The sequence below is a fragment of the Delphinus delphis genome, chromosome 8 (genome assembly GCF_949987515.2).
Source record: "Delphinus delphis chromosome 8, mDelDel1.2, whole genome shotgun sequence".
Classification (NCBI taxonomy): domain Eukaryota; kingdom Metazoa; phylum Chordata; class Mammalia; order Artiodactyla; family Delphinidae; genus Delphinus; species Delphinus delphis.
The window spans coordinates 43887522-44031700 of NC_082690.1; positions in this window are offsets into that span (position 1 = coordinate 43887522).

Here is a 144179-nt window from a genome sequence, read left to right on the forward strand (position 1 = left end):
GTGACCATATGTGCGTAGGTTTATCTCTGGGCTTTCTATCCTGTTCCATTGATCCATCTTTCTGTTTTTGTGCCAGTACCATACTGTCTTGATTACTGTAGCTTTGTAGTATAGTCTGAAGTCAGGGAGCCTGATTCCTCCTGCTCCATTTTTTGTTCTCAAGATTGCTGTTGCTATTCGGGGTCTTTTGTGTTTCCATACAAATTGTGAATTTTTTTTGTTCTACTTCTATGAAAAATGCCAGTGGTAGTTTGATAGGGATTGCATTGAATCTGTAGATTGCTTTGGGTAGTAGAGTCATTTTCACAATGTTGATTCTTCCAATCCAAGGCATGGTATATCTCTCCATCTATTTGTATCATCTTTAATTTCTTTCATCAGTGTCTTATAATTTTCTGCATACAGGTCTTTTGTCTCCTTAGGTAGGTTTACTCCTAGATATTTTATTCTTTTTGACCCAGCTCCCAGAGAAATGGAAATAAAAACAAAAATAAACAAATGGGACCTAATGAAACTTCAAAGCTTTTGCACAGCAAAGGAAATCATAAACAAGACCAAAAGACAGCCCTTAGAATGGGAGAAAGTATTTGTCAATGAAGTAACTGACAAAGGATTAATCTCCACAATTTACAAGCAGCTCATGCAGCTCAATAACAAAAAAGCAAGCAATCCAATCCAAAAATGGGCAGAAGACCTAAATAGACATTTCTCCAAAGAAGATATACAGACTGCCAACAAACACATGAAAGAATGGTCAACAACATTAATCATTAGAGAAATGCAAATCAAAACCACAATGAGATATCATCTCACACCAGTCAGAATGGCCATGATCAAAAAAATCAAAAACAATAAACACTGGAGAGGGTGTGGAGAAAAGGGAACACTCTTGCACTATTGGTGGCAATGTGAATTGGTACAGCCACTATGGAGAACTGTATGGAGGTTCCATAAAAAACTACAAATAGAACTACCATATGACCCAGCAATCCCACTACTGGGCATATACCCTGAGAAAACCATAATACAAAAAGAGTCATGTACCAAAATGTTCATTGCAGCTCTATTTACAATAGCCAGGAGATGGAAACAACCTAAGTGTCCATCATCAGATGAATGGATAAAGAAGATGTGGCACATATATACAATGGAATATTACTCAGTCATAAAAAGAAATGAAATTGAGCTATTTGTAATGAGGTGGATAGACTTAGAGTCTGTCATACAGAGTGAAGTAAGTCAGAAAGAGAAAGACAAATACCGTATGCTAACACATATATATGGAATTTAAGAAAAAAAATGTTAAGAAGAACCTAGGGGTAAGACAGGAATAAAGGCACAGACCTACTAGAGAATGGACTTGAGGATATGGGGAGAGGTAAGGGTAGGCTGTGACAAAATGAGAGAGTGGCATGGACATATATACACTACCAAACGTAAAATAGATAGCTAGTGGGAAGCAACCTCATAGCACAGGGAGATCAGCTCGGTGCTTTGTGACCGCCTGGAGGTGTGGGATAGGGAGGGTTGGAGGGAGGGAGATGCAAGACGGAAGAGATATGGGAACATATGTATATGTATAACTGATTCACTTTCTTATAAAGCAGAAACTAACACACCATTGTAAAGCAATTATACTCCAATAAAGATGTAAAAAAATTTTAAAAATTAAAAAAAATAGAGAATGAAAAAAAAATGTTGTTTAATGCATAAAAATGCCTAAAAATAAATAAAAAAGAAATCGACAAAAGAAGGAGTAAACACAAATACAGATAGCTTATCTGGAAGAAAACTTTGAAGACTTTAATGGATTGAAAGGAAGAGAATGACTTTGGTTTAGATTGAGGCATAGATAGAACATGAGAGGAAAACAGGAACCATTTCAATCCTCCTAATTAAATGGCTCCTTTTTTCTGAGTTAATAGGTTTCAGCTTACTTCACTCCTGAAGACAAGAAATCCTCAACATACCATAATCAATTTTAAGCAAAAAGGATAGTTTAGGGATATGCATTGGATTAGGAATACTACACATTAAAGAGTATTCTATTTGTATTTATAAATACAGAGAGATATACAAACTTCCTATTCTTGTATTTGCACTATTTCATGTTTGTATGTTTGAGTGTATTTTTAATACTATATATAATTTCCATATTCCCCAATAGCATAATAAAAATCTGCCAAGTCAATTTACCTAATTTAAAGCTTTTCTGACTTCACTCTTTTTTCCCCTAACAGCTATGCTCCAGCTGTCTCTGCAACAACTAAGTGGTTAAAAAAAGTCACTTTAATTCAATTAAAAATAAAATATTCCTTATTTTAAAAAGCAATAAATGATTTTTGAAACGCATATGTTTTTAATATTTTAACCATTAATTGCACTTCAATATGCATTTTTATATTTCTAATACCGAGGCAAGTGATTTCAGGTCCTGTGGTTATGCTATTTCTCTGCTTGCTTTCACAGATGGTCAAGTGGAGGGGTTTGTGAACTGTTGCTGTTAGTGACATAAGGAGGCTGTGGCAGACACCATTTCACATCGTTCTTTATACCAGCATGGCAGGGGTGAGTTCACATGTTACTCTGATGACACTGGTACACTTTCAGAAGCTGGTGTGCTACACTCAGCTAATAGTTCTTCCTTTGCTGATACCCAGTTTTAGACTGATTAATACGACTCTTCTGGCACATAGAGATCAAGGATCTAGTATGTGAAACTAGACAGGCTCCAAAATAAGCTACTAATATTTGACCTTGCACATACTACTTAACCACACTGTATCACATTTCACCATTTTTGAAATTGTGTTAATAAGATTTTGTGTTGATTAATTATGTTTATAAATGTAAAATGCCTACCATGGTGCCTATTAATAATGTTAGATCAATAAATGTTAACTATTTTCATAAGAAAGAATGACAAGGAACTTAGCACCAGAAGATCAAGTCTGAATAAATAGATTAGATGGAGTAGGTGTCAAAGTCTCTAGACTTTGAGCTCTAGAGCTTGAGTTTATATTAAATAATTGTCATCTAAGAGGTAGCAAACTATTAAAAAAATGATTTTTGGAACCAAACTGTTCTGATTTTCAGTTATAATTCTGACATTTACCAACTGCATGGCTTCAGACAAGTGGTTTTTAATCAACAGTATTTACTTAGTGAATATTATACTGCTAGCACAATAACAGGTGCTGGGGATAGAAAGATAAACAAAAGAGATAAAAATTCCTCCTCTCCTGGAGTTTGTAAGTGCTAAATGGGGCTTCTGTGAGGTACCTCACGAGTTTACAAGGAGGTTTTGGATTGATATTTGTAATCCTAAAGTCACAACACTGGCAGATCTAGAGATCACTGAAATGGTATCCTACCTACAGAAATCTGTATGAGGGTGCTAGCTATCTCTCTTGCCTTTGCATACTTGTAGGAGGGACTACAAATCTTCCTTTACCTATGATGGCATTACACCCCCAAAGAACCCATCATAGATTGAAAATGTCCTAAGTAAAAAATACATTTAATACACCTAACCTACCAAACACCATAGTTAAGCCTAGCCTACCTTAAACGTACTCAGAACACTTACATTAGCTTACAGTTGGGCAAAATTATCTAACACAAAGCCTATTTTATAATAAAGCATTGAATATCTCAAGTAATTTATTGAATACTTTACTGAAAGTGAGAAACAGAATGGTTGTATGAGTACAAAATGGTTTAAGTATATTTGTTGTTTACCCTTGTGATTTTGTGACTGACTGGAAGCTGCCCAGCATCATGAGAGTATCATGTAGCATATCACTAGCCCAGGGAGAGATCAAAATTCAAAATCTAAAATATGGTTTCTACTGAATGCATATTGTTTTCACACCACCATAAAGTCAAAAAATCATAAGTGAAACCATTGTAGGTTGAGTACCATCTGTACTCACCAGTCACTCTGAGGTTCAGTCAAATGTAAAAGAAGGGCAGCAAAAGGAGGACCAGAATGAGGGTGGGGATATATTCATACAATGACAGTCAAGAAAAGTGAAACACCCTACACAAGTGTAATTACCATATCAAATGATTCATGTTCTATTTAACACAAGTTAGGTATCTGATATGCATAGAGATGGTCAAGACAAGGTCTCTGCTTTCAAGGAGCTCAGAAACTAGTCAAGTTACAACTTAACATGCTCACCCTGGCAGACATACAGACAAAGCAAAGTATTATAATAGCACAGAATGGAACTTCTGTTTTTAAATCAGGCAGGTGGACAGAAATCACATAGACAGTTATGCATAAGAAGACTTGGAACAGAAGCCTAGGGATATTCAAACAAAGAAAAACAAGAAAATTTTCTATCTGGAGAAAATCTTACTATCTGTAAAAACATATGCAAAGAATTATATAGAAAATGGCTAGTGAGTTTAAAAGTGAGATTGTTTAGTGACCCACAACCCTCCTTTTACTAAACATCTGACCCCAGAAAACTCTAGCTCTTAACAGCCTCATCAAAGGGGAATTAGGTGGATTTGGCTGAATCATAAGAGTGAGGTAGAGAATAAATAGCTAAATCTGGAAACTAAGGTTAGTCCAGGTTGTGAAGGGTTGAACATGTCATTCAAGAATGTGGTCCTTATCTTTTATGTAACAGGACATCATAGAAGGTGCATAAGCTGAGAATTAAAGCTATTAGAACTGACTGGGGGTTATAATCCTAGCAGCAACCTGCATAGTAATCAGTAAGTTAAAGATCGAAGGCCAAAAAAAAAAAGATTGAAGGCACTGTAACAATTACAGACACTGATGTAATTGTTTAAAAGAGACAGAGAAAGAGAGATAAATTTTCAGGAAGAAAGAAAGGTTGAATTTAAGACAACAAACAGATAGTAGGTCCTATTTTATTGCTTCAATCAAAATCCATTGAGCACCTATTTTGTGCCAGGCATTTTCCAGTTTCTAAAGATTTAGCCATACAATACAAACACAATCTCTGCTCTTATGTGATTTAGATTTTAGTGATCTGAAAGCTTAGGAAACATCTGGCACACAATAGGTGCCCGATAAATATTATTGAATGAACATTAATTCAAAGAGAGAATGATTTCAAGTTAGAAGATTGACTGAATATTGAAACAATTAACACAGATCAGATACATAATTGGTACATTTATTATCATTGGAAGATAAATACAGCTAAATAAATCCATCTACCTTCATCCATCTACCTTCATCACCCTTTAACTAAAAAGCCAAGAGGATTGTATGTGTGTATGTGTATGCATGTGTGTGTGTGTGTGTGTGTGTGAGAGAGAGAGAGAGAGAGAGAGAAAGAGAGAATTAATAACTTAAAGAACCACACTGAAATGTTAGTGCCTAGTGCCAAATAAAGGATCTAGAATATTCTCAGATGCTTCAAGATGGGGAGGAGGGCCATTGCATAACAAGGGAGATTTCATAAAGGCAATAGGATTTAAATGGTGACTGATATTAAATGATAGAGAAGATACAGATGGGAAAACTGTGTACCAGATGGGAGAACAATGTGATCAAAATACATTGGGGACTATGGGTAATAGCCAAGTGCATTCTTGGGGCAGGAAAAGGAAACTAGTCTGGGAGGAATATGAGATGAGAGAAGGCTGAGAGATGCAGCTGAAAATGAAAGCAGGAAGCAAACTGTAAAAGTGGTGTTGATGAAGAAAAATTTTTTTTCCATCATAAACCTTGCTGAAATCCTTTGTTCTGTTAATTATTAGTGAAAGTGATATATGGCAGAATGTGTCCTGAAGAGGAAGAAAAAAATGTTTCCTTGACCCTCTTATGGCCCCTGACTGGGTCTGAAAATTAAACTGTTAAAGACAAATTAACAGGGGAAAAGAATACAAATTCATTTGATATAAATTTTACATGACAAGGAAGGCTTCATGAGGAAATAAAGACCCAAAGAAACAATTAAACCTGAGTGCTATTGTGCTAAGTTTGATGTAGAATGGACAGTCATGGAAAGATGTAATAAGACAAAGACTATGAGCTGAGTGTGGTAAACTGGGGAAACAGCAAGGCCTGTTATAAGTATGTTCTTTCCTCCTGATTGTTAATGAACTTAAGTTCAGCTGCTCTCTACTCAGAAGCCAATACTTGAGAGGCAAGTGTTGGTAGAAAGGAAAGGTCACTTTATTCAGGGCACCAGCAGCCTGGGGAGAAGTCAGACTGATGTCCCAAACCAACTCCAAAGATTCTGCTCAGCCATGACAGGTTTTAAAGGGAAAAAGGGGGGAAAGAATCTCTGTGAATTATCAAGGCAGGAGGTAGTGTTCTGTGTCCTTTTCCATTGTGTGCAGACTGGCTGACTCTTCATGCTTTTTCTTCAGATGCTGTCTTGCCCACGAGGTCTGACTGGATGATTGCTGTGAAGGCTGCTGGAGGTAGAGAGCTAGTCATTCTTTAACTACTTAATTCTTCATTCTTCTTTTAATCTAGGAAAAACTCAACAGGCTAGGCAAGGCACTGTGTGCATTCAGTGGAGCATAAGTCAGGAGTTAGGTTAAATTGCCTAGTGATCTCATTCCTATAATTAGATTATTTTAAGGTTAGAGGGGAACAGGAAATGGCAAACAGGAAAGGCATAAGAGAGCTGCTTTCATGATAAAGGTATAGGGAGGTCACCCCTCATAGGAGGGTCTTATGACCTGATTCGAAGGAGAAGGAAAGGGGAAGGTCAGAGACCCTCCTGCTTCTGCCATTTCCTCAAAATCTTTCAGCTTCAAATATCCAATCCACCAAGGTGCCATATTTTTTGGCGGTAGCATGTTCTGAACCCAGTCAGTCCTAAATTATGTTGTGCCTCAGCAGCTGCCTTCCTCTTGTTGTTTGGCAACCACTACACCATCAATAACTGAAATGTTAGGGTCTCTCATTATTCTATTGCCAGACAAAATACCAGACTACAGAATGCCCAAAATATTATAAACAATGGAGACATTTTTCATATAATATGTCTCATGAAATATTTACTACACAATAAAACTAAAAAAATTATCCATTGTTTATCAGAAATTCTAATTTAACTGGATATTCTATGTTTTTACTTGGTAAATCTCTTAACTCCTCCTAGAACTATGAAGGAAATTGGACTCTGAGCAGTCCTTTTTTGTTAGTTCTAAAGATTTCAAATGAGAAGTTGAGAATCTATGCTATTCTTGTTTAAGTTAAACCCATCTAGTGTTTATATGTCTACTATATGAAGGAAAAATTATTTTCTCCATAGCAGTTATCACTTTTACCAATTTGTACGTGCTTTTGTTTAGTTGCAAAGGCAAGGGAAAAAATAAAACAAAAAAGAAAAGAAAAGAAAAAAAAACTCAGCCTTTTCAGAGTGAAGTGACTTAAAAATGGCAAGTACCATTTGTCATTAAAAATTCCTCTTCTCAGTGTGGGCTAAGTATGTGAAGGAGTTAATTCTCAAAGCTCCCTTCAGCCTTTTGCCCTAGGACTCCTATTTACTTTAATGGAAATCACTTTTCCAAGGCACCATGCAGGGTTCAGAAACACAGGGTTAAGGTCATCCTGCAACTCCAAGAATAATAAATTTGCAATTTGTACTCTCCTGACCCCTAGAAATATTTTTAGGTGTTTGAGGCCAAAGAAAACAAAGCAGTGCTTTGAAAGGACCGGGAAGCTATCAATTGATCAATTTATGTGGGATTATCTGGTAATTGGGTAAATACATTGTTATTGACATGGAGCAGGAGGAAGATGTGCCAAGAAAACTCTAATGCCTAGGCCTAGATTTATCTGCTAATCCTTAAAGGAGGCAGTTTACAGAGTACATGAGTAATTGCTCTGCTAACAGATTTATTCTTCATTTAAGCCCCATTTGGGCTTAAATCTTCCCCTCTCTTTCAAGCAGTTCAAAATATGGCCTGAATCCCACTCCCCAGAGTGTTACACTTTGCAGCCCCTCCCAGGCATGTTCAGACTCCAATTTCTTTGATTTAATATGCGCTGCTATAACAAGATACTGGTGCTCTAGCCAGGTATGCTTTATGTGAGTGAACCTTCAGGAATTGTGCATTTGGTTGAGCTACCTGGAGAGACTTGCCTCTTTCCTTTCACCATATTTTCAACCAGATTATTTTTAAACAGAGCCCTAAGGATGATATGGCTTAGTGAGAAGAACCTAAGACTGGAAACCAGGAAACCAATGTTCTAATCTTGACTCTAACCTCAATTAACTTTGTGACCTTGATTAATCTTGTTACTTTGTCTAACTATTCTGGCCTCTAATTTCTTATTTATGAGTCAAGGAAATAGAGCTGAGATTGCTTCCAGCTCAAACTATCAATGAAGGAATGAAGTAATGGATCTGCATTTTATGTTTAGCATGTAGACCCAACTACTAGGATTTTCTATGATTTTCATTCCTATCCTTCCTGATATAGACACATGTTATCTCTACAACATGACTGTTACTTGAGCTTTCATGGAATTTCTACTGGGAGAAGTAAGACAATGACAGAGAGCAGGACAATTTTTATTTATCAAAAAAAAAATCTACATAGAATTTTCCTGTGGATGTTAAACTGTTCTGCAACCCCACTGTATTCAACTCATTTTAGAAACAGGGTTCTTTTAAAAAAATGAGTTCCAAATCAAAATATCTAAACCTATATGAGTGTACACATATAGTCAAAAAAAGTATATATAAAATCTTCCCCTATATTCCCTCAGGCAAAGAGTAACCACTTTTAAATTACAAAATATTCTCTAAGTGACAACTCTTTCATTTCCTGGATTTCTTGATCTACTCAGACAGATTTCATGCCTCAACTCCATAGCTGACCTTTCTATAGACATCTATGGTTAAGTAGGCAGTATTCAATTGAAAACCTCTTCATTTTTATTTATTTGTTTATTTATTTATTTAACTATAAGTCAGATTTATTAAATTTGAAACTTTTAAAGTAAATTTTAAATCTATCCACGAGGACAGATTTAGTTCCATGAGACTGAGAGACTTTTTTCAGCATATATCTTATTTGTGAGCAAAGGGCCTTGAAAAGATTCACATTTATTTTGAGAAAAATTCACAACAACTAATCAGACAATCTGTAAAAGAAAGAAAGAGTAATCATCCCAGCCTCATTTAAAATACATTAGAGAATGTATTAGTTGTGGTATAGGCTAAGCTTCTTAAGAAATAGGGGACAACAAATATTGTGGGTCAAACAAGATAGAAATTTCTCTCTCAAATAACTAGGGTAACAACAGGAAGCCTGAGCAAAAGACATGCATGTGGTGAAGCAGTGAAGCACATGCAGGGAGAAGATAAAGGAAAACTTGTCAGAAGCCAGGGTTGAGGACATCAGTAAAAGGGATTCTCTGTTCCACAAGGTCATCTAAGCGCTTATGTTCCTTTTGTCTTGCTCTGCATTCATTAGCATGTTCCTCTTACCTGTATAGTCAATACTGGCTTTCATTCTGGCCCACATTTCTCCAGATGAAAAAAGTAGAGTAAGCAGCTTCCTGATATAAAAGAGACTCAGGAGTTTCATACATCATTTCTGCTCACATCCTATTGGCAAAAGCTTAGTCACATAGTCATTTCTAACTGCAAAGAAGGCTGGAAAATGTAATCTGATTGGACAACTATATAGTATACATTTAGCAAAAGTTCTACCCCTACAAGAAGAAGTAGAGAATGGACATGGGGAACATATAGCAGTCTCTATTACAGAGATATGTCATGGTCTAATATTTCTAAAGATCCCTCCATCAATAGGCAAAACTTTTTACAATAATTCTATATGAGCAATCCAGTCATTACAAAATCTTGGTGAAAATGATAAGGTTTCAAACCCTAGTTTTATACCTTCAGTTAATGAAAAGATCAGCTAAGGACAAATACTTAACTTGATGACTTCCTTACCAATATGAAACACTTCAAATTAAAAGAGGTTAACTTTTAGGATAGTGTTCTTCTCAGTGTTGCCAAATCTCTAATTTTTCTTGAATGCCTTTCCAATTTCAGACATACATATTAACATATTTGTGAACTGAGATTGATACTCTCCACCTTAACTGGGCAGATGTTGGGAATATCTTAAAGGTTAGAGACTAATTGGTCTTTACAACAGGAAAGAACGTGTCAAATGTTGTTATTTAAGACACACAATTCAATTGGACAGAAGATACAATGTAAAAAGTAGGGCAACATAAGATAATAAGACATAATAAAGACATTACTGATAATAAACATGATAACTAGCAGTTGTTAAGCACTTACTATATGGCAGAGATTATTCTATGTGATTTGCATGAATTAAATAATGTAATAACCATAATAATCATATAGAAATATAAGATATTTAATATAAAAAATTCAGAAATCTCACTTATTACATCTCTAATAGGTAATCGTTCACGCTTAAAAAAAAAAAAGGAGGGAAGCCCACTACCTCACATAGTAGACTGTTAATTTTTTTAACACTGAATCTCTTTCTCTTTTTCCTAGTTTTATTGAAATATAATTGACATATAACACTGTTAGTTTAAGGTGTAAAATATAATTATGTGATGCATATATATTATATATGTAATATTTACAAATGATTATCACAATGAGTTAACATCCAGCACCACTCATAGTAAAAATCGTTTTTCTTGTGATGATAACTTTTAAGATTTAACCTCTTAGCAACTTTCAAATACACAATACAACATTCTTAACTGTAGTCACCATGCTGTACATTGTATCCCCAGAAATTATTTATCTTAAAAATGGAAGTTTGTACCTTTTGATCACCTTCACCTATTTTCCCCAACCCTCCCCCACCCCCAGTTCTGGCAACCACCAATCTGTTTTCTCTTTCTATGAGTTTGGTTTTTTTTAGATTCCACATAGAAATTAGATCATGCAGTATTTGTGTCTCTGACTTATTTAACTTAGAAAAACCCTCAGGGACCATCCATGTTGTTGCAAATGGGAGGATTTCCTTTTTATTGCTGAATAATATTCCATTGTATCTACATACCAAATTATTTTTGTCCACTCATCCCACTGATGGACATTTAGGTTGTTTCTATGTTTTGGCTATTGTGAATAATGCTGAAATGAACATGGGGCTGCAGAAGATATCTCTTTCAGACAGTGATTTTCCTTCCTTTGGATAAATATCCAGAAGTGGAATTGCTGGATTATATGGTAATTCTATTTGTAATATTTTGAGGAACAACCATTCTATTTCCCATTATTACTCTATCAACTTACATGCCCATCAACAGTGCACAATCCCTTTTCTCCATATCCTTGACAACCCTTGTTATCTCTTGTCTTTTTGATGATAACATTTTAATCAGTATGAGATAAGTTGTTGTAGTTTTGATTTGCATTTCTCTGATGATTAGCAATGTTGAGCACACTTTCACGTACTTGTTGGCCATTTGGATGCCTTCACTGGAAAAAAAATTCTATTAGGCCCCTCTGCCCATTTTTAAATCAGATTGTTTATTGTTATTATTTTTTATTGCTGTTGTGTTATATAAGTTTTGTATATATTTTGGATATTATTTTTTATACATCTTTACTGAAATATAATTGCTTCACAATGATGTTAGTCTCTGTTGTACAACCAAGTGAATCAGTCCTATGAGTACATATATCCCATATCCCCTACTTCTTGCATCTCCCTCCTACCCTCCCTATCTCACCCCTCTAGGTGATCACAAAGCACCAAGCTGATCTCCCTGTGCTATGCTGCTGCCTCCCACTAGCTATCAATTTTACATTTGATAGTGTATATATATTGATGCTACTCTAACTTTGGCAACTCCTTTTCAGATATATGCTTTGCAAATATTTTCTCCCATTCTGTGCATTCCCTTTCCATTTTGTTAGTGGTTTCCTTTGCTGTGCAGAAGCTTTTTAATTTGATGTTGTCCCACTTTTTAATTTTTGCTTTTGTTATGTTTGTTTTTTGTGTCAAGTCCAAAAAATAATTGCCAAGAACAATGTCAATGAACCTACCCCATTTGTTTTCTCCTAAGACAATTATTTTTTTGCATATTTTAATTGAGGCGTAGTTGATTTAAAATATTATATGTTTCAGATGTACAATATAGTGATTCACAATTTTTAAAGGTTATACTCCATTTATAGTCATTATAAAATATTGGTTATATTCCCCATGCATTATCATATATCATTGTAGCTTATTTATTTTACACATAATAGCTTATAACTCTTAATCCCTTACCCCTATCTTGCCCCTCCCCTCTTCCCTCTGCCCACTGGTAACCACTAGTTTGTTCTCTATATCTGTGAATTTGTTTCTGTTTTGTTATATTCATTTGTTTTATTTTTTAGATTCCATGTATAAATGATAACATACAGTATTGTCTTTCTCTGACTTATTTCACTAAGCATAATACTTTTCAGGTCCATCCATGTTGTTGCAAATGACAAATTTTCATTCTTTTTTATGGCTGAGTAATATTCCATTGTATCTAGATATACCACATCTTCTTTAGCCATTCATCTGTTTATGGATACTTAGGTTGTTTCCATATCTTGGCTATTGTAAATAAGTGCTGCAATGAACCTTGGGGTTCATGTATCTTTTCAAATTAAGTTTTCATTTTCTTCAGATATATACCCAGGAGTGGAATTGCTGGACCATTGAATGCATTTTCGATGGCTTTATTTCTTAGACAGTTATTCCTTGAGCTAAATAATGACCCTCATCAATACCCATTCAGTTGTCCTAATTTCATTATTCTTTCTTACAAGTTAAGTCTCTCAGATGAAATACTTAAAATCTGCTATCATGGCACTCTTCAAATTCTTTCTATGATAATCTTCCCTGGGACCTAGAAATATTTCTCAAACAACATGGCAGCCCAACTGATTGAGATTATTTTTACCCTCCTCTAGTCAGAATCCATTAAAATCTCCAGCTTGCATCTAAGGTTGGTTTTATAAACCTCATTGCAGGGTTGGCTGACTACATGAAAGACTAGTTGTGTCTCAGGGGTTCTCCTACTGTTCTACCACATAACTATGTGCCACAAGAACACAAGCTATATACCTCATGCCATCTGGGAGTTCATCTTTCAGTAACTCAGTTTGCTTGAGTTGTAGAGGTTACAACAGTGTCTACACTATGTCAACCATCTTGATAAATATATATATATATATATATATATATATATATATATATATATATATATATATTTCTAGCCTATATGAATTAGAGAAGATAAAAAGAGAAGTGTATGTTACCTGTGGTTGTCCATCTACATGGCAACAAAAGACAGAAAACTAAGCATAACTTTGAAACTAGAGAATTGTAAGATAAGATGACTTTTGAATTGATAAGAAGAACTTATTTATGCAGATCCAAAGGTACTAGGAGGCTTGCAAGTGTTTTACTTAAATAACTCTTACATAATGTATCTCAGGATAAAGGAAAAAATAATTTACCTATGTTTCAGAGCATCTGAAATTGACAAACTAGAAAACCTTAGCATTAGGATATATGTATTAATTTGTCCTAATAAATGTGACCCAAATTATTACATCTTTTTCTAGACTCAATGTCCTTTCTTATGATCAACAAAATAACTCTCCTCTGTGCCTCACAATTCCACAGCTAGTAAATGATTCATTAAGATTTTATCATTTTGGTGACATATTATTGAACCTGGCTTCCTTAGGAGGCTGGTCCAGTGATTACAAGAGTAACTAGCAAATGCGTAATCACCCACTTTATTATCTTCCTATTAATAATAAATACCAGAAGGTAATGTATATAATTACATTGTTAGTTTAAAAGTGGCATTAGAACTTAAAGTTTGCAATATTGGAACACTAATTTAATTTGAACAGCATTACATTGGTACTTGGGACAACAGCTGAGTAAAAGCATGAGAGAATATAAATCCCTGTATTTCAAATCAGGAAAAGTCATTGAAAGATTACATTCATGGAATCTGAAGCCCTTCTAAATAGTAGTATTTCTTTAAATAAACTGTTGTACATTATCATCTCTCAAATGATTTATGACCTCCAGTATTTGAGAAGTTATTGATAAAATGTCTGGCTCCTTTATGTTAGACATATAGGGACTTCAAACAAGGATCCTTCCTCTGAAATTATCAATTTATCTGCTTAGTTATCTCAGTCTTCTGATTGTTAAATGCAGATAATAGTAAAACTGAATTTTTAATAAATATTTATGGTTCTTTCTACTGTCTTTGACACAATAAGGCAATATTATGTTTAGCTTTCTTCCGATAAAAATTGTTACCACTAAATAATCTGTTTAAGCACAAGGGATTCTGTAATCAAGTAACACCCCTGCCAATTGATCAGGTATCCTTTTGGTCAAAGAGCAAGTACTTTCTTGAGTACATACTATGTGTCAGGCACTAGTCTTTGGCACAGAGATTCTCAACTTTTATACTGCTGTGATGTACATAAGAGATGACATTCACCTATGTGATTTACATCCAATAGGCAGTACCATGAAATGTCAGCTGTTGCTTCATTTTTCTCTGGCATTCAAGGAATAACATTAAGATGTAACTGAATATTGTTATTATACAAATAATATTGAATACTGACCTTACTATAATTTATACAACATGAATATTGGGTACTTAAAATCTTATTACTGACAAATTGCACATAACAAACTCAGACTTACCAGCATGTCAAATGCTGCTGCTCAGAGTCTAACTTTTCCAAGTCCTATAAGTCCAAATGAACTTCACTTGTCACTGTATGTGTACAATTTCTGTGGTACATACTCCTGTTTGTGCGACTTTGATCAATGTCACTTTTCCATCCTAAAAGCTCCTTCTTCTTTGTGCCAAGAATCTAATGTCTATTTAACCTTCAAATCCTGATTCAAATCTTTTATTTTTCCTAATCATACCCAATTATTTCTGCAAGTAACAATCTGCTCATCCATTGAGTTCTTATTTTAATTATTTATTATACATCTATAATGCATACAACATGCTCTAACTTCCCATTTGTTTTGGATCAGCCAGCACCATTTAAATTGGTTTAGTAGAGCTTCCATTATTCCTCTATTGAAAAGCTAACCTCACTTTTCAATTGCCATGATGGGAAGACATATACATATTTCTTTCTTTCATAGTTCATAGTACAACTTAAAAATATGGAGTGCTCAAATTAGCATTGATAGGTTGATTTATGCTGATGATAGTGTCCTCTATCCATCCATTCTTATATATCTATATCACCTGGGAGCTTATTAGAAATGCATAATTTTGGAAATCATTCCAGACCTAACTGAATCAGCTTTTGTACCTTTAAAAGACCCCCAGGTGATTCACATGCATATTAAGTTTATGGAACACTGATAAAACTAAAGTGCAGAAATTTTGAATTTTCAGTATTCATAATATAAAGAATATTTAGTATTTAGATACAGAATATTTATAATATTTGGTTAATTGTATTATTCAAAAATAACTTTTTACCCAAAACCATAAATCAAAAAGGAAAATGATTATTTCCTATCATTAATCCCATATTTTCAACATTACTAAACAGTTAATATCAACATTATACATGCACTATATAACATATACAGTCCAACATACTCTTTTTCTGATGTGGAGAATAATGTCTAAAGATGATAAGTGACTTGTCAAAAGACACAAAGGCAATGATTTACATGTTGGAATTTAGCTAGTTACTCTATTTCATTTTATTTAATGCACTTGGGAAGTCTATAAGGCAAATATTACTACCAACTCCATTTTAATGATGAAGAAAGTAAAGCTTAAAAGTGATAGGGAAGTTCCTTTAAATAGGGGGACAAATAAATAAATCAGAGATTCACACATACATCTCTGTTCTTTGACACCATGCTTTTATTCGTGCTCTTCTATGATCACAATCACCCATGGCATAAATTTCCAAAGATGTGAAACAGAGAAGAAACATGACAGATTTAAGGAAAGTCAAAGAAGGTTAATTTGGAGAAAGTAAGGTGGAATGTAGTATATGCTGTTGCTGGAAAGGAGGTAGGCTTCATTTCACAAACTAAAGTTATAGATTTTCATTTTTCTTAAAATAATACAAAATAATTTTAAAAAAGAGTGTGATATAAATAATTTTCTGTTTGAACAGAATACTCTAACAGCATTATGGCAAACATATTGGAAAGGAAGTTAGAATGGATGGAAGAAGACTAGCTAATATTTTCTTGCTGAACCCTAGGCAAGGATTATTGGCAACTTGGACTAGGGGATTTGGTGTTAAAAAGACAGAGATTAGAAATTGAATTTTAAGACGAGAATAAAATCAATAGGAATTGGAGATAGTTTTAATATATCGAGTAAAGGTAAAGAGAAGTCTTAAAGAAGAGTTTTAGGCCTCTGGTTTACTATTTGGATGAATGAAGGTGTCTTTCACTGACTGAAATAAGAAGACCTAAAATAATAGTAGGTAATAAATGCTGAGATGACAGTATGGAGTTTGAGGTACACGTGAACCATCAAAGTTAAGAAGATACTTAAAAATATAGGTCAGGGACTCATAGAAAGCTTTGAGTTAAAGACACTAGATTGTGAATTATTTATGTATAGAACGAAAAGTATTCTATACTTTTCATTCTAAGATTGAGGGTTGAGTAATGCCAACACTCATAAATCTGCAACAGAGATGGAAAGTCAAGAGAACATATTACTTTAGAGGCCAACAGAAAAGTATCTCTTTAAATAAGGAAGACCTGTGTAAAGCAAGTACTAAAATATGTCTGTTGGATTGAACAATATGGAGATCATTGGTGACTGTATTGAGAGCCACTTTGGGGAAACAGTGGGACCAGGTTTGAATGGGTTTTTAAAGTAAATGAGAAGTGGATAAATTGAGGTATTAAATATGGAAAATTCCTTCTCTAAGTGTACTGATGAAGAGGAGGAAATGTATGGAAGTAGATAGGAGATTTGAAATAAAAATGGGATTGATTTGTTTGATTGTATACTTAAGAGGGGAGGCATTTAGGAGTTTCTAAATACCTATGGGAAGGATTCAGTCAAGAAAAAGAATATTAGAATACACACAAGCTATAAGGAAAAATTTATTTTGAATGATTCCAGAAAATAAGGAAGGAATAGAAAAGCAAGCATAGGTTTTATAAATCCTTTCATTCTACCTGAGATGTGACATGCTGCCACAGCAATGGTTGCTAGCTTGGTATTGCTTTAAAATAATTTGGTTGAGCCTCAGTCACCTCTGTGGTTGTTTGTGTGTCTAATTTATAAATAGTAGATCTTCATTACAACTATTCAATGTTCAGGCTACACACACACACACACACACACACACACACACACACACACGGCCCATATACAGCATTTTGTTTTGAAATAATTTTAGATTTTTAGAACACGTCCAAAGTTAATACAGAGAATTCTCATACCCAATTCATCAAGCTTCCTCTCATATTAACATATTACACACTGATATTGTATTTATCAAAACTAAGAAATTTACATATATGTTATATATGGCCCTGCCCTCCAGCAGGCTAATACCATCTCTAGGACACCTTGAGTCCCTTAGCCCTGGAATCCAGCCCCACCAACCAGCAGGCTGACACCAGCTTCAGGAACCCCAGTGCTCTGCAGCCAGAGACCCCAAGACCTGGAACCTCCCATCAGTGAGTCAGTACTAGCTCCAGGACCCCCTGGACCCAGGCCCCACCCACCAGCAGGCCAAAACCAGTTCTAAGACACCTTGAACCCCTCAGCCAGCCACCCTGGGTTGCAGCCCCTCTCACCAGTGGGCCAGCACCAGCTTTGGGATGTGCCAGAACCCATAGTCAGCCATGTAAGGAACTGACCCCACCAACCAGCAGAACAACACTAGGTCTGGGAACCACAGCCCCACAATTACCCACTCCAGAGCCCAGCTCTGTACACCAGTGGGCCAGCACTAGCCCCAAGACCCCCTAGGGCCTTGCAACCAACCAGACCAGGGGCCAGCCATGCTTACCAGACCACCCACAGTAGTCAGTCGACCACAACAGAGGGACCCAGGCAACACATATAGGGGGCATCCCTATAGCATATAGCTCTGGTGGCCAGAGGGGAGTGTGCTGTTGGGACACACAGGATGTCTCTTACAAAAGATAACTTCTCCAAGGCTGTGAACTGTAACCAACTTGCCTGATACATAGAAATAAAAACAGCAAATTAGGCAAAATGAGGCAACAAAAGAACATGTTCCAAAGGAAGGAATAAGATAAAACACCAGAAGATGAACTAAGTGGAGAAAAGCAATCTACCCAATAAAGAGTTCAAGGTAATGATCATAAAGACAATCAAAGATCTCAGGAGAGGACTTCCCTGGTGGCACAGTGGTTGAGAGTCTGCCTGCCGATGCAGGGGACACGGGTTCATGCCCTGGAGCGGCTGGGCCCGTGAGCCATGGCCACTGAGTCTGCGCGTCGGAGCCTGTGCTCCGCAACGGGAGAGGCCACAACAGTAAGAGGCCCGCGTAACGCAAAAAAAAAAAAAAAAAAAGATCTCAGGAGAAAAGTAAATGAACAGAGCTAGAGGTCAGAAGGTTTTAACAAAGAGAAAGTATAAAGAAGAACCAAACACAGCTGAAGAATACAATAACTGAAATGAAAAATACACTAGAAGGAATCAACAGTAGATTGGATGATACAGAGGAAGAGATCAGTGAGCTGGAAGACAGAGTAGTGGAAATCATGGAAGCTGAACAGAAAAATAAAAGAATAAAATAAATGAGGACAGTTTAAGAGATCTCTGAGACAACATCAAGTGTACTAACATTCTTATTATAGGGGTCCCAGAAGGAGAAGAGAACGAGAGGGGTGCAGATAACATACTTGAAGGCATCATAGCTGAAAACTTCCCTAACCTGGATAAGGAAATAGACACCCAGGTCCAGGAAGCAGAGTCCCAGACAGGATCAATCCAAAGAGGATCACACCAAGACACATATAATTAAAATGGCAAAAATTAAAGATAAAGAGAGAATATTAAAAGCCACGGGGGAGGGTTTCCCTGGTGACGCAGTGGTTGAGAGTCCGCCTGCTGATGTGGGGGGCGTGGGTTCATGCCCCGTCTGGGGTGGACCCCGCATGCCACGGAGCGGCTGGGCCCATGGACGTGGCCTCTGGGCCTGCACGTCCGGAGCCTGTGCTCCGTGGCAGGAGAGGCTGTGGCAGTGGGAGACCCGCGTACCGCAAAAAAAAAAAAAAAAAAAGGAAACTCCCCCAGAATGCTACAAGCTGACTTTTCAGCTCAGAGGAAGGAGTGGTATGATATATTTAAACTGATGGCCAGAAAGAAGAGGTATGATATATTTAAAGTGATGAAGGGGGAAAAACTACAAGTTAGAATATTCAACCCAACAAGACTTTCATTTAGGTATCATGGAGAGATCAAAAATTTTGCAGACAAGCAAAAGCTAAAAGAGTTCAGTGTCACCAAACCAGCTTTACAGGAAATTTTAAAGGGCATCTCTAAGTGAAAAAGAGAAGGCCACAACGAGAAACATGAAAATAAAAAAGGGAAAAGCTCATTGGTAAAGGCAAATATACAGTGAAAGTAGTAAACCAGCCACATATAAAGCTAGTCAGAAGGTTAAAACACAAAAGTAGTAAAATCATCTATATCCAAAATGAGCAGTTAAGGGATACACAAAACAAACAGACGTAAAACATGATGTCAAAAACAAAACTGATGTAAAAAAATTGCATTATTATTATTTTTTATTTCTTGACCTATATTAGATGATAGATGTTTACTAAATTCATTGTGATAATCACTTTATGATGTATGTAAATCATATCACTATGCTGCATAGCTTGAACTTATACAGTGCCATATATCAATTATATCTCAATAAGACTGGAAGAAAAAAGTTTGTTTAACTAAAAGACCTGAGATTCCAACTTTTATATCACTGTTTTACAGATGTCAGTGTATAGACTAGTGTTGGTTTTTGATGTTTCATAAAAATAAATTTATTCCATTAAAGGACTGGCCTTTATTCTAAAATTGATTTATTCTCTCTCTTTAGTGTATACACACACACATACACACGAAATAGTACCGAGAATAGATAATAGTTTTTTCTTTGACATTATTAATTGATAAGATAGATCATGGACAATAATATTCTGGACTCACTTTTTTACTGTTTTGAAATTTCCCATAATTTGGAAATGATTTGCTATAATTTATCTTCTGATCTAGTATCATTTCAGAGTATCTAATGACTCTAAAATGTGGTTCTGGGGTGTGATTTCATATTCTTGTGTGAGCATGTATTTACAGAGAGAAAATATAATATGTGAAAATATATTTGTAAGGAGGCAAAAGACCTATACTCCAAAAACTATAAGAAACTGATGAAAGAAATTGAAGAAAACACAAAAAGATGGAAAGATCTACCATGTTCTTAGATTGGAAGAATGAAAACAATGACCGTACCTGGATCCATTGATGTGGTGATGTCATGCTCTCCCAGGTGGGACCTAAGCCTTGCGAGATGAGGAACTGACATTCACAGCAGTGGGACTGCTCTTCTCCTTCTGTTGGCGGCCCCTCGCCTCTCCTCCCCACCATTGGTGGTGTGTGGAAGGCAGGGGTGTGGAACCTGGCCTGACACTTGGTCTCCCACCCCCGCCTCAAGGTGTCAGCAGGACCAGGGTCCTCTGAGACAGCAGACACTCACTTCACCTTTTCAGCCTGTGCCTTACAAGCGGCCCTCCCCAAGGTGGGGATGGGGGTGGGGCACCTGGTGCTGTGCCCACGGGCCAGTGTGACAGCATGTCTCACAGGCTCTCTGCGATGCCCCTGGAGCACTCCAGGGCATGCCTCAGGTGCCCAAGGCTGAACAGGTGGCATTGTTTACTGTTCCCAGTGAGCCCCTTCAGTCCCCACTGTGGTGGTGCTTCAGTGAGCATCTCTCTTGGGGAGGTCTAGATGGTAAAGGAGACACAAGTGTCCCTCTCCTGGGGCCAGGTGCCCCCTCTTTGTGGTATCCTCCCTGGCTCTTGTGGGTACTGACTTGGCCTGTCTGTGTCCCCACTTCACTGGAGGTTGCACAAGGACGTGTGAGTGATAGTGGTGGGCTGAGCAGTAGTGGTGGGCTGGAAGATGTGAAGGGGGACTGTCACATTGTACACTGTTCATGGGAATGTAAATTGGTGTAGCCACTGTGGAAAACAGCATGGAGATTTCTCAAAAAACTAAAAATACAGCTACCATATGACCCAGGAATTCCACTCTTGGGTATATATCTCAAAAAAACAAAAACATTAATTTGAAAAGATACATACACCCCAATGTTCATAACAGCATTATTTACAATTGCCAAGATACGGAAGCAACCTAAGTGTTCATCAACGGGTGACTGGATAAAGAAGAAGCGGTATACATGTACAATGGAATAAAACTCAGCTATAAAAAAGAATGAAATTTTGGCATTTGCAGCAACATGGATGGACTTGTAGGGCATTATGCTAATGAAATAAGTCAGAGAAAGACAAATACAGTATGATATAACTTATATGTAGAATCTAAAAAATTCAACAAGCTAGTGAATGTAGCAAAGCAGAGGCAGAATCATAGATACAGAGAACAAACCAGTGGTTACCAGTGGGGGCTACTGGCAGGCAACGTAGTGGTGGGGAGTGGGAAGTGCAAACTGTTGTTGCAAGATAGGCTCAAAGATATATTGTACAAGGTGGGGAACATAGACAATATTTGTAATACTGTAAATAAAAAGTAACCCTTAAAATTGTATAAGTATTTAACATTTTAAATAAATAAATAAAAAGTTATTGACTCTTCTAAAACTATGGGCTATAAAAACCAGACTTGATTGAAAAAGATGGTGGTGTGGGGGACACTGAGTTAGCATTTCCCCACAGCTAGGGTGCCTGCTGGCCACTGGTTGGGGACCCTGATGCCCACGCAGACAGGAAGAACCCCCAAGTGAACCGGTAGGACATGGGGGGACAGAGGGGGAGGAGAAGTGTGGTCAGACAGGATCTGCATCCCTGAGGTTGGGGTGATCAGGAGAGGTAGGCGGGAGGAGCCATCTGGGAGGAGTGGGAGAGGAAAGAGGGTTTTTGTCCCACCCACTTGGTCCCAGGGAGCCTGCTGAGCTCCCAGGCTGGTCCCCTGCCCTCAAAGGAACCCCTCCCACTGGCTGCATTGATCCTGGGGCATAGGCAGGAGGCTGAGGGGAGTTCAGGAGAGGCGGGTGGGAGGAACCATCCAGGAGGAGAAGCAGAGGTGTGCAGGGCAATCGACCTACCCAATAGGGCATGGGGAGGCTGCTGAGCTCCCAGGCAAGTCCCTTGCCCTCCAAAGCCCCCTCCAGGCTACATGGGTCCTTGAGGGCATAGGAGGGAGGCCAGGAAGATCAGGAGAAGCAGGCAGGAGGAGCCATCCAGGAGGAGCAGGAGAGGAATGGAGGGCATTTGTCCTGCCCACTTGGGCCAGGGAGCCTGCTGAGCTCCAAGGCTGGTCCCCTGCCCTCCAAGGCCCCCTGCTCTGGGAATGCATTGGTCCTGGGGGCATAAGAAGGAGGCCGAGGGGAGAATAGGAGAGGCAAGTGGGAGGGCCCCTCTGGGACACAATAGCAGGAGAGGAGAGGAGGACGTTTGCCCTGGCCACTCAAGCCCAGGAAGCCTGCTGGGCTCCCAGGTGATGTCCCCTGCCCTTTGAGACCAGGGGTGGGGGACATGCCTGAGCCCCTTCTGTTCCTTGAGCCTAAGCCCCACCCTCACAGCCCCCAAGGCCTTTTCCAGCCCTGTGGGTCCTAAGCATAGGCCCTGCCCACCACCCAAAACTTGCCCTTGCTTATGCCCCACCCTCCACATCCAAGGCCTTTTCCCACATTTTTATTTTCTCTTTTCCCTCCTCCTCTTTTTTACTATTGTGGTATTGTTGTACTTTCCGGTTGTTGATTCATCTATATTTATATTTATATTTTCATATTCTTTCTAACATATCTGTTAGTTTCCAAGTCTAATATTATTTTTTACTGTGTTATAGTACTCTCTTTTATTTTATTGTTTTTACCACCCATGTGGCTTGTGGGATCTTGGTTCACCAGCCAGAGAACAGGCCAAAGCTCCTGCGGTGGGAGTTCCTTGTCAGAACCACTGGACTAAGAGAGAAACTCAGACCCCAGTGAATATCAGGGTGAGGTGAGGTCACACGGTGGTCCTCATATCAGCACCAACACCCAGATATACACAACAGCCTACAAATTTCAGTGTTAGAAACCTCAGGCCAAACAACCAGTAAGTCAGGAACATAATCCCACTCATTAAAAAAAAAAATGAGACAGCAAAAAAATATGTCACAGATGAAGGAGCAAGATAAAAACTTACAAGACCAAATAAATGAACAGGAAATAGTCAATCTATCTGAAAAAGAATTCATAGTAACGATAGTAAGGATGATCCAGAATCTTGAAATATAACAGAGGCACAAATTGAGAAAATACAAGAAATGTTTAACAAAGATCTAGAAGAACTGAAGAAGAAACAAACAGAGATGAACAACATAATAACTGAAATGAAAAATACACTAGAAGGAATCAATAACAGAGGCAGAAGAATCAATAAGTGAGCTGAAAGAAAAAATGATGGAAATAACTGCCAAGGAGCAAAATAAAGAAAAAAGAATAAAAAGAAATGAAGACAATCTCAGAGACCTCTGGGACAACACTAAACACACTAACAATCGAATTATAGTGGTCCCAGAAGAAGAAGAGGAAAAGAAAGGGTCTGAGAAAATATTTGAAGAGATTATAGTCAAACACTTATCTAACGTGGGAAAGGAAATAGTCACCCAAGTCCAGGAAGCACAAAGACTCCCATACAGGATAAACCCTAGGAAAAACACATAAAGATGCATATTAATCAAACTAACAAAAATTAAATTCAAAGAAAAAATATTAAAAGCAACAAGGGAAAGACAAAAATAACATACAAAGGAATCCCCATAAGGTTATCAGCTGATTATTCAGCAGAAACTCTGCAGATCAGAAGGAAGTGGCAGGATATACTTAAAGTGATGAAAGAGCAAAACCTACAACCAAGATTATTCTATCCAGCAAGGATCTTATTCAGATTTGACAGAGAAATCAAAAGATTTTCAGACAAACAAAAGCAGAGAGAATTCAGCACCACAAAACCAGCTTTACAACAAATGCTAAAGAAACTTCTCTAGGCAGGAAACATGAGAGAAGGAAAAGACCCACAAAAGCAAACCCAAAATAATTAAGAAAATGGTAATAAGAACATACATATCGATAATTACCTTAAATGTAAATGGATTAAATGCCCCAACCAAAATACACAGACTGGCTGAATGGCTACAAAAAGAAGACCCATCTATACGCTATCTACAAGAGATCCACTTCAGACCTAGGGACACATACAGACTGAAGGTGAAGGGATGGAAAAAGATATTCCATGCAAATGGAAACCAAAAGAAAGCTGGAGTAGCAGTACTCGTATCCAAAAAATAGATTTTAAAATAAAGGCTGTTACAAGAGATAAGGAGGGACATTACATAATGATCAAAGGATCAATCCAAGAAGTAGATATAACAATTATAAATCTTTATGCACCCAACATCGGACAGCTCAATATACAAGGCAAATGCTAACAATCATGAAAGGAGAAATTGACAGTAACACAATAATAGTAGGGGACTTTAACATGCCACCTACACCAATGGACAGATCAACCAAACAGAAAATAAATAAGGAAACACAAGCTTTAAATGTCACAATAGACCAGATAGATTTAATTAATATTTATAGGAGATTCCATCCAGAACAAGAGATTACACTTTCTTCTCAGGTGCACACAGAATATTCTCCAGGATAGATCACATCTTGGGTCACAAATCAAGGCTTGGAAAATTTAAGAAAATTGAAATCATATCAAGCATCTTTTCTGACCACAATGTTATAAGATTGGAAATCAATTCCAGGAAAAAAACTGTAAAAGACACAAATATATGGAGGCTAAACCGTGTGCTATGAAATAACCAAGAGATCAATGAAGAAATCAAAGAAGAAATAAAAAAATACACAGAAACAAATGACAATGAAAACACAACGATCCAATAACTATGGGATGCAGCAAAAGCAGTTCTTAGAGGGAAGTTTATAGCAATTCAATCTCATCTCATTCTCAAGAAACAAGAAAAATCTCAAATAAGCAATCTAACACTACACTTAAAACAACTAGAGAAAGAAGAACAAAGAAGACCCAAAGTCAGTAGAAGGAAAGAAATCATAAAAATCAGAGCAGAAATAAATGAAATAGAAATGAAAAAAACAATAGCAAAGATCAATAAACTAAAAGCTGATTCTTTGAGAAGATAAACAAAATTGATAAACTCTTAGCCAGACTCATCAAGAAAAAAAGGGAGAGGACGCAAAATCAATAAAATTAGAAATGAAAACGGAGAAGTAACAACTGACACTGCAGAAATACAAAGGATTATAAGAGACTACTACAAACAACTATATGCCAATAAAATGGACAACCACAAAGAAATGGACAAATTCTTGGAAAGTTACAATTTTCCAAGACTGAACCAGGAAGAACTATAAAATATAAACAGATGTATCACAAGCAATGAAATTGAAACCATAATTAAAAATCTTCCAACAAACAAAAGTCCAGGAACAGATGGCTTCACAGGCAAATTCTATCAAACATCTAGAGAAGAGCTAACACTGATCCTTCTCAAACTCTTCCAAAAACTTGCAGAAGGAGAAACTCTCCCAAATTCATTCTATGAAGCCACCATCACCCTGAAACCAAAACCAGGAAAAGATATCACAGATAGAGAAAATTATAGACCAATATCACTGTGAACATAGATGCAAAAATCCTTTCTTCACAGAATTAGAACAAAAAATTTTACAATTCGTATTGAAACACAAAAGATCCCGAATAGCCAAGGCAATCTTAAGAAAGAAAAATGGAGTTGGAGAAATCAGGCTCCCTGACTTCAAACTATAGCACAAAGCTAAAGTAATCAATAGAGTATGACAGTATGACTGACATCAAAACAAAAATATAGGTCAATGGTACAAGGTAGAATGCCCAGAGAAACCCACACACCTATGGTCACCTAATTTACAATAAAGGAGGCAAGAATATAAAATGGAGAAAAGACAGCCTCTTTGATTAATGGTGTTGGGAAAACTGGACAACTACATATAAAAGAATGAAATTAGAACACTACCTAACACTATACACAAAAATAAGCTCAAAATGGATTAAAGATCTAAATGTAAGATGAGACACTACAAAACTCTAGAGGAAAAACACTCTTTGACATAAAACACACCAAGATCTTTTTTGACCCACCTGCTAGAGTAATGGAAATAAAAAACAATAATAAACAAATGGGAGTTAATTAAACTTAAAAGCTTTTGCACAGCAAAGGAAACTGTAAACAAAACAAAAAGACAACCTTCAGAATGGGAGAAAATATTTTCAAATGAAACAACAGACAAAGGATTGATCTCCAAAATATACAAACAGCTCATGGAGCTCAATATCAAAAAAGCAAACAATCCAATTAAAAAATGGGCAGAAGACCTAAGGAGACATTTCACCAAGGAAGGGATACTGGTGGCCAAGAGGCACATGAAAAGATACTCAACATCACTAATTATTAGAGAAATGCAAATCAAAACTACAATGACGTATCACCTCACGCCAGTCACAAGGGCCATTATCAAAAAATCTAGAAACAATAAATGGTAGAAGGGTTGTGGTGAAAAGAAAACCCTCCTGCACTGTTGATGGGAATGTAAATTGATACAACCACTATGGAGAACAGTATGGAGGTTCCTTAAAAACTAAAAATAGAACTACCATATGACCCAGCAATCCCACTACTGGGGATGCACCCTGAGAAAACCATAATTCAAAAAGAGTTATGTACCACAATGTTCATTGCAGTTCTATTACAATAGCCAGGACATGAAACAAACCTAAATGTCCATTGACAGATGAATGGATAAAGAAAATGTGGCACATATATATAATGGAATATTACTCAGCCATAAAAAGAAACGAAATTGAGATATTTGTAGTGAGGTGGATGAACCTAGAGACTGTCATACAGACTGAAGTTAAGTCAGAAAGAGAAAAACAAATACCTTATTCTAATGCATATATATGGAATCTAAAAAAAAAAAATACTGATGAATATAGTTGCAGGTCAGGAATAAAGATGTAGACATAGAGAATGGACTTGAGGCCACGGGGTGGGAGGGGGAAGCTGGGGATAAGTGAGAGTAGCATTGACATATATTCACTACTGAATGTAAAATAGTTAGCTAGTGGGAAGCAGCAGGGAGATCAGCTCGGTGCTTTGTGATGACCTAGAAGGGTGGGATAGGGAGGATGCGAGGGAGGCTGAAGAAGGAGGGGATATGGGAGCATATGCATGCATATGATTGACTCACCTTGGTGTACAACAGAAACTAACACAGTATAGTGAAGCAATTATACTCCAATAAAGCTGTATTTTAAAAAATCGATTGACAATAAATGTAAGGGTTTATGTCTGGAAAAAATAATAAAAGATAAAAACCAGACTTGTGCTTTTGCACGTCAAAAACTCAGCAAATATTCATTTAATAGATGAATAAATACATAATTTTCAGGTTTTTTAACGTACTGGAATGGAAAGTGGCACCAGATGATTAAACAAGTCTTCTCTTTTAATGGGATCAGGAAGTTTGTCCAAATTACCTCTTTGGCAAGGTCACTCACAATACTCTCCGAAAGGAAATAAGGAATATAGAACATTCATCTGTTAACATATGGTACAATACATTTTAATTTTTTTGCATATGGGATTCTGCTGCAAGTAACAGAAATACAGTAAACTTTATAAAGAAAGGGGCATGTTTCCCAATAATGACACATCCTGCAGTGTGCACAAATATGCTCATGAATTTTCTTTACACCATCAAATAAAGCAGTGTTACAAAGTAAATCTTGTGGTGTTTAAGAGAGGAAAGCTAAAATAATCTTTTTTATTTATAATTTTTGGTACATTTTTTGGAGGGTCTCAGGAGTATATCATTTTTCCTAGCTTATAAAAATGATACTGCTTTTATCTCTGAAGCACTGCCAATAGCCTGAAAGATGGTGATTTTCTACAGTGAGAGCTGATTGTTCAGTTTATTATACCTAGGACCTTTGGAAAATTAAATTATCAATTTCCCCTTCTTTTTATGTCGTGTATGATTATTAGACTCCCCTTTATAGTGTGCTTTCATTTTCCTTTAAATGTTCTCATAATCTATGATTACAAGGTTATTTATGTATACACAAGGAGCCCTTTGTTCCATAATCATCTTTTCCCTGCAGCCTGATTTCGTTAGTGTTTGTAATATCACAGTTTATCACCATGGAGATAACTATAATGTGATAAATATTGGAACAAATCAAATGGGAAGAGCATGATTAGAAAGCAGAAGTAATTTCTTTTTCTTTTTCTTTTATTTTTTTGCAGTATGCGGGCCTCTCACTGTTGTAGCCTCTCCCGTTGTGGAGCACAGGCTCCGGATGCACAGGCCCAGTGGCCATGGCTCACGGGCTTAGCCGCTCTGCAGCATGTGGGATCCTCCCGGACTGGGGCACGAACCCGTGTCCCCTGCATCGGCAGGCGGACTCTCAACCACTGCGCCACCAGGGAAGCCCCAATTTTGTTTTTTGAATGAATATCTTCACTGTAACCAACGATATTCCTTAAAGATCTTTATAATTGTAATGAAAACCAGAAAGTTGACACGTTAAGAGTATATTTGCAAGTCTTAACCTGCTGACACAATGTGATGTATTGGAAAGAGACGATAAGAGAAGAGAGAAGAGTTGGGCTTCAGTGTTGGCTCCACCATTTACTAGATTTCCTAGTTTTGTAATTTTCATAAAATCCTTTGTATATGAAATGAGATTAATCTATCTGATTTATAAATATATACATATATCACAAACACTATACACATATATCACAAAGACTATAATTCTCATAAATACTGCATTCTGTGTATTTTATTTCTAGGACGAGAGAGTAAAAAACAATTCTGTTATAACTTGCTAGCCTCTATTTCTTGACATGGAGATGGTAAAATCCTATCAGCCTGAGTACTTGAGTGACCATGTGGATCAGACCATCACTGGACATATAGGGTAATTGTCAAACCATCACCAGACACATAGGGTGAGTACAAAACAAATCTGTTACATTAAACCACTGAAATTTTAGATTAAATTTGTTATTATTTTTTTAGTTTATCCTTAGTTTCTGGACTTAAGGAAATGAAGTGGACTTGATTGGAGAAACTGGTAAAACAGATTAGGTTCTAAAGGACAAAAAAAAATTCAAAATGTCCTCTCTGGAATAGTGGTGGGATTGGCTCAGTCTTTTAAAAGGACTTAGAGTTCTGCATGCCAAATCTAGAAGGGAAGGATGAAGGTGATAAACAGGAAATGGATGCAAAATGTCACCAGTCTAGCAGACTATATATATGGAGCATTGTCCTGCATAATTTTGGGAGAATCAGTCTCTGAAATTTATGGTTTAGAATCTATAGTTTGGCTTACAGGGCAAGTGCCAGTGGAGACAGTGAAGCATATGTGGAAGGAGTGAGATGTGGGTGGAATTGCAGAATTTTTAAATCTTGGATTCTAGAATCAGACAGAACTGTTTAGATAAGGGAAGTGATTATCAGCTACATGATTCATGGCAATTTATTTAATCTCTCCTAGACTTTAATTTCTTCATGTAAAAATATTTAATAATAATTCTTATGTGATGTTTAAATTAGATAAAATACTTACTACATGCTTGGCACTGTATCTGGCACATACCAACTACTTAATAAATGTTAGTATTATTATTATAGAGAAGAGAGTAACATGAGATGGAACAATATATAAAACCAGTCATTCTCATGAAAGATTGGCCTATCTATAACCTGATAAGATCTCATCAAACTCACCTTTATGAGAGTAATAAACTTGAATTAGAAAATATTTGAAAGAGGAGGCATAGTGACTCTGATAATTAATGGAATAAATTCAAACAGAATTCAGCAGTAATTGTATTTGTTATTTCAATGTAGATCATCTTTCAATTACTTTGACTTCTCACTAATTGTCCTCTTGTATGTATAAAGTATTATAAATCTCAAGAGTTCCAGTGACTCATATTATGGAAAGAAACTTAGGATTTGATCTGGATTTGAATGGTTTCTAAACTATGTATCTGAGCAGAGGCATAAATCAAACTCCTGTTAAACTAGACCGGTCAGGGAGTACAATGATCTGGTTGATTGAATATTTAGGTTAATAGGTCATTAGAATACATACATACCATGAGCTAATTGCATATTTCATCACTTCATACTAAAACTAAAGTGAAAAAATTAATTTTTTAAACGTTTATAGGTCATTTGAAGTTCTTACTCTGTCTTATTCTCTCCATATGAATGTCACAAATTCCTTACCTTATTTAGACCTTTTCTAAACTGAGCTAACATAGCCTCAATTGATTTGTTACCTTTAACTTCAGTCTCTTTGCTTGTTCAGAAATTCATCACCACTGCATCGATATGACAAAACAGTATCCTCTGAGTTAAACTTGGGTTACTCAGCACTCTTGAAGGAAAAAAAGATATCAGGAAGAATAGCTTACAGTATACATTTATGGTGTTCAATCTTGGATATACCCTCAATTTTACTGATTATTTTTATTTTAAGTATAATAATTCATAACTTTAGTTATTATTATTTTACAAGGAAGACTTTCTTCTCCATTCTTCTCAACAGTTATTCCAAATATTCAGTTTTCTTCAAGTCCTCTGCAGCTTCCTGCCACCATCTCTCTCAAATGCTCAAATGGCATTGCTTCATATTTTACAGAGGAAATAGAGATTCTGTAAAATCAGGAACATGTATCACCTCCTAAAACACACCTACACATTTTCCTGCAACTGTCTAGTTCTTAAACCTGTCACATCTGTCTTAGATGGAGATCCAACCTTCTTATTTACTAACATAATGCATTTTCAGGCAGTGCAATTTTCCATGCTTATCTATAGTCTCAACCAGGCAAGTTAGGAACTTTCAGGCTCAGCACCAAAATACCTTAGGCATTGTTTACTAAATTTTGTTCTAATAGACTCACACCTCAATTCCTTATATTGTTCTGGTTTCCAACTTTATTTCCCTGTTCTTACATCATATTTAGAAAAAGTTTTAAAAACTACACTTTATTTTTTGTTCTTCTGGTGAACCTCAAGTTGTATAATGACTTAATCCAATAAGGTAATATTTATTGAGAATGGGTAAATTATTAGTGAACTTACCCTAGTTAATTAATGCAAACCATTGGAGTATAGGTCCAACTCTCTCTCTCTCTCTCTCTCTCTCTCTCTCTCTCTCTCTATATATATATATATATACACACATTTAGTTGTATTATAGATGTAACTGTAAAAATATATTAACATATATATGTATTTATAAAAGAAGTTATTCTCTGTCCTTGAAAGAGGATTGAAGTCTGTTTGAGAAAGAAAGAAAGAAAAGGAAAAAGAAAGAAAGAGAGGAAGAAAGAAAGAAGGAAAGAAATGGAGGGAGGGAGGAGGGAGGGGAAGAAAAAACATTTTCTTAGTTACATTATTTACAGTTATATGTTTGTCTCTCATGTCCTTTCCTCATTAACAAATTAAGAACAGTCTCTAATCTACAGATTTGTTAAACTTCTGTTAAAAGTGAATTTTCTTAAAAAAAACACATCTTTCTAAATAATTTCATCATATTTTGATTATTTAGAACATACTTTATGTAAAACTAAACAGTGTTTTCAATAAATAAATATTTCTCCCTCACATAAAAATTACACAGTAAGAAATACATGGATTATATTTTTGCTACTCATGTATCAAACAGCAACAACTACTCTTTTTGATTAAATACTCATTTAATCCTAGGCATAAGTAAATGGCAAAATAGGAAATGGTACTGGATTTGAGGAGAGAAGTGCTTACAATTTCTAAGGAGTTATTCATCCCAGTAAAATTAATAAATTTGAATTTGGTATTTTGGAGATCAAAAAAAAAATGGCAAGCCTCTTTTTAATGGAGTATGACTCATGATTTTTGAAAATGTTGATATAAGAAATGAATGCTGTTTCAGAGATACATGACTGTTAAAATTATAGCAGAAAGATTATGTTAGCCTCTTGAAAAGTTTATTCAGATTTCTTATTTCCTTGGCTAATCTGACCTATTTATGTAGGGGAAATATATTGGCCATTATGAGCTAAGAATTATGAGCTAAGAATCCCATCTCTCTTTATAGTTAATACACACCAAATATCAATACTTCATTCTATACTATGTGGTTCTATTTGGATTTACAGTAAGCATCTTCTGGCATTTTCACTTTATTCAAAAGATTGGACATTTTGTAAGATCCCTATTATACCCTGGGTTACCATTTCTATGACTTCCATTTTCTTTATCTTTTTAAACTAATGAAGTGAAGATTTTTTGAATTCTAAAAGGGAAATGTTGTTTTTAAAACCTCATTGGTTTGAAGTCCCAAAACACTTCTTATAAATAAATATGAAAGACACAAGTGTTTTGAAACAAGATTCTTAAATTAATGTTGTTTTGATTATTTGTTTTCTGGTGGATGTTAAGGAAAACCACCTGACTACTACTTTGGGACTGAGGAACTCAGTTTTTCAGCTGCCAAGGATGTTGGCTGCGATGCATCACTTCTGAGTCCCTTCCTGGGAAAGCCATCCTCATTCATAAACTGATTGATGGGGTAATACAAACACCCAGGCCCTTGCTTGATGGAGGGAAGTTCTATAGGAACATCCCTGTTCCAGAGCTCCCCATAGGATTAGTGGTAGTCACTGTTTCAAATGCCTGTAGTTCAACTTTTCCCTCTCCCAAATCCTACTTTCCTCACCCCCTCACATGGTTATTCCAGAGATAACTCCTTGATAAATCCCCAATAAACCTGCTACATGCAAATCTCAGAATCTCAATGTTTGTTTCCCTGGAAAATCATACCATTTGGTGCCCAAAGTCATTGTTAAGAGGCCAACTCTAAAATAATGTTGTGAAACTGGATGGTAATTAGGAAAATGAATTTTAAAACTTTTAATGATGGTAAACTTGGATGGGACAGTAATGAAAGGAAATGCAAAAGCAGGTGTAATATCTCAAGAAATTGAGAAATACTGAAAAGAAGTAATCATAAAGACTATATAGCTGTTGCTGGGGCAATTGATACATTAGAGAAAGACAATGAAAGGCCTAGGGTGATGATCAGTCATCAATTTAAAACTCTTGGTCTTACTTGGCAGGAGAGATGCCTTGGCAACAAATAAGGATAATTTTTTATCTCCTTTAGCCAAAGGACAAAAAAGCTTTGGAACAGGCCCAGGACTTAGTTATAATAGTAGAAGAGTTACAGGAGAGGTTGAACTGTCAACCTCCAAAAAGTAGCTACACCAAGGTCAGAAACCTGACAGGGAAGTAATGGGGCTCTGAAACATTGGATGGGGACATCTGGTTGAATGCACTAAAAAATCATAAATCCTCAGATTCTCTCAAATCTTCTGGGACTGTCCAAGTCACTCACTTCTTGCTACCTAAAGATGATTACTCTCAGTGGTATTCTAGATTTGATTCTAACAATCAAAATCAAACAAACAAATGAGCAAAGCCCTGATTTGTAGCATTTGCTGATTTGCACAATGTAAATACTCACACTATGATTGATTTCAAGCTACCAACATTTTAACAATTGGCTCACAAAATTCCTGGAATGTTTAACAATTGTTTCTCATTAGCTGGAGCAAACCAGCTCTGGTACATCACGGAGTCAGGTATTATGTGTCCCGTTTATGGTCTCTTCTCCTGGCCACCAAAAACTAAAAAAGACAAACAAACAAACAAAAAAACCTCACAAAACTAGAGCACAACACCAAGCTTAGCCATAGTATAAATTTATTGGGGAAGTGCTTGGTTAAGAGAGGAAAGGGACTTTATCATGAGGGAGCTGCATGATTTTGGCAATATGTACAGTCAAGCACAGAGACTAACTAGATGGGACTAACCAACTATGCAGTGACTAAGAGACTAGTTCTTAGGGGCTCAGAAGCCAGGGAGATGGACCATAACACAAAGTTGGATAAAGGAGAGTATACTGATATGGGAGCACTCTCGAGTGACACATAAGTTAACATTCTGGAAAGGACCGTGAAAGATGGCACTAACACATTGCTGGTATGGTCTTAGAGGTTTAGAGAAAGCAAAGACTCACACAAAGTGGAATAAGAATTCTAGAACTGACATGGCAGACAGGAAAAGAAGTGATCAGAAGACTCAGAGAGAAGGGCATACCATACATATCAAACTACATACAGAAAATGATTGTGTTCATGGAAGGATCCAGAATATACAACGGAGAAAAGACAGTCTCTTCAATAAATGCTGCTGGGAAAATTGGAGAGCTACACGTAAAAAATGAAACTAGAACATTCTTTAACACCATACAAAAAAATAAACTCAAATAGGATTAAAGACTTAAATGTAAGACTGGATACTATAAAACCCTTAGAGGAAAACATAGGCAGAGCATTCTTTGACATAAATTGCAGCAATATCTTTTTCAATCCGTCTCCAAGAGTAATGGAAATAAAAATAAACAAATGGGACCTAATTAAACTCAAAAGCTTTTGCACAGCAAAGGAAACCACAAACAAAATGAAATGACAGGGCTTCCCTGGTGGCACAGTGGTTGAGAGTCTGCCTGCCGATGCAGGGGACACAGGTTCGTGCCCGGGTCTGGGAAGATCCCACATGCCGTGGAGCGGCTGGGCCCGTGAGCCATGACCGCTGAGCCTGTGCGTCTGGAGCCTGTGCTCCACAACGGGAGAGGCCACAACAGTGAGAGGCCCGCGTACTGCCAAAAAAAAAAAAAATGAAATGACAACCCACAGAATGGGAGAAAATATTTGCAAATGATGCAGCCGACAAGGGATTAGTTTCCAAAATTTACAAACAGCTCATGTGGCTCAATATCCAAAACCCAAACAACCCAATCAAAAAATGGGCAGCAGACCTACATAGACATTTCTCCAAAGAAGACATACAGATGGCCAAGAGGCACATGAAAAGGTGCTCAACATCACTAATTATTAAAGAAATGCAAGTCGAAACTACAATGAGATATCACCTAACACCAGTCAGAATGGCCATCATCAAAAAATCTACAAACAATAAATGCTGGAGGGAGTGTGGAGAAAAGGGAACCCTCCTGAACTGTTGGTGGGAATGTAAATTGGTACAGCCAGTACAGAGAACAGTATGAAGTTTCCTTAAAACACTAAAATTAGAGCCACCATGTGATCCAGCCATCCTACTCCTGAGTATATATCCAGAGAAAAACATGGTTCGAAAGGATACATGCACCCCGATGTTCATTGAAGCACTATTTACAATAGCCAAGGCATAGAAGCAACTTGAAGGTCCATTGACAGATGAGTGGATAAAAAAGATGTGGTATATATGTACAATGGAATATTATTCAGCCATTAAAAAGATTTAAATAATGTCATTTGCAGCAACATAGATGGACTTGGAGATTATCATACTAAGTGAAGTAAGTCAGAGAGAGAAAGACAAATATATGATATTGCTTATATGGGGAATCTGAAGAAAAATGATACAAATGAACTTATTTACAAAACAGAAATAGACTCACACACTTAGAGAATTAACATATGGTTACCAGGGGGAAGTGTGGTGGGGGGAGGGATAGATTGGGAGTGTGGGATTGACATATACACACTGCTATATTTAAAATTGATAACCAAAAAGAACCTACTGTAAAAATAAATAAACTAACTACATAGGGCAAATGATTGTGTTCTATGGAAGGATACAGAAGACACTCTATTTACCAAATTGATAGGAGTGTACTGGTGACAGGGCCATTAGTTTCTTGAGAAACTGACTGGTGACCCTTCTCTGGAGGCCAGAGCTGATGACAGGAGATGCTACTTCAGGAATGGTAATCCCCTGATAGCATGGGAATCATGGAATGTCAAAATAATAGAAACCAAGTGGTGGGACTTAAATGACAGAAGCAAAGTTAGTGTAATTATAAAAATAAATGGCAAGGAGAGAGTGGCATCCAGGGTATCAGACCCACAAAAAGCTGGAAATGCTTTACAGAAAGTGTGGCAAGTACAACAGAAAACTTGATAAGACATGCACTTTAGGGTTGGGGCTTGTGTTGATAAGTATTAAAAAGAATCAGAGACCTGTCATATCAGGAAATGTTTTTAGGGTCCACTGGTCTGGGGCTTTATGGAGCATCCTCTTAAAATAAAGTACAATGTTTAGTAGACCTCCTCACATTCTTGAGGTGCCAGATTCTACCCTTTGGAATCTTGCCAAAACCCATTTACTGAGTGATATAAAAGACTACCTGGTTTAAGTATGAATATGGCTCTGAAGAATACTCAGACTGTGATGCAGGACACTCTGCCTTGTGGACCGTATGGCTTGGCCCACTGTAGAGTATTAAAGGTATTTGTTATGGGGAAAACATCATGTGGAATTTATGACAAGCACCAATAGAAGAATCACAACATAAACTCATAGGATTCTGGAGCAGGAGAAGGCAATCTGTAACAGATCATTTCACACCATACAGAAAATACATTTTAGCATTAATCAGGCTCTGATGGAGATGGAGTGCCAGGTCATTAGTCATCAAGAGGTTATGCAACCAGATTGCCCATCGTGAAATGATTCTTTCAGCCCCACTAAGTCATAAATTAGAGCAATTCCACCAGTATCCTTCAGAAGATGGAAGAAGTACATCTAGGATTACAGGCAAACATAGCCTGAGAACACAAGTTTCATGACTAGGTAGCTTGAATTCCCATGTTTTCCATCACAGTTGTACCTGTGCCTCTTCTGCAGTTCACACATTTGGCCATTTTGGATGAGGGTTCCTTTATGAGCAGCTTACAGAAGAGGCAAAAAGCTAGGTGTGGATCATGGAAGCTCAGCTCAATATATGAGTGGAAGCTGAAAGTACTGTGGTTGCCCTTCAGGCTTACTCATGGATGGCTTTGAAAGACAGGGTTAGGAGATATCTTCCCAACAGGCAGAGTGTTGCTCAATGAACACAATCATCTAATTTGTGTGGAAAAAGAAATACTGTGAGATAAGACTATATGAAGACTCACAGATAGTGCTCAGTGGCTTGACTCAGTTTTGAAGCTCTGGTGAGAGGCTTTTCAAGTATTCTTCTTGAGTAGCTGATTAATTCTACACCCCAACCATTTACCTGACATTCAAGGTGACTATGTACTAGCACTAAACTTCCCAGAGTCAGGTATCAGACAACTAGGGAGAACCCCTATGATCAGGAGCCAGATAAATTATTCAAATTAGCCAATCCACAAAGAGCCTGAAAACCCTAGCTAACCTCACCCCACTTGCTACACATAAGCTGCCCACTATGGTTCCATCTTGCTGTTATTGGGTCCTTGGGTACAACCTCCTGCTGTTTTGCCCAAGTTGGTAGCCCTCTTTCCTTTGGAGCTGTAAGTAAGAAAAAGTTCTGCCTTTTGTCAGGTATTGTCATTGCGTTATGTCCCGTCAAAGGAATCTTTAAATCTTATAAAACACGCTGTCACCGGTATCATAACCGGTGGGTCTCTCATTAAACTTTTCTAATTGGTCTCAAATTCTGTGACAGATTTTGAGTCAAGTTGTTCCCATTAAAAAGTACTGATTTTAAAAACTAATAACTTATAACTTAAAACTGCCACACACAAAACAAATGGTCCACAAAACATTCTCCTTTCCTTCTGAAGGTTTCACCATGTATTGTTGTCATTAACCAGTCTTTTACTATTAAATTTAAATGGCCAACTGAGACAAACAGTTCTGAGACCGTTCTTCCACCACTGATTAAGACTCGGGTGGCAGGTATTGGGGATAATATTCATTTAGCCTTCTGAGCTTTCTGGGCAGACTTGGTGACCTTGCTAGCTCCAGCTGCCTTCTTGTCCACTGTTTTGATGACAACCACAGCAAATGTCTGTCTCATGTCACGAGCAGCAAAATGGCTCAGAGGATGATAGTCAAGGGCAGCCCTTCCCTTGTCCATAATCTACAGGTATTATCACTCAGTCCTCTAGTTCCCACATGAAATTCCATTATGGTAAAATGAATATGTTTACATTACTTATATCATATTTTCTCACATGAAATTGCTTACTTACAATATATTGTTAATATCAATTGATCCTACTGATGCTTGTAGTAATCATCTTCCTGTGGAAACTATATAGTTTTATACATAACTAAAGATAACCTTCCAGATAAATACAAGGATCTTAACTTGGGTCTCTTTCTGTAATCTTATACACTGTATTCTACTGTTTTTTTTCTAAAATCATCATATGACACTGCTTTATCCTAATTATCTTTTTCTCCAACAAGTGGTCCTTCATTATATGTTTCTGTTGGTTCTTACTTCTAATTGGTGGATATCTGAGAAGTTTTTCATAAATTGTTTATTGAATATCATTCTCATTCAAGAAGTATTTACTAAAAATTTATTATATGTCAGACACTTTACTAAACAGAAGATGTAACATTGAAAAAGACAGTTTCTGCTATGAAACAGTTTACAGTCTGTTGAAGGAATCAGGGAGTTATTGTCAATACTCATTGCTTTGGTGATATCACCTTTCTCACTTCTTAAATTGCTTTCTTGTAATTCCTAAACATCTCCATTTTTTCTCCCCCAAGTTAAATTTTCTTTCATTTATTCATTCAGACATTCATTCATTCATTTTCTTCATCAAAGAGGTTCTTATAACCATCATTTTATTATACTCATTAATAAAGCAGTACTGCCTTTTTTAAAACCTCTGTGAACTTATATACTGCCTATATCTCCTATGATTTTTCTTCTTTCCTACCTTTATTCATTCTTTATTATTTTTCTTCTGTCTGAACTTACTTTCCCTCTATCTTATACCTCCAGTATCCAAATTTTTCAAGACCTCAAAGGTTTAGTTAAAATGTCATTCTTTATAACCCCCTCACATTTGCCTAGATACTACACATTGGGAATTTTTTCTTCTCCTGAAAGCCAATATTATGATTTAGGTCATACATAGTATACTAGTTACTTCATTTTTTTTTTTTTTTTGTGGTACGCGGGCCTCTCACTGTTGTGGCCTCTCCCATTGCGGAGCACAGGCTCCGGACGTGTAGGTTCAGTGGCCATGGCTCACAGGCTGCTCCGCAGCATGTGGGATCTTCCTGGACCGGGGCACGAACCCATGTCCCCTGCATCGGCAAGCAGACTCTCAACCACTGCGCCACCAGGGAAGCCCATAGTTACTTCATTTTTAATTAGACTTTCCATGTGTGTGAGTGTGGAGTGTGGATGTACATGTCTTTCTTGTGTATGTATCTCTATGGGCAACATCTGTCTGATCTTCTTTATTTCCCCTCTGTGGGAAATGTTCTCTGTGACAGTTCAATATTATATTTTAAATTTAGTTGGTACTCAGTACAGTTTATTGAGCAAATAGATATATGGTCCTCATTATTTTTTTCACTGTATTCTGAAATTCTCAATTCTGTCAAATTGAGTTCACAAGTTATAATTGGGAGATTAGAATTGGCTCCCATTAATCCTTACAGCTATATTTCACACAAAGAGAATTTTTCATGTGCCCAATGTTGGTCATTTATATGTGTCTCACTTATTTTGTTGTACCCCTTCTGTAACAGAAATCAGATGAAATAAATTAATATGCTAACTTGTTTCATAATGTCTATGCTCCTTTTTCCATTTCCCACAAAACTTTTTCTCTATTTGAATACATAAAATCAAAATTTTAAATTATGATATCTCTATCCCAAGGAATGTTATGTATCTATTAAAACTGACAGTAAGACCATGTATCATAAATACATAATATGTGTTTATGATATTATAACCAAGGGGATGTATGAACTGTTATCATAATGTGCTGTGTTACAACTACATAAAGAAAATGTCTGAGGGAAGCATTTAGGAGAAAACACTCAAATGATATCAATAAATGTTTGTAATGGTAGATATATGTGCAGTTTTTTTATGTCCTTTCCTTATGTTGGAATATTTATGATGGGATGCTACTTTTATACTTATAAAAGTAAAGTTAAAGTAATAGTAATGCCTCCTTATTTTGAAAAATAGACCAATTTACTATTCAAAACACTGAAACTTTTCATAAGAAAATATAAGAAAGTAAAATAATAGATTCACTAAATTGGTCTTAAATACAGGCCACTTTATAGAAGACTCACAGAATTTAAACTTATAGGTGCTCTCCTCATTCCAATGCCTGGGATCTACCTTGGCTTCTTGTACTGAGTGAATTCCTCAAATCCATTGCAACTAAAACTCCTGTTGATATTGTAGAGGACCCCAAGTAATCAGAATATATATGTGATATGATATAAATATGTATCAAGTCTCAACAGCAACAAATTTTAGTCATCACACTATGATGCTTATTTTGGAAACCAGCAATAATTTTTTCTTGACCTATGTAAATGAATTTTGGATTGCCTCTAGCTCTGGCCAAATGACCACATATGAATCCCAAGGGTTTCAGTAACGTATACTCAAAGAAAGGAAAAAATATCATCACCAACTGTGCTGGTAACATAAATAAAAGAGTATGTCCCATTAATAAGCTCAAATTAAATAACAATTTTGAGATGTATAAGCACACTCTACCTGACATTCAATCACTCCAGACAAATTTTCTTTACAAATACACTATACTTAGGGAATGGCATAAATTTTGATTAAAATAACCTGATTAGTGTTAAATATTTGACAAATTATTTATTATAGCTTTTTGTTTATGACCCTCCTCAATTCTTATTAACAACTTCTGATGATATCTTTTTTATTCTGTATATAAAAAATAGAAATATATAAAAATTTAGGAGTACACAATAAAAACAGCTCTCAGCCCATCCAGTTCCCTAACTTAACCCTTATTCTTGTTATATATTCACAGTATATATAACAAAGTGCAGACTCAGAAGAGCAAATGGTATAAGTTCCAGAGTCTGAAGGCCTGAGAACCAGGAAAGTCAACGGTGTGAGCTCCAGTCCGACGGCAAGAAAAGACTGATGTCCTAGCTCAAGTAGTCAGGCCAGTAAAGTTCCCTTCTACTGAGCCTTTTTTGTTCTATTCAGGCCTTCAGTTGATTGGAAGAGAGCCACCCACGTTAGGGAGGGCAATTTTTCTGCCAATTCCAATGTTAATCTCGTCGAAAAACATTCTTACAAAGACAAAATAGTATTTAATCAAATATCTGGGCATGCCATGGTCCAGGAAAGTTGACATATAAAAGTAACTATTCACAATCAAAATCTTCCTGGCTTCTTAATCTTTGACTATGACTGTTATTTAACTATCATCTTTGGAAACCATTGTTTTTTGACCATTGTTTGAGCATTGTTCATGACATTATTGGCTTTGACCAAAAGTTAGCAACTGTACTTGGAAACAGAACTTTACTTCCCTGGCTTGTAACTTCAGGGATACCAAGTTCACACTTAGCTTCTAATTGCACTCCGTCTCTTCCTGCTGTTGGTTACTGCTGGACAATGGCTCCAAGAGAACTGATGCAGAGGTTTCTGTGCACCAATTAAATTATCTTAGCAAAAAATTGACAGCTTAAATAGCACTGAATATTATGGTATTAACCCATTATTCACCATTTTCACTTCCTGTTATAAAGTGCAATTTGACAAGGTTGGAGCCGGGAAGAAAACCAACCCAAGAATTGAGTTTGATGCGCCAAAAAAGATAAGGCCATGTCCAACATTAGAGAGGATATAGGGAATCCATATTGTGTTTGAAAAGACAGAAACCTTCACAAAATTGGGTATGAGAGGCAGATCACTGTACACTTGACACTTGAACAACACTTACCCTTTCAATGGCACAGATCCACGTATACAAGGATTTTTTTTCAATAAATACATACTACAGTACTACATGATCCTCAGAAGCTTGAATTTGTGGATGTGGAACTGCAGATATAGAAGGCCAACTGTAAAGTGATACATGAGTTTTCAGCTGCACAAGGGATAGGTCTCTAAATCCTACATTATTCAATGATCAGCTGTATTATCAACTCAGAGTGTGGGATTAACAGCATTATCACAGTCCAATCACTCCAAGATCATAAAACAAAATCTAACCAACTCCACTAACAACGGACTGGAGTCCGAGTAAATAAATAGTTTTGGTGATAAATAATTTTAACTTAAAATTAACATGTAAAAACTAAGATGATTATGAAATGTACAGGTTATGACATGAAAATATTAATAAATCATATTTAGAGGTATAGAAAAGGCAGAGAGAATTATTTTTCATAAGTAAAGGTACAATGAATTGTTGGCTTTTAATTCTGTTTCTTGGTTCAATGAAACAGAGTTGACCCTCCATACCCATGGATTCTGCATCTGTGGCTTCAACCAACTGTGGATCAAAAATATCCAAAAAAATTCCAGAAAGTTCCAAAAAGCAAAACTTGAATTTGCTTGACCCCAACAACTATTTACATATTATTTACATTGTATTAGGTATTATAAGTAGTCTAGAGATGATTTAAAGTATACAGGAGGGTATACATAGGTTATGGCATTCATGGTGGTGGCGGGTGGGTGTCCAGGAACTGATCCCCTGCAGATACAGAGGGATGGCTGTAATTATGGTATAAAAATAATGGCTTTAGTTAAGTTGAAATCTTGATGGAATATTTACTTTTATATTAATTCCTGCCTAAATCTAAGCATGAAACATGGCTTGTTTTAATTGACATAATATCTTCCATTTTTAAGTTTAATCATTTCATGGAAACATTTTTCTTTAATTCTGAAATGTTACTTAACACTTCTAAAACACCTTTGAAAAGCAAAAGCAATGCATCTTGCAAATTCATTATTGCATTTGGTAGTTGGAAGAACAGTGCCTAATCATAAGAAGATAAAGAATTGCAGAGTAAAAACATAAATTAACTATGCATCTTTGTCAATTGACAACAAACCACCTGATTTTCTGGATTAACTGAATTGTTTTACTGCTTTGTCCTTCTATAGCCATACCTAATAGAGTCCTACATCTGTTCCCAGAGTGGTAAACTCATGTTTCAGAAGAAAAAAAAGCAGTGAGTAGAAGTATTAGGACAGAGATTTATTATTAGAACCTTGAAAATGAGTAGGGATATAAAATTTTCTAAGTCCCTTCCCTTTTTTACCTTACAACAACCTTCCTAGGTAAGGAAGACAAGTATTTATAAGACTTCTTAGTATACTAATGAGATAACTGAGTGCTCTGGGCAGACCTCTCAGTTACAGTTAAGAGATATAGTCTTGTGTTGATTCTGCCATAAACAAATTATTTGAATTTTTGACACCAAACTAATTTTTTACTTTTTCTGGCATCTCATTTGTAAAATGTAGGACAATGGTTCTTAGAGTATGGTATATGGACACTTGGGGTTACCCAGGACACCTTTAAGGAGAATGTGAGGCCAAAAGTATTTTTATAATAATGCTAAAATATTATTTACCCTTTTACTGTGTTGATATTTGCACTGATGGTACGAAAAACAATGGTGAGTAAAACTGCTGTTGCCTTATCACAAATCAAGGCAATAACACCCAACTGTACTAGTTTTCATCACTATGTTTTTGATGAAGCAATAAAAATTAATACAGTTTTAAGTTTCTGTCCTTAAGTATATTAAAAAATATATATTCTGTGTGATAAAATGATAACTACAATTAAAAATGTTTCTTGGATACCCAAATTTGAAGACTGTCTTGAGGAACAGCAGTTAAGCAACTGTATGATGTACAAACTGAATGCTTTATTCATGGAATATTTTTACTTGGAAGAAGAACTGACTTAACAAACCACGGTTATTCAAAATTAGGCTTTTGGCAGATATTGTCTTGAAAAAAACAAAGTGAGACTGTCACTTCAGGAAAAACCATGGACAGTATTTGTTGTCAGTGACAAAATTAGAGTTTTCAAGCAAAAATTAGAATATTGGAAAACTGTGAGCTTGACACCTTCTCAATAAAGATTTTTCTGATGAGATAAATGGTGAGATCCATAAATGTGATTTTCAAAATATTGTATAATGAAATGTGTCACATTTGGAAGCTCTGCATCACTACAGTGAACAATATTTTTTAAATGACCAATGCATGATGTTACTAAATAATTTAACATAAAAGAATAACAAGTAGTCTTAACATAAAAAATATTCAATGAATATTGATGTTGTATTAGATTCCACATTGCAACTATTTAAAAATAACTACTAGTTGAGTTTTGATGTATTATCAAAGAAGAATATTCACAATTATCTCAAGGTTATTAATATTCTTCACATTTCTAACTATATATTCAGATAACGCTGAATCTTCTTTATGTATTTCAACCAAAACAACATTGTAATAAAATTAATGCAAAAGCAGATATGAGAATCCAACTCTTTTATTAAAGAAGACATTAGATTAACAAAAATGAGAAACAATGTTTCTTTTCCCACAATATTGAAAAATGTTTATCATAAAACATATGCCAATTATATTAACAGGTTTAACATGTTAATAGGTTTATGTTAGTGGCTTTATCAGGAGTTGGAAAATTATAGTTCCTGGACCAAATCCAGTCTTAAGGCTACATCTAGCCTGCCTGCTTTTTTTGTAAAGTTTTCTTTGGAATAGAGTCATACTCATTACATATTGTCTATGGCTGCTTTGGCAGTACAATAGCAGAGTTGAGTCATTACAAGAAAGACTTTACGGTCCATAAAGCCAAAAGTATTTACTATCTGTCCCTTTACAGAAAATGTATGCTAATCCCTCAGTTTATTATTATCTTTAAATAAATTAATACATTTAAAAAAATTATGTTTTAATTTCCGAGATCATAAATATCAAGAGATATAACTTTAAAAAATTATGTTTTTAAAAAATTATGTTTTAATTTCCAAGATCATAAATATCAAGAGATATAACTTTGCATACATAAAAGTTCTTTGAAGTTCTTAATAATTTCTAAGAGCTTGAAAGGATCCTGGGATCTCAAAACTGGAGAAACACTGACCTAAGCAACCAGAATACATCTTATCTTTTTGGAACACAACAGGTCCTCAGTAACCATCAGTTTCCTTTCCAAAACTATCTCACAGTTCATAGGCTGACTGTCCCTTGGCAAAAGGCCACTGCTCCTCTCTAATAAGCATAACTCTCCTTCAAGGTTCCAGAGGCTCCTTCCTCTTCTTGTCTCTTTGAGCCTTAGGGTAATGACAGCACTGCTGCTATTTGCTCAGAGTCCTGTACTATTCCTTGTGATTCCTCCAAACTCCACCCACATCTTTGTTACTAATCCTCTTGATAATAATCTCAATTATTTCATTTGAATGTGCCTGATATATTTCCTTTGGGACTCCAAGTAACTAACCAACAAATGAACTAACTAGTTAACTATATTCTCCATATCTCATTTAATAAACACAGCAAATATGAAATGTGTACCTTTTTGTTCTTATTTTACAGAATTGGAAAATAAGACACACGAAGTTTAAATAATTATCTGTAGGACATTAATTCGTATGTGAATCCAGAATTATAATGCAGGCAGTCTCACTGAAGACTTTAGGAAATCAGCCTCCAAATAACTGTCATTCTGTTAAATAGAAATTTTACTTATTTATATATCAACCATATTATTAACCTTAGAAATAAATAATTAATTGGATTTTTATGACCACAGTATCAGCATACATCAACAACACATAACTGTATTTTCCAGTATACTGCGTGCTGGGTGTTATGGCTTTCCATTTTCCATGTATCACTAGTAGTATAATATAACAAGAAAAAAGAGCTACAGAATATGTTACTTTATAACATGAACTATGGTATCTGCAGTAACAAAATATCTGTCTTTCTGGTCTGCTATGGCACTTATGGTTTATTACTAGGCCTGAATGTGAACTTTCCAACTTCCTACATTTTTTCAGCTTATCGCTACAGTATTTGCATACTACATCAAAGCAAATTTTATCCTATCTCTGTTTTGTTTTTATATCTAGCATTACTACATAGGTTGCAGGAAAGATAAGTAACTTATTGATTTACAAAACCCAAGGGATAATGTCCCTTATTACACTGGCAAATGAAAACACTTCAGCTGATAAATGCTTCACCGTAAACCAAAAGACCCATTTATCATTTCAACTGGTGAGTTTTGCACTATACCAGAAATATGTTTGCTTCTGGCAGTTAATGTGTAAGCAGTGTATTCATGGGGAAATCTCTGTGCTTTCTCCTGACAGCATCATGACTTTCTTCTTTTCCATTACATTTTTAGTCACAATCATTTTAAAGTATAAATTCCAAGTGAACACCCGAGTTCCTACAAAAAATGTTATATTCATATAATCATTCTTCACATCCTCAATTTAACTCAGAACAGTTTTAAACATAGGGCTAGAAGGTTGCCTTTCCTCTGCTATGATTTCAAGTGTCCTAAAATAGCTCCTTATTCATTCCTCCCACATTCCTCACCTGCCAGTTTTATGAATATTTCATTCTTTAACCATAAGGCAAAACCTTTCCTCCTACATCCTGAGCTAAAGCTAAAAATGCAGACTCCTCAGGAGAGGAAACACTATAAATTAAATTCATACTCAGGTGCCAATGACTGATATAAAACCATTTCCCAGGCAGTAGATTTTGACATGAGAGTCCTAAGGGACTACTCCAAAAGGGGTGAAGAGTAAGGGGCCACAGAGTAAATAAAAGCCTCATAAAAAGGGATGTCTGAGGTCAACTCCACATCATGACATGATGCAATATTTCCCAAACTTGCCTGGTGTTTGAAAAAAAACCTACAATGAATTTTGTTAAAATCTGAGCTTCCTGGCCTTACTCCAGAAATATCAAATCAGAATTTCCAAAGAAGAAGCCTGAGAATTTTAAATTGTACCCATGAGGATTTTTTTAATCAGGCAATTTTTGGAAACTTTGCTGTAGTGAAGATGGGAAATTGATTCTGTTTGCACCTAGCAATGTGGTCTTGATGGTGTCATTTAATCTCTCTTTTTCTAAATTGTATTACTAAGAAATATTGATAATAATTCTTAATTCACATAGTTGTCATGAGAATTAAGTGAAGTAATACATATAAAAGTACCTGGAAATCAGTAAGCACCTATAACAATCCCCTTTCTTTGCCTCTGTCATAGCTTTGTCACAAATTATCATGATCACCAGTGCTTGGTCTGCTACTGCAAACTCTGTGGAGGGATGGGCACTCACAAGAGGCTCTCTGAGGGCTTAAATTACAAAAAAAGGCTCATTACTAACTTGTTATTTGAGATGGATAGGGTAAGTGTCATCATCTACATGGTCATAACATAGTTCCACAGGCTTCAATTGGTCATGTTAATACTTTTTCCAACTCATTTTAGAACATGGAGTAGCACAAACTAACAGCATGTGAAATTCAATTTACTCACAACTGGTTGGCTCTTTGAGGGTAGATTTAACCTATCACTTCCTTTGGTATTTTCTTTTGAAAAATTAAATGAGAGCTTCAGAGAGCAACACACATACATAAAAATCTAAATAGACACAGGTGAAAGTCCTCCTTGTGTGACTTAAGAAAAGTCCAACACAGCCAAAAAGAAGCAGTTTTAAGTCCAGAAGCAGCCTAAGCCTGGCCCTGGTGATAACGGAGACAATGTCCTTGTACTATTGCTTGCACAAAGCAGGCATTTGGTAAATTCTACTGACAGATTGAACAGACAGGGATACTAATCAGTCTGGCACAGTGGCCCATTTTCCTGAGCTTTCACATTTAACCATGTAATATTTAGCCATGCACAATTCTTCTGTTTCTTAGCAGTTTTTAAGCTCCTAGAAGATAAAAATGTTGAGTTCATCTTTGTATCATCTATTATAGCACCTTATTCATAGTACGTGCTAAAGGAACTTTGTTGAATTGGTTCAAAGTAGCCTACATGCGGTTATTTTATTTATTGTTTACTGATATTTGTGAACTGTGCATTGTATCACTTTTATTTAACAAACTCAGCTTAATTCAACAATTATTATTATCCTATCCTATATTTTTGTTTCCCAAGTACAAACAGAAGCTTTTTGGGTGCTATGTTTATAATACAACTTTCCAGATGAAAAGCACTTTATGCCTGATATGTCCCATGTTGGAAACTGGTGAAGCTGAGATGATATTTTCAGTCTTCTGATATGATATATATTCCAGTGTGATATTTATTTCATGATGATGTAAAGCATTGAGATAAAAAACTGGAGAGAATGCAGATCTACCCCTTTAAATGGAAAATGGAGGAAATAAACAAGTATGTGTGTCTACCACATTCCAAACTCTTGTATTCACACATATATTATGATGTTACACCTTCATCTTAATTCTAAGAGGTAAAAATTATTGTCCTCATTTTGCATAAAAGAAAATAGGGGCTCTGAGAAGTAGCTTGAATCAAATTACATAGTTAACACTACAGTTGGGACTGAACACTAGATCTGCCCTATTCCAAAAACAAATCTCTTTGAATTATGGTTTTCTCTGGGTATATGCCCAGTAGTGGGATTGCTGGGTCATATGGTAGTTCTTTTTTTAGATTTTTAAGAAATATCCATATTGTTCTCCACAGTGACTGTATCAATTTACATTCCCACCAACAATGCATGAGGGTTCCCTTTTCTCCACACCCACTCCAGCATTTACTTTTTGTAGATATTTTGATGATGGCAGTTCTGACCGGTGTGAGGTGATACCTCATTGTAGTTCTGATTTGCATTTCTCTAATAACTAGTGATGTTGAGCATCTTTTCATGTATTTGTTGGCCATCTATATGTCTTCTTTGGAGAAATGTCTATTTAGGTTTTCCACCCATTTTTGATTGGGTTGGTTGTTTGTTTTTTGATATTGAGCTGCATGAGCTGTTTGTATATTTTGGAGATTAATCTTTTGTCAGTTGCTTCATTTGCAAATATTTTCTCCCATTCTGAGGGTTTTCTTTTCATCTTGTTTATAGTTTCCTTTGCTCTTTAAATTTAATTAGGTCCCATTTGTTTTTTTTTTTGTTGTTATTCTCATTACTCTAGGATGTGGGTCAAAAAAGATCTTGCTGTGATTTATGTCAGATAGTGTTCTGCCTATGTTTTCCTCTAAGAGTTTTATAGTGTCTGGCCTTACATTTAGGTCTTTAATCCATTTTGAGTTTATTTTTGTGTATGGTGTTAGGGAGTGTTCTAATTTCATTCTTTTACATGTAGTTGTCCAGTTTTCTCAGCACTACACATGCACCCCAAAGTTCACAGAAGAACTATTTACAATAGCCAGGTCATAGAAGCAACCTAAATGTCCATCAACAGAGGAATGGATAAAGAAGATGTGGTACATATTTACAATGGAATATTACTCAGCCATGAAAAGGAATGAAATTGGGTCATTTGTAGAGACATGGATGGATCTAGAGACTGTCATACAGAATGAAGTAAGTCAGACACAGAAAGATAAATATAGTATATTAACATCACTTGGGAATACAATATGTTGCAATACCTTATTTATAACTTAATATATAAGTTGACTGAGGTTTATCTGTGAATATAGCACTGTGAGGAGAGAGTGACTTCACCCAACTCAATCTTCTGGTTTCAGGAATATGATTTTTTTAATGGCATTGTATTTCACATGGAAAAACATTTTCACAGATTTGTTTTTGAATGCCATGCACAGAAAAAAAAAACAACCATGAATAATGTGCCATTAATATCTTTTTATCTAAACCCATTTAGAAACATGTTTCCTCCAAAATATGCCCCAATATTTCATGCTATTAAACTTAGATTAAAATATTGATGAAAAATGAAATAGGAGAAAAGTAACTAACAACAAGATCATTAATTCTGATTTAAGCACATAAGCAGATGTAGTAGGGAGGAGTCTAGACTGGAATAAGTTCCATATGGGATGCTTATGTCAATAAAAACCTTTGAAGAGTTAGTGGCAAGTGAAACCCCAGCTCTTTGAGCTGAACATTTTTAATTTCTCTACTAATAAAACATAGTTGGCCAGAGAGCAAAAGAATGCAAAATTATTAGATTTTAATAAATTAAAAAAATTAACCAGTGAGGTAAAATAACTTTAAAAGTAACTAAAGAAATGTGGAAAATATGTGACTTCACTACGTCAAACTATAAGTTAGTGTCAAAGCAGGCCTAGGAATTACTGCCAGTTTAATGGTGAGGATTAGGTGTTCTAGATTAATTTTAGACTAATAATACACATATATAATTAATTTTAATATTAAAATAATCTTTTACTCTTTGATTTACTTATTATAGCTAAACTATTTCAGAATGAAATAATATAGCAAGTGCACAAATTCTTCATCATTAGTCATTTACTTTGTATATCAAATTGAGCTTTATTTTGAACATTTTGATTGTTTCATGCATCATGGACCTCAGTATAACTAATTTGTCCCCAAAACATGAAATTTAAGTATTTATTAACTATTTTTGCTTTGAATAGAAAATTATGTAAATAAAATAGACATTTTCCCTTTTGTGACATTGATGATTTCAGATTTTACTTTACAATACTGTTCATTCTATCAAAAAAAATATCAAGTAGAATGAGTTGGAGGAATGAGCTTTTTAATTTTCACTTCAAATATATCACAAACCTTTTCAATACTTTTACAGATTTGGCTGCTGCCTTTGAAGCCACACATGTACACATACATCTTTCTCTCTTTCTCTCTCTCTCTCTCTCTCTCTCTCTCACACACACACACACACACACACACACACACACACACTCAAAGCCTAACCTTTCCCTGCTAGCCTGACATTCTTATCCAGAAATGTTCATCTGGGTTATGGCATTGTCTTCATGTGATACCTGCTATAATGAGCATGTATGCCATGAGAAGGATGGACATGCTGAGTTATTAGAATATATCAATAAAAAATGAATATTTTGCAAGAGATCAAAGACTTGTGTCTGTAGCACAAGAACAAACAGTGTCATGGCTTTTTGTGTTGAGAACTGAGACTTGTGATATTTTGCTTGCTCAGAGAAATGTCTTAGTTGGGCTGGACTGTCCAAGATAAGCCCCACTGGAGGAAGCACTAGGCTACTTAAGTACAAAGAATATCAGGAAAGGAGAGACCACAAAAATTATTCAAAGAAGAATTTTAAATATTAGGCATATGGATGGAGCTCTAACAGAAGCAAACCCCTATTTCACAACTTTGACACAAGCTGACCATGGCAGATTCTGTTCAGTGCCTTGATTGTTGAACCTCGTCTGACCCTCAGACTTCTGCCTGAAGATTTCCCACTTCAACAAACACAAAACCTAATAGATTGTGGAGAGGAGCTTCAAGATGGTGGAAGAATAAGAAGCAGAGATCACCCTCCTCTCCACAAATACATCAGAAATACATCTACATGAGGAACAACTCTTATAGAACACCTACTGAACGCTGACAGAAGACCTCGGACCTCCCAAAAGGCAAGAAACTCCCCACGTGCCTGGGTAGGACAAAAGAAAAAAGAAACAACAGAGACAAAAGAATAGGGACGGGACCTGCACCAGTGGGAGGGAGCTGTGAAGGAGTAAAGGTTTCCACACACTAGGAAGCCCCCCCCCAGGCAGAGACTGCGGGTGGCAGAGGGGGGAAGCTTCGGAGCCACGGAGGAGAGCACAGCAACAGGGGTGCAGAGGGCAAAGCAGAAATTCCCACACAGAGGATCAGTGTTGACCAGCACTCACCGGCCTGAGAGGCTTGTCTGCTCACCCATCGGGACAGACAGGGCCTGAGATCTGAGACTCGGGCTTCGGAGGTCAGACCCCAGGGAGAGGACTGGGGTTGGCTGCGTGAACACAGCCTGAAGGGGGCTAGTGCGCAACGGCTAGCAGGGAGGGAGTCCAGGAAAAGGTCTGGACCTGCTGAAGAAGCAGGAGACATTTTTCTTTTCTGTTTCCTGGTGCGCGAGGAGAGGGGATTAAGAGCGCCACTTAAAGGAGCTCCAGAGACAGGCCAAGCCGCGGCTATCAGCGTGGACACCAGAGATGGGCGTGAGACGCTAAGGCTGCTGCTGCTGCCACCAAGAAGCCTGTGTGCAAGCACAGGTCACTCTCCACACCGTCCCCCCCAGGATCCTGTGCAGCCCACTACTGCCAGGTCCCGGGATCCAGGGACAACTTCCCCGGGAGAATGCACGGCGCACCTCAGTCTGGTGCAACGTCACGCCGGCCTCTGCGGCCACAGGCTCGCCCCGCATCTGTACCCCTCCCTCCCCACTGCCTGAGAGAGCCAGAGCCCCCGAATCAGCTGCTCCTTTAAATCCACCCTGTCTGAGCGAAGAACAGAAGCCCTCAGGCGACACATAGACATAGGCGAGTCCAAATCCAAAGCTGAAACCCAGAAGCTGTGCGAACAAAGAAGAGAAAGGGAAATCTCTCCTAGCAGCCTCAGGAGCAGGGGGTTAAATCTCCACAATCAAATTGATGTACCCTGCATCTGTGGAATACCTGAATAGACAATGAATCATCCCAAATTGAGGAGGTGGACTTTGGGAGCAGAGATATATATATACATATATATATATAATTTTTCCCCCTTTTTTTCTTTTTGTGAGTGTGTATGTGTATGCTTCTGTGTGTGATTTTTGTCTGTATAGCTTTGCTTTTACCATTTGTCCTAGGGTACTTTCCGTCCAGTTTTTGTTTATGTTTGTTTAGTTTTACTTTTTAAATTTTTTTCTTATAAATATTTTTATTTAAATAACTTTATTTTATTTTATCTTCCTTCATTCTTTCTTTTTCTATTTTTTATCCCTTTTATTCTGAGCCATGTGGATGAAAGGCTCTTGGTGCTCCAGCCAGGTGTCAGGGCTGTGCCTCTGAGGTGGGAGAAACAACTTCAGGACACTGGCCCAGAAGAGACCTCCCAGCTCCACGTAATATCAAAGGACGAACATTTCCCAGTGATCTCCATCTCAACGCCAAGACCCAGTTTCACTCAACGACCAGCAAGCTACAGTGCTAGACACCCTATGCCAAACAATTAGCAAGACAGGAAAACAACAGCATTCATTAGCAGATAAGCTGGCTAAAAACATAATAAGGCCACAGACACACCAAAACACACTACAAGACATGGTCCTGCCCACCAGAAAGACAAGATCCAGCCTTATCCACCAGAACACAGGCACTAGTCCCCTCCATCAGGGAGCCTACACAACCCACTGAAACAACTTTAGCCACTGTAGACAGACACTAAAAACAACAGGAACTACAGACCTGCAGCCTGTGAAAAGGAGACCGCAAACACAATAAGTTAAACAAATGAGAAGACAGAAAAACACACAGCAGATGAAGGAGCAAGGCCAAAACCCACCAGACCTAACAAATGAAGAGGAAATAGGCAGTCTACCTGATAAAGTAATTAGAAAAGTGATGGTAAAGATGATCCAAAATCTTGTAAATACAATAAAGAAAATACAAGAAATGTTTAACAAGGACCTAGAAGAACTAAAGAGCAAACAAACAACGATGAACAACACAATAAATGAAATTAAAAATTCTCTAGAAGGGATCAATAGCAGAATAACTGAGGCAGAAGAAAGGATAAGTGACCTGGGAGATAAAATAGTGGAAATAATTACTGCAGAGCAGAAAAAAGAATGAAAAGAACTGAGGACAGTCTCAGAAACCTATGGGACAATTTTAAACACACCAACATTCGAATTATAGGGGTCCCAGAAGAAGAAGAGAAAAAGAAAGGGACTGAGAAAGTATTTGAAGAGATTATAGTGGAAAACTTCCCGAATATGAGAAAGGAAAGAGTTAATCAAGTCCAGGAAGCACAGAGAGCCCCATACAGGATAAATCCAAGGAGAAACATGCCAAGACACATATTAATCAAAGTATCAAAAATTAAATACAAAGAAAAAATATTAAAGCAGCTAGGAAAAAACAACAAATAACACACAAGGGAATCCCCATAAGGTTAACAGCTGATCCTTCAGCAAAACTCTGCAAGCCAGAAGGGAGTGGCAGGACATATTTAAAGTGATGAAGGAGAAAAAATTACAACCAAGATTACTCTACCCAGCAAGGATCTCATTCAGATTTGATGGAGAAATTAAAATCTTTACAGACAAGCAAAAGCTAAGAGAATTCAGCACCACCAAACCAGCTTTACAACAAATGCTAAAGGACTTTCTCTAGTTACAAAACACAAGTGAAGGAAAAGACCTAAAATAAAAAACCCAAAACAATTAAGAAAATGGTAATAGGAAAATACATATCAATAATTACCTTAAATGTAAATGGATTAAATGCTCCAACCAAAAGACGTAAAGTGGCTGAATGGATACAAAAATAACACCCCTATATATGCTGTCTACAAGAGACCCACTTTAGACCTAGGGACACATACAGACTGAAAGTGAGGGGATAGAAAAAGATATTCCATGCAAAGGGAAATCAAAAGAAAGCTGGAGTAGCAATCCTCATATCAGAAAAAACAGACTTTAAAATAAAGACTATTACAAGAGACAAAGAAGGACACTACCTAATGATTAAGGGATAGATCCAAGAAGAAGACATAACAATTGCAAATATTTATGCACCCAATATAGGAGCACCTCAATATAAAAAGCAAATGCTAACATCCATAAAAGGGGAAATCGAGGGCTTCCCTGATGGTGCAGTGGTTGGGAGTCCACCTGCAGATGCAGGGGGAATGGGTTCATGCCCCAGTCCGGGAAGATCTCACATGAAGTGGGGTGGCTGGGCTCGTGAGCCATGGTCAATGAGCCTGTGCGTCCGGAGCCTGTGCTCCACGACGGGAGAGGCCACAACAGTGAGAGGCCCGTGTACTGCCAAAAAAACAAACAAAAAACCAAACCTATTCTTTAAAAAAAAAAAAGGGGAAATCGACAGTAACACAGTCATAGTCGGGGACTTTAACACCCCACTTTCACCAATGGACACATCATCCAAAGTGAAATAAATAAGGAAACACAAGCTTTAAATGAAACATTAAACACTGTGGACTTAATTGATATTTATAGGACATTCCATCCAAAAAAAAACAGAATACACATTTTTTTCAGGTGCTCACGGTATATTCTCCAGGATAGATCATATCTTCAGTCACAAATCTAGCCTTGGTAAATTTAAGAACATTGAAATCATATCAAGTATCTTTTTGGACCACAAATCTATGAGACTAGCGTTCTAGTCTCAAACACATGGACTATTTAATAACCAAGAGGACAGGGAAGAAATCAAAGAGGAAATAAAAAATACCTAGAAACAAATGACATTGAAAACACGATGAACCAAAACCTATGGGATGCAGCAAAAGCAGTTCTAAGAGGGAAGTTTATAGCAATAAAATCCTACCTTAAGAAACAAGAAACATTTCTAATAAAAAACTTAATCTTACACCTAAAGCAATTAGAGAAAGAAGAATAAAATAATCCCAAAGTTAGCAGAAGGAAAGAAATCATAAAGTTCAGATCAGAAACAAATGAAAAGGAAATGAAGGAAATGATAGCAAAGATCAATAAAACTAAAAGCTGGTTCTTCAAGAAGATAAACAAAATTGATAAAACATTAGCCAGACTCATCAAAAAAAAAAAAGGGAGAAGACTCAAATCAATAGAATTTGAAATGAAAAAGGAGAAGTAACAACTGACATTGCAGAAATACAAAGGATTATGAGAGATTACTACAAGCAACTAGATGCCAATAAAATGGACAACCTGGAAGAAATGGACAAATTCTTAGAAATGTACAACCTTCCGATACTGAACCAGGAAGAAATAGAAAATATGAACAGACAAATCCAAGCACTGAAATTGAAACTGATTAAAAATCTTCCAACAAACAAAAGCCCAGGACCACATGGCTTCACAAGGGAATTCTGTCAAACATTTAGAGAAGAGCTAACACCTACCCTTCTCAAACTCTTCCAAAATATAGCAGAGAGAGGAACACTCCCAAACTCATTCTACGAGGCCACCATCACCGTGATACCAAAACCAGAAAAAGATGTCACAAAGAAAGAAAACTACAGGCCAATACGACTGATGAGCATAGATGCAAAAATCCTCAACAAAATACTAGCAAACAGAACCTAACATCACCATAAAAGGATTATACACCATGAACAAATGGGGTTTATCCCAGGAATGCAAGGATTCTTCAATAAACACAAATCAATCAATATGATACACCATATTAACAAATTGAAGGAGAAAAAACATATGATCATCTCAATCGATGAAGAGAAAGTGTTTGACAAAATTCAACACCCATTTATGATAAAAACCCTGCAGAACGTAGGCATAGAGGGAACTCTCCTCAACAGAATAAAGGCCATATATGACAAACCCACAGCCAACATCGTCCTCAATGGTGAAAACTGAAACCACTTCCACTAAGATCAGGAACAAGACAAGGTTGCCCACTCTCACCACTATTATTCAACATAGTTTTGGAAGTTTTAGCCACAGCAATCAGAGAAGAAAAAGAAGTAAAAGGAATCCCAATAGGAAAAGAAGAAATAAACCTGCCAGTGTTTGCAGATGACATGATACTATATATAGAGAATCCTAAAGATGCTACCAGAAAACTACTAGAGCTAATCAGTGAATTTGGTAAAGTAGCAGGATACAAAATTGATGCACAAAATTCTCTAGTATTCCTATACACTAATGAAAAATCTGAAGGTGAAATTAAGAAAACACTCCCATTTATCACTGCAACAAAAAAATAAAATATCTAGTAATAAACCTACCTAACATGATAAAAAAAAAGTATGCATAAAATCATAAGACTGATGAAAGAAATTAAAGATTAAATAGATGGAGAGATATACCATGTTTTTGGATTGGAAGAATCAACATTGTGAAAATGACTCTGCTATCCAAAGCAATCTACAGATTCAATGCAATCCCTATCAAACTACCACTGGCATTTTTTACAGAACTAGAACAAAAAATTTCACAATTTGTATGGAAACACAAAAGACCCCAAATAGACAAAACATTCTTGAGAAAGAAAAACGGAGCTGGAGGAATCAGGCTCCCTGTCTTCAGAATATACTACAGAGCTACAGTAATTAATACAGTATGCTATCGGCACATAAACAGAAATATAGATCAACGGAAAAGGATAGAATGCCCAGAGATAAACCCTCACATGTATGGTCACCTTATCTTTGATAAAGGAGGCAAAAATATACAGTGGAGAAAAGACAGCCTCTTGAGTAAGTGGTGCTTCTAAAACTGGACAGGTACATGTCAAAGTATGAAATTAAAACACTCCCTAACAGCATACACAAAAATAAACTTAAAATGGATTAAAGACCTAAATGTAACGCCAGACACTATCAAACTCTTAGAGGAAAACATAGGCAGAACACTCTATGACATAAATCACAGCAGGATCCTTTTTGACCCACCTCCTAGAGAAATGGAAATAAAAACAAAAATAAACAAATGGGACCTAATGAAACTTCAAAGCTTTGGCACAGCAAAGGTAACCATAAACAAGATGAAAAGACAACCCTCAGAATGGGAGAAAATATTTGAGAATGAAGCAACTGACAAAGGATTAATCTCCAAAATTTTCAAGCATCTCATGCAGCTCAATATCAAAAACACAAACAACCCAATCCAAAAATGGGCAGAAGATCTAAATAGACATTTCTCCAAAGAAGGTATACAGATTGCCAACAAACACATGAAAGAATGCTCAACATCATTAATCATTAGAGAAATGCAAATCAAAACTGCAATGAGATATCATCTCACACCAGTCAGAGTGGCCATCATCAAAAAATCTAGAAACAATAAATGCTGGAGAGGGTGTGGAGAAAAGGAAACCCTCTTGCTCTGTTGGTGGGAAGGTAGATTGATACAGCCACTATGGAGAACAGTATGGCAATTCCTTAAGAATCTAAAAGGAGAACCACCATATGACTCAGCATTCCCACTACTGGGCATATACCCTGAGAAAACCATAATTCAAAAAGAGTCATGTACCAAAATGTTCATTGCAGCTCTGTTTACAATAGCCAGGACATGGAAGCAACCTAGGTGTCCATCAACAGATGAATGGATAAAAAAGATGTGGCACATATATATAATGGAGTATTACTCAGCCATATAAAGAAACGAAATTGAGTTATTTGTAGTGAGGTGGATAGACCTAGAGTCTGTCATACAGAGTGAAGTAAGTCAGAAAGAGAAAAACAAATACCATATGGTAGAACATATATATGGAATCTAAGAAAGAAAGAAAAAAAAAACAGATCATGAAGAACCTAGGGGCAAGAAGGGAATAAAGACACAGACCTACTAGAGAATGGACTTGAGGATAAGGAGAGGGGAAAGGATAAGCTGTGACAAAGTGAGAGAGAGGCATGGACATATATACACTACAAAATGTAAAATAGATAGCTAGTGGGAAGCAGCCGGATAGCACAGGGAGATCAACTCGATGCTTTGTGATCACCTAGAGGGGTGGAATAGGGAGGGTGGGAGGGAGGGAGACGCAAGAGGGAAGAGATATGGGAACATATGTATATGTATACCTGATTCCCTTTGTTGTAAAGCAGAAACCAAGACACCATTGTGAAGCAATTATACTCCAATAAAGATGTTAAAAAAACAACTAACAAACTATAGCTGCTGAGTACCTGTGAAGAATGCATATTAAGAGGTTTGTCAGGGGACTTGAAAAAAAACCACCTTTTGACTAAATGAATAAATGATTTCCAAAAACAATGTAATTTCATCAACCACATATTTAATATATGGAAATTCAACAATTTGCTAGTTGAAGGAGGGAAAGATGCCTGTGTGTTCATGCACACACACATGCAAACACACAAATACACACTTAAATGATCTGGGCCATTCTCCCTGCTAATCTACTCAGTGTTTACAGACCTACTGAGCATATATGGGAAATTAGAGTACATCCTTTCTTCAATTGGTAGCAAGGTTTATAAACCTTACAGAGAGATAGTGATTTTTACTTGGTGTTGAAATGTTTTTTGTTTTTGTTTTCGTGTTTTTCTTTCTTTCTTTGTGTGTGTGTGTGTGTGTGCATATTTTTCTAACATGACCCATCTAATCCATTTCAAACTCACCTGAAGAAATAGATCTCTTGTAACCATGGGGAAGGCTGGCTCTGTTGGACTTACTGAGAGATGTGGGCTCCCACAGGGAAGAGTCCTTGGAATTTTCAAAAGTATTTTTAATCACTTGTAATTGTATACATTTATTTTAATTTTAAAAAAATGTTAACAGTTTTATTGAGATGTTGAGAACAGAGAAATTTATAGAGACATAGTAAATTAGTGGTTGCTTACAAATGCATGGAGCAAATGGAGAGTGACAGTTAAGGGGTACAGGGTTTCTTTTTGAAGTGAAAAAAATGTTCTAAAATTGTGGTTATGGTTGCACATACCTGTGAATATACTAAAATCCATGAAATCGTGTACCTTAAATTGGTCCACTGTATAGTATGTGAACTGTATCTCAATTTTATTTGAACAGAATGATATAATTTATGATCTCCTGTGACTGCCCACTTTCTTTTAGCACAATGGTTTCAACGCTTATCTATGTTGTAGCATTTCAGTGCTACGTTCCTTCATTCCTTTTTATAGCCAAATATTACTCTGTTGTATGGATATATGACATTTTCTCTTTTTTTAAATTGGAGTACAGTTGATTTACAATATTATATTAGTTCAGGTGTAAAGCATAGTGATTCTGTATTTTTACAGATTATACTCCATTAAAAGTTATTACAAGATAAAGAAAAAAAAACCTAATAGATTCTATCTATTAAAAATCTTCCCTCTATATCTATATTTTTTCAATCCCTATTGCCAAAGTTTAGTCCTGAATATCATCATTTCTTACCAGGATTATGCCAATACAATCCTGAATGGTCTTCCCACTTGTGACTTACAAAATATGATCTATTTTATACACTATTGTCCCCTTAAATAAATGGATGCCCTCAAGAGTAAACCCCCAAGCAATCCATAAGTATAAGGAAGAAAATATTAGAAAGCCTCTTGACTTAATTTTTTACAAACCTATGAGAAAAATACTACCTTTGCTACTACTTGGTGTTCACACAGACATCTATCCTCTCATTTGGTTTCTCAGGTTTTCACATGTCACCTGCATCAAGCAGGTATCTTCCCGGGAGGATAGGCCTTCAGCAACATAAAGGGGTCCCCGAGACACTGCACCTTCATTCTTATTTCCCTTACATTGCGTTACAACTAACACAGTGTCTATGTGTTCCATTAAATTATTACAGGATTTTATTGCCTAGCTTTAGGTAAAAATGTCACACAAGATAGACAGATGGCTTAAAGTTTCTTTCCTCAGAGCCTATGTTGTATTAGTGAAGTAAGCAGAAGCAACCACAGGAAGAAACAGTATGGATATTTTTCTTACACTTTGTGAGTGTACTAATGGAATTTAAGAAAAAGAAAATGTCATGAAGAACCTAGGGGTAAAACAGGAATAAAGACACAGATCTACTAGAGAATGGACTTGAGGATATGGGGATGGGGGAGGGTAAGCTGTGACAAAGTGAGAGAGAGACATGGACATATATACACTACCAAACATAAGGTAGATAGCTAGTGGGAACCAGCCGCATAGCACAGGGAGATCAGCTCGGTGCTTTGTGACCGCCTGAAGGGGTGGGATAGGGAGGGTGGGAGGGAGGGAGATGCAAGAGGGAAGAGATATGGGAACATATGTATATATATATAACTGATTCATTTTGTTGTAAAGCAGAAACTAACACACCATTGCAAAGCAATTATACTCCAATAAAGATGTTAAAAAATAAAAGAAGTTATTATTTAGTTAAACTTTATTTCATTGTTAATTCACTCTTTAAAAGTTTTATAATGTATATATCTGTAGAATGGTATGTGTGTATATATCCACTCACACATACCCACATATACTATATTGAGGGGGAATGGACAAAATAATTTACTATTAGAGGTACAAGATCAAAAATATTTAAATACTGCAGCCAAAACCAGAGTGATGTTTCTAAAACACTACTATGATTACATCAGTCTTTTGCTTAAAACCTTCACATGCTTATCCAGTTTTTTTCAGGATGAAATCCAAACTTCTTACCATAGCCTGCATCAAATCATATTTTATGGCATGGGCCCCACTTACGTCTCCACATCACATCTATCTTTCACTTCATACACTAAATACTACATATTTTCTTATTCCTGCACATCATCTCCCAATGCCAAACACACACATTCTCTACCCTGTGGAGGTACCGATTTTCTCTAGAAGCTTTCTTATTTGACTCTTGTGAAATATGTATTTGTTTAGTTAATTAAGTCAGTGGAAGCAAATGGCTTGGTATAGTAAAGAATAGTTTGCTTGCTATGAGATTTCAGCATAAAATTGGGAGAATATTAACAATAATATTAAGTGATTGGAGTTAAAGGAGTTTCCACTGAAATTTCAGTTCCCTTCACACTCCATGTTTCTTGATCCAAGGATACTATTCCCTCTCCTCCTTTTCAGCAAACTAATTTTTATCTCATTTTCAGATTTCAACTCGCATGTCACGTTTTTTAGGAAGCCTTCCCTGATTTCCCCAAGACCTTTCCTATGTGTTCCTCTGCTACCTTCTTCTTAGCTCCATTATGCACTTGTCTCCCAACAAGGCTGTTAGCCCCAGTCAGACAATTTACATGTTGATTCACACTGTGTCTCTAGAACTGAGCACAGTGCCTTGAACATATTAGAGTATTATTGATTATTATTAATATTGAATGAATGAATAAATACAAACTTAGTTTCAAAATTAAACAGCAGCAAAAATGAGAATCCAGGAATATTCATGTTTATTTCCACCCCCTTCTCCTTCAAAAGCCCTTCCCATTTCCAAGCACCCCTTTTTCCTGCCTGGCAACTTCCTTACCAGATAAATATTCAAATCTAACTCCAGTTCAAAGGTTAACCAATCACCTGAAGTTACTGATAACAAAAGGAGTACTTCTTCCTGCTGTTATATGATAAAAATAATTTATACAGCATTTTCAGTTTCCATAGCACTTCACGTGAATTAAATGTCATGAGGAACATATATACATAAGAGTGGAACTTCAGGTTATGGGACTGATGTTTCTGGACATGTGGCCCTTCCTGAGACTCCTGTAGCAAGATGTTCACAGTGATTACTCACAAACCTATCTCTTGTGAGTAATCTGTGTATTCTGAGAATGGGTTTGTCAGAAGTAGGGCAAATGATACTAAAATAACCTTTCATATTTGTAAGGCACTTGACACTAGCTATTCCCAAAGGACCACATGTCCAGAAACATCAGTCCTAAAACCTCTCATTCCACTATCACCAATATATGCTCCTATTGACATTTATGACACTAGTTTTTCTTAGCAAATGGCTCAGTTAATAACTAATTACAATTCTTTCAAATACATGGGGAAAATTCTCTCCCCCTTTCTTCTCTCCCTCTTCATCCATACCCACACACACAAACACACATACATGCACACACAATTTAAAGTTAAGAGAAATGAAGGTTAGAATTTAAGCCCCTTGATTTTGTCCACAAAAATGATGAGAGTTAACACCATTGTCTTCCTGATTCCTGGTCCAGGGTTCATTTCCATGCCTCAGATGAGCAAGCCATTGCCTTTTTCTCCTCCGATCCAAGCAAGTTATGTGACTAGTACCTCTTCTCATCCCATCCACCACATCAGTGTGAGAAAACTAGGGCTGTGCACAGGATAGCCAATGAATCACTGCTCTATAATTGCAGAGAAATGTTGTGTTGATTAGTGGGAGGCAACAGCTTTTCCACACTGCTGTGTCCACACTTAGATGTTATGCCACATTGAAACTGAAAGCCTTGATCTAGATAAGAATAACTGCCCAATTCTAATTTGTGACAGTCCAAACAAGAACAAACCATGTCATACTCATCCATCAGAATCTCTTCTTACATCTTAATCAGGCAGGAAATTTCACACACGTTGTAAAGACATTCGTTACAGTTATCCATTTGTAATGTCAGAGTGAATGAAAACAGAGTGGCAAAACCTACAATTTAGTATCTTCCACAAAAGGAAAATATCTGCATTTCTCTTCCATCATCAAATCATATTAGCTCTATTGACTAAAACTCATCATTATATTAAGTATGTTTTAAAATAAAATCTGTCACATGTAAATATATCAGTCTAAGCACTGTCCTATCATTTTGCATACATTTGATTAATTCTCTAATTAATTCTGTGCATCTCCATTTCAAAGATGAGAAAATTGAGAAATATTCAGATTGTCTAATGAGATGTAGCAAGGAAGTAGTGAAGATTCAAACCTAAATCCCTCTGACATTCAAATTCATCCTCTTGGGGGAATTGGGAAGATGGCGGAAGAGTAAGACGTGGAGATCACCTTCCTCCCCACAGATACACGAGAAATACACATACACGTGGAACAACTCCTACAGAACACCTACTGAACGCTGGCAGAAGACCTCAGACCTCCCAAAAGGCAAGAAACTCCCCACGAACCTGGGTAGGGCAAAAGAAAAAAGAATAAACAGAGACAAAAGAATAAGGACGAAACCTGCACCAGTGTGGGGGAGCTGTGAAGGAGGAAAGGTTTCCACACACTAGGAAGCCCCTTCGTGGGCAGCGACTGTGCGTGGCAGAGGGGGAAAGCTTCGGAGTCGTGGAGGAGAGCACAGCAACAGGGGTGCGGAAAGCAAAGCGGAGAGATTCCCGCACAGAGGATCAGTGCCGACCAGCACTCACCAGCCCGAAAGGCTTTTCTGCTCACCCGCCAGGGCAGGCGGGGCTGGGAGTTGAGGCTCGAGCTCTGGTCTGAGCACTGGGAGAGGACTGCGGTTGGCAGCATGAACACAACCTGCACGGGGTTAGTGCACCACGGCTAGCTGGGAGGGAGTCTGGGGAAAAGTCTGGACCAGCCGAAGAGGCAAGAGACTTTTTCTTCCCTCTTTGTTTCCTGGTGCGTGAGGAGAGGGGATTAAGAGCACTGCTTAAAGGAGCTCCAGAGATGGGCGCGAGCCAAGGCTAACAGGGCGGGCCCCAGAGACGGGCATGAGATGCTAAGGATGCTGCTGCTACCACCAAGAAGCCTGTGTGTGAGCACGGGTCACTATCCACACCACCCTTCCAGGGAGCCTGTGCAGCCCACCACTGCCAGGGTCCCGGAATCCAGGGACAACTTCCCTGGGAGAACGCATGGCATGCCTCAGGCTGGTACGACGTCCCTCTGGCCTCTGCCGCTGAAGGCTCGCCCCGCATCCACACCCCTCCCTTCCCTCGGCCTGCGTGAGCCAGAGTCCCCGAAGCAGCTGCTCCTTTAACCCTGTCCTCTCTGAGGGAAGAACACATGCCCTCCGGCGACCTACATGCAGAGGCGGGGCCAAATCCAAAGCTGAGCCCCTGGGAGCTGTGAGAATAAAGAAGAGAAAGGGAAATCTCTCCCAGCAGCCTCAGAAGCAGTGGATTAAAGCTCCACAGTCAACTTGATGTACCCTGCATCTGTGGAATACATGAATACACAACGGATCATCCCAAATTGAGGAGGTGGACTTTGAGAGCAAGATTTATTATTTTTTCCACTTTTCCTCTTTTTGTGAGTGTGTATGTGTATGCTTCTGTGTGATATTTTGTCTGTATAGCTTTGCTGTCACCATTTGTCCCAGGGTACTATCCATCTGTTTTTGTTTTTCTTTTTAAAAAGTTTTTTTCCGTAATAATTATTTTTTATTTTAATAACTTTATTTTATTTTATCTTACTTTATTTTATTTTATCCTCTTTCTTTCTGCCTTCCTTCCCTCCCTCCCTCCCTTGCTCCTTCCTTCCTTCCTTCCTTCCCTCCCTCCCTCCCTCCCTTCCTCCCTCCTTTCTTTCTTTCTTTCTTTTTCTTTCTTTCTTTCTTTCTTTCTTTCTTTCTTTCTTTCTTTCTTTTTCTTTCTTTCTTTCTTTCTTTCTTTCTTTCTTTCTTTCTTTCTTTCTTTCTTTCTTTCTTTCTTTCTTTCTTTCTTTCTTTCTTTCTTTCTACTTTTTCTCCCTTTTATTCTGAGCCATGAAGATGAAAGGCACTTGGTTCTGCAGCCAGGAGTCAGTGCTGTGCCTCTGAGGTGGGAGAACCAACTTCAGGACACTGGTCCACAAGAGACCTCCCAGATACACATAATATCAAACGTTGAAAATCTCCCAGAGATCTTCATCTCAACACCGGCACCCAGCTTCGCCCAACGACCAGCAAGCTACAGTGCTGGACACCCTATGCCAAACAACTAGCAAGACAGGGACACAACCCCACCCATTAGCAGAGAGGCTGCCTAAAATCATAATAACTCCACAGACACCTCAAAACACACCACAAGATGTGGACCTGCCCACCAGAAAGACAAGATCCAGCCTCATCCACCAGAACACAGGCACTAGTCCCCTCCACCAGGAAGCCTACGCAACCCACTGAAACAACCTTAGCCACTGTAGACAGACACCAAAAACAACGGGAACTACGAACCTGCAGCCTGCAAAAAGGAGACCCGAAACACAGTAAGATAAGCAAAATGAGAAGACAGAAAAACACACAGCAGCTGAAGGAGCAAGTTAAAAACCCACCAGACCTAACAAACGAAGAGGAAATAGGCAATCTACCTGAAAAAGAATTCAGGATAATGATAGTAAAGATGACCAAAAATCTTGGAAATAGAATAGACAAAATACAAGAAACATTTAACAGAATTAGAAGAACTAAAGATGAAACAAACAATGATGAACAAACAATAAATGAAATTAAAAGTACTCTAGATGGGATCAATAGCAGAATAACTGAGGCAGAAGAACGGATAAGTGACCTGGAAGATAAAATAGTGGAAATAATCAATGCAGAGCAGAATAAAGAAAAAAGAATGAAAAGAACTGAGGACAGTCTCAGAGACCTCTGGGACAACATTAAACGCACCAACATTCAAATTATAGGGGTTCCAGAAGAAGAAGAGAAAAAGAAAGGGACTGAGAAAATATTTGAAGAGATTATAGTTGAAAACTTCCCTAATATGGGAAAGAAAATAGTTAATCAAGTCCAGGAAGCACAGAGAGTCTCATACAGGATAAATCCAAGGAGAAATATGCCAATACACATATTAATCAAACTGTCAAAAATTAAATACAAAGAAAACATATTAAAAGCAGCAAGGGAAAAACAACAAATAACACACAAGGGAATCCGCTTAAGATTAACAACTGATCTTTCAGGAGAAACTCTACAAGCCAGAAAGGACTGGCAGGACATATTTAAAGTGATGAAGGAAAAAAACCTACAACCAAGATTACTCTACCCAGCAAGGAGCTCATTCAGATTTGATGGAGAAATTAAAACCTTTACAGACAAGCAAAAGCTGAGAGTTCAGCACCACCAAACCAGCTTTACAACAAACGCTAAAGGACTTTCTCTAGGCAAGAAACACAAGAGAAGGAAAAGACCTACAATAACAAACCCAAAACAATTAAGAAAATGGGAATAGGAACATACATATCGATAATTACCTTAAATGTAAAGGGATTAAATGCTCCCACTAAAAGACAAGGACTGGCTGAATAGATACAAAAACCAGACCCATAAATATGCTGTCTGCAAGAGACCCACTTCAGACCTAGAGACACATACAGACTGAAAGTAAGGGGATCAAAAAAGATATTCCATGCAAATGGAAACCAAAAGAAAGATGGAGTAGCAATTCTCATATCAGACAAAATAAACTTTAAAATAAAGACTATTAGAAGAGACAAAGAAGGACACTACCTAATGATTAAGGGACCGATACAAGAAGAAGATATAACAATTGTAAATATTTATGAACCCAACATAAGTGCACCTCAATACAAAACGCAAACACTAACACCCATAAAAGGGGAAATTGTCAGTAACACATTCATAGTAGGGCACTTTAACGTCCCACTTTCACCAATGGACAGATCATCCAAAATGAAAATAAATAAGGAAACACAAGCTTTAAATGATACATTAAACAAGATGGACTTAATTGATATTTATAGGGCATTCCATCCAAAAACAACAAAATACACATTTTTCTCAAGTACTCATGGAACATTCTCCAGGATAGATCATATCTTGGATCACAAATAAGCCTTGGTAAATTTAAGAAAATTGAAATTGGATCAAGTATCTTTTCGGACCACAACACTATGATAATAGATATTAACTACAGGAAAAGATCTGTAAAAAAATATAAACACTTGGAGGCTAAAGAATACATTACTTAATAACGAAGTGATCACTGAAGAAAAAAAAAAGAGGAAATCAAAATATACCTAGAAACAAATGACAATGGAGACACAACAACACAAAACCTATGGGATGCAGCAAAAACAGGTCTAAGAGGGAAGTTTATAGCAATACAATCCTACCTTAAGAAACAGAAAACATCTTGAAAAAATAACCTAACCTTGCACCTAAAGCAATTAGAGAAAGAAGAATTTAAAAAAAAAACAAAGTTAGCAGAAGGAAAGAAATCATAAAAATCAGATCAGAAATAAATGAAAAAGAAATGAAGGAAACAATAGCAAAGATCAATAAAACTAAAAGCTGGTTCTTTGAGAGGTTAAACAAAATTGATAAACCATTAACCAGACTCATCAAGCAAAAAAGGGAGAAGACTCAAATCTATAGAATTAGAAATGAAAAAGGAGAAATAACAACTGAAACTGCAGAAATACAAAAAATCATGAGAGATTACTACAAGAAATTCTATACCAATAAAATGGACAACCTGGAAGAAATGGACCAATTCTTAGAAAAGCACAACCTGCCAAGACTGATTCAGGAAGAAATAGAAAATCTAAATAGGCCAATCGCAAGCACTGAAGTTGAAACTGTGATTAAAAATTTTCCAACAAACAAAAGCCCAGGACCAGATGGCTTCACAGGTGAATTCTATCAAATATTTAGAGAAGAGCTAACATCTATCCTTCTCAAACTCTTCCAAAATATACCGGAGGGAGGAATACTCCCAAACTCATTCTACATAGCCATCATCACCCTAATACCAAACCAGAAAAGGATGTCACAAAGAAAGAAAACTACAGGCCAATATCACTGATGAATATAGATGCAAAAGTCCCCAACAAAATACTAGCCAAGAGAATCCAACAGCACATTAACAGGATCATACACAATGGTCAAATGGGGTTTATTCCAGGAATGCAAGGATTCTTCAATATATGCAAATCTAACAACATGATACACCATATTAACAAATTGAAGGAGAAAAACCATATGATCATCTCAATAGATGCAGAGAAAGCTTTCGACAAAATTCAACACCCATTTATGATAAAAACCCTGGAGAAAGTAGGCATAGAGGGAACTTTCCTTAACATAATAAAGTCCATATATGACAAAACCACAGCCAACATCGTCCTCAATGGTGAAAAACTGAAAGCATTTCCACTAAGATCAGGAACAAGACAAGGTTGCCCACTCTCACCACTATTATTCAACATAGTTTTGGAAGTTTTAGCCACAGCAATCAGAGAAGAAAAGAAAATAAAAGGAATCCAAATCGGAAAATAAGAAAAGCTGTCACTGTTTGCAGATGACATGATACTATACATAGAGAATCCTAAAGATGCTACCAGAAAACTACTGGAGCTAATCAATGAATTTGGTAAAGTAGCAGGATACAAAATTAAAGTACAGAAATGGCTGGCATTCCTATACACTAATGATGCAAAATGTGAAAGTGAAATCAAGAAAACACTCCCATTTACATTGCAACAAAAAGAATAAAATATCTAGGAATAAACTTACCTAAGGAGACAAAAGACCTTATGCAGGAAATTATAAGACACTGATGAAAGAAATTAAAGATGATACAAATAGATGGAGAGATATACTATGTTCTTGGATTAGAAGAATCAACATTGTGAAAATGACTCTACTACACAAAGCAATCTACAGATTCAATGCAATCCCTATGAAACAACCACTGGCATTTTTCACAGAACTAGAACAAAAAATTTCACAATTTGTATGGAAACATAGAAGATCCCGAATAGCCAAAGCAATCTTGAGAACGAAAAATGGAGCTGGAGGAATCAGGCTCCCTGACTTCAGACTATACTACAAAGCTACAGTAATCAAGACAGTATGGTACTGGCACAAAAACAGAAAGATAGATCAATGGAACAGGATAGAAAGCCCAGAGATAAACCCACGCACATATGGTCACCTTATCTTTGATAAAGGAGGCAGGAATGTACAGTGGAGAAAGGACAGCCTCTCCAATAAGTGGTGATGGGAAAACTGGACAGGTACATGTAGAAGTATGAGATTAGATCACTCCCTAACACCATACACAAAAATAAACTCAAAAAGGATTAAAGACCTAAATGTAAGGCCAGAAACTATCAAACTCTTAGAGGAAAACATAGGCAGAGCACTCCATGACATAAATCACACAGCAATATCCTTTTTGACCCACCTTCTAGAGAAATGGAAATAAAAACAAAAATGAACAAATTGGACCTAATGAAACTTCAAAGCTTTTGCACAACAAAGGAAACCATAAATAAGACCAAAAGACAACCCTCAGAATGGGAGAAAATAGTTGCAAATGAAGCAACTGACAAAGGATTAATTTCCAAAATTTACAAGCAGCTCATGCAGCTCAGTAACAAACAAACAAACAACCCAATCCAAAAATGGCCAGAAGACCTAAATAGACATTTCTCCAAAGAAGATATACAGACTGCCAACAAACACATGAAAGAATGGTCAACATCATTAATCATTAGAGAAATGCAAATTAAAACTACAATGAGATATCATCTCACACCAGTCAGAATGGCCATCATCAAAAAATCTAGTAACAATAAATGCTGGAGAGGGTGTGGAGACAAGGGAACACTCTTGCACTGCTGGTGGGAATGTGAATTGGTACAGCCACTATGGAGAACAGTATGGAGGTTCCTTAAAAAACTACAAATAGAACTACCATATAACCCAGCAATCCCACTACTGGGCATATACCCTGAGAAAACCATAATTCATAAAGAGTCATGTACCAAAATGTTCATTGCAGCTCTATTTACAATAGACAGGAGATGGAAACAACCTAAGTGTCCATCATCGCATGAATGGATATAGAAGATATGGCAGAAATATACAATGGAATATTACTTAGCCATAAAAAGAAATGAAATTGAGCTATTTGTAGTGAGGTGGATGGACCTAGAGTCTCTCATACAGAGTGAAGTATGTCAGAAAGAGAAAAATAAATACTGTATGCTAACACATATATATGGAATTTAAGGAAAAAAATGTCATGAAGAACCTAGGGGTAAGACAGAAATAAAGGCACAGATCTACTAGAGAATGGACTTGAGGATATGGGGAGGGGGATTGGTAAGCTGTGACAAAACGAGAGAGTGGCATGGACTTATACACACTACCAAACGTAAAATAGATAGTTAGTGGGAAGTAGATGCATAGCACAGGGAGATCAGCTCTGTGCTTTGTGACCACGTAGAAGGGTGGGATAGGGAGGGTGGGAGGGAGGGAGATGCAAGAGGGAAAAGATGTGGGAACATATGTATATGTATAACTGATTCACTTTATTATAAAGCAGAAACTAGCACACCATTGTAAAGAAATTATACTCCGATAAAGATGTAAAAATACAAGCAAAAAAAACCAAAAAAAAAACCAAATTCATCTTCTTTAGCACACATACGTTTTACATGCAGTAGGATCATGGACTTGATTGCAACAGTGAAAATATTTTGGTCCAATTGAAAATTGTCATTAATGGATTTGTTCACTTCACCTAAAGATAATTGTGGGAGGTATCTCTTTCCTTGAATTAAGTATTCTAACTTTTGAGTAGACTTCATGATATAGTGTATATACCATGAAAGGTCAATGGTTTTCTTTTGGTCCTGCCAGTAGGGTTTTCTACAGTGACACTGGCCCTGCTTTCTGAGGCTGTTCCCTGCCAATTGTCCTCAGGTATCCTAATCCTTTGTCTAAAAAATTCATCTTCCAGGTTTAATCCAATCCTAGGCTACAGTGAGTAGAAGTAGCTCACACTTCCAAAGGTCCCACTTCAACTTTCCAGGGCAAACAGATTTCCTTCCTTAATTCTTTCTCCCTTCATCATCCTGAACACCACAGCACCTTAGGCTCTCTGGTCCATTCTCTCATGGTGCTTTCTTCACTCTAGTTCAAGACTTGTGTGTTAAGATTTGTATCTAGCCGCTGGCCCTTTACAATGTTGATCACTAACTAACATATCTCGTGCAATTGCTAGATTTTCTTTTCCCCTTACCTCCTACTTTCCTTATGCATTCTTCCTGATGAGACAAAACCGGAAAAAGCAGAGAACAGAGAAAGATAGTTTGAAGGCATAATAATACAAAGAAAATAATGTGTTGAAAGTTGTTCAATATCAGCAAAAGAATTTTTTTTTCCTCTGTTATGTTTGCTTGGCTTTTTCTGATAGATATTTTACCCTGACAGTGCTAATGGAACTAAAATGCCTTCTAAGAAAAATATGGATCTGTTTACAGAATAGATATGGGGATGAGACACAGAAACATTAAGTCTGTGTTGCTACCCCAGGCTGGAGGAAGGATTCTAGGACAGGGTGGAAGTAATGAAAGAAAGGATTATGAAAAATAGGGTAAAAGGAGATAGAAGATAATAGAATTCATGAATTCCCTTCTGAGATTATTAAATGGGAACAGCAAAAAAGTGTTTTGTGCTATCTCCTAGACTCTGTGTTTATAATTGCAAAATAGTACAATTTTTTTTTTTAGGGTAGAGATCTAGTCACACTAAGTATACTCTGGATATATAGATTTGAATCATCAGTAGGAGCTGATGGATATTAGGAAGTTGTGAGAATGTTTGCCAAAGATTTCAGCATCACATTTTTATTTCCTGGTTGCCTATAGGAAAGGAAAAGCCAGAGTTGAAGTGCCAATCTCTGTACCAGGCAAATGACCCACTTATATTTTCTTCAGAACAGGGTGAACTTTGCTGTAAACCTCCCAGAAGAAATGATAAAGCACTAGAAAATACTCCACCTACTCTCCGACTTGGTGTTGTTCTCCTACTAAAACCTGGAGGGGACAATCTCTCTATTCAAACCTATATATTATTTCTGATTTTGTCTCTTTTCTAAAATATCTGAAGTCAATAACAAAATCCAGTAAAATTAAAGTCATATTATGTTCTATATTTTCTATTTCTTTTTTCTTTAATAACCATATATTTTTCTGAGAATTTGAAACAATTTTCTTTTTTCTTAACCGCCATCATTTCACTTTCACCTTTTAGGTTAATAATTCAGAAGTGTTTCTATACTGATTATAGTTTTACTAAGTGTGTAACAGGAAATATCATTAATATAAGAGCAACTTTGGGGCTTCCCTGGTGGCGCAGTGGTTGAGAGTCCGCCTGCCGATGCAGGGGACGCGAGTTCGTGCCCCAGTCTGGGAAAATCCCACATGCCGCGGAGCAGCCGGGCCCATGAGCCATGGCCACTGAGCCTGCGCGTCTGGAGCCTGTGCTCCACAACAGGAGAGGCCACAACAGTGAGAGGCCCGCGTACCAAAAAAAAAAAAAAAAAAAAAAAAAAAAAAAGCAACTTGGGTCATTCAGTCTATTCCAGGAATAGCAAGGCATGACTGTCTTGCTACTGGGAATATCAATCTTAGGGTTCAGGCTGGAGTTTTACTGATGCCCTGTGGCAATGTATTACATATTTTGACTAAAATCTCAGATATTATTCTTAGTATTTAGCTTCAAAGTTTTAACTCTATATGATAAAATACATTTTTGTTTCCAGATTTTAAAATGCCTCAGCCCCTCTAATTAATCCAAGTCTCTTTGTTTTATTTTTTTGTTTGTTTTGGAAAATAGACACTTGGTACTAGATACCAAAATAAGATGCATATTCAGTATTCAGAAAAATATTTTTTTTCAAAAATATACCTTTTTCGGTTTATTAATCAATCAATACATCATCTAATTCCACAAAATTCCACAAAAGTAGAATTCTGTCAATGAGGAAAAAGAGGAGGAAGGATATCCAATTGCTCATACCCTGCCTTCTCTAGAAGTGTTCCTTCATTACAGCAGCCCATAAAGATGATTCCATCCCTTAACTTTAATTCTGCCTCTGTGTGGATCGTACAGACTGTTATTTGATTTTACAGTGTCTTATAAACTGTGTGTTTACACTGTCTTTTTGTTTACACAGTTTTGTGTTTCATGACAGTTTCTTTCCTGAAATAGATGCTATTTGAAGCATTTACAAAATGGATGATACTTGAGTTCAGCATTAACTGCAAAGAAGGATTCTCATGAAACAAACAATGCAATGGCATGCCCATCTGGTGTCAGAATTTCTACCAAAGCCCAAAGAGAACAGCATGAGTCCATAAGTGTTCCCACAAAGGCACAGAAAGATGTGTCCCTACAGGACTCACAGAGATGGATCTGACTACTCCTTTGACACCCACCTCACCCCACCCTGCTTTTAAAACAGACTAGAAATTTGAGGTAATGAGCTTTTAGCCTAGGGAAAAGTGCTCTGTATGGTCTCCCTTCCTACCTCATAGGAAGAGAAATGAAGACCCCTCGAAGAAAACCAAGCTGATGTCTTAAATATTTGAAAGAAGAAAAGTTGAGCAATGCATTCCTTTTCTGAGTGTTCTTTTACTCCAGTTTGTATAGACTCTTCATTCTGTCACCAGAGAATAACTTCATAATTTCCTAGATGAGCTTAACCCACGGCTGCTGGAGTTTGAACGGGATAACTGAGCATAAAGGCTGGTACTTTCTTCCTTCTTGAAAGATTTGGAAGTGAGAATTTGGCTTGTCAAAGACATGAAGTTTCACCAACTAAGTGGATACCATAAAAAGTGGCTGCTTACTTATCTTATTAGGTTCACCTTAAACACTACATTATCCCTGAAGGAGTCCTTGGTTTCTACTACTCCCTACTTCTGAGATTTTAGTTATGGTATCCATCACTTTCTTCACAAACATTTATCAAGCACTTTTATCATCTCAATTTCACTTAACGCAGAAATTAAAAAATGAAGTCATCTCTGTCTTTAAGGAGCTTACAGCCTTGCAGTATGAAAGTGAATGCATACAAGGTAAAGCAGTGATCTAAAGGAGTTATTCTTCTCTACCTAGGGCTGGAGGAGTGTGATCTCATGGGAAGCAAGGAGTCAGCATCAAAGAAAGTTTGAGAGAAGAAGAAGGAAGAAGTGGGTTCTAACAGATATCTTGGGCTATTAGATATTCTTTTTTGCTCTAACTTAGATACTGTCTCCTAAATAAGAAAGATTTTTTTCTCTATCTCAAGCTGTTGAAACAGAATATAGAAATAGAATATAGTCATATGGTTAGTCCTTAATAGTCCAAAGTCATGTAAGGCAAATTATCAGAAGTGTAAAATCCAAGAAGGAAGATGAGGGAGTTAGTTGGTAGCATGACATAAGATAATTAAACATGAGAGTTAGAGTTAAACTATGTTAATAAGAGAACACTGGAGTTAAATTCTAGAAACAAGTTTGTCTAAAGATCCAGGAGTGGTGTTGAGTGCAGAACCCATCTCTATGCAGCCCCCAGCATTTTTCCCCTGCCTACCTTGAGTACACTTGAGATGTGGCTAAGGTGTTCAAAGTCAGTACCCTCTTCTTTAGCTATGTTAGGTGAGAATCCATTTCTTGTGAATAGACTATAATAACAGATGTAAACAACTAAAGTAAGTAAGAAGTTTCATGTGAAAATGCTATTAATAGAGATGCAAACTCTATGTTAGTAGAGGCAGAGAAATCTCCTATATTTTAAGTATCTTGAGGATCCACAATGTCTTTTTTCACCTTTATTTTTATACCTTTTATGTGTAGAAAAAATATCTTACAGATTATAATTTCTCTATCAATGTTTACAAGAATTTAAGTAAATTAAATCATTAATGATCACCTTTGTGACCAGGCACTATAGAGGAGGTGAGGACATAACTAATAAGATAGAATCATTGTTTTCAAGGGATTTACTATCTCTCAAGAAAAAGAAACACCAAATAGACAATTTCAATGCAGGACAAGTGTGGAAATAGTAAAATCTAAGTAATTTAACTTCTGGGGAAAATAAATGTTTGCGATAGAAAGGTAAAAATAGGCATAAAAAGGTAAGCTTTTGTTGTTTGTTTGTTTGTGCTGATTTCTGCTACTTGTGAATCTTTCTTAATGATCTTCCTTACTTGTACCTTTTAAGGAGAAGTATTTACTCCCCAAAGAGTAAGTCATAAAGCCTCAACTAGTGGCTGCATGATTTTGTGAACAATATGTTGGGTGAGAGGATTTGAATTTCCTTAAGAGACATGTTAATAACAATTTGGGTAAGTTACTTTCTGTCTGAGATCTACCCAGATTTACCCATGTGGGGAAAATTCATCAGAGTTCTGTTCTTCCCTTGGACTTGCTTTCGAGGTCCTGTAGTAAGGGAGTCACACCAAATATGTTCATCAATTTCATAATGACCATGAAATCGTCTACAAATTTTTATGAATACTGAGTAGACATAGAATAAAATTACTGATCTCAATTGGGATTTTATTATGGGAATGTGGTAATATTTATATTGTCTCCTGTTTTGTTCTCAAGAATTCAGAATAGCATAACTGCTATATATGGGCTGGGTTAGAATATCTTGTAATTTGGGGGCTTGGCTAAGTAATTTTTATGTCTCATTCTAACATTAAACAAACCTGCAAATTTTAGTTTTTATTTCTCAAACTAGATTTTTGGGAATCTCCAGAGGCAACTGGCTATTTTTAAGAAAAATCTCAGCAATGCTATTTTGTTCTTAAAAGTCCAAAACTAGTTGATAATAAACTTTCTTGATTTTCTGCTTTTTATAATGGTGGATATTTCTGTATAAATTTATGAATTTAAAGTTACCAGGTTAACCAAAAGATCTTATTCATCAATCAGATCACAAAGGATTATTCAAGGAGAAAATCCTCTTTGAAAGTAGCTGAAAAATAAGGTAATCTTTTTTTTTTAAATAGCTTTATTGAGATATAATGGATATAGAAAAAAATTCATATATTTAATGGCTACAATTTGATGAGTTTAGACATATGCAAACTCCCATGATACCATACCATAATCAAGGTAATAGACATATCCAACCCCTCCCAATGTTTTCTTGTGTCCCTTTGTTTTTGCTTTGTTTTGTTTGTGGTAAGAACACTTAACATGAGAATCACCTTCTTAACAACTTTGGAAGTGCACAATACTGCATTGTTAACTGCAGGCACTATGCTGTACAGCAGATCTCTAGGACTTACTCATTCAGCATAACTAAAATTTTATACCTGTTGAACAGCCAAGAATACACAGCAGGGAAAGGATTGTTTCTTCAACAAATGGTGTTGGGAAAACTGAATATCCACTTGCAAAAAAAAATGAAATTGGACTCCTACCTTATAGTATCATATACAAAAATCAACTCAAAATGAATTAAAGACTTAAACATAAGGCCTGAAATTATAAAACTCCTGAAGGTTACCTTTGTTTTAACTTTATTGAAAAACTTTTTATTTAATTCATCAAAAGAAGTTAAAAACAGAGAAAAAATAGCTATCAGCAGGTCAAGGATACTATTACTTTAATATAATTTTCCTTTGTACAATAGAGACAAGAAGAAACAATGTTTTTGTTGTTGTTTAGCCTTTCTGTAAAATGTAATTTTAAAATTATGTTTACTACAAAAGTAGTTAGATACATGGATAGATCCCCAAATGTCCAAACATACATCAGCTCAGGCAAATAAAAGGGAAATGAGGTATATAGAATATTAATTAACATTTGGATATCTTGAAGGCTCTTTTTAACCCTCAATTTTTTATTAGGTTTCCATTCCTCTTTTCTTTTTTGTATTTTAAGGGGATATGATATTTTTTATGCAAATTAATAAAGCTCAATTTAATGCTCATTATAATCAAAATCAGATAATAAAAGATAATTGGGGCATTTTCAATTATGATATATTAAGCCATTAACAGCAAGGTCAATTGTTTGAGTTTTTCTCTGATTAGAAAATATTTTAGATATTTAGATATTTAGATTTTTCTCTTTTTATATTTATATTTAGATATTTCTCTTTTTTTGCCTTCTCTTATCCATGTCTGTATATCTGATTGAAGTAAAGTATTCTAAATCATGAAAAGTATGTAACTGCTTTGATGTATTCTTTGAATTTCCCACTAAAGTACAGAAGTTCAACTCTGTAAAACCTACTATGTGACCTATATAAATTAAAACATTTTGGAATTCAGAGAAATCAGATAAAGAACTCTTCGAGAGAGAGAATAGTTTTATCTCCTTTGGTGAGCCACAGAAACTTTGTTTCCTCATCAGAGAAAAGATGTACAATTAGCAGATAGAATATATTTATAAGAGCTTCCTTTTCTAAATAGCTTTCATAAAAGAGAGCTGGTCTTTGCTCCATGGTCAAAAAGCTCAGCTTTTCTAAGTTCACAACATAATTATATCTGCTGAATTGCAATTGAAGTGGAAACATTGGAATTCTTTTCTTCTGTTTGTTATAATGCCATTCTCTGTCTCTACTGCATATAACTCAGTATATAACTTCAAAATATATATCCAATGGATATTTGGTAAGATCTTACAGGTGAAGTTTTTGAAGAGTTTCTGGTCAAATAATGTTAAGGCAAAAACTATGTTTCACCATTATAGTATTTATCAGAACCTTTGATATAATGACTTGGGTCATTATATATTATTATATTATATATTATAGCTTGGGTCCTAGAGTGGAAGTGGGTGGAGAATAATATACCAGTTTGCCATCTTAAACTCCATTATCCTGGAATAAATATTGACATTTATCTAAAAATACTTCCCTTGGGCTTAAGAGCTAAAAACAAACACTAATTACCATATATACTTCCATTTTTAATATTCCCTACTACACTGCCACTGAAACCCCAAGAAAATGATAATTTTTTAAAGTACATACACAAACTTTTTAATACATTTCTTCATTGGCAAAAATGTATGGTATCCACAGACACCTCAAATGAAGGGAAAGCAGGAATCCTGAAATGTAAGCCAGCATTTAAGGTAGCTTTCAAGAGGGAGAAATTGCCAACCACAGGTACCTGTAGTTTTAGCCTTATTGCCAATACAGGACAGTGATAAAAGGAGGATAAGCCTCAAATGGGGAGTTTAATAGAAGATCCACACATAAAGCTGCTGCTGAAGGGAGCAGTAGGATACTAGATTGTATCAACCTTGATTCTATCAATGGGAAGAAGTAAGCTCTCACAGAAGATAATATCAAGCTTGTCATTGAGTTTTCATCTGAAATTTGCAATACTTGTAAAAGTTAAAAAAAACAAAGATTATTTTAAAGTGGTATCCCCAGTACCCTGCCAAAAGCAAACAAAAATAAATAAAAAATAGACACCGTCGAATAATTACATCAAAGTAATATGAGCTCACAATTAAAAGCTACCAAAGCGGAAAAAAAAGCCACTAAAAGTGAAAAACACCAGAAACAACCAACACAAAATATGAATTGAAAATATTCCAAATATTTAAATTATCAGGCATAGAACAAAAATTGGTATATGTAATCTGTCTAGATAATTAAAGGTTATTGAAAATATAACTATGGTATATGACAATACTAAACTGACTGAGTAAATTTGAAAATAATTTCCCAGAGAATTTATAGAGATAAAAAAAGTATAGAAATCAAAACTTTAAATGACACAGACAGCTTTAAAATAGATTTCACTGAAGTGTGAAGTATTTATTCAAAAAATAGAGCCTAAAAATTACAAGGAATTTATCACAGAGAGATAAAGTACCTTAAAAACTCTGTTTTAATATGAAAGAGCAAATAAGAGACATGAGTAGAGAGTACAAAGTCCCGTTATATATCTAATTGGAGATTCCAGAAATAAAGAAGAGAAAGATGGTGAGATAATATTTTAAAAGATAAAGGAGGAAACCACTAAAAAAGACAAAGTAAAAGTAATAAAACAGTAAAGTATAACCAATATAATGAGAGAAAATGAATCATATAAAATGCCCAGAACTACAAAAGGCAAAAAAAAAATTGTAACTATGTGATGATGGATGTTAACCTAACTGTGGTAATAATTTTATAATATGTACACATATCAAATTATGTTGTATAGCTGAAACTAATGTTATGTCAATTATACCTCAAATTAAAAAAACACACACCAAGAGCACAGGTCCACTTATATGCTTTTTTTTTCAGTAATACACACTACAGTACTACATGATCTGTGGTTGGTTGAATCTACTGATGCAGAAACACAGATACAGAGGTCAGACTGTAAAGTTATAAGCACATTTTTTTTATTGTGCTGAGGGTCTGTGACCCTAACCCATGCATTGTGAAGGGTGAACTGTCATTAATGACTATAGCAAAGTTAAAGGAGACAAAGTTAATATATAAAATTTAATCACTTTCTTACATGCTAATAATGAACAAGAGAAATTTGAAATTAAAAATACAATATGTATATTAGCATACCAAAAATTAATTAATTAGGTGTAAATCTAACAAAATATCTATAAGATCTACATGAGAAAAAAATACAAGTCTCAGATAAAATGAAAGAAGAACTAAATAAATGGAGAGATATTCCATTTTCTTGGATAGGAAGATTCAATTTTGTCAATATATCAATTCTTTCCAAAATAATCTATATATTCACTACAAGCCCAATCAATATTCCAGAAAGCTTTTTTGTGGATATTGTCATACTGATTCTAAAGTTTATATGGAGAGGCGAAAGACTCAAAATAGCTAGTGATGTTAAAGGAGAAGAACAAAGTTGGAAAACTGACAGTACCTGACTTCAAGTCTTACTATAAAGCTATAGTACTCGAGACAGTCTGATATCAATAAACAAATAGACATATCAATGGACCAAAAGAGACAGTCCCAAAATAGACCTACATAAATAAATAGTCAATTCATTTTTGACAGAGAAGCAAAGGCCATACAATGGAGCAAAGATAATCTTTTCAACAAACAATACTGGAAAAACTGGACACTCACATACCAAAAAAAAAAAAAAAAAATCTAGACACAGACTTTATACCCTTCACAAAAATTAACTAAAACTGGATCACAGACTTAAAGATAGAATGAAAACTATAAAAATTCTAAAGATAACATAGGAAGAAACTTAAATGACATCGAATATGGCAACAATATTTTATATACAGTACCAAAGTCATTATCCATGAAAGAAATAATTTTTGAGCTGGACTTCATTATTTTTTTTTAAATCTGATCTACAAAAGACAATGTCAAGAGAATGAGAAGACAAGCCATAGACTGGAAGAAAATCTTTGCAAGAGTCACATATGATAAAGGACTGTTTTCCAAGGTATACAAATAACTCATAAAACTCAATAATAAGAAAACAAACAACTTGATTAAAAACATTGGAAAATTGGCCAATTGGACAACTCACCGAAAAAGATATACAGATGGTAAATAAGCATATGAAAAGATATTCCCAACCATATGTCATCAGAGAGATACAAATAAAGCAGCTATAAGATACCACTACACACTTATTAGAAAGGCCAGTATCTGGGACACTGAAAATAACAAATACTAACAAAGAAGTTGATCATCAGAAACCCTCATTCATTGCCAGTGGTAATACAAAATGGTTCAGCCACTTTGGAAGATAGTTTGGTGGTTTATTACACAACTAAACATATTCTTACCATACAATCCAGCAATCACTCTCCTTGATTTTTACCCAAAGAGTTGAAAACATGTCCTACACAAAAACCTGCACACAGATATTTATTGCAGATTTATTCATAATTGCCAAAACTTGGAAGCAACTAAGACATTTTTTAGTCAGTGAATGGAAAAGTAAATTATGGTACATCCCAACAATGGAATATTATTTAGCAATAAAAAGAAATGAGCAATTAAGCCATGAAAATACAGGAAAGAGCCTCATGTGCATATTTCTAAGTAACAGAAGCCATTTTGAAAAAGCTGCATACTATTTGATTCCAACCATATGACATTTTAGAAAAGACAAAACTACTGAGACAGTGAAAAGATCAGTGGTTACCAAAGGTAGGCAGGGAGAGATGAGCAGACAGAGCAGAGAGGATTTTTAGGACAGTAAAAATACTCTGTATGATGTCATAATGTTAGATACATGTCATTATATTTGTCCAAATCATCATACTCATCACATAAAGAGAGAAACATAATGTAAACTATGGACTTTAGGGAATTATGATGTGTCAGTGTAGGTTTACCAATTTTAACAAATGTACTGCTCTGGTAGAAGATGTTGGTAATGGGAGAGGCAGTGCATATGTATGTGGTTAGGGTAGGGGGTATACAGGAAATTTGTGTATTCCCTTTTTAATTCTGTTGAAAAATTAAAACCACTCAAATAATAAAATCTTAATAAAACTAATTCTGAAAAAAGGGATAAAGGATGGCAATTTTCTCGAAATCATAACACATTAATCATTAGAATAAAGAAGCCCAATGAATCCTAAGTACATGAGTAACAAGAAATACATTCATGTGTCTAAATCAGACTACAGCATATCAAAGCCAATGGTAACAACTTAAAATCAGTAAGATAAAAAGATAAATTAACAAACTGACTTTCCAAAGGTAACAATGTAAACAAAATAGAGGGAAACAGTATTTTCATGGTGCTAAAAGAACATAAGTGTCAGCCTAATATTGTATACCTAGATTTCAAGAAGATTGATGAAGTACAAACATTTTCAAACCAGTAAAGGCTGAGAGTTTATTATCAATCAGTTTTTACTAAGGTCATTTCTAGTAGTTTTATTCAGTCAAAGGCATGAGGACCAAAGATGGATGTTCTCAGAAGCTAAAGAAACATTGAACCAAAAAACCTGGTAAATATGGGTGTAAATATAAACAAATATTGCCTTATGAAAACATAGCAATGCTTTTTTCTGAGATTGAAATTGAGAAAGCTATAATACTGGATAATATTTGATTATGTAGAGATCAAAGTGATATTGCCTTTATTTCCTCAGAATACTTTATAGAAGAGAAATAAATTTGAATAACTTTAGAATTTTCAAGTATAATATCTGAAATGAAACATTTAGAATAATTACCAAACAAATGGGAAAAGAATGTAAATGTCAGACTATCAAAGGGAAAATAATAGAACAAGACCTCCTATCTCTCAATTAAAAAGAAGAAAGGAGAAAACATTGTCATCCAAAAGAATGCAAAATAGAACAACACAAAAGTGAGAAAGCAGATAAACTGAAAGCACAAAGTAAAATGGTAAAAATAAATCAAAATATATCATACTAAAAAGTGAGAAGTGGACTAATCACTCTATTAAAAGACAACAATTATTAAACTGTCTGGCATGTTGGGTTCATCAAGAAGAGACTTTCACATGGAGTTTATCACAAAAGATATTTATTATGGAAAGCCCTTGGGGACAAGAGCTCTAGAAGGGGAAGAAGAAAGCAGGATTGGGCATATCAAAATTTAAACTTCAATGTAAACCCAATGGTAGCCTTGGCTAACCTCACAGGAAGCACAAGAGCTAGAATGGCCCTTTTTGAGTTTGCCTAAGTTGAGTTGTGTTGTCTGTCTCTATATGATCAGTCACTGGATCCAGGCCATCCCTGGAAGGGATGTTACGTTAGGTTCTCTGCAATGTAAACGGGCTGACAAAATGTTATCTAATTATGATTTTTATTGTCTAGTTATGGCTTTATGTAGAACCTAGAGGAAAAATAAAAACACAACAAAAAACCAAGAGTGAATCATAATAGAAAATCAGTGAAATAGCTAGTCCTTTGGAAAGATCAATGAAATTGAAAAATCACCAGGACCGACAAAGAAAAGAGACACAAACTTACAACATCAGAAATGAAACAGAGGATATACTGCAGATTCTGCAGACATCGAAAAATAAGTGAATATTATGATCAATTTTATACACATAAATTTGACAAATTAAGACTGTGTGTGATTGGTGGAGGGATAGAGACCTAAACCATTGGAACAGAATAGAGAACCCAGATAGAGAGCCACAACAGTATGCCCAACAGATTTTTGATAAAGGGATGGGCTTTTCAACCAACGTTGGTGAAGCAAGTGGATATCCAATGGGGGGGGGGTGGACATTAACCTAAACTTCACACCTTATACAAAATTTAACTCTAAATGAATCACAGATTTAAATGTAAACTGTAAAGCTAGACAACATTTAGGGAAAAAAATACAGGAGAAAATCTCCAGGATTTAGATCTAGGTAAAGAGTTCTAGATGACATCAATAGCATCATCCATACATTGAAAAAAAAAATGACAAACTAGGATTCATCAAAATCAAGAAAGAAAAACTTGTTCTCTGCAAAAGGCCCTGTTAAGATGATGGCAAGGTAAGATGCAGACTGGGGAAAAAATTTTGCAAACCACATATCTGACAAAGGACTAATATCTAGAATATATAAAGAACTCTTAAATCTCAACAGTAAAAATAATAATAATCCAATTAGAAAATTAGCAAAGATATGAACAGACATTTCACCAAAGAAGATATACAGATGACAAATAAGCACAAGAAAAGATGTTCAACATCTTAAGCCATTAGGGGACATATTAAAACCACAATGAGATATCACTGTGCACATATCAAAATAACTAAAATAAAAATAGTGACAGCACCAAATGTTAGCAAAGATGTAGAGAAACTGGATCATGCATATGTTGCTTTGGGGATTATAATTCTGGAAACAGTTTGACAGTTTCTTAAAACACTACACATGCGTCTGCCATATGATCTGGTAATTGCACTCCTTTGGCATTTGTCTCAGAGAAATTAAAAGTTCACACAAAAACCTCTCATTGATATTCATAGCAGTTTTATTTGAACTAGCCAAAAATGGGAAACAACAGATGTACTTCAGCAAATGAATAGTTAAAAAACTGTGGTATATCTGTATCATAAAATACAACTTAGCAATAAAAAGGATTGGACTACTGGTATAAGAAACAACTTGGACATATATCCAGAGAATTATGCTGAGTAAAAGAGCCAATCCCGAAGGTTACCTGATTACATTTATATAACATTCCTGAAATGAAAAAACTATAGAAATGAGAAAGAGATTAGTGTTTACCATGGGTTAAGAATGGAGGAAGATCTTCTTTATCCATTCCTCTGTTGATGGACATTTAAGTTGCTTCCATGTCTTGGATATTGTAAATAGTGCTGCAATGAACATCGGGGTGCATGTGGTACGTATATACAATGGAATATTACTCAGCCATAAGAAGGAATGAAATTGTGCCATTTGCAGAGACACGGATGGACCCAGGGGCTGTCATACAGAGTGAAGTAAGTCAGAAAGAGAAAAGCAAATATTGTATATTAACATATATGTGTGGAATTTAGAAAAATGGTACAGATGAACCTATTTGCAAAGCAGAAATAGAGACACAGATGTAGAGAACAAACATATGGACACCAAGGGCAGGGGTGGGATGGATTCGAAGGTTGGTATTGTACACTACTATGTATGAAGTAGATGGCTGGTGAGCATCTATTGTATAGCAGAGGGGGGAAATAAAAAGGAAGGTACAATCTGTTTGCAGGACACATACTAAGTTAACCTTAAATATGCATTCCAATATACATTAGGTGCAAATACTGTTTGATTCCACTTATACAAGGTACCTAGAATAGTCAAATTCATAGAGTCAGAAAGTACATTGGTAGATGCCAGGGGCCAGGGGAGTGGGGGCGTGGGGAGGGGGAATGAGGAGTTAGTATTTAATGGGGACAGAGTTTCAGTTTGGGAAGGTGAAATATTCAGGAGATGGATGATGGTGAGAGTTGCATAACAATACGAATGTACTTAGAGATACTGAACTGTATAGTTATATATGGTTAAAATAGTAAGTTTTATATTATGTGACTTTCACCACAGTAAAAAATCATCAAAAAAAAAGAACCTGAAAAAAGTTTTAAAAATAAAAATTAAAAAAAAGAATGGAGGAAGAGAGCGTAGAGGGAATAGGGTAGTGGGTATGGCTATAAAAAGGCAACACAAGTCTGGAAGACAGACTAATGTCCCTCTTCACCCAAAGAGATCCATGTCTTACTCTCTGAAAGCTGTGAATATAGTATGCTACTTGGTAAGGAACAATTAACTTTCAGATGAAATCAAGATTGCTGGTCAGCTGGCCTTAAGATAAAGAAATTATTCTGTACTGTCTGGGTGGGTCCAATGTAATCACAAGGGTCTTTTAAATGTGGAACAATCAGTGTCTGAATTATGTGATAAGAGAAAGATTCCAAAGGACTCTGTTGACTGTGAAGATGTAAGGAGGCCGAGAGACAAGGAATACAGTCAACCTCTACAAGCTGGAAAAGTCAAGAAAATGGATTCTCCCCTGGAGACTCCAGTAAAAACTCCAGCCCTTGTTGACACCTTGGTTTTAGTCCTGTGAGACCAATTTCAAACTTCTGGCCTCCACAAGATAATAGGTTTCTGTTAAGCCACTAAGTTTTTTTTTCTTTTTCTTTTATTTTCTTTTTTCTTTCCTTTTTTAACAGCAGCTATTCTTGTAATGATCTTGGTTGTGCTTTGGAAGTTTTGGAAGATGTTACCATTGGGGGAAACATGAGTGAAGGGTACACAAAATTTCACATGTGAATCTACAATTATCTCAAAGTAAGGTTAAATTAAATTATGTATAAATTTTACTTTCCTTAAAAATTTAGAGCACATTTAATTTCAGAATTTTATTGATATGTTGTCTAAGAGTTTTAACACCTTACTTTTCATTTAAAACTCATTTTTGAAGTATATATCTTTAAAAGATAAATCACAGCATTAAGATAATGATCATAGTCTTGATATCAAGATGCTTTTCCAATAACAATAACTTCAGTTTCATAATGAGATACTGGATTGCTTCGGGACTGTATTCTATATAGAGAGGTACTGTAATGTAGTGTGTGAAAACGACTCTGGAATTGGATGTGTTCAAAGCCAGGCTCAACAATTTACTATATAGTCTAGCCTTGTGCAAATTACATAAACTTCATGAAGCTCAATTTTCTCACCTGTAAACTGGGAAAATTATAGGATGCCCTGTAGTGTCTGCTCATTGCAAAGTGTCAATAAATGACAATGCTATTTTTGTTGAAATATGCTGCATTTATGTTTGTATCAGATGAAATTTAAGAGGATAATGTTCAAAATTTTAAGTATCTGAAAATTAATGAAAGTTTCTATGCATTAATCCATGCCTACCTCATAAAAAATTCCAATTTGTGTGGTCCACATCAAAAAGTGCTTTCTAAGTGGTCCCAGAAGGTCCTTCCTAATTTATCTTTTCCATAGAGAAAGCAAAATGATTTAGGGCATTTAGAAAGTGACTTTTGACTTCATAACAGGTAACATGATTGGCATAGATCTGAACAAGTACTCAGAAGAAAATAGGATTTGCTATTTATTGTTCAGACATATTGGAATGTTTCTGATTTAAAGAGAAGTTCCATTTTTCTAGCTGTGTGTGGCTTCTTCAGAGATCAAGTAAAACATATTTCCTACTCGAAAGAAGCAAATTGCAGGCTGTCTCCAGGGAGACTAAGGGCACTTGAGACTCACATACGTCTTTGAATATTCAATATCATTTTAGGAAATTAAAGCTATTCATATAACTTTAATTCTAATTTACACAGCTATAAATAAGGTTCTAAGCTCTTTTGAAGATATAAGTGCAAATATTTGAAGTTTCCTCTGAGAAAGAAAAAACACAATGAGCAGTAATTTGATTTCTAGGCTGTCTTTGTGAATTCATAAGGTAAGTACTAGTGTATTTTACTGGATGGTATATAGCTCCATAGGGCATCATTATCATGTTTTCAAAACAGGACACTGAGCACCCTAAAACCAGTTCCTTGCCTTTTGAGATAAAGGTGCAGAGAGTTGGGTGAGAGAGAATCTAATTGAAATTTAATTATTTCACCCTGCTTTTCACAGTGATTAAGTTAAGGGAAAAACAAATTTCAGAGAGATAGAGAAAACCAGGTAAAATGCGATAGTTGCTCACCTTGGTGGCATTATCTACTTGAATCTACGACATTGTGGATGTGCCTAATCACAAACAGGGTGCACCAATGGTTTTGAGTCTCTGGTCCTCCTGGGACCTAGACATCTCAGTATTTGCAGTGGACTCCACCTACATCAGTATTAATATTTTGCCCAAGTCGGCAAGAGGTTTTGATTATTGTTTAAAACCATTAGCTTCTGTGAAAAAGAAAATTGGTCAGTGTAACAGGATAAGAAGATGGAGTATAATTATAAATGTCTGAGGCAATGGGAGAGGTGGCAATGATAGTGGAAAACTGATTGAACTTTACATATTCAATTATTCAGAAAACTTACATAATTTTATAGTCTGCTGACAATATAGATGAATGAATTAAGATAGTCCTTTGTGTTAAGATAGAAAAATAAATAGATCACTCTGGATGGGCACCAGAAATGGTTGGTTAGGAGTAGGGCACAGGGGTACATCAGGGAAGTATAAATTGGATGCAAGATATATAGAGAGCTACATTATCAATTATTTGTGCTGTATTTCTGGCCTTTCTGATTTAGATATACCTTCTCTTCCCTTTTTTTTGTAAAAGATGAAGAAAAGACTATGATAAATACTTTGAACACTAGTAAGTGTATGTTTAAGATGGAAATCCTTCTGCATTCTCAAGCTAGCCCATAATTCAGGGAATCACTATAAGGGAAATCTAAGTTAAAGTTATCACAATAAACTCACCTCTGCTCTAAAACTTTCAAGGTAACATTGGCCCTTGGAGAATATTATTCACAGTAAAGTATCTACAATAAATTTACAATAACATATCCAAAATATTCTATATTAGAACTTTCTGTATGGTGACCATAAAAGTCTGAAGGGTTAGAAAGATTTGCTTCCAGTGCACTTTGCAGACATTTTCTTGGTGAAGAATAAAAGCCAATATAAATACAACATACTGTTTTTCTTGGTCCTTATTATATTCCAGCAGAAAGCTTACTCTTTTTTTGTGGTATGCGGGCATCTCACTGTTGTGGCCTCTCCCGTTACGGAGCACAGGCTCCGGACGCGCAGGCTCAGCGGCCATGGCTCACGGGCCCAGCCGCTCCGCGGCATGTAGGATCTTCCCGAACCGGGGCACGAACCTGTGTCCCCTGCATCGGCAGGCAGACTCTCAACCACTGCGTCACCAGGGAAACCCAGAAAGCTCACTCTTATAAAGGATAACACTAATTCAGGAACTAGCCTACAAATAAAGCTGAAATGCATCCCAATATAGTCACCTTCTTTCATTTAGTCATCCAAATATTGAGTACTCACCATGTGCCAAGCACAATTACAAGCAGTGGGAAATAGATATTCAATGAGCAAAACAAAGAATTACCATGGACTTACATTCCAATAGGGGAATACATTAACAAAGAAACATACACTATGTTACTTGATAGTAAGTGCTCTGTATAATAATAATGGTAATAGTAAGAAAAATAATAGTCATTGTAAACATTCATACAATACTTACTATATGCCAGTTGTTAACGTTCTTTAAAAATATTACTCTTTTTAGTCTATCTAGAAGATAGATATTATTAGTATTTTCACTCCACAGATGCGGGAAATGAGGCGTGGAATAACTTGGCTAAGCTGATAGTTATTAAATGGCAGAGTTAGAAATCCAAGAAGATGGACTCTAGATTTTGTGGTAAATAAAAATAAGGCAGATTAAAGGGAATTAAGAGAGGTGGAGTATGTAACACTATTTTATATATGATCTTGGAAGATTTCCCTAATTGACCAGCTATTTAATCATATATATGAAGGGGATACAAGAGCAAGCTGTGCAGAGATGGCTGCCACAGAGGAGGAAGGGAGGAAAATGCCAGATGTTGAAGTTAAAGAGGTAATGGGGAGATGTTACGACGGTCAGATCATGTGGGCCTTAGAAGCCTTAGCAAAGCACCTTGAATATCAGGGGAGTCATTACAGTTTTGAAGAGAAAAGGAACATTATCCCACTTAAAGTTCAAAAAGACCACCTTGTGCAATTACATAGACAAGAGACACATATAGAAGTAGTAAGACCGGTAAGAAGGCTGTGACAACAATCCAGGTAAGAGAGAATGTAGTTTGGGCTGGGGTGATAACAGTGAAAGAGATAAGGTGAGAAGTGATCAGGTTCTGGATAAATTTTAAAGCCATATGAATAGGATGTGTTGAAAGAATGGATTTGGTAAGTGAGAGAAAGATAGCAGTCCAGAAACTCTAAAAGGTTTGCTTGAGAAACTGGGGAAAAACAGAGGTGCCATTTATCGAGATATAGAATAATCGGTGAGGAAATTTCAGAAGTCTGTTTCGGAAACATTGATATTGATGGGATTATTGGATATGCAGGTGGAGATGTTGACTGACTGTTGTATTTTTATGTCTGGAGTTCAGAGAAAGAACGAGGCTGGGCTTATAAATTTGAAAGCTATCAGTATATAAAGTCTATTTAAATCCATGGGACAGTATATCACCTCGGAAGTAAATGTAGATAGAGGAAATTTAATACCATTTTATACCATTTTGTTATGGTTGATGTTGTGTTTACACAGAAAGAACTACACCAGTTCATAATTTAGGGATCAGGCTGACTGGCAGCAGGCTGTCCATGTCTGAGAATACCAGAGAGAAAAAAAAAAAGCCTTCTTCCCCTTGTTTCAAAAGAGGAGCTACCATAGCACTTTACATGAGGGCATGGTGGTGGTGCTGGTACCAACAGAAGAGTGCCTTGTGCCCCACCGAAAAAGAGGTAGAAGAGAATCAGACCTGAAGGAACTGGTTTCTATTCCAGTATGCTTCTGTGTCAATAGGATAATATAGATTGAGTCAAGGATATAGGCAGGAAAATCTTTAATTAACAAGAAGATTTAGGGACATCAATCCCAAGAAAAGACTCTACTGTCTAAGAAATTGGCAAAGGGATGGCTAGAGCCACAGTAGTTTAAAATATGCTTATGTAAATTCAGTAATATTTACAGTCCACATAAACTATAATAATGTTTTCAGTTAACACAAATTTGTTAGTATTTGATGTCTACAATTCAAAATTCTCACAGTAATTTATATTTCTTTTTGTTGTAGTACTTTTCTTCAAAAAAAACCTTTTTTAAAACATCTTTACTGGAGTATAATTGCTTTACAATGGTGTGTTAGTTTCTGGTTTATAACAAAGTGAATCAGTTATACATATACGTATATCCCCATATCCACTCCCTCTTACGTCTCCCTCCCACCCACCCTACCCCACCCCTCTAGGTGGACACAAAGCACCGAGCTGATCTCCCTGTGCCATGTGGCTGCTTTCCACTAGCTATCTATTTTACATTTGATTTATTCATGACCTTTTCTTTTTTTCTTAGATTCCATATGTATGTGTTAGCATACGGTATTTGTTTTACTTTTTCTGACTTACATCACTCTGTATGACAGACTCTAGGTCCATCCACCTCATTACAAATAACTCAATTTCGTTTACTTTATTGGCTGAGTAATATTCCATTGTATATGTGTGCCACAACTTCTTTATCCATTCATCTGTTGATGGACACTTAGGTTGCTTCCATGTCCTGGCTATTGTAAATAGAGCTGCAAAGAACAGTTTGGTACATGACTCTTTTTGAATTATGGTTTTCTCAGGGTATATGCCAAATAGTAGGATTGCTGGGTCATATGGTAGTTCTATTTTTAGTTTTATAAGGAACCTCCATACTGTAGTGGCTACATCAATTTACATTCCCACCAACAGTGCAAGAGGGTTCCCTTTTCTCCACACCCTCTCCAGCATTTATGGTTTACAGATTTTTTGACGATGGCCATTCTGTCTGGTGTGAGATGATATCTCATTGTAGTTTGGATTTGCATTTCTCTAATGATTAGTGATGTTGAGCATTCTTTCATGTGTTTGTTGGTAATCTGTATATCTTCTTTGGAGAAATGTCTATTTAGGTCTTCTGTCCATTTTTGGATTGTGTTGTTTGTTTTTTGATATTGAGCTGCATGAGCTGCTTGTAAATTATGGAGATTAAACCTTTGTCAGTTGCTTCATTTGCAAATATATTCTCCCATTCTGAGGGTTGTCTTTTCTTCTTGTTTATGGTTTACATTGCTGTGCAAAAGCTTTTAAGTTTCATTAGGTCCCATGTGTTTACTTTTGTTTTTATTTTGATTTCTCTAAGAGGTGGGTCAAAAAGGATCTTGCTGTGATTTATGCCATAGACTGTTCTGCCTATGCTTTCCTCTAAGAGTTTGATATTTTCTGACCTTAAATTTAGGTCTTTAATCCATTTTGAGATTATTTTTGTGTATGGTGTTAGGGAATGTTCTAATTTCATACTTTTACATGTACCTGTCCAGTTTTAGCAGCACCACTTATTGAAGAGGCTGCCTTTTCTCCACTGTATATTCTTGCCTCCTTTATCAAAGATAAGGTGACCATATGTGCCTGGGTTTATCTCTGGGCATTCTATCCTGTTCCGTTCATCTATATTTCTGTTTTTGTGCCTGTATCATACTGTCTTGATTACTCTAGTTTTGTAGTATAGTCTGAAGTCAGGGAGCCTGATTCTTCCAGTTCTGTTTTTCTTTCTCAAAATTGCTTTAGCTATTTGGGGTCTTCTATGTTTCCATACAAATTTTGAAATTTTTTTGTTCTACTTCTGTGAAAAAATGCCAGTGGTTGTTTGATAGGGATTGCATTGAATATGTAGATTGCTTTGGGTAGTAGAGTCATTTTCACAATGTTGATTCTTCCAGTAAAGAATGTGGTATATCTCTCCATCTATTTGTGTCATCTTTAATTTCTTTCATCAGTGTCTTACCATTTTCTGCATACAGGTGTTTTGTCTCCTTAGGTAGGTTTTTTCCTAGATATTTTATTCTTCTTTTTGCAGTGGTAAATGGGAGTGTTTTCTTAATTTCACTTTAAGATTTTTCATCATTAGTTTATAGGAATGCTAGAGATTTCTGTGCATCAATTTTGAATCCTGCAACTTTACCAAATTCATTGATTAGCTCTAGCAGTTTTCTGGTAGCATCTTTATGATTCTCTATGTATAGTATCATCTCATCTGCGAACAGTGATGGCTTTATTTCTTCTTTTTGCATTTGTATTCCCTTTATTTCTTTTCCTTCTCTGATTGCTGTGGCTATAACTTCCAAAACTATGATGAATAATAGCGGTGAGAGTGGGCAACCTTGTCTTGTTCCTGATCTTAGTGGAAATGCTTTTAGTTTTTCACCATTGACGATGATGTTGGCTGTGGGTTTGTCATATATGGCTTTTTTTATGTTGAGGAAAGTTCCCTCTATGCCTACCTTCTGCAGGGTTTTTATAATAAATGTGCATTGAATTTTATCGAAAGCTTTCTTTGCATCGATTGAGATGATCATATGGTTTTTCTCCTTCAATTTGTTAATATGGTGTATCATGTTGCCTGATTTGCATATATTGAAGAATCCTTGCATTCCTGGAATAAACCCCACTTGATCATGGTGTATGATCCTTTTAATGTGCTGTTGGATTCTGTTTGCTAGTATTTTGTTGAGGATTTTTGCATCTATGTTCATCAGTGATATTGGCCTGTAGTTTTCTTTCTTTGTGACATCTTTGTCTGGTTTTGGTATCAGGGTGATGGTGGCCTCGTAGAATGAGTTTGGGAGTGTTCCTCCCTCTGCTATATTTTGAAAGAGTTTGAGAAGGATACGTGGTAGCTCTTCTCTAAATGTTTGATAGAATTCATCTGTGAAGCCATCTGGTCCTGGGCTTTTGTTTGTTGGAAGATTTTTAATCACAGTTTCAATTTCAGTGCTTGTGATTTGTCTGTTCATATTTTCTATTTCTTCCTGGTTCAGTCTCAGAAAGTTGTGTGTTTCTAAGAATTTGTCCATTTCTTCCAGGTTGTCCATTTTATTGGCATCTAGTTGCTTGTAGTAATCTCTCGTGATCCTTAGTATTTCTGCAGTGTCAGTTGTTATTTCTACTTTTTCATTTCTAATTTTATTGATTTGAGTCTACTCCCTTTTCTTCTGATGAGTCTGGCTAATGTTTTATCAATTCTTTTTATCTCTTGAAGAGCCAGCTTTTAGTTTTATTGATCTTTGCTATCGTTTCCTTCATTTCCTTTTCATTTATTTCTGATCTGATCTTTATGATTTCTTTCCTTTGCTAACTTTGTGGGGTTTTTGTTATTCTTTCTCTAATTGCTTTAGGTGTAAGGTTAGGTTATTTATTTGAGATGTTTCTTGTTTCTTAAGGTAGGATTGTATTGCTATTAACTTCCCTCTTAGACCTGCTTTTGCTGTATCCCATAGGTTTTGGGTCATCGTGTTTTCATTGTCATTTGTTTCTAGGTATTTTTGATATCCTCTTTGATTTCTTCAGTGATCTCTTGGCTATTAAGTAGTGTATTTTTTAGCCTCCATGTGTTTGTATTTTTTACATATTTTTTCCTGTATTTGATATCTAGTCTCATAGTGTTGTGGTCGGAAAAGATACTTGATATGATTTCAATTTTCTTAAATTTACCAAGACTTGATTTGTGACCTGAAGAATGTTCCATGAGCACTTGAGAAAAATGTGTATTCTGTTGTTTTTGGATGGAATGTCCTATATATATCAACTAAGTCCATCTCGTTTAATGTATCATTTAAAGCTTGTGTTTCCTTGTTTATTTTCATTTTGGATGATCTGTCCATTGGTGAAAGTAGGGTGTTAAAGTTCCCTACTATGATTGTGTTACTGTTGATTTCCCCTTTTATGGCTGTTAGTATTTGCCTTATGTATTGGGGTGCTCCTATGTTGGGTGCATAAATATTTTCATTTGTTATATCTTCTTCTTGGATTGATCCCTTGATCATTAGGTAGTGTCCTTGTTTGTCTCTTATAATAGTTTTTCTTTTAAAGTCCATTTTGTCTTATATGAGAATTGCTACTCCAGCTTTCTTTTGATTTCCATTTGCATGCTGCACTTCCTGGACTTGGGTGGCTATTTCCTTTCCCACATTAGGGAAGTTTTCGACTGTAGTCTCTTCAAATATTTTCTCGGGTCCTTTCTCTCTCTCTTCTCCTTTTAGGACCCCTTTAATGCGAATGTTGTTGTGTTTAATGTTGTCCCAGTGGTCTCTTAGGCTGTCTTCATTTCTTTTCATTCTTTTTTCTTTATTCTGTTCTACAGCAATGAATTCCACCATTCTGCCTTCCAGGTCACTTATCCGTTCTTCTGCTTCAATTATTCTGCTATTGATTCCTTCTAGTGTAGTTTTCATTTCATTTATTGTGTTTTTCTTCTCTGTTTGTTCTTTAATTCTTCTTGATCTTTGTTAAACGTTTCTTGCATCTTCTCAATCTTTGTCTCCATTGTTTTTCCGAGGTCCTGTATCATCTTTACTATCATTATTCTGAATTCTTTTTCTGGAAGTTTACCTATCTCCCCTTCATTTAGTTGTTGTTCTGGGGTTTTATCTTGTTCCTTTATCTGGTACACAGCCCTCTGCCTTTTCATCTTGTCTATCTTTATGTGAATGTGGTTTTTCTTCCACAGGCTGCAGGATTGTAGTTCTTTTTGCTTCTGCTGTCTGCCCTCTGGTAGATGAGGCTTGTACAAGTTTCCTGATGGGAGGAACTGGTGGTGGCTACAGGTGGCTGTTGCTTTTTTGGGCAGAACTCAGTAAAACTTTAATCCACTTGACTGCTTATGTGTGGGGCTGGTTTCCCTCCCTGTCTGCTGTTTGGCCTGAGGCCACCCAACACTGGAGCCTACCCAGGCTCTTTGGTGGGGCTAATGGCAGACTCTGGGAGGGTTCATGCCAAGGACTACTTCCCAGAACTTCTGCTGCCAGTGTCCTTGTCCTCACGGTGACACACAGCCATTCCCCACCTCTGCAGGAGACCCCCAACACTAGCAGGTAGGTCTGGTTCAGTCTCCTATGGGGTCACTGCTCCTTCCCCTGGGTCCTGATAAGCACACTACTTTGTGTGTGCCCTCCAAGAGTGCAGTCTCTGTTTCCCCCAGTCCTGTCAAAATTCTCCAATCAAATCCCACTAGGCTTCAAAGTCTGATTCTCTAGGAATTCCTCCTCCCATTGCCAGACCCCCAGATTATAAAGCCTGACATGGGGCTCAGAACCTTTACTCCAGTGGGTGGACTTCTTTGGTATAACTGTTCTCCAGTTTGTGCATCACTCACCCAGCAGTTATTGGATTTGATTTTATTGTGGTTGCGCCCCTCCTACCATCTCTTTGTGGCTTCTCCTTTGTCTTTGGACGTGGGATATCTTTTTTGGTGAGTTCCAGTGTCTTCTTGTCGATGATTGTTCATCAGTTGGTTGTGATTCTGGTGTTCTTGCAAGAAGGAGTGAGAGCACGTCCTTCTAGTCCGCCATCTTGAACCAATCTCAGTAATTTATATTTCTTGCCTAAATTCTCTGTGTATAGTTTTTCTAACTCATTGTAGACAGAGAGTGTAGAAAGATATAAAGATATCATCTATTTTTTTTTAAGATTTGCTGAATCAGTACGTGCTATGCATTGACATTGTTGTCCTCTTTAAATATTCTATGTGATCTTCCATTCGTTGGTTCATTTTTCAAATAAAATAGATATCCAGAAGTAGAATAATTTTTATGTATTTTTCTGGGTTTATTCTACATGTGGATAATAGCATATGACAGTAGAAAATATTGTTGCTGACAGTCACTGGGTAAACCCAAGTAGGGAAAGGGCCAATTGCAGACCTCCACTTTACTCTGCCTGCATTGTTGGAATGTGCATTTGTAATGTGCACATTTTTATTTTTAACATTTGCAAAGAAAGTGGAAAAGCTACAAGTCTCTGGGCATGTGGAGATAAGTAATGACTCTCTATTAAGTGGTCCATTTACCTATAGCCACCCAAGGAAATGCTGTGCTACATAAAATCCCTTCATTCTAACAGATCTTCACATTATTGAATGTCTTTCTGCACTATTCTCTTTTTAAGAGCCTGGCAATATTGCTTATGAAGGTATTATCTAGTAGTCATTAATTGGGGTAATAAAAAGAAAATAAAAGGAAAAAGAAGAATTCAAAAGAGAAGAAAAGGAAGAAACTAATATAGAGGCAGACAAAGCTGGTTTTGTAGTACCTGCTGTGATGCTAATCTTGTGACCATGAGCAGGTCAGGAAACCCCATTAATTTAACATAATAATCTGCTTAATAAGATGTTATGAGAGAATATATGAAATTGTTTAAACATAATATAAAAATGCTGAATAAGTTTACTCAAGACATAACAAAGTAACATAGGTAAATTACTGTCTTAATAATAAAAGCTAAATATTTTTAACCAGTATATTTTGTACTTCCTTTAAAATTGTTAAGTAACTTAAATATTTAGAAATAACCTTGCTCAGTGAATTAGTACCTTGACCAATTAGTTAAGAAAGTAATTTGTATTTTAATTTAATATATGCTAACTTGTATCTTGTTAAATGAAGGGCTCCCGCAGAATGTTTACCATAGATAAGTATCAATATCTCTCAGAAGCATAGCCGTCTCCATTCAGGCTGTTCCCTCCATGAGGACTGTATTATTCACCTTGTAGTTGGCCAATTAGGATTTCTTTACATAACTAATGTGTCAGTAATCTAAAAATCGTTAACAATAAAAAAGTCTCTTTATTGACAATATCCTGAAAACAGGAAAAAGAGCCACTCCAAGCTATTCACAATCCCCACTTTCAATTTTCTCTTTATTCTATACATTTCCTCACTTTTAGCTACATAATAAGCTAATCAAAAGCAAATGAACCATAAAAACTGATTCCAAATATTACTGACCAAAAATTACACTTGGTGACACACAGATTATGACAAATATAGGCAAATATAGATTAGGACAAAATATAGATGTCTATAAGAAAATGGTAAGTCTTTCTTAGGTAAATATGTATTTATTTAAAAGCCTGTAATTTTAACTTTCTAAAGTATGTTTTATCACTTAAAAAAAACTAAAAGTTTCTATGTTTCATTAGAAAATGCACCAAATTTTATAACTTTATTTCCAATTATATCAAGCTGCCTGTGTTCAGAGTAAGCCAAATAAAACTGATTGTGGCCAAAAAAAAAAAAAAGTAGATATAGATACACATATAGATATCTATCCATGTTATTAGTAAAAGCAAAAGTGTATAGAAATGATTACATATTTGTTAAAAAAATGTGTAAAGAAGACAAATGAGGCCATACACATAAAATTTATTTAACACTTCAGGAAATGGACAGTCTCCTTTTGAAGAACTGCAAAGGGGGGTAGAAAGCAGGAAACTTTTATAGGATAAAGAGTAAAGAACAAAGAAGAGGGAAATAGAAAATATCTGATTGGCTGGAGCCACATAGTCAACCTTGTTTGGGGTGAGAAGACCCAGAGTTGTCTTGTCATTTGGGAATTGGCTGACTAGATATGCTGAGTTTCTGGTCAAGTGGAGCATTTTCAGGGACATGAAAGTTAGTTTTCAGTTTGCTGATGTGGCACCCCAGGCAGGAGCAGCTCCACCTGGGCCTAGAAATTTATTTCAATATATATTGGGCAACTTTTAAACATCAGACCATGATGAAAATATTCTAGGTGAGGACCAATTTAGAATTCTAAAAGTCCCCTGGTGGACAGAAAGAATATGATAAAATTCTTAATCATAGTGTACACAGAAATGTCATTCTTTGTTTTTGCTGTTCATTAGAAGTGATGCTTCATTGTTCTCTCAACTACAATACCCTTTCACCACCTTCTGTCTCAACCTCTTTTAGTTCATTTTAGACGGAACATCCCTCACGGCCCTTCTTAACATTGTAACCATGAAGGTGGAGAGTTTGGGTTGGAAGTTTTGCTTGGGAAAGGGAGGTTCTCTTCTGGAAACCGGCACTTTAGCTGGGGAGATGGCCCTCTTGCTCACTTTAATAGTCACATGTTCTCATTTGAAACTAGGGCTCTCTCTTAGCAACAACAGAACACAGTGAGGTGATAGAAAACATATTATGAGTTAATTAGGCTTACATAGGCCAGCTGGTCACCTAACCAGAATTTATAAAATGAATTTATTGATTTCATGGGCAAAATATGCTGGGATTTAAGCCTATTATTTTCAAATGAATTCTCTTAATATTACACATTTTCCTGATGGTGTCTGCTGTATTGGCATCATGCTGCCACTCTCTTTTATGATAAAGATCATGTTAAATTACCAGTTCTCACCAAGGGTGGAAAATATATAGTGGAAGCTTATTATTTTTCATAAACCATAATTTGCTTGTCAGAGTTTTCATTGATCACCTGATAAGAAGCAAATATCTAATGGAGTGGAAGAAAGGAGAGGTGATATTTGAAGAATCAGAAAGAAAGGGCTGTAGAAAAGAAAGCAATACATTTTGTGTGGGCTGAGTTTTAAATGCATAGCATAAATGGAGCAAAGATTTGGCAGAAGTCATCAGCTCCATGAAGAAGAGAGAGTAAAGGAGAAGAAATGAATGAAGCCTAATGGAGAATACTTTCACCCACTTATCTTATCTAGGGCTACTTTTGCTACTTTATGTCTAGTTTATGAAGCCTGATATTAAACAGATATAAAGCCTGATTTTAAACAGCCAGCATATTCTTCTTATGACTCTACTAAGCCACAGAAATATATCAGCGTCAAAGCATTTTCTGTCTTCAGTGATTTTTCTTGATTTCTGCACTTAAATATCCCATGTTAATTCCCACACTGATGATTTCTGTGTTGACTTTTTTGATTACCAAAGAGCTATATGCATTTTAAAAAACAAATTTCAAAACTAAATGTTCAGAATTTGCTTTTACTTCTTTGTACCAGATGATGAAATCTGGTAAAACTGGAGGAGCAATTGAATTCTGTTAAGCTGTTTAATAGTTTCTCAGTGAAAGTGCTCTGGCTTCATCATTTTAGTCATTTTAAACTAGATTGGACAAGTCACCAGGGAATACACTGTGAAGAGCTGCCTCCCAGCTGCGAACTAAATGGCCAACTATACCACGACTTTTTTCTCCATAATTCTGTTACAAGTGACAGCTGTGTTCCTCGTGCAAAAATAAGAACTTAAAGCCACCCACAGAGTTCTCCCCCAAAGTAACCCATTTCCAGTCGATCTGAATCTATGCTGGAAGGTTTTTTGATTTGTTTTTTATTTTTTGTTTTTTAAATGAACACTGAAATCAGTGTGCTTTGATGTGCCAGTGTTTGGAGATATTATAAAATACATATTTCTCCAGACTGTGGGATGGATGTAATCAAATTTTTGGGATTTCTGATAGTATGATATACCCTGTTAGTGATTGTCACCTAAATTCCCTGGTCATTCTAAACTCAAGTGACCAAGGAAAGGTATATCAACATTTGCGTGTGTGTGTGTCTGTGTGGAGGGTGGCAGTGTGGGGAGTCTCTCCCCTGCCCCCTCTGTCAACTCCACAGCTGTTTAATAATCACTGCTGCACATTATATAACTGCCAATCAGGACTTGCTCTTGTTACTTTCCCTCTATACTATTTATTTCCAGTTCTTTTATCTGAACTTAATAGAATATATGATTGCTTCTGATAGACACAATTATTAGAAAGAGAAGCAGAATTAGTCTACCTGGCATTAAATCTTAAAATGCATGATAGTTTTAAAAAGCTAACATATTAGAGTGTCTCAGTGCAATTTATAAATGAATAAGTCAATGCCATAGCTTCCACTATTTTTCTGATCAAATTGAGCAGCTGATACAAGCAGTAAGACTGCTGTCAATAAGACTTTATATACAGACTTGGGAAGTCTGATCTGCTTTCCTCGAATAATAGGAAGTTTTGAGGTTGTTATAAGTCCACAGAGTACCTCCTAGTGGATTGGCTGGTGCCAAAAGAACCATGTGTATAATTGGATGCTTTTTTAAGGTGGAGTTGCTGGTACACTCCACTAATTATGACTAGCTCCAATATTTCATTTCTCTATTTCAATATTTTCACATTTCATTGCCCTGCTAATCTGGTTTCAAATCTGTGTCCGTCCACTAGTTCCTTCCACACCCACCTTTCCTTACTCTAGTCCCCTTAACCCCACTCCAACCTATCTGATTTGTTTCTTGACTATCATGTTATGGAATAAGATACTTAATCCCTATAAAATGGGGATGTTATTAGTACTTGCTTCAATGGGTTGTTGTCAGGTAAAAGATAATGATGCATGTTAGGTACTGTTATTCTTGTTTTTTTTTTTTTGTTTTTGCGGTACGCGGGCCTCTCACTGTTGTGGCCTCTCCGGACGCACAGGCTCAGCGGCCATGGCTCACGGGCCCAGCCTCTCCGCGGCATGTGGGATCTTCCCGGACCAGGGCACGAACCCGTGTCCCCTGCATCGGCAGGCGGACTCTCAACCACTGCACCACCAGGGAAGCCCAGGTACTGTTAAATTAAATACAAAATGGAGACCAAACTTGAAATTTTCCTGAGGAGACAAAACCATTTAAACCACATAAGTGAAACTTAATTTAGCTTATTCTGTGAAACAAGTGAAACTTAACCTGGGCCACTTCTTATAAATGACTCATAATCATAAAAGAAACATAAATCATCTTCCTAAAAATAGAATAAGATAATCGCTTTTAACCAATCCCCTGCTGTCTAGTAACACACACTGTAATAACCAATCATTGTGAATGTTAAACGACTTCCTTATTTTCACTTGATAAGCCATTTTGTAACATCATACCCCTGAGCTTCATATCAATCTTTGAATTTGAAAACTCCTACTTTATGAACTGATTTTTGTGTGTACAATAAACTTTTACTAATTACTACTTCAGTGATCCAGTTTTTTACTTCTGCTAGTTCTGAAATGTTGACAGTACTTAGCACAGGACACTGCCACTGTAATTACTGCAAACAAATGTTTACTGTTCTTAATATTATTTTTGTCATAGTATTGCATTTTCTGTGCATCTCAATCCTGGTTTTCCCAGCATTTACTTTGCCATCATCTCCACCTATGCTCGTCATAAACCCTTGCTAAGTACACATCTTACAAAGGTTCCTACCACAGCCCCCTTGAGTTTCTAAATTATCTAGCTGCCTCTTCCCATCTGATTCTGTCTTGGACTTGGTGGAATTCTATGCATAGTTCCACTGTTAAATCTCACTTGTTTCAGAGGCAAATGGTAGTCAATATCCAGATTTTACCTATATGAAAGGTAAGGAAATATACAGATTTCAAATATAATTTGATGATTAGTGGTCACCATTAACTGGAGTACTTCTCTGTTTATGAGTTCATATCCTTGTCAGGAAAGCATTTATTTAATCAAAAAATATATTTTGAATGTCTTCTTAGAACTTCAGATTGTATCAGTATGTAATCTTAACTACAAAAAATAAACTGCTTATTTAATTGAAATTCTGCTCAGGAGAGATTTAATGAGCCTAGAACTGTGTTGTAGAGTATGGCAGTCACATACGGTTATTTGAAATTAAATTAAATCAATTAAAATTAAATTGAAACAAAAATCAGTCCTTCAGTCACACTAGCCACATTCAAGTGTAGAGTTGCCACGTGTAGGTAGAGGCTACCATATTAAACAACACAGATACAGAATGTTTTCTTCATCAGAGAAAGTTCTGTTGGACACTGCTAGTCTAGAGAAATACAGCTAATATTCTATTCTAACTTATCTAATGTAGAGACCTCAAAATTCATAGTACAATACAGACATAGGGCCAGATGTCAAGAAACTACTAGCCTTCAAGTTGCCTGTGACCTAGCAGCCAGAAAAGACACCAAGTACCTGTTTCTCTAAGTGTTTGTGTATGTTTTCTTCATGGGTGAATCAATTTGGTTCAAACCACTGACAAATTCCCTTTCATACTGATGCTCCTTTACTGTGAGGACTCCTACTTATCTGTGTCAACAAGTTTATTCATGGCACAAATTAGAGACCTTGAAAGGGCATCAGTTGTATCTGGAGACTTGTAGTCTGGATCAAAAGATTTTCTCCTTGTTGCCATTTCATTGCTCAAAAATTTGGCTAAATTGTCAGCTGCAAGAAGAGGTACAGCAAATCCATCAAGAATTTGGAAAAATATTGTCTATTCAACCTAATTATTTAATACAAATTTGGCTGGAGTGAAGTATCTAGTGATCATCTTAGTTGACCCAGAGAACTTTGGTGATGCAGCCCAGGATAAAGGTTGTTATTCAACCAACCCTGAAAGAATAATGGTATATGTCTGCTCCAATTGGTTGGTGTTCTTGCCATACTGGTCATTAAATATCATCATTTAAATATCACCCTTTCCCAAGAGTCATTTTTTAGAACCCTAAGTTAATTCCTACCTTTACCAGATACCTGCATGTTAGAATGTTGATTGGCCTGTTTTGTTTCAGAAGTCTGGTTTTCAAAATTGATACTTAGAAAAAATGAATATATTCAATAAGGTTTAAACATCTCAAACTTTTCCAAAATAAGATAAGAAACAATCATTCTTTTTTAGTAATATATAGGAAAATAATGCTAGTAAAACTTAGTGGAATTGGAAAAAAATCATACATGGTTTAAAAACTCTAAAGACCATGTAGTTGATTAGTTCTCCCTTTGAAAAACTCTTTTTTATTGCATCCTTTGTTTAAACATTTCTAGTTAGAAAAAAACACAAAAGGAAGTGCACTCTATAAAAAAGTATATTTCCTAATTAAGAAAATAATACATGTTTAATATACAAATTTCAGAAAACACAGAAACATATGTGGCAGGATAATATATTAAAATGTTATTTTGCTCTTAAAATGTTTTTCCACCCTGTATTCCAAGAGAGCAGTTAGAACTCTTTGTTGTTTCTTACTCAGGAAAGATTACTGTTACAAAGTTGAAAGCAGAAGTTGTTTGCAGAGAACTTCCTTTCCTGGATTTAGTTTTCAGAAAACCTGAGCTCCTGGGGCAAGCAGTTACTCTTAGGAAACAAGACAGATGAGTGCTTTTAGGAAGAAAGAAGTGCCTACAATGGGACCAAGACTATAAAAGATGATAAAACAAATGCAAGATCTTGGGTTTGAAAGGGATTGGGACACATGACACAATTGCTTATAGTACGTGAAGAAAAGGTGGCAAGTCTTAAGGGATTGTGCCCATAAATGAGATGCACTATGGTTTAAAAGTATTCTGAACCCATAGAATAAAATAGAGCTCTAAGATTTCAGGAAACTATGGAGACTCATGAATGGACATCTTACCAAAACCTGATACTAGAAAAGTTTCTCAAATGTTGTATGCCAAATCTTTTACTCCCATCTTTATATACCAAAGTCCATAGGATGTTCATGTGATTTGTGGTAGGAGAATGGTGGTTCATAATTGGGGTAAATTTTCTCATCAGCCAAGAATGGGACTTGGAATTTAGATTCCGTTGAATTAAAATAAATAATATGATTATTCTTACTTATTTATATTTGTAGAGTAAAATTCATATGTTCTATATATGTATAGAACAAAATCTAAATCTTAAGATTCATGAGTCTAGTTCTGTTCTAAGACAAAAAATATAATGAAAAGAATTGAAAATTATAGATTTGTATTGTAAAGATGAGTATAAACTGCAAAGATTAAGTACAGAGTTCTTTTCATAAAGATGCCTCTCTTATAGTTGTGTAATGAGGGAAATGATATATTTGGCAGGACTAATACATTATTTAACTAAGAATCTCTGTCCTTTTTACATATCCATTACTGTCCATTAGTAAATGAAAGCAAATTTGGATCTCAAAGTATGCTCTGAGAACCCAGCTTACATGTCCTTATTTTTATATGTATGACAAGGAGCTACTTAATGTAAATCTTAAACAGTTAAGTTCATTTCTCTGGAATTATTATTAGTTGGCTAATTCATAATTTGTTCATCTTAATGTATTTAGAGGAAAAAGTATGTAATTCATGCTTTGTTCTTCTTCGTTTTCTGGAAGAAATAACTGTTCTAAACTGGCAAATTCCCAATCCTTCTAATTGCCGTTCCAATTCTGGCAATATTAAAAAGTTCAGTACTTGGTTCAGACATATCATATAAAAAAAATCCATCATGAAATAAATGTATATGTTAGGAGGCTGAGGATGGTTCAGATTGAATAAACAGGAGACGTCTCATATGCATCCATCTATATCAGTATTTTAAAGCTCAAAGTCTGTGTTCTGACTCATTCCACAATGATGAAAGTAAAACCTCTCCTAATCTCCCAACAGAAAAAAAAATATGCATTAGTAACCTGCAAAAAAAAAGTTTTGTGTCCTCTAAATTTTACTTTTTCTCTTTTAGTACTTAAATAATTAATTTAAAAATGAAAACAGGACTCTGAGCAAAATCAGCACTCCTTCTACTGTTCAGAGTTGCTTGGCTCCATAAGAAGTAAAGAAAGAAAGAAAGAAAGAAAGAGAGAAAGAAAGAAAAGAAAGAAAGAAAGAAAGAAAGAAAGAAAGAAAGAAAGAAAGAAAGAAAGAAGAAAGAAAGAAAATAGAGAAAGAAGAAAGAAAGAAAATAGAAGGAGAGAAAGAAAGGAGGGAGGGAGGGAAGGAAGGAAGAAGGAAAGAAAAAGAAAGAAAGAAGGAAGAAAGAAAGAAAGAAAGAAAGAAAGAAAGAAAGAAAGAAAGAGAAAAAAAGGAAAGAAACAGTTTAGAAATGTTTCCTTTCCTTCTGACAAGACAACTAGCTTAGTTTCCCTATTTGTCTCTATAACACAAGCGTGTGGGGAGACCCTGGCAATTACTGACTGACTAGGAGGCTCCCAGGCAGGCTATCGCATGACCTTGAGCCATGAGCACCAAAATGCCAATCATGACTGTTGGAAACAACTTCCCTTCTCTCTGTGCATCTTGATGCAAAGGGAGAAGGGCGTATTTGTTCCATTCCAAAGAGCAAGCATTAATGCTATGCAGCTGGCAGGAATTACCTTCCTTCTTGAGATTTTGCATTCCCTTGTAGCATATGTTGTTTATTTAAACACAGCTGATTTCACATGTTACAATTATACAATAAGCATATATGCTTATAGCACCGCCCCATAACTCCCGAGTTAGAGGAACAAACCCATCTTCCCTTTGTCTCTTTTCTGCTGTGTTCTGAGCCTATTCTCAAGGCATTGCCACTCTTTTTTTTTTTTTTAAGGAAACTCCAATTTAAACTTGTCAGCTTGTCAAAGCCACAGTGGTGTTGTGACTTGTCAGTGCTCACTATGAGGGGAGACAAGGCAGAGAAATTAATAAAAATCACCCACAAGGAAATCTATGCAGATGTATTCATCTTGAGCCAAATGCTGCTGCTGGGTTCCCTAGGAGTTGAGTGTGAATTGCATGAGGGGTGGGCAAAGTGGGAGACTTTTGAAGGTAAACACATTATTGACGGACTAGTCCCCCATCAGATTTTTGGCTGTGGTTTTCCTTGGTTCATTATCAGGGGCATCTCTCTGATTTTTTTCCCCCACAGTTGATCCTTTGTTTCGATGCAAGAAGATGTTAATTTTCACGTCTCTAGGTTCTTAACATCAGCGTGACATATGGTATTAGATATTGACACTTTACTTGGATTTGCTATGATGCTTCCTTCTGAACCATATGTTTTAAGAGTTTGGTTATTTATGTACTGGTGAAAATTTTGTTATGCCTGATTTTTATCTAAAATCATTTAAAAAATCTTTAGTCAGACAATTCTAGTTTCTCTAGTATATAAGAATATAGACTTATGTAATTACTTATTAGCAAAAATGCTGTAGTAGGCACTAGACAGAATATCAAGTCACATAAAAACTAGTCATCTCACAGAAAGCAGAACAAGAGAGGTTTCTGGAATATCTGTGGCTTGACAAAGAATCATTTTGAATTATTAAGACTGGCAAATGATTTCACTTCCAGTGAGCATTAATCTTTTCCCAGGAAAGTTAACAGGATGATAAGTGTGAGTTGGTATTCTTGGTGACCATCTAAGTATTTCTAGGAAGTCTAAAATTTGCTGGGAAGTGTCCTGAGTAATCTACATTCCTAAACCTTTCCATGCCTGGGAAGTAGAATTCAGATTGATGTGATAAGTTTCTCCAAATGAAGTAGGGTCATATTAATAAATATTCATGTTAGAGACAAGGAGCCAAATAAACATAGATTGAAGGGGAATTGTTGAAAAAAAGAAAAAAGAAAGTATCCTCACTTTGCCTCCAGTGTGTAAGCATAGGGTTGTTGAGAGGATTAAATGATATAAAGAGCTTAGTACAATGACTAGCACATGACAAATGTGCCATCAATATTATCCAGAATATTAGAATGTCAATGCATATCCTTATTCCCTTTTGTACCTTCTCAATTTGGAACGAGTTACACAAAATAAGTAGGATGGGGGGAAATGTCAGCTTTATTTCTAATAAGCTAAAATGTGAATGTAGCTTTGACCTAAAGGCAAAAGGACTTGCTAGCACTTTCCCTAGGTCCTCTAAAAGAGTATACTGTGAAGGAACATTCAAGGAATGTTTGAGTGTAGAGAGCTCTTACCCAAGAATGCTGTCTCATTCTGGTCTGGGGCAGATAGGAAAAGAATAAAGGGAATGAATCCTCAGGGACTGCCACAGTTTAATAAAATAACTCAGGAACATGGACCAATGAATTTCACTCACCAATTTGCTGGAGTGTAACTGTAGACAAAATTCCTCCATGTAGAAATACCAGACTGAAGGGAAATAAAGTCACTCCCTAACATTAACTATTGTTATTTATTATTATTATCACTACTACAAATTTACAGTGTCCTTTACTTGCTTGTTCAGCTAAAGACTTAGAAGTAAAGAAAGTAAAATACATGAACTCAAGGAGTTTAGTAGAAACTGTCCTTGGAAGTAAGGAGGATCAAACATTCTTGTTGCATATGTTATTTCATTAAAGTCATTTTTCACACCACTTGCAAACAAACTCTGTCCTGCTTGTTGCCTTCCTAATATACTCCCCAGCTGCCTGCTGCCAAAAGTCATTGTCCAGCAGGGATTGGTTCTCACCAATGTGAATGAGTTCCCAGAGCAAAACAAAGTGAACCTTGCTTAACACTGGGGAGACCTTAAAGTTGATGTGTAGAGAAATGGTCCTATGTTTTTATAGCAGGGAAAAGAAATTCTTGCCACTGACCACTTTTTATGTGTGGATATTATCCTTCCACAGCAGTAGAAGGATAAGGAGAATTGTTGGTAGGAGTAGGAAAAACCACACTGTTCTTTTCAATCATTGACACACAAGGAGAGTTAGTTTCTACTGAAACTTAAGAATAGGAGTTTAAATAAAGTATTTAGAGTAATTTGGTTTAAGTGAGGAAAAGAAATGTGTAGAGTGCAGGATACTCCAATAAAGTAAGAGAACTACAGCAAGAAGTCAATAAGCTGACACTAGGGTTTGTGGTAGGAAGGAAGTAGTAGGACAAGAAATGCTAAAATAGATGGAACACTAATAATGGAAGGTGAATATGTTTAGAGTGTGATCAAAGGAAACAAGAATAAATTGACCTAGCATTTATTCATTCATTCATTATTATGGTAAAACACAGAGAGCATACAATTACCATTGTTACAATTTTACAGTATACAATTCAGTGGAATTTAGTACATTCACAATATTGTGAACTATTGCAACTATGTAGCTCCAAAACAGTTTATTCACTGCAGAAGAAAACTCCATATCTACTAAACAGTCACTTCCATTCCCTCCTCCCCCAAAAGCCTCTGGCAACCACTAATCTATTTTTAGCTTCTATGAATTTGCTTATTCTGGATAATTCATATGAATGGATGTTATATGTTGAATTGTTTCCCCCAAAATATATGTTGAGGTCCTAACCTTTATTATCTCAAAATGTAAACCTCTTTGGAAATAGGTTTGTTGCTGATATAATTAGTTAAGATGAAGTCATACTATAATAGACTGGGCTCTTAACCCAATATGACTGCTGTCCTTATAAGAAAAGAAGAGACACAGATATACAAGGAGAGGATGCCATGATACTACAGAAACAGAGACTGAAGGGCTGCAGCTGCAAGTCAGGGAATGCCAAGAATAGCCAGCAAATCAACAGAAGTTGCAAGAGGCACAGGAATCTCCCTTACAGATTTCAGAGGGAGCATCGTCTTCTCAATATTTTGATCTCAGACTTTTAGACTCCAAAACTGTGAAACAAAACATTTTTGTTGTTTTAAGCCATCCAGTTTGTGGTACTTCATTATGGCAGCCCTAGGACACCCATACAATATATCTTATAATATGTGGTTTCTGTGTCTGGCTTCTTTTAGTTAGTGTAGTGTTTTCAAGTTTCATCCATGATGTTGCATGTATTAGTATTTAATTATTTTATATGGCTCATTAGTATTCTGCCATATGGATATACCACATTTTGTTTATCCATTCACTAATTGATGGACTAATCTGACTTTTAAAAAGTACTCTTTAAATTGCAAACATGTAATAATCAATATAAAAGATATATAAGGTATAAAAAATCTTAGATTTAAAAATCAGTGCACATAAAACTACATTCTAGCCCCACTAACTGGAATTGTTTTGAAGTGATTTCATCATTTAATACTCTATATTTTATTATTGCAATGGAAAAAATACTTGCCATTCTTCCAGAATTGTTTTTAAATGCATCATCTTCATACTTGTCCTTAAGTCTAATGGTTCTTAAACACAGACCCACCCTAAATGTCTGAGTTAGAAACCATTCCCAGCTGTCCACTCTATATGGAGCTCTATCCTGGCACTCAGCACAGTGTATTATAATTGCTTGTTTATTCCTGTCTCTTCCCTTTAGACTTTGAGAGTAAGTGCTATGTTTCATTCAGTTTTATATCCCTTTGTATACTAGGCACTGAGTGAGTTCTCAATAATTATTTCCTGGTTGAGTGAATAAATCAATGAATTAGTCCCTCTGCTCTTCCCCATTGGGAAAAATATCATTCTATCATTTTGCTGAGCATAGCATCACTTGGCAGCAGTACCAAATATTAGACCCACACTAGCCTATGAAGAATTAATGGTCAACTTCAGTAATTAAGAGGCTGAGCTATGCTCACTTATTAGTATTTATGACTACAGGAGCACATGCCCAATTAGCTTCAATTCTGAGTTTTCCCTTTGTACACTCATATCTCTGCTTCAGTCTTTTTATTTTTATATTAAGGTCAAATATGTTTAGCTTCAAATACACACTTGCTTTTGGAAATTCTTATTTTTCCCCAGATTGCCACATTTTAAATAAATAGTGAATTAATCATCAAAATAACACATAACTTCCTTGGGAAAACCAATGATTTCCTAGAAATTCAATATCAAATTTGAAAAATAAACCCAATAATAAAGGCTGTTAAATCCATGGGGTTATGATGAGCTCAATATAATACGTTCAACATTCATCAAAAACCTAAATCTTTCCAAGGCACAGGGATAGACCCTGTCTGAGATAAAAGGACAGATAGGACATGATTTTAATGCCTAGAATTCTAGACAAAATAGACACCTACAGAATCAATCACAAGCTAAGATAGAATAGGCAGAATACAATTTATGTTTGGCTAGCACAGAGGTATAAACAACGTATCCTAAAGGACCCAGAGGAAAGAAGTTTTAATTCTTACTAAAGAAAAAACAGAAGGTAAAGCTTCACAAAGTAATAATAATTTGAGCTGAACTACTTTGAAAAAAACGGACAAAAATAAGTTTTATTAAATGTTTGCCATGTTACCAATTCTCAGCTAAAAATCTTATATACTTTAACTCATTTATTTACTCCTTATAATCATACTTGGAGATAAGACTATCATCACCATTTTGCAAATGAAAAAAAGCAGAAGTTCAGATAAACTAAGTAAATTTGTCTAAAGTCACCTAGTTTTACAAGGCACAACCAGAATTTAGATCTGAGTGAAATTTATAATAAATTTCAAATTCTAGATTTATTTCTGTGTTAGCCTATAGTTCTTTGGATTGACCCAATAATAGAGTTACCCCAACTCCCATTTCTCTAGAACACTTAACAACTGTCTCATTGAGGGATTAAAGTAGAATATATGGTCACCATGCTTTTAATAAACACCAGTGAGTGAGAACAAAGCATCCTCTGAAATCTCCCAAACATGCTGCCTGCCCAGTATCATCTGGCAAGTGACATTGGTTTAAGCATATGCTCTCCTTACACAATATACTTTGAATTTCCTTCACCTCTCATTCCCAAACTGAGAATACATTTTGGCAAAAATCAAATAAAAAATAGCCTATATATGTATGTGGGCATATGTATGTGTATATTTTTGTTCTGTGATTCAATATGCAATAATTTAACATCAACTATTCATTTTGAACAATGGCTATAGTCTTAACTGAGGCTCCAAGACCAATATTGCATTCAGAGTCAAACCTGGTGTCAGAGAAGGAAATTTAGCCTTCAGTTTCTTATCTTCTCCAGTCGACAGTCTGTGGAAGACATTTATCTAGGGAAAGGAAGAAATAACTCAGAATAAGTTTTGTAAATCCTGACTTCCAAACTGAAGGTGTTTTACCACTTACTTCTAGATCCTTTGAAAGGAATGACAGAATAGAATCCTTTTTCAGTTGGCAAGCATTCTAAAATACTAAAAATATATGTTTAAGTACAGAAGGAAATTGCAAGTCACAACTATTTTATAAGAACTATAACAACTTTTAATACAACTTTTAGTAGTAGTTCAACATTATGAATTTTTGAAGCCTCTTTTCTGGGGAAATAAAAACAAATATCTGTCTCCTTTGATAAAGTCTTTTATCAGTGACCAGTAACTACAGTATAATTTCTCCCCATATGGTGTGGTCTGTAGAAATATTGCCAAATCTCTCTTCTGTGACCAAGATAGACATCACTAATCAACGCTGGCACACTTTCTGGGGATGTCCATCACTAAGAATCATCTTCATTAAACCAGATGTGTGTGTGTGTGTGTGTGTGTGTGTAATACAAAAGCACTTTATCATAATCTCCTTATGTATGCCCTTTCTCCTAAAGGTCAGGAACAGTGAACTTTACTGTTTTTTGTTTGTGTGTTTGGTTGGTTGGTTTTGTGGTACGCGGACCTGTCACTGTTGTGGCCTCTCCCGTTGCGGAGCACAGGCTCCGGACGCACAGGCTCAGCGGCCATGGCTCACGGGCCCAGCCGCTCCGCGGCATGTGGGATCTTCCCGGACCAGGGCACGAACCCGTGTTCCCTGCATTGACAGGCGGACTCTCAACCACTGCGCCACCAGGGAAGCCCCGAACTTTACTGTTTTTAATGTAGGCTTTGCTTATGGATTCTGTGTCTTCCAAAGCGATTTACTAAGATACCTTCACAGTATGGATTCTACTGCATTCAAAATATATTCTGCTCATACCTAATGTTTAAGAACATTATGATATACAAAAGAAAGATTATGTATGTACATCAGAGCTAATGTGAGTGATCAAAAGTATTTCAGAAAACTAGTACTGGTAAAAAGATATTTTTGAATAATAATAAAACATATATTCAATGGGACAATATCTCTCAGTTATAAATTCAGAATGCACACATTGTCTAATTATATATTTAATATTCTTGAGGACACTTTTTAAATTTTAAGAGAATATTCACTAGTCAGCCATGTTTCCAAAGTTTTCACACTTTTCAGAAACAATACAGCATAGAAGAGAACGATATTCGGTGTTACATAACAAGCCTCTTCCATTGATGGTATTAAATTCAGTAAAATATTTTTAGAGTAGAACTTTTAAATTATAATGCAGTTTCATTGTTAGTGGTGATTATTGTGCATTATAGAAGTGGGAAAAAATGAAGAAGAATTAACTAACAGTCCAAACAAATGTAGGTGAAGAAACCCTAACTTGTGTTACTATTGTATTTCCTCCAAGTAGCTACACTAGCTATCAACTTCAGTGTTTAATATATTCCACTCTCTTCCAGAAATATATCTCCTTTACAATGGCTTTGGAAATAGAGACTTATGTAATCACTGCATATTTAAAGATTTTGTAGGGATGGTCATTTTTTAAATGTATGCTAGCAGTGAAAACTTCAGCTAAAAATGGAATCTGTCATATTCTAGTGTTTAAATAAATCATTCAAGCTTCTTCCCTACCACTTGGAAATGTTAGAAAAGAACACTTATTTGTGAAATAAATTAGTTGCTGTAAAATGTTGAGTATGAAATGAAAATGTACAATTGAACTAATCTACACATAGAAACAAAAACAAAGAAATAGCTCAATAGTGTTATTAATGGTGTTAATATTTTAGATTAGATTTGTGTAAGACAACCCCAAGAGAGAGTAAGTATTACTCTGTGGCCCCAAAGTACCTTGTATTTATTTGTGTCATAGTACATACTATGTACTCTTTATAGACCATTCTTGAAATCAGGCACTGAATTAATCATTTATTACAGATTTTTTAATATATACTTTTTATATATCAAACTACCCATATACAAAGAATACACTTTGATAAGTATTCACCCATGAAACAAATACCACAATCAAGATAATATGAATACATCTATCACACCCAAAATTTCCTTATGTCTCTTTTTACTTCTTCCATTACTTCCTTTCCCTTGCCTATCCAGAAGCAACCACTGCTCTGATTTTAATCTTTAGTTTAATTTGTAAGTTCTAGAATTGTATATGAATGAAATCATATAACATACTGTCTTCCTCATCTGGCTTATTTCATTCAGGTTGCTTGTTATGAGATTCAAAGTTGTGGTTGCCATGTATCAATAGCCAGTTCTTTTTTATGGCTGAGTAATATTTCTTTTGATGGTTATGTCACAATTTGTATATCTTTTCATCTGTTTGTGGATATCTGTGTTGTTTCTAAAGAAAGTTTCTATGAATATTCATGAAAAATATTGATATGCATATATTTTCTCATTTCTTTTGAGTAAATACCTAGATGTGGAATGGCCAGGTCATATGGAGGACATATGTTTAAGTTTTTAAGAATTTCAAGCTTTTTTCCAAAATGACTTTACCATTTTACATTTCTACCAAAGTCTATGAAAATTCCAGTTCCTCCACATATTTATTAACACTTGATATAGTCAGGGTTTTTTGTTTTTTTTTTTTTTTTGCTTCTTTTGTCACTCTAGCAGGAATATAGTAGTATCTCTTTGTGGTTTTAGTTTTCATTTTGCTAATGACTACTATGGTTGAGTAAATTTTCATACATTTATTTCTCATTTTTATACCTTATTAAGTGAGTGTCCATTTTTTAATTGGCATATTTGTCTTATTATTGAGTTATAAGTGTTCTTTATATATTCCAGACACAAGTCCTTGGACAGATATGTTTTTCAAATCATATAAAAAATAAAAGAACAGGAAAGAAAATGCCTTTTTCCATAGTAGTACCAAAAGAAAAATCTCTATTATGATTTCAGCTCTGGGTGCAAAATACCTAAGGTATTTTTGAAAGGTATTATCCTAAGCTGAGTTTTATTATATCCAACAATCTCTCATAGTCTTTTCATCAGTGAGCATAGATAACTATGAGGAACCTCATAATAAAGGAAAATATTGCCCACAATACCAATGGCATTTGAGCTTTTATGATGGTTGGTAAAATATACTTTTATATTGTGAATGTGAAAATAATGCCTACTTTTGTTTTATTCTGAAAACTAAAGTCAACATATAGATTGGTAGTTTTGGCTCTAACTTGTAAAGGACTTTGAAGTCATCACTCCCATTCTTACATGAAAAGACATGCATGACAAACAGAAAATCACTGACTTTTCTTGGAACCATCAGAAAATTGAGTTTTCAAGGCAAACCAACACCCCAAAATCTGGAGAAACAGACAAATCCAGAGACTCATAGCTGAGATCCATTTCACTGGAGGAGAAAACACTACAGTCACAAACCAATAAGTACACTTAAATGGTGATTTTGACAAGTTGGTGGAGGCTGAGTGTGGACTACTTTGAAAGTGAAAAATTCCTCAGGGTGACAATCATAGGAGACTCCTACAAATTCTGGGATTTTACCTCAATAAACCCTACAAGGTGGTCATGGAAAAGAGTCTAAAAGAAGATTTTATGACTGTGGCAGGTAGAGGAAAAGATAGAAAGGGTCTTGGTACTCCACCCAGGTGTCAGGCCTGAGCCTCTGAGGTGGGAGAGCCAAGGTCAGGATATTAGACCACCAGAGACCTCCTAGTCCCAGGTAATATCAATCAGCAAGAGCTCTCTGAGAGATCTCCATCTCAACAATAACACCCAACTCCACTAAGTGACGAGTAAACTCCAGTGCTGGACACCCCATGCCAAAAAACTAGCAAGACAGGAACACAACCCCACACATTAGCAGAGAGGCTGCCTAAAATCATGCTAAGTTCATAGACACCCCAAAACACACCACCAAACGTGTTCCTGCCCATCAGAAATACAAAATCAAGCCTCATCCACAAGAACAGAAGCACCAGTACCATCCACCAGTAAGCCTACACAACCCCCTGAACAAATCTTACTCACTGAGGACAAACAACAAAACAAAAAGAACAATGAACCTACAGCCTGAAAAAAGGAGAACACAAACACAGTAAGTTAAGCAAAATGAGAAGACAGAGAAATACACAGCAGATGAAGAAGCAAGTTAAAAACCCACCAGGCCAAAAAAAATGGGGAGAAAAAAGGCAGTCTACCTAAAGAAGAATTCAGAGTAATGAGAGAAAAGTTGATCCAAAATTTTGGAAATACAGTGGAGGAAATACAAGAAACATTTAACAAGAAACTAGAAGAACTAAAGAGAAAACAAACAATGATGAACAACACAATAAATGAAATTAAGAATTCTCTAGAAGGAATCAATATCAGAATAATGAGGCAGAAGAATGGATAAGTGACCTGGAAGATAAAATAGTGGAAATAACTACCACAGAGCAGAATAAAGAATGAAAAAAATTTAGGACAGTCTCAGAGACATCTGGGACAACATTAAATGTAACAACATTCGAATTATAGAGGACCCAGAAGAAGAAGAAAAAAAGAAAAGGACTGAGAAAATATTTGAAGAGATTATAGTTGAAAACTTCCCTAATATGAGAAAGGAAATAGTCAATCAAGTCCAGGAAGCACAGAGAGTCTGATACAGGATAAATCCAAAGAGAAACACACCAAGACACATATTAGTCAAACTATCAAAAATTAAACACAAAGAAAAATTATTAAAAGCAGCAAGGGAAAAGCAACAAATAACATACAAGGAAATCACCACAAGGTTAACAGCTGATCTTTCAATAGAAAATCTGCAAGCCAGAATGGAGTAGAAGGACATATTTAAAGTGATGAAAGGGAAAAACCTACAACCAAGATTACTCTACCCAACAAAGATCTCATTCAGATTTGACAGAGAAATAAAAATGTTACAGACAAGCAAAATGTAAGAGAATTCAACACCACCAAACCAGCTTTACAACAAATTCTAAAGGAACTTCTCTAGGCAGGAAACACAAGAGAAGGAAAAGACCTACAATAAAAAACCCACAACAATTAAGAAAATGGTAATAGGAACATACATATTGATAATTACCTTAAGTGCTAGTAAATTAAATGCTCCAACCAAAAGACATAGACTGGCTGAATGGATACAGAAACAAGATCCATATATATGCTATCTACAAGAGACCCACTTCAGACCTAGGGACACATACAGACTGAAAGTGAGGAGATGGAAAAAGATATTCCATGCAAATGGAAATCAAAAGAAACCTGCAGTAGCAATTCTGATATCAGAAAAAAAAGACTTTAAAATACAGACTATTACAAGAGACAAAGAAGGACACTACATAATGATCAAGGGATCAATCCAAGAAGAAGACATAACAAATGTAAATATTTATGCACCCAATATAGGAGAACCTCAATACATAAGGCAAATGCTAACAGCCATAAAAGGAGAAATCAACGTAACACAATAATAGTAGGGTACTTTAACACTCCACTTCTTTCACCAATGGACAGATCAATCAAAATGAAAGTAAATAAGGAGACACAAGCTTTAAATGACACATTAAACTAGATGGACTTAATTGATATTTATAGGACATTCCTTCCAAAAACAACAGAATACCCTTTCCTCTCAAGTGCTCATGGAATATTCTCCAGGATAGATCATACCTTGGGTCACAAATCAAGCCTTGGTAAATTTAAGAAAATTAAAGTTGTATCAACTATCTTTTCCGACCACAATCTTAAGAGACTGGATATCAATTACAGGAAAAAACCTGTAAAAAATACAAACACATGGAAGCTAAACAATGTACTACTAAATAACCAAGAGATCACTGAAGAAATCAAAAGGAAATCAATAAATACCTAGAAACAAATGGCAGTGAAAACATGACCGTCCAAAACCTATGGGATGCAGCAAAAGCAGTTCTAAGAAAGAAGTACATAGCAATACAATCCTACCTCAAAAAACAGAAACATCTCAAATAAACAACCTAAACTTGCACATAAGCAATTAGAGAAAGAACCTAAAAAACACAAAGTTAACAGAAAGAAATAAATAATGAAGAGCAGATCAGGAATATATGAAAAAGAAATGAAGGAAACAATAGAAAAGCTCAATAAAACTTAAAGCTCATTATTTGAGAAGGTAAACAAAATTGATCAACCATTAGACAGACTCATCAAGAAAAAAAGGGAGAAGACTCAAATCAACAAAAAGAGAAATGAAAAAGGAGAAGTAACAACTAATACTACAGAAACACAGAGATAATGAGAGACCACTACAAGCAAATATATGGCAATAAAATGGACGACCTGGAAGAAATGGACAAATTCTTAAAAAAGCACAACCTTCTGAGACTGAACCAGGAAGAAATACAAAATATAAACAGATGTAGCACAAGCACTGAAATTGACACCGTGATTACGAATCTTTCAACAAACGAAAGCCCAAGACCAGATGGCTTCACAGGTGAATTCTTTCAAACATTTACAGAAGAGCAAACACCTATCCTTCTCAAACTCTTCCAAAATATAGCAGAGGGAAGAACACTCCCAAACTCATTCTATGAGGCCACCATCACCCTGATACCAAAAGCAGACAAAGATGTCAGAAAAAAAGAAAATTACAGGCAAATATCACTGATGAATATAGATGCAAAAATCCTCAACAAAATACTAGCAAACAAAATCCAAGAGCACATTAAAAGGATGGTACACCATGATCAAGTGGGTTTTATCCCAGGAATGCAAGGATTCTTCAATATACACAAATCAATCAATGTGATACACTATATTAACAAACTCAAGGATAAAAACCATATGATAATCTCAACAGATGCAGAAAAATCTTACTACAGACTCCAACACCCATTTATGATATAAACTCTCCAGAAAGTGGACATAGAGGGAACTTACCTCAACATAATAAAGTCCATATATGACAAACACACAGCCAACATCGTTCTCAGTGGTGAAATACTGAAACCATTTCCACTAAGATCAGGAAAAAGACAAGGTTGCCTACTCTCACCACTATTATTCAACATAGTTTTGGAAGTTTTAGCCACAGCAATCAGAGAAGAAAAAGAAATAAAATAAATCCAAATCAGAACAGAAGTAAAACTGTCAATGTTTGCAGATGACATGATACTATACATAGAGAATCCTAAAGATGTTACCAGAAAACTACTAGAGCTAATCAATGAATTTGGTAAAGTAGCAGGATACAAAATTAATGCAGAGAAATCTCTTGCATTCCTATACATTAATGATGAAAAATCTGAAAGAGAAACTAAGGAAACACATTTACCATTGAAACAAAAAGAATAAAATACCTAGGAATAAACCTAGTTAAGGAGACAGAAGCCCTGTATGCAGAAAACTATAAGACACTGTTGAAAGTAATTAAAGATGATATAAAGAGATGGAGAGATATACGATGTTCTTCTATTTGAAGAATCAACATTGTGAAAATGACTACACTACCCAAACTAATCTAATGTTTCAGTGCAATCCCTATTAAACTACCACTGGCATTTTCACAGAACTAGAACAAAAAATTTCACAATTTGTATGGAAACAAAAAAGACCATGAAGAGCCAAAGCAATCTTGAGAAAGAAAAACAGAGCTGGAAGAATCAGACTCCCTGACTTCAGACTATACTACAAAGCTACATTAATCAAGACAGTATGGTACTGGCACAATAACAGAAATATAGATCAATGGAACAGGATAGAAAGCCCAGAGATAAACCCATGCACATATGGTCACCTGATTTTTGATAAAGGAGGCAAGAATATACAGTGGAAAAAAGACAGCCTCTTCAATAAGTGGTGTTAAGAAAACTGGACAGCTACATTTAAAAGAATGAAATTAGGACACTCCTTAACACCATACACAAAAATAAACTCAAAATGGCTTAAAGATCTAAATGTAAGTCCAGACACTATCCAACTCTTAGAGGAAAGCATAGGCAGACACTCTATGGCATAAATCACAGAAAGATCCTTTTTGACCCACCTCCTAGAGACATGGAAATAAACACAAAAATAAACAAATGGGACCTAATGAAACTTAAAAGCTTTTGTACAGCAAAAGAAAATATAAACAAGATAAAGAGACAACCCCCAGAATGGGACAAAATATTTGCAGATGAAGCAACTGACAAAAGATTAATCTCCAAAATTTTCAAGCAGCTCATGCAGCTAAATATCAAAAAAACAAACAACCCAATCCAAAAATGGACAGAAGACCTAAATAGACATTTCTCCAAAGAAGATATACAGATTTCCAACAAACATAGGGAAGGATGCTCAACATCATTAATCATTAGGGAAATGCAAATCAAAACTACAATGAGGTATCACCTCACACCAGTCAGAATGGCCATCATCAAAAAATCTAGAAACAATAAATGCTGGAGAGGGTGTGGAGAAAAGGGAACCCTTTTGCTCTGTTGGTGGGAAAGTAAATTGATACAGCCACTATGGAGAACAGTATGGAGGTTCCTTGAAAAACAAAAAATAGAACTACCATACAACCCAGCAATCCCACTACTGGGCATATACCCTGAGAAAACCATAATTCAAAAAGTGTCATGTTCCACAATGTTCATTGCATCTCTATTTACAATACCCAGGACATGGAAACAACCTAAGTGTCTGTCGACAGATGAATGGATAAAGATGATGTGGAACATATATACAATGGAATATTACTCAGTCATAAAAAGAAAGGAAATTGAGTTATTTGTAGTGAGGTGGATGGACCTAGAGTCTGTCGTACAGAGTGAAGTAAGTCAGAAAGAGAAAAACAAATACTGTATGCTAACACATATATATAGAATCTAAAAAAAATGTTCTGAAGAACCTAGGGGCAGAAGAGGAATAAAGTCACAGATGTAGAGAATGGACTTGAGGACACGGGGAGGGGTAAGGGTAAGCTGGGGTGAAGTGAGAGAGTGGCATGGACGTATATACACTACCAAATGTAAAATAGATAGCTAGCAGGAAGCAGCCACATAGCACAGGGAGATCAGCTCCATCCTTTGTGAGCACCTAGAGAGGTGGGATATGGAGGGTGGTAGGGAGATGCAAGAGGGAGGAGATACGGGGATATATGTATATGTATAGCTGATTCACTTTGTTATAAAGCAGAAACTAACACACCATTGTAAAGCAATCATACTCCAATAAAGTTGTTAAAAAAAAAATTGGGCAAAGACCTGAATAGGCATTTTTCTCAAAAAGACATATAGGTGGCCAATAGGCTCATGAAAAGGTGCAGAAAATTGCTAATCATCAGGGAAATGTAAACCAAAACCCAATGCAATGAGGTGTGAATTCAAACCTGTCAGAGTTACCATAGTAAAAAACAATACAAATAACAAATGTTGGTGAGGAAGCGGAGGAAAGGAGGCCTCCTATACTGTTGGTGGTAATGTAAATTAGTGCAGCCATTATTGGAAAACGTATGGGAGATTCCTCAAAAACTAAAAATAGAACTACCATATGATCCAGCAATTTCATTCCTGGGTATATATCTGAAGAAAACAATAACATTTATTAATTTATTATCTAATTCAAAACTATATATGTACCTCAGTGTTCATAGCATCATTATTTTCAATAGTCAAGATATGGAAACATCAAGTGTCCATCAACAGATGTATGGATAAAGGAGGTGTAGTATGTGTGTGTGTACATATATATATATGTGTGTGTATATATATATATATATATATATATATATATAAAAAATGGAATTTGCTCAGCCATAAAAATGAATGAAATTTTGTCATTTGCAAAAGCATGGTTGGACCTGGTGGGCATTATATTTAGTGAAATAAGTCAGACAGAGAAAGATATTTAACATATGTTATCACGTATATGTGGAATCCAGAATATGAAACAAATGAATGAATATAAGAAAAAAGAAACAAACTTATAGATATAGAAAGCAAACTAGTAATTATCAGTGGACAGAAATAAGGGGGAGGGGCAAAGATAAGGGTATTAGATTAATAAGTACTAACTACTATGTATAAAATTAGCTATAAGCATATATTGTACTGCAAAGGAATATAGTCAATATTTTATAATAACTTTAAGTGAAGTATGATCTATAAAAATATTGGATCACCTTGTTGTGTGAGACTAAATATCATTTTAAGTCAAGAGTACTTCAATTTAAAAAAAAAATCAGGGGGAAAAACATAAGGATATGGTTCAAGATTTCATTGAAAGAAATAAGGCAATGTATATTTAAAGCTAACTGTAAAATAATATCTAATATAATTCTCTCATTTGAGACAGTTTCACTGAAAAAAAAAATAAAAACAGAGAGGGAGAAAAAGAGGTGACAAATAAAGACCAAACATGGTAGATGTTAATATAATCAAAATCAACTTAAATGTGGGTGGTCTAAACACACAAATTAAAAAACAAACTGACAAAGTGGATTATAAAAACAAGCCCCAACTACGTGTCGTGTACGAAAACCCACTTTAAATATAAATTCGGGTTAAAAATAAAGGTGAGGAGGAAAATATAACGTGTTAACATTAATCAAAAGTAAACTAAAGCAGCAATATTAATTTCGTACAGAGGAGTTTCAGAACAGGAAAAAAGAGTGGCATTATATATATAATGATGAAGGGGTCAATTTTCTACACACACAAAAAAAAAGCCTAAATATGCATGCACCTAACAAGAGAGTGAAAATATTTGCGATAAGAGCTGGTAGAACTGCAAGAAGAAATAAGAAAATTTACTATTACAGTTGGAGAATTAAACACCTGTCTTTCAGTAATTGATAGGTAAAATAGACTAAAAATAAGTAAAGATCCTGTGACCTGACCAGCACAATCAACTTGATCTAATTGATATTTATGGAATATTCCATAGAAGAAAGTCCATAGACTTTCTTCTCAAACTCAAATGAAACATTCACCAAAATAGAACACATTCTGTACCATGAAACACACCTTGACAAATTAAAAAATCAAAATCACACAAAGTATGATCTCAAAGCACAATAGAATTAAACTAGAAATCATTAATAGAGAAATATCTGAAAAATATCCAAATATTTGAAGACTAAACAACACATTTTTAAATAACATTGGTTAAAGAAGTCTCAAAAGAAATTTTTAAAATATTTTAACCAAATGAAAAAAAATAGAATTTTTAAAAATATATGGAATGTGGCAAATGCCACATTAGAGGAAAATATACAATATTAAATGTATACATTAGAAGAGAAGATAAATTTAAAACCAGTAATCTAAGCTTCCGTCTAAGGACTCTAGGAAAAGGGGAGCATTTAAACTAAAGTATGGAGCTTCCCTGGTGGAGCAGTGGCTGAGAGTCCGCCTGCTGATGCAGGGAACATGGGTTCGTGCCCCGGTCTGGGAAGATCCCACATGCCGCCGAGCGGCTGGGCCCATGAGCCATGGCCGCTAAGCCTGCACGTCCAGAGCCTGTACTCCGCAACGGGAGAGGCCACAACAGTGAGAGGCCCGTGTATCGCAAAAAACAAAAACAGAAACAAATAAACTAAAGTATGCAGGAAGAAAAATAGCAATAAAAATTAGAGTACAAATCAAGGAAATTGAAAATAGAAAAATAATATTTAAATTATTAAAGCAATGAAACCATATGCTGGTTCTTTGAAAGGGTCGATAAAATTGATATGATAAATTTCTAGCCTGGCTAACCAAGATAAGGCAAAAGACACAAATTGCAATATCAGAAATGACAAAGTGTTCTCACTCTAGACCCCATGGACATTAAAATGATAATAAAGGGTTGCTCTGAACAACTCTATACCCACAATTTGAAAAGTTAGATGCAATGGACTGATTTCTTGAAAGAGTGAAACTAACAGCTAAGCAACTCCAGATCCAATCCATGTCTTCTCTACTCTGCAAGGCTATGTGCTGTGTTTGGGCACAAGTTCCCTGTGGCAATGACAAGAAATTACCTCCAGACAGAGAGCTAGGTTGATGGTAATGCACATATCATTTGTTTCTCTTTCTTCAGGAATTAGATTTGTGTCCTACTGTCCAATTTATAAAACAACTTGTTTTTCATTTTATGTCTGTTTGTATAGTTATTTATGGCAGGAAACTATTCCTATCCCAGTTACTATCATGGTTAGCTTTGGTAGAATTTTGATTTTATCTCTAACAAAATCTTGAATTTACGTTACCCTTTTACCAAACTCAAGTGTTTTTTATTGTTGTTGTTGTTGTTGATCTACATACAAATCATTCTCCTAATGAAATTCAAAACATATATTATAGATCTCCTTACCCATAATTCAAATCCTTGTATCTCTACATGGGAAAATATATTCAGAGAAGTAAATTGAGTTTTCCACATTTATGTAAACAACTAGAACATAAGAAAGTTGGAATGTAAGCCAAAGTCTCTCATCTCTTCCTCTTCTCATTGAATGGTTCATTAAAAAATAATAATAATAAGATAGGTAATAAATAGAATTGAACAAAGAGAAATAGCATTCCTTTGAAAAGGGACAAACACACTTGTAAATTAGCATCAATAAAGAATTTTAGTTAGAAAGCATTTTTGTGATGGTCTATTCCTCTACCATCTTCTGAATTATTTTATTTCAGAATGACCACCATGTATGAGACATCTCAAATAAATTAGGTTACTTACTTGACAAGTTTATATGCCAAGGAGAAAAAGGGAGAAGATGAGGCATGTGGGAAGGCTAAGAGATACCAACACCCAATTTTACAGAATGCAGTAGCTAAAATAGAATCCTCTATTATTTAGTGTTTTTCCTTAATCAGCATCTGAGAAACATAAATTGCAAAGACAGTGTCTGCTTCTTCCTAAGGGCCTCCATTTCCTGGATGCTGGTATGTCTGCCAGCTTTCCGACTCGCCAACATTCCATCCTATCTTTCTTAATGGAACCATTTAATGCTGTTCCCAAGATGTTTACAGTTTAATAAGTGAAGCTACATATACTTGAACAAGTAGAAAACGTCTTTTTTTTGACCCAACTATCTAAAATTTCTCTAACAGTCTTTTCCTTTGAAGAGCATCCTCAAGCTTTTAAGAAATTCAGAACCTAGCTCAATCTTATGTTCAGTAACAGCTTGCTTCTGAGTTTGCCTGTCCTCAGGGACAGGAAGCTTTGGCACCTGCCTGAATCCTCTGTGATCATGAGGAACGGCGTCACACTTCATGCAGCTGTCTGAAGTGCTCTCCTTTAATTATGAGTATTGATGGTACTCACCCAGCTCCACTGAGAATTCCATTTCCATATATAGTGCTAACTGCCCTTCTTTCTTAGCTGATTTGAAGAACAGACAGATGTCTGCTCTTGGGCTTGATACAATTACCCAAATGAGTATTTCCCTAGGCTTTTCCTTGCATGCCCCAAATATCTATAGCATTTGACAGGGTTTGCATACACAGTATTACAGGAAGCACCACATTCACACAATGTTTGCTCACCAGCTTTTTCTTCCATTTACACATTTAAGGATAATTCTGAGACTGATTTTTTTACACTTAACTTCTTTCATTTCACTAATATCAGAAGACCTAGCAATAAAAATTAATAATACTTTCAGAATGCTTTCCTCAATAATTATACTTTATTATACAATTAACATTTTATAGTTTGTGAGATTTGCTATTCATTTTTTCTTGAATGATTAGTTCCAACAAGACTTGTTTATAGAATATTGTGTATGTGCCAGGAAGTATTAGACACTGAATTTCCAATGTTTAAAAGGTACTCTAGCACAAAAACAGAAATATAGATCAATGGAAAGAGATAGAAAGCCCAGAGATAAACCCACGGAACCAATCTATGACAAGATTATATATTGCAAGAATATACAATAGAGAAAAGGCAGTTTCTTCAGTAAGTGATGCTGGGAAAACTGGACAGCTACATATAAAAGAATGAAATTAGAACACTCCCTAACACCATACACAAAACTAAACTTAAAATAAATTAAAGATAAAAATGTAAGACCAGGGCTTCCCTGGTGGCGCAGTGGTTAGGAATCTGCCTGTCAATGCAGGAAACACGGGTTCGAGCCCTGGTCTGGGAGGATCCCACATGTCGCGGAGCAACTAAGCGCATGAGCCACAACTACTGAGCTTGCGCGTCTGGAGCCTGTGCTCTGGAACGGGAGAGGCTGCGATAGTGAGAGGCCTGTGCACTGCGATGAAGAGTGGCCCCCGCTCACCGCAACTGGAGAAAGCCCTACGCAAAGAAATGAAGACCCAACACAGCAAAAATAAATAAATAAAAAATACTTTATCAGACCACATGTTGTAAAAAAAAAAAGTAAGACCAGACACTATAAAACTCTTAGAGGAAAACATAGGAAAAAGACTCTTTGACATAAAGCACAGCAAGATCTTTTTTGACCCACATCCTACAGTAATGAAAATAAAAACACAGATAAACAAATGAGACCTAATGAAATTTAAAAGCTTTTTCACAGCAAAGGAAACCATAAACAAGACAGAAAGACAACCCTCAGAATGGGAGAAAATATTTACAAATGAAGCAACAGACAAGGGATCAATCTCCAAAATATACAAACAGCTCATGCAGCTCAATATTAAAAAAAAAAAATCAAAAAATGAGCAGAAGACCTACATAGACATTTCTCCAAAGAAGACATACAGATGGCCAAGAGGCACATGAAAAGATGCTCAACATCACTAATTATTAAAGAAATGCAAATCAAAACTACAATGAGGTATCACCTCACACTGGTCAGAATGGCCATCATCAGAAAATCTACAAACAATAAATGCTGGAGAAGGTGTGGAGAAAATGGAACCCTCTTGCACTGTTGGTGGGAAAGTAAATTGATACAGCCACTATGGAGAACAGTATGGAGGTTCCTTAAAAAAACTAAAACAGAATTACCATATGACTCAGCAAGCGTACTACTGAACATATACCCTGAGAAAACCATAATTCAAAAAGAGTCATGTACCACAATGTTCATTGCAGCTCTATGTACAATAACCAGGTAATGGAAGCAACCTAAATGTCCATCCACAGATGAATGCATAAAGAAGATGTGATACATATATGCAATGGAATATTACTCAGCAATAAAAAAGAATGAAACTGGGTCATTTGTAGATATGTGGATGGACATAAAGACTGTCATACAGAGTGAAGTAAGTCAGAAAGAAGAGAGTATTGTATATTAACACATATATGAGGAATCTAGAAAAATGGTACATATGAACCTGTTTGCAAGGTAGAAATAGAGACACACATGTAGAGAACAAATGAATGGACACCAAGGGGGGAAAGGGAGGGTGAGATGATTGGGAGATTGTGATTGACATATATACAATAATATGTATAAAATAGATAACTAATGAGAACCTGCTGTATAGCACAGGACTCTACTCAATGCTCTATGGTGACCTAAATGGGAAGGTAGTCCAAAAAAGAGGGGATATATATATATATACCTATAGCTGATTCACTTTGATGTACAGCAGAAACTAACACAACATTGTAAACAACTATACCCCAATTAAAAAAAACAATTAAGGTCAATTGCTAATTATCGAGTCCAATTTCTTCTGTCTCATTTCTAGACTTTCATGTGCAAAATCATATAATATATTCTCTTTGGGTCTGGTTAAACTCAGTATAATGCTTTTAGATGCATCATATGTCTTTTTGCAGAATTAGTAGTTTGTCCATTTTTATTGTTAAGTAGTATTCTATTTTATGATTTGTCCATACTATGTCCATTTACATGTTGATACACAAGTTTGTATGACATTTATATTATTTAGTCCTAACAATATTTTACAGAATTCAAAATTTTTGAAAAAAAATGTACTCTACGGCTTAGGCAGGGCAACTTTGAAGGTAGACACTATTCCTTGTCCAGGTGTGATTTAAGCATTTGAGAAGTGTGCTTCTTCAAACAATCTAATATTGCCATAACCAAATAGAAATATACTTTATTAAATTCTGTAAAGAGGATGCTCACCTGTTTTGCCCACTTTGGACAACAGAATCTTTACTATTGTCAAGTAGTATCCACCAAGGACATAAATATGGGGGGAAAAATCCCTTGAGGAATTTTTTTTAATGTCAAAGAAAATAAAAGTATTAGTTGAGACATACGAAAGCTTCACTGTGTAATGAGATATATATTCAGTTTAATACATTAGTATAAAATTAGAAGTGTTAACGTGTGTTAGTGGATACTTATGACACTGGCCTTCATCTGTAGAAAACTGACCTCTGACTCTCTCAATACGCATGCTTAAGGTGGGCACTAGTATGTTTTTATTTTATCCCAGCTACTAATGACAGTCCAACCAAAGACGAGCAGCTGACCCAAGTGGAACAGAACCCTTCTTCAGGATATTTGAAACTGAAATTGAGAATAAAAATTTGTTCTTGTCTGGTGGCATAAGCTCTATAAAGTGAGACTTGGCAACTCTTGGAAGCCATGATTCCTGCCAAGTATAGCCATTGACCTATAATAAGAGACTATGAAGGTAACATATAAAGAGGAACAAATGAGATCAAGAGAGAGATTGGGAGGGAGGGAAGAAGAGAGAGACAAAGACAGGGAGGGAGAAAGAGCATGTGATTCTGCAGGCATATAGTTGCTGGTGGCAGTAATCATCCACACTCCAGTTTTCCCTTAGTTGATAGTTAATCTTCCTTCAGTCTTTCCATATATTTCTCTACTTTTGTCCATATTTATTTTCTGCTTAGTATACATTTTTAAAAATTTGTATTTATATATTTTACTATCTAACATTCTACTAAACACTTTGTTCAACAGTGCTTAGAACAGTGCCTGGCATAATGGGCACTCAATATTTGTTGGGTAAATGAAGGAAGGAAAATGACTGAAAAGAGATATCCCAGTATTCTTCTGAAAATTCTCCCATAAGCTAGTTCAAATTGGTTTTATTTCATTTGCATGCAAGAACTTTAATACATATATTAAAATTTTTGAGGACATATATTCCTTTCTTCCTCTCTAAAAAAAATGGCTTAAAAACTCCCTTTACTGAGGGAAACTCTGGGATGCCAAACCTGTGGGTAAATGGAACTAGAGATATCATTCAAGATAGACTACATTATACTACAAAAAGAAAACAAACCCTTAATCTTAGCAGTTTAGGAAAATAAAATTACATTTTTCATCTATGTGCCCAAAGCAGGGCATCAGGAAGACTCTGCTCATCATAACACTTAAAGACTCTCAATACATGCTTCTAAAGCCACTGGGGCAGTGAGAATAGGGTGTGGCAAATTATGCACTGGCATTTAATGTGTCTACCCAGAAGGGACACATGACCTGTTTACTCACATTGGCTATGCCTAATTTCAAAAGGAGCTGGGAAGTATGACTTACCATAAGTCTAGAAGAAATAGAATGATTTGTGAACAGCAAAAGTAAATACCATACTAAGATTCTTTATGGAAGTATTCCCAGCAATTTGGAACTCTGTATGTACATGAAACATCCCTGTCTGTAGAAGGTCAGCACGCTTTAGTCCATGGGAAAAATCTAGTCTATTGCCTGAATTTATAATGTTTAATTGGGACATAACCACACCCATTCACTTATGTATTATCTCAGTCTGCTTTCACACTGCAATGCCAGTTGAATAGTTTAAACAGAGACCATATGGCCTGCAAACCTTAAGATATTTACTCTAAATAAATTGTCTGCTTTACGCTATATATTTTCTATTATTTTAAAAAGTATACTTGACTAATGAGCTACAGATATATTTACTAAATTCCTAATAGTTTTGTCATTTAATATATTTCTAGTAAATCCATATGATAATTTTTATCATAAAAGAGTGCTTCATTTCTTAAAAAGGAGTAGAATTCATTAATCATTGGATATTGCAGAATAATGTCTGTTCTGTTCAAATGTAGATTCTGCTTCCTCTAGAGTCCTATGATTATCTCTCAGTTACCCCAAAGTGGTAGAAAGTGATAGAAAGGATCTCATGTTACCTCAATTGCCTCTCCTAATCACAGTAGTTCTGCATAGTCTCATCTAAAGTAAAACTATTAATAATGAGAATGAAAATTTCCTGAACACATCAATGTGAGACAGTGTTTTGAGCATGCTACTTTTAATATCTCTTTTAATTTTCTAGAGGCTCTGCCTCTGCCACCACAGAAATGGGCAGCACATGACCCAAGGAAGGCCAGTGAGAGGCCAGTGAGAGGCCCTTTGCAGAGATTAACGTGAGTCCTGGGATAGGGTCTCTTTCGGTCTGATATAGTAAAATTTAGGCACCAGGTAATACTGGGGGATTGTCTTAGTTAGTTCAAGTTGCTATGACAATGCTATAGACTGGATGGCTTAAACAACAAACACGTATTTCTCCTAGTTCTGGAGTGTGGGAAGACCAAGATCAAAGTGCCAGTCAATTTGTTTCCTGGTGAAAACTCTCTTACACGTGGCTACTTTCTTCCTGGATTCTCTCATGATGGAGAGAAAGAATGCAAGTTCTCTGGTCTCGTTTTATAAAAAACCAATCTGATCATAAGAATTCCACCTTCATGACCTCATCTAAACCTAATTACCTCCCAAAGGCCCAACCTCCTAATATCACACTAAAGTTAAGGTGAGGGTTTCAATACATGAACTTGAGTGGGGAGGAGCACAAACTTTCAGTCCATAGTAGGGATCTTTCCTATCAGAGCCTGAAAAAGGAAGAACCCAACACAAAGGAAACAGAGACTACAAACAAAAAGAGACAGAGCCGATCCTACACACCTGATTTTAGCGTGGTTTGATCCAGCACATCTGAACTGGCCTGTCTATACTGTACAGTGAGAAACTGATTCCTTTAGCTCCAAGTTTTTTTATGTCTTTGAAAATAAAATATTTCCAGGAGAAGTAAAATATCAAGGCTTGAGGAAAAAGGAACTTCTTATGATTTTTTCCTGATTGAAGATTTGACCACTGAGAAGGAAAAGGGTATTAAAAGGCACCAAGCAAGAATAATGTATAGGAGAAGGTGGAACTTGAAAGATTAATTTCAAAGTTTTTCCTCAGGCCTAGGAACTAAAAACTGAACCAATAATTGGTACTTATAGGTAGGATTAGCAGTACACATAGGGCACAGATGGTCATCTATATGATGAATTTTAAAAGTGATAGAAAGGACCTTTACCTCAAATGCCTTTCCTATGACCAGCAGCTCTGCATTGTACTGTAGTCTAAAGCCAAACCTCTCGGTTTTCCACCCACATTTTAATATGGGCCCAAATTCTATTTGATCTTTTCACCTCCTGATACTTCCTTCCTTACAGTAAATTCCTAGATGCTGAATTCCTTGAGGGAGAAGATCTCCTCCTGTTTTATATCCTTTTATATTCAGCACCTAGTTCATCATAATACATCTATGAAATGCTTAAAAAATATTTTTTAGTATTTGTTTTTTCATCAAGATTATGTTTTGAAAGAAACTTTTAATTGCTTAACGTGAAAGATAATTAGTTGCAATCATTCAAACTTGATGTGATGCTGACAAAAGAGATGTTTGGCGATATGGGACCAGTTTTGCAAGATTTACTGAAAAGATTATAGAGTTTAGAATCGGACAAATCTACACTCACTACCTGGGAAAACTGGGATGTGTCTAATTTCTCTGGACCTCAATTTCTTATGTGACTCATAGGAATAATATACAGAAGTGTGTATATTAGTTAATATAATACTAAGCCTCAGTTTTTTACCTGTTTAAAGTAAGTGATATAATGTAAGAACCAGGTTATTTTGAAGTTTAAGTGAAATCTTATGTAAGGCACCAACACAGTGTCTTGTACATGGTAGTTACTCAATGAATTTTTATTTTCTTTATCTTCTTTTCTCTCAAAGGGCATCACAAAGTATTCAGTTTTCTCAAATTCCATTCAAATGTCCCCAAATTTGAAAAACACCTACCTAGCCTTAATCAGAATTAGTCTTCAGTGGCCCTACCACCTCTCTCAGACATTCCTCATGCTAACTCATCTATCATAGAGTTTAGCAGTTTATAAAGTAGGTTTGCTTATATCATCTTAGGTAGTAGATTCTGTTATTGTCCACATTTTACAGAGAAAAGAAATGAACTGTTCTCTAATGTGAATATGATCTGATGTTTATATTGACTTTGAAATTGTAGCAATTATCTTCCTTGTCAGTTGAATACCTTTTAAGGTTCTTGGTAAATAAATACTATTTTCAGGTCTGATCCTTCTGACACTTTTAAAGAACGGGAACTTGCCTAATTGATTTGTAAATTAAAATTTCTCCTCTTTTTAAAAAATTTTCACATTTAGCAATGTTCCTAGCATAATTCCTCGCCTCCAGAACTAGACATTTCTTCTGCTTATACGTGGTTTGTATTTTCTAAAACAGTGTGTGCTTTTGCAGTACACTGAGACCTTTGGCTCAGATAACAAGACTTTTTCTTTATGCATATGGAAGAAATTAAATTAAAAACATATCAGAAAACTCTCTTTATGTGAGAAACTTGAGATTCACACATTTTTCATAAATTCTAAACCATGCTTTTGTCATTTGTTTTTTACTATTTCTCCATAAGCCCTTTCATCCAGTCCATTAATTATTATTTTTAAAAATCCTCTCTGAATTTCCAATGAGTTTGACTTTATCTTTTGATAATGTGTCCAGAACCCAGTTTATGTATCAAGAAGAGTTCCAGTTATCCAATAAAAATGAAATATTTATCACTTAACACACTGTTTTAATCCATGCTATGATGATATAAACAAAATAGTTTTAATGATAGACTTTAAAATAGTAAAGTATTATCTTATTTCACTTCTGGAGAAAAATGAATAATAGAGGTTAGCAATAAGGTCTATGATAGAGGTTTTGAGAACTCCTTATATTCTAAAACAAAGCTTGAAAAATATTTGGATTTACCTTATGGTCATGACCCTAACATTCTTGATAATGAGTTTCATTTTGTATTAAAATATTCCAAATGTATTCTCTGCCAACACCTTATCTCTGAAATACCTGAGGTTTCTTCTGTTGTTGATCCATTCATCCTCTTTAAAGCCCCAAGAAACCCAAAGCCTTCCAGGATCATTGCATCTTCAACTTCTAAGGCCACCACCCTTCACATTTTACCTCTACTTTCTATCTCAATGCTCTCATTCCTATACCTTCAGAGCCTCAGGTCTTTTCTCCTTCTACCTCAACATCTTTTTTTTAATAATGACATTTACAGACTGCTTAATGTTTGCCAAGGATTGTGTTAAGTTGTTTGCTTGCATTATTTATTTTAATTCAACAATAACCCTATGAGCTGGATTGTATTATTCTCCTCTTACAATTTGAGGAGACTGTGACTCGCAAAGATTGAATTGTAACCAACGTCAGGCTCCATCAGAAAACAAATCACACCAGTTATTTTTAACGAGATCATCCAATATAAGGAATTGTTACTTAGGCATGAAAAATTATTAGGTATGTAACTGAGCATTAAAAAGGAACACTGAGGTGTCAAGGAAGTAGCACCGGCAGGAGGAGGAGCTGAAAGTTGTTTTTCTGTAAGTGACCACTGCTTGGCAAGGGCTGGTATCTGTTAGCTTGAGAAAGGGTTGGAGGAGCTGGCACCCAAGCCTCTGAGGACAGGTTCCAGCTACCTTGTGCTGATGGCTCTGAATGTTGGAAAAAACTTTGAACCAAATTCCACTGCTTCTAAACAAACTGCTGCTGCCACAGTGAAGAAGTAGCTTTGCTGGCGAGGCAGATAAAAACAGGAAACCCAGCCACAATGAAACAGGAAGGAAACTAGGTGAGGAGTGTCCCTGATGTCTCCTCCAGCTGATTGCTTTTATTCTTCAATCAGCATCCTATTGGTAGAGGCTTTTAGGAAGCCAGATGACAAAAGTATGGTTTGCAAAATCCCAGCCTCAGCATCACAAAGCAGAGTATAGAAGAGTGAATTTTAACATGAGAAATAATAGCTTACTCATAAGCAGGTGGTCTACCTGCTTACCTCTTCAGAAACTAAAACACCCTTCAACCCATTGTTTTTAATTTTTATCTTATATTGGAGTATAGTTGATTAACAGTGTTGTGTTAGTTTCAGGTGTACAGAAAAGTGATTCAGTTATACATATACATGTATCTGTTCTTTTTCAAATTATTTTCCCATTTAGGTCATTACAGAATACTGAGTGGAGTTCCCTGCTGCTATATAGTAGGTCCTTGTTGGTTATCTATTTTAGATATAGCAGTGTGTACATGTCAATCCCAAACTCCCAATCTATCCCACCCTCCCACCCTTCCCTCCTGGTAACCATTAGTTCATTCTCTAGGTCTGTGAGTCTGTTTCTGTTTTGTAAATAAGTTCATTTGTATCGTTGTTTCTAGAATCCACATATTTAAATTTCTACAAATCAACAATAGCACCTTTAGATTCCAAGCAACATGATGCAACAATTTTTTGTTCACAACCTCTTTTCAAAGTGCAAGCAGTCATTGTATTTATCTCTGGAAAACAGTCACACTATTTATCTTAGGGCTCTGTTATTTTGCTTGCAATTCAGCCATCATCCCATTGATACATTTCTTAGACTGTGAAATTAGTTCCTTGGTCAGAAATAATTTTATAAAGAATATCTTGACGATGAATTTGGCATTCCATAAATCCATGGATACAATACTGGCAGAAGCTTCATGGGCAAGTCAATATTCAAAATGCATGTCTACTTCAGTGAGGAGATTAGAAAACAAGTACCGTACATCCCAGTCATTGTGGTTACCATAACCACTTTCCTCTCATTTTCTTTTCTCTCCCCTGACAGCTTTCCTACAACCAAGCTATAGTTTGATACTCAGAACCAACCCCAGGGTAATACTCCCTGCCAACCCCCTCCCTATTGAGAGTTATTGTAAATTTTTAAATTACTTTGATTTCATTATATTTTCAAATTTTAGTAATGAAAATATTTTACCTTCATTCTAATAAAAAATATAAATTCTATTTTTAAATTATTGTAAATTGATGTTATCAGCCCTTATATTATGTATCACAGGTAATGACTATCATCACCAAGAACAGCAACTTTGGTTATATATTGAATGAAAAAGAGCCCAAAAAGTATCAAAGTACAGACCAAATTCATTATTTTATACTGTGCAATCATCAATTGAAAACCAAAATTTTTTATCACTTATTGTATGCCAGTCATGGAGTAAGTGTTTAGGGTTCAAAGTGCTTTCTGGGGGCTCAGTCTATGGCAGAAGTCAGGCAAACTGATTAAAATGTTATGAGATAAGTTATGAGTACATTATTATGAGTGCATTATGAGATACATTATGAGTATTCTTAGAGAGATATTAACAAAGAGATATGTAAGGTGGAACATGGATCCTGAACTTGAATCTCTCATGGATGTATAACAATTTCTTGAATGCATTACTAAACAAGACAGGTTGAACAGTGCTTGAAAAGCCAATAAAACATTATTCATGCACTTACTGAAAATTCATTCTTACCTCTCTCATATAACATTTTTCTTGCTTTCTTGTACCATCAAGTGATCACCAAAACGACTCTTCTTCATAATATTTCATCTAGGATATGTCCAAGTGAATCCCTATTTTGAGCCTAAGACTGTGTTATTGATGGTGAAGAACACATAAATGTATGAGAAAAAGGTTACAGTCTCAAAATTTGCATCTGGGGATGAAAGGAAAATATATCTGGCTGGAAAAGAAACAAGAAAGAAAGAAAAAAACTAAAGAATCTAAGCTAATGTAGAATTATGCAGAGCAAACTGCAATTTTGCCACAACATTATAAAATTTGAGTTAATTCCTCATCTGAGCTTAAATTCACATTTCCATTTCCCTACGGAAATATAGTAATCTTAATTTTTGGTGTTCATTTTTAGTACTGGATGTAAAATATACACATGATGTTAGTATTCAAAAACAATTTGATTAATGCTTCCAATTGCTAGGTATTTTATCATATTTAAAGTGAACAAACGTATGGACACCAAGGCAGGAAAGTGGGGGGAGATGGTGAGATGAATTGGGAGATTGGGATTGACATATATACACTAATTTGTGTAAGATAGGTAACTAATAAGAACCTGCTGTATAAAAAACAAATAAATAAAATGAAATTTTAAAAAAGAAAAGAACAACAAAACAAGATCTCTAGAGGTCTTCTTTCATTGTTTAAGAACTTTTAAAAATCATTTAATGATTTACTAATTAATACCCTTTTTATGTTGATCTCTATAGCATCCTAATATTTTAAAATGCTATCACCTGGATTAATAAAAATTAATAGTGTTTATCAGTGATCTATCATATTTTTAAAGTATTTATTTGCACCATGATTTTTTCTTACTGAGATTCAAATATTTGGGTAAGTAGATAAATATTTTCTGTACTTTTTATTCTCCTCATGAGTCTTCTCTTAATTCTTTTGAAGAGATATGAAATACAACATTGAAACATTGTTTATTCCCTAACACAGTGGTAGAAAGCCAATACTTAATCTGCAATGTACTAGTATACAGATTTTGGCAGCGTTGTTAATTTAACTAATCCTAGTTTCTTCATCCATAAAATGGTAAGAGTAATGGATATTTTGTAAGTTACTGAATTATATGAGTAATACATGCAAAGTGCTTTGCATCCTGTCTGGCAAATAGTAATTACCACCCAGTACATGTCAGTTTCTTAGTTTATGATGATGATGATGATGATGATGATTCTTTTTGGTTGATTTCTCTATTATGAGTACTTTGTTGGTAGTTTAGAGTAAAACATGTCACGCCATGCTCAAATACCTAGGGCTTAAAATAAAGCAGAAAGAATGATTTATCAAGTATAGTAAAAACGAAGTAGCATGAACATGGAATTAAGAATCACACTGCCTTTGTTTCTGCTGGATAAGTAGCAATCTTGTGCCCTCTGCTAGGTTAGAATTACTGCCAACAAAATTATAGTTGGCAGAGAGCTGCAGCTGCATTCATTCACATCAAAGGGAAGATGCCAAGTGTCAATGAAAGAAATAGACCTACAGTAGATAACAATCCAAAGACTTTTCTTTCTAGTTTTCTTTAAATCCCATTCCTGCCTATCTTCCATTTCTTTTAACTTGGCAATGTTCCTTTCTTTGTTGTATATACATATACCTCACACATATATATAATAACTTCTTTATTTGATATTAATCTTCCAAATTAAAGTTTTTCTACTTCATAAATGGTACTACTGTGAGGAGAGAAAAGTATTTATTTTAACTCACTGAAATAGAGTAGTAATTGGTTACTACAGAAGCCTCCCCTGAGTAATTTTAACTCTTAAGTCACTGCCACAAGCATTCATATTATAAAGCTACTTTAAGGGAGATGTCATCAGCAGGACTAGGAAAATATGCGTTGCATTATCTTATACAAAATATTCATTTATTTTGAAGAGTCTTTAAGGGTTTTTAATTGTAAGAAAGCTTTTTTCTTAATCGTGTCTCCTAAGGGCACCTTGCATAATTCTGGGCACATAAAGTGGCCTCAATAAAAACATGTTAATTAATTGACTTCACTGATTTCTAAGTAGGCAGTTTCTTTCATTTGTCTATGGAGTTTATTCTAAAAACATATTTCACCTTTTATGTTTCTTAGGCTCATCAGTGTAAAAAAAGGTATATTTCTTAATAAAAGTATGGCACAGAACATCTAAATTAATACTCGAAATCAGGTGAGCAAATGGCTCCAAATCTGCCCTTCTATTTCTTCATCTCTCCGTTGGGTTTTCTTGACTTTAGTACCATTATTATTCACCAATCTGACCTCAAAGACATTGCTACTCCCCGTTTGCTAATCTGAACCTAGAATGTGAAAATAAAACCATTTTAGTTTATCTCATTTAGCACAATTGAGACGGGTTGTCATTATTTTTTTAATTCAGTAGAATACTAAGGAATAACCAAAGAAAAATAAATTCAAAAACATGTTAATAATGGACACAATTGTGCTTACAGACTGCAGAATTTGTTTAAAATTTTAAATTATTTATATTGTGTTTGAAATACCATTCCACATTCTTGTACATCCCTTTTATGGATAAGGGTATTTTAACATCCTGTTTATAAAACATCGATCTGTGTCTTTTTATAGCACAAACCAAGAAATTCATACATTCTTATCTAAATAAGAAACAACCAACCATTCTAGAATCCAGTTCCAGAAACATTTCTTTTCCCCTGGTGATTGTCTCCTGCAAAGACATTTTGCTTTAGGCATTTCCACATGTTTTTTCTATAAAAGTATGGCTACACTTTTAGGGAACAATCATACAATCCTATATTCACACAGTAAGTATAGAATGTATAAAAAGAAATACACACACACACACACACACATATATATACACACACACACAGTAATAGAAGGATCAGTCTGTCTCTAGTAATCTGGTAATATACCATTTTGAAATGAATGACCACTCCTTGGTGATACATTTCCCCTCCTTGCTTCAGTCATCTGCTAAGTCCATGCAATTCATTCCTTGAAGATTCTAACGCCAATCTCTCTCTCCCTCCATTACTAATCCTACATTGTTCACTGAAAAATCTACAGTTTGTCTTGTTCACAATCCTCCATAGTCACACTTTAAACAATTATTTTCAAAATGAATATTGTGACCTTTGGTGAGTCACAGAATCAATTGAAAACATCATTATTGACTTTTTTTTAAATGAACATAATAGAATAGAAAATATGATTTTTTAATGTATTAAGGGTTAATATTGTTTTGTGAAACTTTTAAATTCATGTATATGTGTGTATGTTTAGGAAGTGTGTCTCAGTGTAAAATGTTGAGGGTTCTAAAGACTAAAGTGCAATTTCAAGTCAAGATTTTTGGAACACTCTATATTTCTTATTTTGTATCAACAAAATTTGTTGAAAATTGTTATTTTAAAATTTGATGTTACCAATAATTATACCACTTTCAAAATCTTAATGTATGGAATCCTACTTTCTAAACACAAAATCTTATTACTTCAAGTACCCCAATTTATACCAACAGAATCTTTAATTTCCCAAATTTTAAACATCCGTTATTTCATATATTCTCAATAATTTTTATTTTTTTAACATCTTTATTGGAGCATAATTTCTCCACAATGGTGTGTTAGTTTCTGCTTTATAACAAAGTGAATCAGTTATACATATACATATGTTCCCATATTTCTTCCATCTTGCATCTCCCTCCCTCCCACACTCCCAATCCCACCCCTCTAGGTGGTCACAATGAACAGAGCTGATCTCCCTGTGCTTTGCGGCTGCTTCCCACTAGCTAACTATTTTACATTTCATAGTGTATATATGTCCATGCCACTCTCTCATTTTGTCACAGATTGCCCTTCCCCTCCCATATCCTCAAGTCCATTCTCTAATAGGTGTGTGTCTTTATTCCCATTTTGCCCCTAGGATCTCCATGACCATTTTTTTTTCTTAGATTGCATATATATGTGTTAGCATACAGTATTTATTTTTCTCTTTCTGACATACTTCACTCTGTATGAGAGACTCTAGGTCCAACCACCTCACTACAAATAGCTCAATTTCATTTCTTTTTAGGGAGCAATATTCCATTGTATACATGTGCCACATCTTCTTTATCCATTCATCCGTTGATGGACACTTAGCTTGCTTCCATGTCCTGGCTATTGTAAACAGAGCTGCAATGAACATTTTGGTACATGACTATTTTTGAATTCTGGTTTTTTCAGGGTATATGCCCAGTACTGGGATTGCTTAGTCATATGGTAGTTCTATTTTTAGATTTTTAAGGAACCTCCATACTGTTCTCGATAGTGGCTGTATGAATTTACATTCCCACCAAAAGTGGAAGAGGGTTCCCTTTTCTCCACACCCTCTCCAGCATTTATTTTCCTCGATTTTTTGATGATGGCCATTCTGACTGGTGTGAGATGATATCTCATTGCAGTTTTGATTTGCAATTCCCTAATGATTAATGAGGTTGATCATTCTTTCAAGTGTTTGTTGGCAATCTGATATCTTCTTTGGAGAAATGTCTATTTAGGTCTTCTGCCCATTTTTGGATTTGGTTGCTTGTTTTTTTTGATATTGAGCTGCATGAGCTGCTTGAAAATTTTGGAGATTAATCCTTTGTCAGTTGCTTCACTTGCAAATACTTTCTCCCATTCTGAGGGCTGTCTTTTGGTCCTGTTTATGGTTTCCTCTGTTGTGCAAAAGCTTTTAAGTTTCATTAGGTCCCATTTGTTTATTTTTATTTCCATTTCTCTAGGAGGTGGGTCAAAAAGGATCTTGCTGTGATTTATTTCATAGAGTGTTCTGCCTATGTTTTCCTCTAAGAGTTTGATAGTGTCTGGCCTTTCATTTAGGTCTTTAATCCATTTTGAGTTTATTTTTGTGTATGGTGTTAAGGAGTGTTCTAATTTCATACTTTTCCATGTAGCTGTCCAGTTTTCTTAACACCACTTATTGAAGAGGCTGCCTTTTCTCTACTGTATATTCTTGACTCCATATCAAAGATAAGGTGACCATATGTGTGTGGGTTTATCTCTGGAAGTTCTATCCTATCCCACTGATCGAGATTTCTGTTTTTGTGCCAGTAACATACTGTCTTGATTAATGTAGCTTTGTAGTATAGTCTGAAGTCAGGGAGCCTGATTCCTCCAGCTCCATTTTTCGTTCTCAAGATTGCTTTGGCTATTCAGGGTCCCTTGTGTTTCCATACAAATTGTGAAAATTTTTTTTTCTATTTCTGTGAAAAAAGCCACTGGTAGTTTGATAGGGATTGCATTAAATCTGTAGATTTCTTTGGGTAGTAGAGTCATTTTCACAATGTTGATTCTTCCAATCCAAGAACATGGTATATCTCTATATCTATTTGTATCATCTTTAATTTCTTCAGCAGTGTCTTATAATTTTCTGCATACAGGTCTTTTGTCTCCTTAGGTAGGTTTATTCCTAGATATTTTATTCTTTTTGTTGCAATGGTAAATGGGAGGGTATTCTTAATTTCACCCTCAGATTTTGCATCATTAGTGTATAGGAATGCCAGAGATTTCTGTGCATTAATTTTGTATCCTGCTACTTTACCAAATACATTGATTAGCTCTAGTAGTTTTCTGGTAGCATCTTTAGGATTCTCCATGTATAGTATCATGTCAGCTGCAAGCAGTTACAGCTTTACTTCTTCTTTTCCTATTTGTATTCCTTTTATTTCTTTTTCTTCTCTAATTACTGTGGCTAAAACTTCCAAAACTATGTTGAATAAGAGTGGTGAGAGTGGGAAACCTTGTCTTGTTCCTGATCTTAGTGGAAATGGTTTCACTTTTTCACCTTTCAGGACGATGTTGGCTATGGGTGTGTCATATATAGCCTTTATTATGCTGAGGAAAGTTCCCTCTATGCCTACTTTCTGGAAGGTTTTTATCATAAATGGGTGTTGAATTTTGTCAAAAGCTTTCTCTGCATTGATTGAGATGATCATATGGTTTTTCTCCTTGAACTTGTTAATACAGTGCATCACATTGATTGATTTGCATATATTGAAGAATCCTTGCATTCCTGGAATAAACCCCACTTGATCATGGTGTATGATCCTTTTAATGTGCTATTCGATTCTGTTGGCTACTGTTTTGTTGAGGATTTTTGCATCTATATTCATCAGTGATATTGGCCTGTAGTTTTCTTTCTTTGTGACATCTTTGTCTGGTTTTGGTATCACGGTGATTGTGGCCTCGTAGAATGAGTTTGGGAGTGTTCATCCCTCTGCTATATTTTGGAAGAGTTTGAGAAGGATAAGTGTTAGCTCTTCTCTAAATATTTGATAGAATTCGCCTGTGAAGCCATCTGGTTCTGAGTTTTTGTTTGTTGGAAGATCTTTAATCATAGTTTCAATTTCAGTGCTTCTGATTTGTCTGTTCATATTTTGCATTTCTTCCTGGTTCAGTCTCGGCAATTGTGCATTTCTAAGAATTTGTCCATTTCTTCCAGGTTATCCATTTTATTGGCATCAAGTTGCTTGTAGTAATCTCTCATGATCCTTTGTATTTCTGCAGTTTCAGTTATTACTTCTCCTTTTTCATTTCTTATTCTATTGATATGAGTCTTCTCCCTTTTTTCCTTGATGAGTCTGGCTAATTGTTTATAAATTTTGTTTATCTTCTCAGAGAACGAGCTTTTAGTTTTATTGATCTTTGCTATCATTTCCTTCATTTCTTTTTCATTTATTTCTGATCTGATCTTTATGATTTCTTTCTTCTGCTAACTTTGGGTGTTTTTTTTCTTTCTCTAATTGCTTTAGGTGCAAGGTTAGGTTGTTTATTCGAGATGTTTCCTGTTTCTTAAGGTAGGATTGTGTTGTTATAAACTTCCCTCTTAGAACTGCTTTTGCTGCATCCCATATGTTTTGGATCTTCGTGTCTCCATTGTCATTTGTTTCCAGGTATTTTTTTATTTCCTCTTTGATTTCTTCAGTGATCACTTGGTTATTAAGTAGTGTATTGGTTTACCTCCATGTGTTTCTATTTTTTACAGATATTTTTGTGTAATTGATATCTAGTCTCATAACATTGTAGTTGGAAAAGACACTTGATATGATTTCAATTTTCTTAAATTTACCAAGGCTTATTTGTGACCCAAGATATGATCTATCCTGGAGAATGTTCCATGAGCACTTGAGAAGAATATGTATTCTGTTGTTTTTGAATGGAATGTCCTATAAATATCAATTAAGTCTGTCTTGTTTAATGTATCATTTAAAGCTTGTGTTTCCTTATTTATTTTCATTTTGGATAATCTGTCCATTGGTTAATGTGGGGTGTTAAAGTTCCCTACTATGATTTTGTTACTGTCAATTTCCCCTTTTATGGCTGTTAGTATTTGCCTTATGTATTGAGGTGCTCCTATGTTGGGTGCATAAATATTTACAATTGTTATATCTGCTTCTTGGGTTGATCCCTTGATCATTATGTAGTGTCCTTCTCTGTCTCTTGTAATAGTCTGTATTTTAAAGTCTATTCTGTCTGATATGAGAATTGCTACTCCAACTTTCTTTTGTTTTCCATTTGCATGGAATATCTTTTTCCATCTCCTCACTTTCAGTATGTATGTGTCCCTAGGTCTGAAGTGGGTCTCTTGTAGACAGCATATATATGGGTCTTGTTTTTGTATCCATTCAATGAGTCTGTGTCTTTTGGTGGGAGTATTTAATCCATTTACATTTAAGGTAATTATCAATATGTATGTTCCTATTACCATTTTCTTAATTGTCTTGGGTTTGTTATTGTAGGTCTTTTCCTTCTCTCGTGTTTCTTGCCTAGAGAAGTTCCTTTAGCATTTGTTGTAAAGCTGGTTTGGTGGTGCCTAATTCTCTCAGCTTTTGCTTGTCTGTAAAGGTTTTAATTTTTCCATCAAATCTGAATGAGATCCTTGCTGGGTAGAGTAATCTTGGTTGTAGGCTTTTCTGCTTAATCACTTTAAATATGTCCTGCCACTCCCTTCTGTCTTGTGGCTTGCAGAGTTTCTGCTGAAAGATCAGCTGTTAGCATTATGGGAGTTCCCTTGCATGTTATTTGTTGATTTTCCCTTGCTGCTTTTAATATGTTTTCTTTGTATTTAATTTTTGATCATTTGATTAACATGTGTCTTGGCATGTTTCTCCTTGCATTTATCCTGTATGGGACTCTCTGTGCTTCCTGGACTTGATTGACTATTTCCTTTTCTATATTAGCGAAGTTTTCCACTATAATCTTTTCAAATATTTTCTCAGTCCCTTTCTTTTCCTCTTCTTCTTCTGGGACCCCTATAATTCAAATGTTGCTGCATTTAATGTTGTCCCAGAGGTCTCTGAGACTGTCCTCAGTTCTTTTCATTCCTTTTTCTTTATTCTGCTCTGCAGTAGTTATTTCCACTATTTTATCTTCCAGGTTACTTATCCGTTCTTCTGCATCAGTTATTCTGCTATTGATCCCTTCTAGAGAATTTTTAATTTCATTTATTGTGTTGTTCACCATTGTTTACTTGCTCTTTAATTCTTCTAGGTCCTTGTTAAACGTTTCTTTTATTTTGTCTATTTTATTTCCAAGATTTGGATCATCTTTACTATCATTATTCTGAAATCTTTTTCAGGTAGACTGCTTATTTCCTCTTCATCTATTAGGTCTTGTGGGTTTTTACCTTGCTCCTTCATCTGCTGTGTGTTTTTCTGTCTTCTCATTTTGCTTAACTTATTGTGTTTGCGGTCTCCTTTTCATAGGATGCAGTTTTGCCATTTCCGTTATTTTTGGTGTCTGTCCACAGTGGCTAAGGTTGGTTCAGTGGGTTGTGTAGGCTTCCTGGTGGAGGGGACTAGTGTCTGTGTTCTGGTGGATGAGGCTGGATCTTGTCTTTCTTGTGGGCAGGTCCATGTCTGTTGGTGTGTTTTGGGGTGTCTGTGGCCTTATCGGGATTTTAGGCAAACTCTCTGCTAATGTCTGAGGCTGTGTTCCTGTCTTGCTAGTTGTTTGGTATAGGGTGTCCAGCACTGTAGCTTGCTGGTCATTGAGTGAAGCTGGTCTTGGCGATGAGATGGAGATCTCTGGTAGATTTTTGCCGTTTGATATTATGTGGAGCTGGGAGGTTTCTTGTGGGCCAGTGTCCTGATGTTGGCTCTCCCAACTCAGAGGCACAGCACTGACTCCTGGCTGGAGCACCAAGAGGCTTTCATTGACATGGCTCAGAATAAAAGGGAGAAAAAATAGGGCAGAATCAAAGCACAAAAAAAAGACACACAAATTTCTCAATAAGATTGAATAATAAGCTAAAACAAAGGAGGTGGCATTTATGCAATAAATGTAACATTGTTTGCCTAGGTACAAAAGCAATATCT